Here is a 142,571-nt window from a genome sequence, read left to right as displayed (position 1 = left end):
ACAGGGTGTACAGCTGGGTTTGAAATTAAGGGCTTAAAGAAGCAGCCCTGTCCCCATTGATGGGGGGTGTGCATGCTGGTGTTGAGCCCTGCAGAGGTTTTAATGATGTGAGTTATACAAACAGTCAACCTCCCTCACTTGCTTTTTCCCAGCTGAAGCAGGAATCAGAATGACACAGGAAGGAAATGATTGAGATCCTCAGTTCCTTTCCTAAGCTTTCAGTTCAGAGATTGATTAGCTCCAGGGACCATTAACTGGAGATGGGGATATGGGCAAGGCAGCTTCTCATTAAGGAACTGGATTTTCTCTAAGCACATAGTTAAACCCTAGCTTTTAGGCTACAGAAATGACCTTTGAAACAGGAACTGAAGTGGCATCTGCAGCAATGTATGCCTGAGTTTGTGTAAATAAGGACTGCTGGGGACAAACCTGCCTTGTTTACACTTCAAGACCTTAAGCTTGATCCAGTTCTGGTGTTACCAGTGCAGTTGTCAGACTCACTTGTCTATGTTTTAAGCAAGAAATTTGCCAAAGATGTCATTGATGTACAAGAAGCAGCATCTAGATTTTCCCAAGAGACTTAATTCATGAATCATAGTTTATGCTTCTATCCATTTTAACTAATTATCCCCTCCAACAAAGACTCCACCTGAGGCACTTGGTCAGTGTCTGATTCTCTGATTAGTTCGTGGGGGCCAGGACAATTTATTACCAGAAGCATAGAGGGTGGCATGTCACAGTCCTGACATATTGATTAAAAGGGTAGGCATGGAAGGGAATGCAGTAGGCTAGAGATCAGGCTTTTTTCCAGATGTCTTCATGCCTTCTTATCTATGAATCTTTGGATCAATCAGCCCTCTAAGAAGCCTGACTCTGTCTTCTGGATGGTGGCTCATTAGGTATGGAAACACAGAAATGCTCTGTGGCTGCTTTTGGTCTTGGAGGGAGAGGCTTTGCCCAGCAGGTTGAGGCCACTCCTGTTTGAGTATCCTGATGCTCTGCTTTACAGGTAGAGATGAATAAACTGCTTCTCCTTAGTGACACTCAGCTGGCCCAGCCACCTACCAGACACTCAGCTCAGTGCCAGAATGATCCCAGATCTTCTGGCTCACATCCCCAGAAACTGGGAGCACACCAAAGATGGGAACAAATTTCCTACAGTTCACCAGGCAGATGTTCCCATGCAGCATATTTATCTGTGATACCACCAATCCCCACCAATTTCAGTAGAAAAATAGAGAGGATTACACAAATTTATTAGGGTAAAGCTTCAAGCCTATTTACCATAAGTATTTACTGCTAAATGAGTAGTGAGAGCAGGGATAGAAATGGAGACAGAATTCATTTGGTGTGTAACTACTGATGTGTTTTTGCTGTACTCCAGTGATGTTCCACAAAACTCTGCAGATCTCTGCAGTGGACAAAGAGTTTAAAAATTACTATACTAATGCCAAAAAAGGCTACTGGAGGTCTTGGAGGGTGTAGATCTTGGAGTCCCTCCTCTTACTTCCTCTCAGAGTCAAGGGGAGAGTATTGTGTTCTGCCCCATTGATTCCTCTGAGAGCCTCAACTGTGTTGTGACACTGAGTCCTGACATAACCCCAGATAACAGGACAAGAAACCCAGCCAGTGCAGATATTAATCTGAAATTAATACCAGTTGCTTCCCATCATCTTTAGTGTATTTGACATAATTACCTTAAAAACAGTCTAAAAGTGTTATATTCTTAAAGCTTCCAGATGGTAGAAACTTGCTGCTTATAGCAAGCATGTCAAACAAAGACATTGAAGAGATTTCTGAAAAGTTTTAATTAATCTTTCTCTCTTTTTTCTGTAATTGACATTACTTTGGGCTCATTTCTTCTGTGGAACCCAAGCACTTGGCTCCTGGTTACAGGACTTTAATGGATAAAGGTTTCCTTAAAGAGAAAGAAAAAAAGACAAAGCTCTCAGCTGATACCAAAGCTACTGCAGGGTTAACTTAAAGAAAAGATGGTTTCCTACCCTATGTGAAGCAGAACTTTGAATTTCAATGTTGACCCAAGATGGTACTAAATGGATAATTTTTTTTCAAGTGTTTATCTTCTCTGGGTGAGACCCATTATTTGATTGCACTGGTTGGAAACCACCACACTGTGTGACACAACCGTGGTTTTAATTAGTCTGAAAAGTTTTAATTGGGAAACAAAATGAGATATTTTATGGATTGGTATTATTGTAACCTTTAATTGCCTAACTCCAGACCATTAATTATCTTGATGGGGAGATGACACACCTTTCTGAACGAAGACACTCATATTTACAGCTCCTTTTGCAGAATACAGTACCTGTTGACTTTCTTCCAGCCTTTCATTAAGGAACTGCTGTGATAGGAATTAACTATAGTAATTCCATTACAAAACCTGCTGTCCAGTGGAATTTTTCTGGAAGATTAGATTTCTGAAAAGGAAAAAGGCCATTTAAGCTCAGCATTTCCTCAAGGCCCAAAGTAAATAACCGATGAAGAAGGTCAGAATGAATTTAGAACTCTTAAAGGTCTGCTGTACACTTGCATGCAGTGTGCAAAAAATCAACAGTGCAGCTCTCCAGTACAGTGATTTTTATTGTTTTAAATGTTTCACACTTCACTTTAGGGAGAGATGAGAAAGCGAGGACAGAATCTGATCGAAATTATTTTGCTTAGAAGAAGAGCAGCATTTTAAGCAGACATTTCAAGGTTGGAGTGATAGAGGCAGCTTGAGATGAACACCAGGAGAAAGCACTTGTGAAACCCATTGGGGCAGAAAAGGAGAGAGAAATCCAGTGACCAGAATCCAGTTCATGCCCCAGTGCATTCCCCATGCACAGGGAAGGTACAGAGCTCAGGGTGTGGGTATTTATTTTGTCTTTTTGTTATTGCCTTAGCAGTGTGCTGGTACCATCTGCAGAGGGTGGCATTCATTGCCTGCTTTCATTGGTTGTTTTAGAACTGAGGACTTGGTCATTTTTAGTAGGTCTATAATTGAGTCTGTATTGAGTAAACGTGTTGGAAGAGTTTTAACCTGCCTTTATATTGTCTTACTGGAAATTCAGAAGGTTATTTTAAACTGTGTTAATATAGTTGCTGTTGGGTTTTTTTCCTGGAGGTCAGTAGTATCTACTCTACTCCTGTGAAAGGAAATTCAAATAGTCCCTGGGCTACCACAGGCTAACTAGATACTGTGTTGATTTTCAAAACACAGCCAGGCAACCTCTTTTTCTGACCAGGAGCAGGTAGACAAGCAGTGGTTGAGCTCTGATCTCAAGCAAACCTTCCCTACCAAGCCTCAGCTAATGCAGCTCAGTGGGAGACAGTGTTACACTCCTGCTGCCAGGGCTGGAGGAATGAGGAAGAAAGGGGTTATGTTTGAGTTTATGTTTGAGTTGTGGTACCTCACAGGTGATTCACAGGGAGCTGCTCAGAGATAGAGCTAACACCACCATTTAAGTTATTATGTCTTTTCTGTACAGAATTATAGAGTTTATTGCTAGAAAGGTGAACATATGCTGTGTGCCTACTAAGATTATCCATGTACATGTCCCTGGTTTCCCTTTGCATGTGCTCTGTTCATAGAATCATAGAATTGGCTGGGTTGGAAGGGACCTCAGAGATCATCGAGTCCAACCCTTGAACCACTGTTGCAGTTCCCAGCCCATGGCACTGAGTGCCACATCCAGTCTCTTTTTAAATATCTCCAGACACGGAGAATCCACTACTTCCCTGGGCAGCCCATTCCAATGGCTGATCACCCTCTCCAGAAAGAAATTCTTTCTAATCTCCAACCTAAACCTCCCCTGGCACAACTTGAGACCCTGCCCTCTTGTCTTGCTGAGAGTTGCCTGGGAAAAGAGCCCAACCCCCCCCTGGCTCCAACCTCCTTTCAGGGAGTTGTAGAGAGTGATGAGGTCTCCCCTGAGCCTCCTCTTCTTTAGGCTGAACAACCCCAGCTCCCTCAGCCTCTCCTCATAGGGTCTGTGCTCGAGTCCCTTCACCAGCCCAGTTGCCTCCTTTGGACCTGCTCCAGCACCTCAATCTCCTTCCTGAGCTGAGGGGCCCAGAACTGGACACAGGACTCAAGCTGTGGCCTCACCAGCACTGAGGATAGGGGCAAGTTTACTGAGCAACAAATGGGAAAACAAAGTTTTGGCATGCACTGTCATTTGGGCAAGTCTTTCCCCAACTACAGAAGTCATTAGGCTGCATCTGCAGTAGCTACAGCCATTGGAAGCAAAGTGGCTCTCAGCAGTGCTGGAATGTCATCTACAGCAGAGCTTTTGCAAATGAAGAGCCTGATGCTGCATACTGATTGAGTGCTGCAAACCACTTCCCCCTTCACTGTCCTTTATTGCTTCTTCTCTCAAGTTGCTGTCAGTAGTAATCTCTCTCCTAATATACTGAGATGGGGAAAATCTCTCTTCAGGGTTTTTCTGGTTGTTTGTTTGCTTTTCAATTAATCTCAGCTTGGGCTTTGTTCAGCTGATGACATTGGGTTGCTATTCACATATGCAAAACTGCAGACTGGACATGAACCATGTGCAAAATATGCTGAGGGTAAGACTCAGACCAAAGGAAAAGATTTTCTACAGGAGTGGCCATTTAAGCCTGACATCAGGTCCAAAATGCTGCATGTAGCTTTGGTATTGGATACTGATTTTAAAAGGCTGTTCACCTGATGGTGAAAAAATACTGAGGGCAAGTTTAGAAGTTCAAAAAAAGTAATTACTGGCTGATTCCATCTAACAGTGATGCCCCAACTCAGGGACCCATGGCACAGACTGAACACAATGCCTCTTAGTGCACTACTAGCATGGACAGGGCTACATATATATTATTTATCAAGAAGAATTAGTGTGCAAATTTAACTTAGTAAGCTGGATATACAGCATAAGGGTGTTTGGGTTTTTTCAGTTTGATCTGTTCAGCTGTGGTAATGTTTTCCACCTGGGAGATGAGCTGAGTGAGCAAAGCCAGTCTAAATGCCTTAAACTTCTGGGAAATTTTCTTTCTTTGAAAATAGTTGGAGCTTCATATCCTGGTGTCATTGAGAATGTGATGAGGAGCCTGCTGATTTAATTTGTGTTACTGGGAATAAAATTCTTGTTTCAGGATTTAGTTAAATACCAGACTCCTGGAAAAAAAATTGGACCAAAAATAAATGGAAGAAATTGTAACATGGCTCATGATAATCCTAATAGTAAATTTTAACATGTTCTTCAGAAATTCTATTTAATTTGTCTCATCTGTTAGCTTTAGTAAGTGTCTCTTAAATGTTTAATTTGGGGAGGTGCAAATAGGGGTACAATTAAGACATCAGCATGTATGGAGTCACTGATTTTGTCTGCATGCCAGGGCTGTAGGAGGAAAATCCAGCACTTTGGACTACAGTAACACTGTGTAATTACTTATTACTTATTATTTAATCACATGCTCAACCACTGCTCATGTTAACAAGCATTAACCACATGAATTGATGCAAACTCAGCTCCAAAGCTTGAGGCCTCCAAGATGAAAGCCAAAAAGCATGAAAAGATTCAGGCATTGCTTAATGTCTTAAAACTTCAAAAGTGGAAATGTTCTGCCTATTGCCCTCTCTTTCTATTCTGGGGTTTGTTGTGGATGTCTTGTAATTGCTTGGACATTTTAAAAAATATATGAAGAAGTTTTGCACATGTGGACATTTCCCCTGTGCTATGGTATATCAGGAACTAAAAATACCACCTAAAACTTCTCACCATGTGAGGGTTTTTCCCTTTGTAAGCAGTTTTGGTTGTTGCCACAGATATGTTACAGAAATAGAACTGACCATTTTTAATCACTGGTGAGAAAGAGGAAAGATCATGAAGCACACTCTCTCTTAGCTTTAGCAGGATGTAGTTGAAGTTCAGAACTGCATTGCTTAAAAATATCCTCATCTCTCATTCCTACTTGCACTTGCCAGTAGTTAGCTGGTTCTTACCTAAAGACCAATAAAATGAATGGTGGTATTTGGCCCCAGGTAACTTTGTGGACCTGGACTTTTAGGGTATCAAATATAGAGGAAGAAAAACTTTCTGGCTTTTATTTTCTCCAGGTTTCAGAATTTAGATGCCTTTTTGAAGTGTCTGAGGTAAGAAGGCAGATGAGCAACTGTGCTCTGAGACAACATGAGGATCCTGCTGCCTTTGAATTATTCTTTGTTCACTTTGTTCACATTTGCTAGGTCCAGGGAAAATGAGAATGACTGAGAAAGGTGGCAGGCTCCTGGCTAAACAAAGCTTTAAAGTAAAATCTCAGTTTTATTTAAGAAGCTGGTGCCTACAGTTATGGCATAACCACTTGCAACTGAAAGACAAAACTGCATTTTGCCTCTCTGTACCTTATCCCTCTGCCCCTTATTTTTTTTTTACATTAGCAGCTACTGGTTATTTGATTATATTCTGTGTTTTTCAGGAAAGTCAAAACTCACCAATAGGAATTGAAGGGCCCCTGAAACTAAAATCCAGAAGAAAACATTGAATATAGTAGAATTTAATTATAAGTAGGATGATCTTAGGCACTGAGTCTTATAGAGCTTATGAAATTACTGTGCAGAGCTTCACAAAGAATCATGAAAGGTTAAAAAAGACTCAAAACAGCAAAACTAGTTCAACATAAAATGAAGCCTTCACCATTTTGAACCATTTAACTCTTAGCTGTGATGTACCAGCACTGCTTTCTCCTAATGGCTGACAGTGGGCTCCAGATTCCAAGCATCACCAGGAGAGGGTCATAGTCCTAAGCCAGCCAGAATGCTGGGGTTTGTTATGTTTGTACCTAAGCTAGATTTTTGCTTCAATTTTAAGTGAGCATTCTCAAAGAAAGGACTCTAATAATAGATTGATTGAAGGAAAAAGTCTAAGTTCTATCTCTACTTTTAGTTAGTAAATCTCAAAGGCAAGGCAAGATGATTTGGGACACTTGGGCAGCTTGATGCATTCTGATAAAGGTTATTGTACTTATTCATAAAATGAAATAATTTGGCTGAGATAATAAGTGACTTCTTTGTGCTCTGACTGGTGGTGAAACTCACTTGTTTCCTGAGTAAACATTGGAATATGCTTCCATTGGGTTTCATTCCAAAAACATGGATAATAGAGTTATCCTGACACACTGGGATGCTGACAAGCAACCTCAAATCTCATGATAGCATCTAATGACTCTCATTTTCAAACAAGAAAGAGAAATGGGTGTTACTGCAAAATGCTGTTAGGTTTTGTATTAAATCTTGCCCAGTAACAGTATAATTACAGTGTGTCATCTCTGGCTCAGTAATTTGACTGTTGAGTTCTTTGGGGTGGGGGGATGGCCTATAACAGACCATATTTTTATAATTAGTTTATTCTCTGCAAACTCAGTGTGTAATTACTCCCTCATTTATTACTTGTTTCTTTGAAATCTCTCTTTTCAAGAACTAATAAATCCTTCAACACAAGTGAAGCTTAAATCTCTTTGTACTATTCTCCATCCTCTCTAAGGACCTTCCATATTTCATACTGAACACCCAGGTTATTGCACACTCCAGATTAGTTTAAATACATCTTCAACATCACCCTCTGTAAAACACCTTTCTTTTTTATTCCTCTTCCATGCAAAGATTAATGAACTTATTCCTGCCTGAGAGTCGTGCAATTTTAGGATGAGGTTTTGTTGACAGGATGTTTATATAAATAAACAGAGTCTAAAATGCAAAGAGCTATAAGTAGAGATAACCATGTGTGTGCTGCATTCCTCTAGATGATGTCTGAGCAAAGTAGTTCCCAGAGCCAGCACAGGAGGCACCTCCAGAAATAAAAAAGCTCCTGTGATGTCGTGGGAGGTTTTTGTTAGCATCTGAATCCCTGCTGCAGTACTTAGTTTGTTTTAAATTGTCTTAGGTAATGATAGAATCTTTTGATGATACAGTTTCTTTCCAAACCCAGAGCCCCCTGTGTGGCTGCAGGTGCTTCAAATTATCTCAACCACTCATCTGAGCCCAGCTTAAAACCCCATCATGAGCTTTGCTCCCTGAGAATATCCTGGTTGGTGTGGTGCTTATCTGGGGCTTGATGCTGCTCCAGAGTGGGTCCCATACTGGAAGCACAGGCTGAGGTTTTCAGTTTGCCCTCTCAGTAAATTGACTCTTTAAAAAAAAAAATAACTTACAAACATAGTAAAGGGGAACTCTGTATTTTTTTAGCCTTCTTAGGTAAGTTTGTGTTCTATTTTCAGGGTAGCACTGTTATCTTAGATGTAAACCATATCACAGAGACTGAGATTTTCAAAGCAGCTTAAAGGATTTAGAGACATTTGCCATTCAAACTAAGGATCTTTCTTTCAAAATCCTTTTGAGCAGTGTGGCTTGGTGTTTCTTGCAGTCGTTCTTTAACCAGTGCTTCACTTCAGTTGCTTAGAAATTCTTTGTGCTCCCACTTAAGGTTTCCTAAAAGGGACAAGAGGAAAAGGAGTGGCTGAAGGGGAATGCTGCACATTGCATTTTTTGTTTGCACCATCCCACTGAGAAGAGCTTCTCAGAAATGCAGTTTGGGCCCGTGCAAAGATGACTTCAGGTGTTCTCCTGCATCTAAGCACGTGGGAGAGTGAAAAAGGTTCCCCAGATTTAAGTTGGCAGCTTCATCTCCTGCTGATTAATTGAGTTACTGTCATTATCAGCTCTTCTTCTGCCTCTTTCTTAATCCCTTTCCTGCCTGCAATAGGATACTAATTCATGGCACACTGTGCTGGGCTCCTTGCTGCACTGCACCTGGTGATGTTTGTGTGCCAAAGCACTTTACACCAACTGCACTGGGAAGGAAGGGAGGGAGGGAGGATGACTGCAAACAGGACAGCTCCATCACAGGTCCCCCCAAAACCTGGAGTCAGAGAACAGTGGGACAGGAGGCCCTTAAACATAAATATTGGAGCCAAGGAGGGGATGTGTATGAGTTGTTTGCTTTTGGACAGGAAAACACCACTACAAAATAAGAACATGGGTGTAATTGTTATCTGCATGCAATCAGTATATAAATACACAAAATAGCTGGAAAGAGTTTGTCCAGAACTGATCATGGCAAGTGGAAAGATGGCTATCAAGCAGATTAAATAGGTACTAGGTAAATATAAAACTTAAAAAAAAAAACACAAACCAAAAAAACAAAAAAAAACAAAAAAAAAAAATAGAACAAAAAAAAAAGGAGGTAGTGGTAGGCCACATAGCACCACATCAACAGGACAAATAACTATTGTTCCTTCCTTCCTTGCTGCAAATAGGAAATGCACCTGATGAAATGATCAAGCAGCATCATTGAGACAGGCAAAACTGTTTTAATTTGTCTAAATGAGATTAGAGTCTTAATTCTGAAGTTACAGCCACTCACCTCTTGCTACACCCAAGCCCCTGCCTCAACAGGAGCTCGGCCCTTCCTGTGACATCCCAGACACTCATCTCAGCTTTCCTGCAGCTTCTGTTCTGCATCTTCACTGCCAGCCCAAGCAGCCCCCTCTAGACAGGATTTTTCCCTATAGATACCCTTGGCCACCCCTGTTGCAATTTAAAACAATGTGTGGGTTTGTTTGGTTGCTTTGTGTATCCTGATTAATGAATACCTACATAATGGCTGTAATTTTTGCAATGAACCATTATAAACCCTGCATTAAATCACCATTTTATTTTTTATTTTTTTGCCTTGACATTTCAGTTTCAGACCATTTCCTCCCAGATTTTAAACATGCAGCTCCATGAGCAGTGCAACTAATGAAGCCTTCATTCCAGGCTGGTATCTTGGTTGGATTCCCCAGTGTCCAGGATGATGTAAACTCCTTCTCAAGTTTTTATTGAACTTAGGGCTGACCTCTCTCCTTCCTGCCCACTCTCTCTGCCTTCCACATATGTAGGAACTTTTTGTGTCTGGTAAATGATGTGTCATCCTATAGCTTCCCCTTGCACATCAGGGAAGGTCCCTGTAGTTGCAGATGAAGCAGACTGGATTTGGTAGCCATGTGCCTCTCAAATATGGATCAGGTTGGTCAATAGGTTCAGCAGGTATTGGGAACAGATGAACATGCACTCTTTGAGAAGTGAGAAATACAGCTTCTTTCCTTCTCTTTTTTTTTTTCTGAATTCCAAATTTGTTCTATCCATCCACTCCTCACTTCCCCACTCAAGTTTTGGTTATGTCTGATGTGCAGGAGCAGTTAAATTGCAGAGAACAAGGCAGCACTGCGGATGTAGGGGGAAATGTACCATCCTTAGCCCTCCTTAAAAACTGAATTCAATTATTTATTGATAAAATACTCTTGACAGTTAATTTGTTTCAGTGTTTGGCTTCTTCAGAGCAGTGTAACTCAGTGTTGGATATTGAAAGGAGAAAGAGATATAATGGAATACACTTCCTTTCTCTTCCTAAACATAGGAAGAGAGTCCTTTTAATTTATTTTTTCTTTCACTATGTGGAAGCTTTCTAAAAAGCTGCCAAGTTCATTGTCAGTACATGTTTTACAAGCTTCACGAAACACAGGCAGCTCCTTAAGTTCCTTTCAAATTAATTGTATTATTGGACAGTTAGTTTTTGAGTCTTTTCTAGTATTTTCAGGAAGCAAAAGCTGAAAATCAAACAGGAATTTGTGTGCTCACTTGGTCTCTGTGCTTTTAATGGTTGCTACCAGCTGTGATCAATAGCAGGACAATGGATTCAATGAAATTTATTTCAGCCACTATCTTGCAAAATGCCAGGTTATTAAATTGAATTTGTTTCTTTCTGTACAAAGTTCAGCAGATACAGATTTTTTTTCACATCATGACAATATTAGCTGAGGTACAGTGGCTTCTGCTAGCCAGAAGTTGTGGATAACTTCTCTATGAAGAAAGCTGCAGTGGAGTTGATACCCATTAGCACTGAATCCAAAACTTAGAGAATTCCATAGGAAGTCTTGCATTAATTTAGGTGCTTTGTGCCCACAGGCCACTCATAGGCTTGTTCTAAGCCATTTTATTTATTACTGCCCACAGAAATGTTGCATCCTTTTCTGAAGTCTGCAAAGCTAAATTCTGTATACCTGCTCCTTAGACATTGCTAAAAAACAGAAATACAGAGGTTTCTGTATCATGTTTGATCTCTGAGATTGAACTGACAGCCTCTTGGCAATAATCACACTCCTGAGATTCCTGACACTTCCAGCCTTTTACCTCTGGGGTGGAAAAACTGCAATTTGCTTTCTTGTCCATCTCTGTAAGAACTGAGCTGTATAACTTTTAGACCAAATCTTGGAGCAAATTCTTTGGAATTCAGCCTAAATGTGTGAAAAGGGGTTTTAACTTGTCTGTGTCACTTTGGTCAACTCATTCAGACATCCCTAACTCTTATAACATTAATATTGCTTTTTGATCTTCTCAATAAATCTCACCATTGTACTTAGCTCTTGTAGATTGAGACAAGCCAAAACATGAGGGAGTTGCTATACCTGAAAATGCTTCAAAATTTGGATTCTTTGCTCAGCAAAATACCCAAATACATAAAGGCTTTACTGGGGTGTCATCTGTGTGACCACTCCAAAAGGAAGGTGTGCTGCTCTCTTTGATTTCTGGGAAATGAACTTTATGAACTTTACATAATTAACTTTATCCATATTGATTAACAAATTCTCTAAGAATAATAATAATAATATTCTTACATTAAGAGCATATTGACAAGGAATTGGACTTTAGGGATTTCTTCCAGCACCTGAAATTCATGAGCAGGTATTAGATTTAAAGATGGTCTTTACAACACTTTCTGGAGTTAGAAACAGTGCAATACTGACTACTGTAACCCAAAGAAGTTTTACTGCCATTCCTTTGTCAACAAAACTATTGCACTGTCTTACAGGACCTGAAAGTTTCTCTACTGCCTTTTACTAACAAGACAATGGGGAAAACACACAGGGAAGTGAAGGTTCTCAATATCTAAGGAAATATGGATGAGAGGTTTGTATATCCTTGGTTTGAGCAAATCAAAAAGCATCCCAAAACTCCATTCCTTAAAATAGATTTTGGGAGAAGAATTTGAAGAGGAGAGTAGTCTAAAAAAAGGAGGAAGGCCAAGCCAGTTGGGGTAACCTGGCTGAGGGAAATAAAACTACCCTAATGATTATAGGTCCATTCTTTTCAGCAGCCTTCTTCAGACTGGTTTTGAAAAATGGGAATAATCTGCCTTAGCACCTGCAAGCCTCTTTGCTCCTTGGCAAAAAGTCACATCACCTCCATTCCAAATTTTTGATACAGGTTTTCTTGCTGTCTTCAAATACAAACTGGAGTTTCTTTCCCTGGCCCCACCACCAGAGCCAGACAAAAGCTGTGAGGAAGCAGAGCAGGCAGCTCACTGAGTACTGGAGCTGCTGGACCTCATTCATAATTCACTCTTCCTCCCTGCCTTTGCCTGCCAGCCCAAACAAGAACTACAACAACTACCCAGCATCTCCAGAAGCAAACACTGCTTGGTGATGTTGGCCAATTATTTGCACTGCCCCAAAGGAAAACCCCAGTGGGAAAATCAGCTTTGGAAGCCCACAGATTTTGCTTCCTGTCACCAGAAAGGTTCCTTTCTTGAGCCTCTGAAGGCTTTGGTGGATCCGTTTTTTTTGCATGGGAAAATAGATGAGAAACACACTGTCAGGTACCCTGTGTATAAGACAGACAGATGGAGACAGTAGTATCGGTCTGCCATGGGGAATTGTCAGGGGGCACAACTCATCACACTGGTTCTTAGAGGGCTTAATTTGCTGCTGGTAAATAATCTATTTTTTATTACCTCACATCCCCAGATTGTCAACATTCTCAGCTTTTTGCCACAGCTAATTAGACAAGCAAAAGCCTCATAGCCTAAAGAACAAGTCTGAGCTAAGCACCTGCCAAAATATCTAACTTTCTTTAAGAACTGGAATGTCAAAGAGTGAAGGGGCTGCAGATCACATTTAAATGCTTTGAGCATCAATAAGATGATTAGACCCATGAGGCAAACGTTCAGAATTTCTCTTAGACTCACCACTGAGAGGAAGCAAGATAAAACTCTGATAGATAACAACGACTGTGCAATGGTACCAAAGCTAATTATTCTGCTGAACTCTTGGAGAAATCTTGCAGGGATGTGTTGACATCATGCTCTGTGTGGCCACTTCTGTTCAGAAAAGCTGTTTTAATTGCCTGTTTGAATGAATTCTCTTTGTGTAAAATATGGCTGTTGGAAAGGATTGTCTGAACCAAAACAAAGAATCACCTCTCTTTTAGCCAGCCATGGCAGATTTGGCAAGGAGCAGGGGCTTTGCATTCTTCTCATAGTGTTTTTTTGTTATTTTTCCCCAAATATCATTTAAACTCCTGTTTTCTAAAAGTGAATATAGGAGTTTTTTTCAGAGTGCTGCATCAAGGACAAAAGGCACCTCTGAATCTGGCATGTCATGATTAAGGTATGTACACAAACAGCAGCAAAGGTATCCTTGAAAACTTTGTTCCTCCTCAAGGAGCACATTAACCCTTTTAATATCTCTGTGCCACGTTTTTTTGGTGGCTTCCACACAGCAACGTGACTGTAGCTGTATTCCTCTCTGAAGGAACCTTGTTCTTCAAGACCTGGAGAAGCCAGAGTGTATCTACATAGCTACAAAACTGATGAATTACACAGTGTTCAGATATTTAGAGGAAGAGGGGATGGTAGATATACTGGGGAGTAAAAATGTCCACCATGGAGACCTGAATGGTAACTCAGCTTAGTGGGACTGTCACTGTTCAAATAGTGGTGTAATCAAAATATTGACTGCCTTTGACTTCCCGTGGTTATGAGCCCTTGCACCTATTTGAAAGGAACTCAACCCAGAATTTGCTGATTTGTGATTCCTCATCAGGGACTCTGCTCTCTCAGTTAAAGTGAATAACCTGCTTTTTCCTTTCATTAACTCATTGGGTTTCCGTGTCTGATGTTGCATTTTTTTAGCTCTGGTTTTAAAAGTCTGGCTAACAACCTTTTCCATTCAAGGCAAAGTCTCTTTGGTTTTAGGACAATATCAAGCCAGGTATCATATGGCAGGTACAAGTGTCAGCATTTGGGAAACACAGAACCCACTGGGCAGCTGCAGCAAAGGGTGGGAAAGGAATTAGTAGAAACTGAGGCAAGGAGCTGAAGTGATCCTGGTGTCACTCTTTTTCACACATGCACACACCTGTATGTACACAAACACCCCCACATACATAAGAGTTCTTTTGTCACTGATGGTGCCTTTTCTGTAGATTTCTCTGTTAACCTTTTTATTTGTTTTTCTTAATTCAACATTTCAGGTATCCAGTGAGAGTTCCTAAGGCTGAGCAGGGCTTGTTGTGCAGCTGACACTTCTGCACAGCTTCCCCATGCTTTCTGCAGAGGTGTTGCAGTGCTGCCTGGCTGCTGGGATAAAGAGCTCAGCTGGGGCCATGGCCAGGTTAGACACAGCCAAAGTGACAACTGGTGCAGCAGTCTCTGATGCAGTCTCTGCTATCCTAGCAGGAAGGATAAACCACCTCTGAAATTCCAGCTTGGCAGGGAATAACTCCATGTTCTTGTTCCCCTAGCCTGAAATGCATTCCCTCTCTGCCAAGCCTGGAGAGAAATGCTTCCATAATCCACTGCTCCTGTTTATAGGAGCAAAGCTTGCTTTACTTTGCTTGAATTTAAACAAAGGTATTTGCACATCTCTGATGAATTTTTTCCACATATATTTTTATCCATAAGAGACTCTCTATACTAGCAGAGGCTGATCAATTGTTTTCACAGCAATGCATGGGTGATTCTCAGTTCTATTCTCTGACAGAGTCTGCTCTTATCAATATGTTCCTTTCTTTTCACTGGGAAAGTAGCCTTCAGAAGGCATGTAAAATAAATGAGGTCTGTTCTAATTCAAGTGACAGTTCAGCAATATGTCTGATAAACAAACTTCCAAAACCTCTCCCCCTTTGAAAATGGCCAGTGCAAGATTATAAGATTTGAGTTTATTTCTTTTTTAATTAACAGGAGTTAGTCTTTCAAAGTATCTGCAGCAAGTGAAAGACAAGAGGTTGGAATGGTCCCCAAAAATGCATTTGCTTCTGAAGGGGAATAGTGAGATTAGAATGAGGCCTGACTTGGGCTCTCAGGTCTCTAAAGCAAAACCCCCCTGCTGCAGCTGTGCACTGATGGAGCCAAGAAAGCAATGCTCACAGAAATGAGTGAGAACAGAGTGGGTTCTCTCCTTTGAGTTTAGTAGATGCAATGAGGATGAGAGATACCTGAATGACAGAGCAAGGGCTCAAGCCAAGGGAAATGTTACCATCAGAGATGCCAGAACTACTCCAGAGCAGTGGTGAGGGCACCTGCAGGGCTGGAAAAGCAGCTCAGACTCCAACATCCCTTCAGTCCAAGGAAGAGTCTGTTAAAAAGTTGTGTCCTGCTACAGACCAGAGATCCAAGCTCTCCCTGTCTCCTTTTCCCCTGCCACACTTACTTTACTTGCTTTATCTAGAGACAGAGAAAAAAAGACTCATCCTCACTCAGTGTGGATCCTTCCTATTGCAGAGGGGTTTCTGTCTCATTTAGTGACTTTAGGCAGTGCTGAAGTTCAATGAGGAGGTGTAGGGACTCTGCTGGAAATGCCAGTGTGGCTGCCAAGCTGTCACCTGAGGTGTTTTCAGATGAGGATGTCTGCAGAAATTACACTGAGGCTTGGCATCAGCAGACAAAGCTCCTCTCTTACATCTCTTGCTGACTAATACAGACAGCATAGTCTGTCGCCTCATTAAGGAGCAGCAGCTGTACTGAAAAGAGAGGGAAATTCTTTAGGAACAACTTCTTTAGGAACAACATTTCTCACATAAAAGAATCAGTCCATCGCTGCAAACTTAAATAATTTCCCTCATATTTCCTCATCTATCTGAAAACAGCTCTTTTCCTGCCAGTAGGTCCTGATGGCAGGGACTGATGCCATGGCCATGGAGGTACCTGACTTGTGCAGCACAGCACAGCTCCTCCAGTGGCTCTTGGTTGCCACACACATGGGATTGCTGGCATGCAGGCACCTGATCCTGGCTCCCACTGATCAACCCTTCCATGCCTCAAGCATCACTGGCAGGCAGGACCAGCTGCCCTCCAAACCCATCAGTCCAAGTCTGAAGGCCAATGGCTCCAGCTGAGCAGGTAGCTGGAGTTACTCCTCAGCATTGCTGAGCACAGCTTGTTGGACTGCTGAAACTCAGTTCACCTTAGAAAAGGGATTTTAAATAAATGCCATCATCCACCTCTGTGTTTAACGTCTCTCAGAAGCTTTTAGTGGGGAATTTTTGGCTGATTTATCTCTGACAGGAGGCTCTCCACTGCCCATCCACAGCTCCAGTGGGATCTGGGTGTAAAACTGTGCTCTTTCTGGCACACACTTAATTACCAATAATAATAAGAGTTTTCTGAGTGAGAGAAATTTAGAAGGTTTAGCATTTTTTACCATGCAAATGTAAGAATCATAATCTTAGTTGTTCTTGCAGTCCTAAATCATCCTTTCTGTGTGGCAGCCTCCATCAGTGGCACTGAGACAGATGAGGAAAAGCATGGATAAGCCTCTCCTCCAGTCATCATTTCAAGGACATTGTTTCATCCAGTTCCAGTTTTATGTCTCTTAACAAATTTCTCACACCAAAAACCACCTCTTTACAGACCATCAGACAAAATTCTAGCTCCTTGCTATGCACATCTTTCCTGAGAGTCAATCTGTGATTTACTGGTTTGTGGAGTTTTTTTCTTTCTACTTTGTCCTTTTGTTCTTGGTTTCTGGTTTCCTCCATTTTCTCTGAAGAACCATCTGGGCCAAAAATACATCTGTTGTCTCTCTTAGCTCTTACAGATGAGAAACCTTCTGATAAGAGAACTGCTGTGCTTCTGCTCTGAAGGTTTTTTGGGGATCACTGCAGAACTGGGGGCTCCCATTTGCTGAGGCTATGATAGGCAATGCCTGGTGCTTTACCTGCTCTCTCTTATTCCTCATTTCAGTTAAAACTGTTTTTCCTGTTAGATTTTCAAAAAGTAGGGTAAGGTTGCTGGTCCAGCTGGGGGGGAGTTGCTTGTTTGTTTGGGAATGTTTGAAGTTTTTTGAACACAGTGATTGGTAAGAACAGGATTACTGTAGATCAAATAAAACCTTGAGGGGTTTAAAGATATTTTTTTCTTTATTCTTAAGAATATATTAGCCTTCAGTTTACAAATAAATCACAAATTCCAGAAAATCTGAATCTCTTGCTTGAGCCTCTAACAGGGTGTAAATAAATGCATGCTCTGTTGCAGATTGTCTGGGGAGCTGGAGAGATGTTTTAATTCTGCTAACCCTGGGGTTGATTCTGTATTTACCACAGCATATCCTGAAGCATGTTTCACTATTTTGGGGAATGTCAGTGCCTTTGAAAAATTAAATATCTTGCTCATATCACCTAGTTTAATGTCAGTAATATTTTGCCCAAGGGACCTTAAGCTATGTCACAGCTTTGTGCCCAGTAACAGTATTTCAGGTATTTGCTTGCTGCAAGGCAGTACACAAAATTTCTTGCAATATCTGACTGGCATGTAAAGTCCAGTATTGCTGATTTCCACGTAGGCAGAACAGGATAGAGACACCCCCTCTATTAAAGCAGATATTTATATTTAAATCTGAGTTTTCTTTGCTTGTGCATTGCCATCAGCACTGCTGGGAATGCATTAATTAAAGAGAACTCTCAGCTCTCTGGATATCATTGCCATTGTCAGTGACAAACAGTTCTGGTGACAGGACTGAAGAAGCTGAACTGGTAACAAAGTACTTGGAACCACATTTTTGGAAATTTTTAAGTACTTTTAGCTAGACTCTGAAAAATGTCTCACTGCTTCTGACAAATGCTGTGGTCTGGTTTTCTGTAGAACTGTTTACTTAATTTCTGCAGATGACTCTGTGTGGGGGGGGTTTTCTTTCAGTAGAGATTTCTGAGCCTATTGGCAGACTTTAATTCAGTCTACTATGGGTTAGCAGTCCTAAAAGGAAAACAGAATGATATTCCTGCATGTTTTCATGAAAATAGTCAGATGGATACAGGAGCCCAGTGTTTAAACATTTCCAGTAATAGTTCTAATAACTTCTGAATTCTGCTTTGGAATGGATTTAATGATCTCCTCACATCCTCCTCAGCCTGATGAATTTTAAGACAGCTAAAGACTTCGGTATAATTTAGTTGTGGGTTTATTTAAAAAAATCATCCAAGAGACACCAACAAATACCAAGCAGGACTTCTCCATTTCTTTTGCTGATTTTCATCTTTCTCCTGCAGTGCCCAGGGGATTCGGATCCCTGCTAAGCTGATAAAAAGGAGTCTTTGGCACAGCTCTCATTTGTTCATCATACTCTTTTAAACAGGCCTCTGATTCCACCTCTTAAGTAATTGTGGTTAAATATGTCTTTCAGAATTAATTTGAAACCCAAATAGGAAGTTTTCTAGTTGTTGAAATAGCTTTTCTTTTAAAAAAAACCCATTCATCACCAAAGCCTAGATGGAAAGAGAGAAGAGCTTGAATAAGTCATTCTGGGACTGAGCTATTCTCAACATTGGAGAGGAGGAAATAACTTACTTAAGGGATTTATCATGTGCTAGTGAAAGAAATTCACACTCAGGTATTTACAGGACTGTGGCTTTAAACTCTACATTGCTTTTGTCTTTTTTATTTTTAAATCCTCAGCAGTGATGCTTGTGGCTCTTGAAATGGCCCTGGAAAAAAAAAAAAAAAAGAGGTAGGAGAGCCTGGTTTGTAATTCCAGGTGCCCAGCTTTAGGTGGTAAGCTGGCAAATGTGAATCCCATCCCAAACCACTGACACTCCTAATCCATCCTGCGTGTGTGTTGACTTTTCTGCAAGACAGACAAGGGTCTATGTACAACATTTGTCACTGTTAGGGTAAAAATATGTTCATCTTTAAGTGCAGCATTTCTTCAGCTGAAGTTTTCTGTAATATTTAGTCAAATGTCACACCAGATAGCTGGAAATACTCCTGGTTTTGTCATTCCTGATGAAGCTTTCTGTCTCTCTTGTTGTTTCTGACTGCTTAAAATCAGCTATTGTCTTCGTACGGTCTGACACTCTTAATTTTAAGCAGATGAAAAATATTCTCCAAATCTTGAAACCAAACTTTTCTGTAGCATGAACCCTATTTGCACTACAACCAGCAAAGCTGACAAATCCTTTCTCAGCTGCTCAGCCCCAGTGAAGCTCTTACAGCCACCACTCCTTCTGGCTGTGCTGAGAAAGAATTGAGATTCTTTAGAATTCCGACTGGATATCAGCTGAGGACAAGAACCTGTGAATTTGCTTCACTTTATGCATGTTACCTGCAGTCAGGCAGTCTCTGAGGAGCTATAACTCATAGCTAAGTGTTTGCAATAATGTGCTACAAACAGGAGGAGCAGCTGGGGCTGTGCCGTGGCCTTTCCTGCACAGCATGGCCAGGAGCAGCAGGTGTGGATGCTGAGCTGCTCCCACAGAGCTGGGAGGGTTTGGGGCTCTTGTGGCAGGGATCAGCCTTACATGGGACTTCCCAGCCAGGTCCCACACCCAAAGCAAGGCAAGAAATCCACTAGAAAGTGAGAGAGAGGTCCAGACATCCTACAGAGAGCCGGGCACAGAGGAGGAGAGGCAGATGTGGCTGTGGTGTGCCTTGATTTCTTGGCCATGCAAAACTTTAAAAGAAGTTTTGAGCTGCAGGGGATTTAGTGATTTCCTAAACCTACCAAGCCCTTTTCCCTATGAACAAGACTTAGAAAATCTGGCAGTTTTGTGGGCCAGAAAACAGCAAAAGTGAATGGTGCTGGAAGAATCCTCCCTGACAAACAAAGCTCAGTAGTTTGGTTTGGGGGGATTTTAATATTTGTCTGTTGTTTGGCTTTCTTTTTTTTTGCCTTGCAAGGAACAATCCAGACATAATGAAATTGCTCCCAAATCAGTTGGATAGCTCTGCTCCTCAGTTCTTTTTTTTTTTTCCCCTCTTCTGAGCATATTTAGGACAATGAACATGGAAAAATTGGAAGGAATGGGTAATTTGTTATAGGTAACAGAAATATCTGAGGAACATTAGATGTACTTAGTAGACAAAGGTCAGAATTAACATTTAGGTATCTGAACACACACATTTAGAGGAAATTGTGTGTTAAACCTGAACCTCTATTAGCAGTGATAACAGGATTCAAATAAAACATTTTCATATTAGGAAACAGGATTTTTGCACCAATTTATTGCATGCTGGAAGTTCTGGTATTGCCATTTATTTAAGATATTCTTCAGAGAGAACCCTGTTCCTGAAAAAGCCAATCCCAGCTAAGTATCCGAGTGCTTTATTGAGCTGATTTCAGACACCAGGTCTGAAGCTTTTTATTCTCACTCTATGTGCAGACTTCACTCCCTCAAACATTTGTAATTCACTTAGAATTAATCAATTTTGTCTACTTCTACACTGTTATTTTTGCTATAGCTTTGATTCTCCTCCTTCCCACTGCCTACCATGAACATAAACTCTACTATATAACAGCACTGCAGTCTCTCTGGCCAGCACAAAGTCCTCAGAGCTTCATTAAGGTGGGAGGCTATCACTGACCACAGCAGCCTTTTCAGTGTGCTGACCCTAATCTTACAATCCTCTCAAAACTACATTGAAACCATCAAAGATTGGGATTCTCAGCTCTGGTTTCTTGGTTTTATTTATTTTGTTCCACTTCAGCTTTTCAGCACATCACAAACACATTTACAAATACCTTGAATTATGCATTTCCCAGGGGACACAGAATCTTTAGTATAAACCCATTGTGTTTTCTTATATCTTATTCTGATACTATTTCTCCTGAAATAGAAGGCAGCTGTAAAAGCTAATTTAATGCAGCACTATAATACAGTCAGTGGTTTCTGGGAAAAGGAAGGTAGGGGTTGCAGTGCTGGGGAGTTTGGTGGTTGAGGGGGTGCAATACAGTGAGACTTCTATTTTCCTCTGCAATAAACTATAAAGCCCAAAATGTATAACCTGCCAGGAATGAATTCCCTGATAATTATGGAGAAGTGATCTGTGATTTGTAGGCGCCACCATCTGGGCATGATGTTTGTGTGCAGCTGGAATCAATAAGAGGTTAAAAACTTTTTCAAACCTGAAAATTGTTCCTCCTAATAAAATATCGTTTTTCTCTACATAAATAGATGCCCATGTACCCCTCCCCAATAAACAGGCTTACCCTAAGAGTGTTTAGAGATGATAAATACTATGTAGTAGAGATAGATTAATCTTTATTAAAGATTTATTTCTGTCCTAGACCATTGGGACTAAATCCACTAAATCAAGATGGAATTTCTAATTTATCAGCATGTCTATTGCAGGCATGTGGGCTGACCCAGAGCCAGCTAATCAGGGAGGTAGAAACCCCAGGCTTCAGCCAGTCTGGAAGCAAATGCCTGTGCTTGGCCATGAGACCTTCCTAGATTGTTGATTCATCTTTTGGGTGTTGTTTTCACCAGTTTTTTCTCACTATTTTTTTCACCAGTATCTGTGGGAGAAATAAATAGGGTTAAGTGAAAGCCCAGCCCAATATTGCATGGTCAGGAGTTCCAATCATTTAACTGATGGTGTGAGAAGAGCATCTTTTGCAATCAAAACATGACCCTTTCTACACCCAGGGTGAAACCAAGTCCTTGCTCCCAGTGCCACTGCTCCTTCTTGGCTCAGGAGCAGAGGTTGAACTTCTGTGACTTTAGGCACATCAGCCAGCCTAAGATTCAGTAATTTCCTTCCAAGAAGAAAAAGGAAAAGGAGCCTTGTGAACTAAAAGTCTGTTCCACAATGAACTGAAAAGGTTGGGTTTGGTTTGTCTTTCTTTAAAGTAGTTGGATGCTTTTGTGGGGATTCCCTTTGGCAGAAGAGCTCCAGGGCTTTGGTATTTTGCAGTGATTTCCATAGCTGTGAAAAGAACAAGACAATGGACAGTTTGACCCCAAAGGTAAAATCCTGGCAGCTTCAAAGTTGCCAGGATCTCCTAATTCCTCTGCTGTAGAAACGTTGTCCCTGCAGAGTAATCCAAATGAATAAAGTATCTCATAAGATAGAAGGAAAACACTGGATTTCTACATGAGAATCCCTGTGAAAGCAGCAGAATCACAATGCTGGGCAGAAGCAGATCATACCCATGTGTTGTTGCTGTTCCTTCCCTCCTGCTATCTTATCTAAAATTCCTATGGGTCCCATGAGGAGCAGGAGAATAAACCTGTTGTCAGTTTTATTGCAGAGCTGGCTGACTAAACTGATGTCTCACTGCAACATGGTTATAAAAAGGAAAGAAAAAAAAAAAAAAAAGAAAGAAAGAAAAACTGCCAGAAAGCCTTGCTGATGTAAATGATATTCCTGTTGGAAGACTCTCCAGGAAAGGGCTTCTGAAGCAGGGGAAGCCTGATACATACAGCAGTATTTTCAAAACACAAGCTTAAAAATTTAAAGCCCTGTGGCATTTTTTTTCACTGCTGTAAGGAAGGCTGCCAGGGCTCTGCTCTGAAAAGGATGAAGAGAACAGACCAATCCACCACAAAACATTGTGGTCTGGTGGTGATATTCATTTAAAATCAAATTGTGAGACAAATAATTTTCCATATTTTGGAATACAGTCTGAACTAAAATTATCACTATAGATTCACTAAAGCTTCAGGAAATCACCAGCACTAATGCCCCTGATTTTTTATATTTTTTTACATTCAACATATGATGTTCCTGGTTGTTTTTTTTTCACTTAAGGGAGATGTTTTGATTATACAACTCCTTGTGTCAGTGAGGCAGATGGTTGTTACAAGTTGTTCCAAGGTCTGGCAGGATTGCTGGGTTGTAGCCTGTGTGTGCACTCTCTTCTAAGTCTCCTTCCCACAGTCAGCTTTGTCATGTCAGATTAAAAAATGTCAATATACTTGGAAATACCATTAAAAAATCAACGTTGTTTTGGCTTTGCATAACTGAGATGGAAAAATCTCATGAGAATACTTTTCTCTGTGATACTGCTTGTATTTCTTATAACCAGGCAGAGAGCAGTACCAATGAAAAGCTCACTGAAGTCATGTACATTAAAAATGAAAAATAACCAGGGAAAGGGAATGATTTCTATATTTCCAGAGTGAGTTTGGTTTATTTTGGGCCCAACATACCAAACTGTTCATTTGTTACATTCATCTCAATGGGTCTTTCACTGAGGAGGTACCAGACTTCCCAGAACCCAGTTCTAGGGGTAGAGAGAGACAGACCTACTGCTTCTGTACTGTACCAGTTCTTACCTACCCTTGCCAGTGTTTCCTTCATAGGGGAATTAATTAGTGACTCTCACTGGTCTCTGTTTGAAATTTCAGGGGGAAAAAATAAAATATAAGGATCATTTCACCTCTCTTCTGACAAGTAGTGATGTGAAATGAATATTTGTTGGGCTATTGATCTGGGTTTATTCTTAAATAAACCACAGCCTTAATATCTGCCTTTGGTCTATCCCTCAGGTGGTGATTTCCCTCATTTACACAATCCTTGCCATGCTGCAGCTCCTGCCCTGCTTTTTAAGAAGGGCTCTTAGTGTGCCCTTTGATAGGAGCACAGCTCCTAGCATCACAGCTTATGCTGCACATGCAAAGCCACAGCTGGACTGTTCTGATCCCCAGAGAAAGGGATCCCCTGGCTTTCTGGGATGCTTTGTGTCCTGTTCTGGGTGTTGCTTTGCTCAGCTGGTGTGAAATAGTAGAGTGAGGGGGAGTTTTGGGGATGCCTGCACACCCAACAGCTCCTGTGCCACTGGACAGCAAGGTTTGTGCCTTGTGCTGCCTCTCACTGCTGAGCCAACCCCATTTCCAAAGTTATTCAGTGTTCAAGTGCTCTCACTTTTATAGGTGGTTTTTTTATAGGTGTTTTATGGCTCTTATGTTTGGAACATACACTTTTAGTGGGCAGAAACCAAATTAACTCCAAACCCCACTTGACCAGTGCTTCTTGTGAAGACAATGGAAATTGTTTGCTAACCTCCTGGCCTCTTATTCTCTCTGAGTGCAGTGGGAGCCTAGAAATTAGTTCCATTTAATTCTGGTTTGCTACAACCTGATAATTCACAACAGTTTGGGTTTTCATAAGTGAAGAATTTAACCAAAAGGCTCTAACACTCTCTCTACAACAGCAGCACCCATGCACACTGATGGATTTGCAAGCTGCTAATTGGGAAGACTTAGAATATATTAGAAATTTTGCTGGCTTGTAGAACTTCTCAGTAAGACAGAAATTGAATTTTGAATTTTAAGAAAACTTGATCCTTTTGGAGTAGTCAGTGGGAGCTGAGAAGAATTGTTCCAATATAAAACTCATGCTTTAGATACCTAATCTATTTCTGCATGTCCAATCTCTTCCAGTCCTGCTGAATATATCTACATTGCCTGTATTTCTGGATATGCTTTTACCTCTTCCAAAACTTTTTTGTTGCACCAGTTGTAATACAAGCAAGAAAATGCATTTAGATGTTATATTGATTTCCTCACAAGGTACTGCAGTTGTGAGATAACTGGATGTTGGTAAACACTACTTGGCATCTCTAAAGTGGAAAATAATTTCAGATTAGGAAAGACTATTAAAACATCCTGAGGACTATTCCTGTACCTATTGGACAGGCTTGCAGTGCACAGTTATTTCAAGAAAAAGATGTGTGGGAAAGGAGAAGAGTCATGCTTTAGGTTGCCAAATGTTGCACCACTTTTATTGCCATCATTTTGTGCAACCCTCTTAGTTTTTCTTTCCTGACTATGTTTGAATAGCCCCTATTTTCCCTTATGCATTTAGTATACCATTCTTTTGGTTTGGTTATAAGACAAACTAGCACACTACCATCCTCCCCTGATCAAGCAAGTCACAGCATTTCCAATCCTGCTTTTCAGATCAGTTTAAATGATCAAAGCCAAGAACTCAGACCTTGGTGTGTTATATCCCACTGAGTCAGCTGTAAAGGCAAGTCTGGATTTTAAGGTCTTTCTAGAACTGAGGACTCCTCTTAGCTAATCCATCAGTCTTTGTTTCCTCTTGACCCTTCTTAAGAGTAGTTCTCACTTGAAAGTTTAAGCTCCTTTCATAAGAATCAAGCTTTGGGTCTCCAGTGTAGTGTACAAATAGGTCCTAGGCAATGGGTGATCCCTGCTGGCCCCAGTAAGGGACACTAAGAAGAGGAAGGTTTCAGGGGGGGAGATTAAATACTTGATCTGGAACTCACCCAGAGACTATGAAACTGGAATTTTATGGCACTGTTTTACTGTTTTACAGAACTACTTTTTTTTTGCTAACCCTGTGCTTTAGTTAACATGGACAGGAGTCTCTGCTGACACTGCAGAGCTGAAGTTTGAGTCTTTTCAAAACTTCTTTACTGACCAGGAGCCTTAAAGGTTTTTGAGAACTACAAAGGAACATCTGGGTAACAGGATTCATTGAACAGAAGTCTGCTAGGGCCTCTCCAGGGCTCCCTGCACCCTGCTTGGCTTCCTGTTATAGATTATTTTAAGGAATGGGGGGGGGGTTGGCATCCACCCAGTACTGTCAGATCTTCCAGCAAAGAGCATCTCTTCTGATCTCACTCTTTCTGTCCATTCTAGCTGGTTTTCTGTATGTTTCCATCACTCACAGATTACAGTTCTGACTAGACTGGAGTGCAGATCTGCCACTTGTCTTTGTAGCATTTTCAGGCTGTTCATCAACAAGGCTGGAAACGTCTCAGCTCACATTGGTGTGATATTTTCTGATCTATTTTTTAATCTTTTGATTCAGATTTCCAAAATTTGGTCTTAGTCAAATATTCTCTCAAATTGGAGCCTCTCCTCATTGCATGTCCTTGTGTGTGAAGTTTGGTATCATGCTAGGTGTAAGGAGGAAGAACACCCTGCCACCTCGAGTCTTAAAGGAAATTTAGTCACTGAGTTATTTGAGAGGGAAGGAACAAAGCAAGACCCCAATCTGCCCAAAAGAAAAGATATACGTAAGGAATTAGGTCAAAGTATGAAGCCTGTAAAGATTTTTTCTTTTTCTTTTACTTTTTCATAAAACTGAAATTAGCTGAGTGTTTCAAGGTAATACATAAACCAAGATGGCACAGCTGTCAGGACCAAATTCTCTGCTGATTTATAGGATTCTGCTTCATGGTTACATGAGCTCTGAGAGGGATGTGGGAAGAATGAAGAGAGGAGACCCCACCATTTCTCTGAAATACTTTCCCACGTGGTTTCTTGCTGACAGCTTGTACCATGATCTATATTTATGTGAAAGAGCAGTGAGTAGCTGGCTCCTCTGGAGCTTTTCACAGATTCAAGGCTGGGGCTATGACAAATGTAAGCAGAAATGAAAATGTAAAGGCCACAGCTTTGGCTATCTGCAGTGTAATGCTAGTGTCCAGATAATTTGTGTATGCTAATTTGAATGTAGAAAATAGAAATGTTGATAGATAGCAGGAAAAAAAATGCTAAAATAGGTTTTGTATGGATAAAATGTGGGGAAAAGGCAATGATGGCTTTCATTGTGTCAGAGATACCATGGACTATTAGCAGATTTCCTCCACCTCATGTCTAACACTCTGGATTAAATTACCTCTTCATACAGTAAAGTAAAAGAGGGCAAGCTGCTCGATGCTCCTGGAGGAGGAGAGAAAAATTCACCATGGGGCAATTCAAGGTGGGCTCCATGTTTAGTTGCTCAAGTTCAGGATGGGGGAGCATTGTTAGGACAAACGTAGCACTGGAGAGAGAAATACTGAACCTGCTCAAGAATGTAGCTGTTCCCATGTATTCATAAGAGGAACCTTTTCTTAGTGCACACAGAATAGGGCATGAAGATGCTGACTCCTTGTTGACCCTGCTTTGAGAGGAAGGTTGGACTTGATGACCTCCTGTGGTCCATTCCAACCTGAATTATTCTCTGTCTACTATTTTTCAATGGTTGTCAGCATTCCTGACAAGTGATAGGAATGTAATAAACCCTAGAAATTTTCAAGAATGGTTTACTGAATGCCCAGGCAGGCAGTTATTCAAACTTGAAGAAAATTCTGCTGGACTTCAAAACATCCCAGCTAGAATTTTCAGGGGGGGGGGGGGGGGGTTGTGTTTTGGTGGGTTTTTTTCAACAATGCCTTGGTAGGACTCAAGAACTTTCCTGCAGGATCACACTCTTCCAGTGCACCAGGCTGCCCTTTCAGAAGGCCCTGGAATGTTGGCTTTCCTCTGGTCCCTGAATCAGAAGGTTTATCAGAGGTTTTCTGGTGGTGCTTGATGAGTGTCAACTCCATGAGGACAGGGAGCAACCCCTTGTGTGGCTCTTGCTGTGGTTTTCCATGGGTAACTGGGTTGTGGCTGGCTCCTGAGTTGTGGAATTCTTTACACGTGCACAAAGGATGGGGTGGGAATGGTTCTGTTCATCTACAAATCTAAATTTCTCATTAAAATTGGTCATTAGTGAAATTAGTAAAAGCATCTATTAATATATGTATTACCACTTGCAAGTCTGCTGCAGGCCTACCAGTTCCAGAATCAATTCAGATGGGCATTTCTATGGCTTCTGCACATGGCTGAGTTAATTCACATTAAGCATTAAACCTATTTCTAACAAGTGAGCAATGCATAGATTTATTTTATTTTTAAATTTCAAGTTTATAGCCTAATTTTGGCTTATTCCTGCCTTATATTTAAAACTATTTTCTTTTTTATTATGTTTTCAAGGATAATCTGTTATTGAGAACACTAACAAGCCTGGATATTAAGTTCTAACTTTTATTTCCCTGCTGTATCAAAATGGAGGAGGTACAGGGCAATGTTGGCAGCTCTTATGCTTTTTCCCTTCAAATGGACTTATACCTAATGCATTTTCCTTTAGATTGCTTTGTTTTCAGTAGTGTTCTTCTGCAAATTGCATCCCTGTCTCATCCCATGAATCATAAATTATATCTTCTGTGTAGGTTTGGGGATTTGTTTCCATTTTTTGCAGCTCCCACATAGCAGCAGATTTTGATGCATATTGTGCTAATGTTATGATTGCTGATGGCTATGCTGTCTCTCTATCAGGTAACTTTATTGATATTTATTTCACTTCAACTGCCAGCAGTTCTGCTGCAACCTGACCTAATTTCAACTACTGAAGACACTCTAAAATATTGATATAAGCAGAGAGGTTGTTATTCTTTAACTATAACAATAAAAACAAGTCTAGCAGCATCCTGGGAAGATGTGGATTCTGATTGTTTCATGTAACTGTCCAAGCAGTGCAGAGGAACTGAAAAATTATATTGACCCCAGTGGAGGTTCCTGGTCTTGGGATACTCACTATTTTCAGAGAGAAAAAGCACTTAGGAGACTAAGCACAGCATACACATGTGCATGTGTGTGCACCCACTTTCATGGATGTCTCAAGGATAATCCCAGATAGAGGCAGACAAATATAGATTTCTGACAGGCAGGAAATAAGTTAATTTAAATAAGAAGTTTATAATTGAGGGTGCAGTTTAGTAATGAAGTAAAACCCTCTCTTCAGCAGCACCTCTAACTACTGTTTTTAAATGTCAAAATGTTTGCTGACATTTTTTTAAGACTATTCTCTTTTTAAAAACTACCTTGCACACCTACCTGCCCTTCCTTCTTGTCCCCCAACCCAAAAATAAAAAGGAAATGACTGCATGTCTTGGCTGTGAGCATTGCCTGAAGTATGAGGGCTGTATATTGATTACCCCAGCTCTGTTTGCATTATTTAGCTCTTGAAGAGCATCTGCTGAGCATCCATCAGTATGGGGTGTGTGCCACCACCATACGGACTGCCAACTGCTGGTCCCATATATCCCCATACAAGAATGCCATGGACATCTGGTGTGCCAGGGCACACACTCACTTTGGGGGTACAGTAAGAGCAGATTATTAATTCCTAACTACAAGGAGGTTCCTTGATGGAAGTGATGGTGCTTACTCCAAATGAAGTTAGGGAAGCAGTGTGGAGCACTGCATGGGAAGGTCATGTGCTGGAATTTTGTTCCTCTTATGAGTCCTAAAGAGGTCTTTGGATTATTGGAATGGTCCTGACAACACTGCCTTCTGCCTCTGGCCAAGGCACAGGAAGGTGATGACTGCAGGAAAGGTTTTCTCACAGTCGGGTGGAGGTAGGATTAATACAACAGTAGCCTGATACATCAAGGCAGGCTGGTCTGCAACTTATTGGGGTCACTCAGTACACTGTCCACAAAAAAACCAAAAAAAAAACCCCCAAAAAGCCCCATAAAGGATATTTTCATTTCCTTCTAAAATCAGTAATACTTAGTCTTGTATTTTAGTTTACTACTATGAGACTCAAACATCTAATTAGGTATTGAGCTATCAGAAATGTTTGTTTTCTGTTTGATGACCATGTTTTCTGCTCCCAAACTATGTGCAGAAGGCAGAAAGGATTATGTGGTTTCTCTTTTTTTTTATGCTGTGTGCCCCATTCCACAGCTCTGAAGCTGCTTTCAGTTAATCCTCATTCTTAGGTGTTTTGCAGGGTGAGGTTGCAGAAGTTTCTTGGATTTTCTTGGAATGTATTTTATTTCTGGCTCACCAAAATCTGCTGAAAATTTGTTTCTCTATCCCCAAGTAGCCTCACAGAGACCAGAGCACCTTGTTTGTCCTCTGAAATTCCTGAGGGCTCTTGCTGTGAACTTTTATTTTATCCTTTATAACTAAGCAGCTGCCAAGGCACATGAAGTAGCTCCCTTGCATGTAGATTTGCCAAGGAATCTCATGGTAACATCCCAAACGTTCACTTTTTTACACTCTCTAGTATATGATTTATGGGGGAACCCCTGCCAAGAGAAGGCACCACTGCAGGCTGTCAGGAAATGCTGTTCAGATGAAACAAAGTATTTTCTCATGGGATTAAGGCAGGTAGTTCACCTAGGTAATTTAACTAATTTAGTTAAAATTCTATTTCAACTGAATTTTTTGCATGAACTCAATTAGCAGAAAAAAAATTACAGTTTATTTCGTATAAGCTACCAAACAGATGTCAAAAGGGGAAAACTGGGTTTGAAAATGTTTGTCATACACTCAGCTCCATTTTCTCAGGATCTGGCTGCTTTATACAGACAGCTCCAGGAGACTACAGGCCCAGCTTTTCAAATGTTTTCAGGGCCAGATTGCTTTTACTGTTACTGCATCTAGATGCTAAAATGCTGGCTGAGGAGCTGGATCTCAGCTCTTCTGAAACTGGAGTTTCTGAAACAGGAGTGATTCTATTGCAGCGTTGCACAGGTCAACCTGTAGCCAACAGTCACATCATCAGAGGTCAGTTTAGGGCTGATTTTGCATGGAAGGGAAAAGAATCTGTGATGCAGGGAACTCTGCTTTAGGATAGGCAGACTGACAGAAATACAGCAGAAAAAAAAATGACCCATTCCTGCCTGACTCCTTGTGCACTGAAGCCTAACAGCAAATGTCAGAGAGGGATATTTAACTACTAGAGCTGGGTTGCATGCCCAGAACACTGTTTCTCATCAGCAGAGCATCCTCCTTGTCTAGTAGGAGTGAAACGCAGACAAAGGTGTGATTTCCAGCTACAGCAGAGGAGACATTCAAACTTGACAAATCCTCATCCTATTCCAGTACTCTGAGGGCTGTTTGCTGCCCAAGATGCATTGAAATGCACCAGAATCCATCATCTGCCTGCCCTGACACCGGGGGCAACTCAGACTAGGGAGCTCCTCTAAGCATAGCTAAAGGATGTGTGAATCTGAACCTGATTTGCTTTAATACCTGGCATAATTGGGTTTTCTTATAGCCTGTTTCATTATAGATACTTCTAGTTTGTGTTTGCAGAGAAATACTTCCCACCAGCTGCTGTAGATGTGGAGGAGCCTATATTTTCCCTTTGCTTTGTTTCTTGGTGTGACCTTAAAGTAATTTAGGGAGAGGAGATGTAGAGAAGATGCAAAGCATTCTGTTTTCTCTCTGAAGCCATGAACTGTTGTTGAAAGGCCAGAGTGGGAAACCCATAAGTGAACACTCTGTGGTAACTATGATTTGTATATTGGTTTTGACTCATAGGTGTGATTAGAAAGGAAAAATTAGACTACTGAACCTCCTTACCCAAAGACATAAGGTTGGGAAAAAAAAACAAAACAAAAGGATATGACAAATCTTCCAGTGAGTTTTTCCCTAACATAAAGGCAATCATTGTTCTGGTATCTGGCATGCAGCACCCCTATCTCTGTAAATGCCAGTTACAAATGGGAGATACCAGAGGAAGCCTTTGGTATCTTCTAACCTGCAAAGAAGTTAACTTCTGAAAAGTTATTGACTACCTTGCATCCCAGGAATAATAAAATGATATACATGTGTTTTGTCAGAGCCAAGCTGTAATTCAGAAGAGGTCTTTCTGAAAGACATCTCCTTCTCAGGCTGCCTCAGGTGTGGGACATCTTTCTGATGATTCCACTCCTCTCATCTCATCTGAATGTACTCCTGGTATCTCCACTCCCTCCAGCATGGCCCAGGGACTCCTGCTGAATTGCTTATCAGCTGGCATTTCGACCAGGAAGTTTGCATTTCCTCCTGAGCCTCCAATTCCTGCAGTCATTGCCAAAATCCTGTCAGAGAGGCTGGACAAGGTCATGACTGCAATTCCTCTGGGGCTGGAGAAACCAGGCTTCTCGCCTCATTGGTAGACTCCTTAGTTGTCTTTAGGAAGGTTATCAGCTCAGGGAATCACTGCTAGCAAAAAGATTACTCTTAAAAGCTGTGGAGTTACTTATTCAGTCTGTCAAGCCTCGTTACATTAGAAGACTCCATGACAGAATATCTAAGAAATTTATCTTTTTTTGTTCATGGAAGGAAATGATAGTCCCACTAAGGAAACTGTAAATTTAATTATACAGTAGATTTCCTCACAGACAAAATTTCCAAGGACCTCAGTATGTCAGCTCTTGCTTTCAAATCTTAATCTTCAACACTGACTTTGGTTTTCACTTGCTAAAACAACTCCAAGTGATGCTGTTCACCCAAAGCAGTTCTATAGGTCCCAGCTCAGCACCCCTAATTCACTCTGAGCTGTATTTACCTGCCAAGGAGACCTGGGGATTCCTCATTCAATGTTAAGTTGCACTCTTAGTTGTTGCTTTAAATTCTTTAATAAGCATTACCTGCTCCTGATGAGCCAAGAGCCCCATTTGCTGCTCCTGGAGCTGCCTGCAGATAAGTCCCTCAGCTGCTGAGTGTCTCACCTCCCTGCTCCTGCCACAGCTCTGGGTTCCCTTGGCAAACATTTGCATCTCTGGTGTGTGCAGGAGTCAAGGGAAAGACTTCCCAAGGTCACTGTCATTACTCCTGTTCTGCAAAGGAGAAACTGGGGCAGGCAAGGGCACGGAGTTGCCCCAGCACCAGCAATTCAGCTGCATTTATCATCCCACACCACCTCAGCACTCTCTAGCCTGGCTGCCTCCCTGAATTATTCCCTTTATGCTAATCATTGGCCTCAGATTAGGATTCACTGCTTAATTTCATGTCTTCTTTGCTCTGTCCTTTCTTTGTGTATGACTCTGACTTTTGCAGTATCTGAGCAGACACTTTTTGAATAGCTGAATTGTTAGAAATTCCTGACAGGTTTGAAAAAGAGCCCCTCTAGACAGAAATTGCCAAGCTTAAGCTAATGACCTCCCTGCTGTATTTGCCTGTTCCTTTGTCTCTAGAGAGGTCTGAATTTTTCTCTTGCCTCACAATAATTATTAACATATCTTTTTCAATTTAGCAGAGAAAGATTTAGTCTCTTTATTTGTAATTCTGGCCTTTCAGAGAAAGCCAGTGTATACAGCACTGTGTCCTGGCCCAAATCCATTCTGCATTATTAGGGTGGCATTGATCTGAGATCTCACTCCATTAAAATTTGAAGTCTAAAGCAGTTTCTGCTACAAATGGGGTCTCTCAAGGTTTATACATTAGTTTAGCCCTCAGTGTTGCCAGATGGTCAAAAACTAGAATGTGTCACAAATGTTACTGGTGCCCTTTGCAAAATGACACTTTCAGATTAGTCTCCATTTCCATAAATCTACTGTAAGGTGCTACTTTATGTAAATAAACAGGGATTCATTACTCCCCCAACAGAGAAAAAGAAGTTTTGTTGAACTGTGTAACTAGATACCTCAGGTTTCTTTTTCTAGGAGAATAAATAACCATTTTCCTGGCTGCAAGTTGGAATTTTTTCAAGTCACTTGCATGCTTATTATGCTGTCCCTTCCCAGTGTATGAGAAGAGGAAGACAGGAAACCTCTGAGTCCTTCCTGAGTTGGTACAGAGCAGGGGAGCAGGAGAGCACCTGCCTGCACCCTCCTCTACCCCAGCTGCCTTCATCTGGGTTTTCAAGAGGCTCAGTGCTGTCAAACAAGTGCATGAGTAGAGTTCCTATACTTTTTTCCATGATAAAGTTCAGGTTTGGAGTCAATTTAAGATTATTTGGAGTTTTTTGTTTGGCCCTAACCCAGAGGTTCAGCTCTTCTCCACAGATGATTGGAATATTCTTTTGCTTCTGTTCAAGTTTGTTCCCAGTGGTTCCATTGCTCCCATTATCCTCCCCAGGACTCTTCTCCAGCACAACATTGTGTTCTGTGCTGCCCAAAGCAGCTTTAATGCTGGTATCACACTTATTCCTATCAGATTCCTTTATTTCTACCCAAGGCACAGATCCTATATGTTGAGGAAAACTGTAAGATTAGGGCTGTTTGCCACCTCCTCCCCACCTATAGATCCTAAGTGGAAACTTCTGTGTTGATGAGAACTGGCCTTAATGTAGGGAAGTGTTGTCATGTTTCCCCAAAACTTCACTCCTCCAAAATGCAGAGAAGCTGGAATTCTGTGTAGGTTTGTGTATACATGTGTTATTTTGTTTCTTTTAATACATCATTATATGCTGTATGGTACGTGATGAAGCAAGAAATTCCTGAGCTTTCACTGTGTCTAGCTCATTGATTTTTAAGAGCCTGGGAGTTTGGAGCCTCTTGGAAGCAGCTTGACACATAATGTGAAACCTGCAAATCCTGCCAATTGCCACAGAAAGGTGAGAGAGGTGAAAAAAATCATTTTACACTGTAGACTTTGGCTCAATTTTTGACACTGAGAAAACAACTTTTGCCAGCAGAAGCAAAACCTGCAGAGCAAGGGGTGGGGAGCAGAAAGCCAAATAGATAAAGCTGTACTAGCTGCAGTCCCAGCAACAACCAGGTTTGCCCTGTGTACCCTGACCACCACTCTGAGGACAGCCAAATTTTCTCCTGCAGACCCTAATTGCTTCTCAAACCTCAGCAAAATTGTATTTGCAGAGTCTTTGAGTCAAGAAGGTGAAAAGGGGTGTCAAAGCCTGACACTCTGCAAGGACAAGCGCACTACGTCTCGGTGACTATAGCTCTGTATGGTTTCCTTAATTTCAGCATTAATTTCATCCTAATCTTTTCTTTAAAAGTCACATGATGGATTTCTTCCCTTTTTGAAATTTCTGTGGCTGTATAATCTTTCTGCTGATGACCATGCCATTATCTCTATTTCAATCTTTGACTCTTACTGCTAACAAACTCCTGGCTTGCTGCAGTGATCTTAAGGACGTAGGTAGGACAGGGTTTGTGAGGAGTGATGATATCTTTCATTAGAGCAAGCTGCAAAAAATCAGACAAGCTTTTCAGTGCACAGATAAACAATTGACTGTGTTGCACTAATAAATCAGTCTCCCCAGGAACTCAAAGTACTCTACAAAGATGAGTGAAGTGACTCAGCCCTTTCTGTGTGATTTGCTCACCCCAGCAGGCTTCATGGAAAATTTTGTCTCTTACTTCACCAGGACCAGATTTTAGTTGCTGAAAAGTATTGTTCTATTTCCTATTTCACTGCAGTGCCAGAGAGGGGGGAGCAGGAGGGTGACTCCTCTGACAATCCATGAGGAGGGGAAATGAACACTCATTCCAAGGAAGTTTATCTTATTGCATCTAAGATGGAAAATAAAGACAAGAAAGGGAGAGGGAGCTAAAAACCAAGACCCAAACCAAAAAGCTGAGAACAAAATATATTTCTTCCTGTGTAGAGCCAGAATAGTCTTGTAATTCATTCTGAGAAGTAGCTAGGCATGACTGAATGGTTCCTGTGTTTGTACAGCAACCAGTGCCATGCAGGCTTCCTGCATCCTCTGTATCCCTTTCCATTCCCTGTCTTGTTTGCCATGTTCTTCCACATATCTGCTTTTAACAGCTTAAGATATTTGGGTCGAGTTGTTTGATGGGTCACAGTTGGGGTCAGGAGCATCTTGTCCTGCCAGTGACCCCACCAAAGCCATTTAGGCTGCTACTGGTGCTGCTCAAGTAAAGAAATCATCACAGCTCCCAGTCAAATGGGATTTTAAAACTCCTGAAGAGTATTGTAAGCAATAACATTATTTCTAAGTGCAAACTAATGCTGAAGGATCCTTTAATGCTATCATCCTCAGCTAAGTAGGGTCTGTGCATGCCACACAAGCTCCAATGTTCTTCAAGAGCTTTGTGAAAATCCCACTTGAAAATACTGGAATTGCACATATGCCAGGCCTAACCATTCGTATCCTCACTCAAAATGAATTTAACAGATCATCCTGAGACATGTTTTGTTGTTTCTTTTTCAATAAGGGCAATAAATCAAGATAAGTTAAAAATTTGATAGCAACAGCTGGTTTTGACTTATGCAAATGCAACATTTCAATCACAACATATGGGAAAAGCATATTTTTCCTCTTCCTTCACATAACTCAAAAACTGCTATCCTGATTTTTTCTGAAGTTCCTTAGAAATTATCATCTTTGGGTGGAAGCTACAGACAGGAAATAAAACCCACTAAGAACTTGTTAGATTGAAATACTGCTGAGCAAATAAAGAAGAAGAAATCAGAGGGTTTTAACTACTGTTTGTTTGCTTGCAAGAATGGCAACTGGTAAATATTTCTAAGATACCTCAAGTTCAGAATTATGATAATTTATTAGCTGTGCTTCTCTCTAGGAAAATATGCCTGAAAAAGTGGCAGTAGATCAGTGAGAGTGCCAGTTTTTTCCAGCTCCTCTGTAGCCCAATGTGCTTAAAGCAGCTTTGTGATGGGATTTCTTTGTTGCAGACACAATTTCAAAGCACGTGAACTGAATTGCTTCCTGATGGAAGTGAGTTGTCATTATCTCATCTTTTGCTTTTGAAATGTCAGCACATCAGAGTGGCAGGGGGAACACCTCACAACTGAGCGTTTGGAGAGTCCTCACCTAAGATGCTACTGCAGGCTGGGCAGCTGCTGAACCAGTTTATGAAGTTCTAGACCTGCAAAAAACTATAGGGCCAGCACTCATCCAAAAGTCAATTATCTCCACAGCTTTTTTTTGTCTTCTCTCTCTCGTTATTTAATTATTCCAGAGTTGTTCTGAAGGAACACACCCTGCAGCACTGAAACACATTCAATTACAGACAGGCTAATCCTGAATAAACATGTGCTCAAACCTTATTCCTGACAACTCCTCTACAAAGTGCCCCATCCAGCCCTGGTTACCTCTTCCTCCCTTCTCACAGGGGAGGACAGGAGGAGGGCAGCAGGTGATAGAGGGAGCAGAGGCTCTGCTGACATCAGGGCTGAGCCCACCAAAGCACCAAGTGAGCAGCAGGGCTGATGGTGGGGAAACCCCCCCAGCTGCAGTGCTCCCCCAGCAGCTTGATGTAGAGAGGGAAAATCTACAGAAAATGTTTATGTAATGATGCTACACTTTGAAATCCACCATGAATCCCCCCTTCTGTGCTATACCACAGAAAGGAGCCTTTTCTGTGAAAGGCTCCTGGCAACAACTGGAGGGCTGGTGTTGCCACTGGGAGCAGCAGAGGAGGCAGCTTGGGGGGGGGTTTGCAATGAGAAGAGGGCAGGAGGGCATTAACACATCAGACATGATAAACATTAAGCACCATGCAGGAAAACAAATCTCTGCTCTGCTCCTTCAACCACTCATCTCAGGATTTCAGCAAACAGCCTGGGCACCAGGCACATCTTGCTGGCAGTTCTGGGTCTCCAACCTCCTGAGTGGAAGGGAGGAAGTGCTTTGGTGTGCACTCTAGACAAGGGATTTCACTTTTTTACAGAAATTAAAGACTCCAGTGAGTCAGAGAGACAGGCAGACTGTACTCTAACTAATGGGCACACAGGATTGAGGTTTGGGAAGTGGCTGTGTGCCCTGCCAGTGTGGGAGAGACAAATGGCAGCACCCCTGTACAGCTCATCCGTGCCCAAGGGCTGCAGAGCCTAAATTATCATGATTGGGAACAAATATCTGTGACTTCATGGGGACTGTCTAAATAGTGGTTGGTCTTTGTTAAGGTGTCTCTTTTTCTCCACATATTATTTCTTTCTATTACACATAACATGAGAGACTCCACACGACTCTCATGTCACAACTTTGTTTCTCTGGTTCCCACAGACTCGAGGAATTAGCAGCTTGCACAAGAGAGGATCTGAAGGAGCAGCTGATGCTCAGATGGAACAACTGGACTGTGTTTTCAGGGACTGGCAGCTTGCACCACCAACCACACACACCACTGGCACTAAACATAATGGTTCCAGAGCCCCAGGAATATATCTGGTTGTTCAATCACTACTGCAAGGTATTAAAAAAAAAATTCCCCACTTTTTTGCCTTTCTGTTTTTCCCTTTTTCTTTGCTTCCCTTTAAGAGAGGGAGGAATTTTCCCCACAATAGTAATATCTAGCTCTTCATGTAAGGGAACAGCTGTATTTACTTGGCTTACAACTATCTTTACTGACAGATTTATCCTTTGCATCATAAAATGCCTATTTGGGCTTTAAAAAAGTGCTCTTCTTTGAAGCTTGCAGCAATAGGCCATTCCCATTTGAAAGACATATTATTACCCCAAAGCTAAACATATTATTTTACACATCCCAGCTACCCTGATTCTTTGTGCTCCAGGGTCTCTGAGCAAAAGGTGTCATTTGAACCACACAGCAGAGAAAACTCAGTTAGGTAGATATTAGGTTTCTTCACTCCTCTACCAGAACAGCTGTGTTCACATCTCTCCCTGGGAACCTGCTGGGTTTTTCCTATCTTATGGTTAAGTTGTAGCTGTATATATGGTGATGTTAATTTAATATTTTTTTTTTGGCCATCACATATTTCACATTCTTACCATAAGGACCAAGAGCAGGCAGCCAAACACAGTAACTACACCCTTATGTTTTCTTCTGTTGTGCCATAAGCCAAGTCCTCAGGGAAACTGTGTGTTAGGGGGATGCATCCATCACAAGGCATCCAGGCAGTGCTCAGAGCTGAGGTGGCTGTGGGCCAAGGGACACAGGAAGAAAAGGGGAGGGTGGTATGGGGGTGAGGAAAGGCAAACTTGGCTGAAGCTTTATGCTGCCTGATGGACCCAAGGTAGTGCTGGGGAGGTGAAGAGTCAATGTTGTACTTGCCTTAATCCTGCCCTGGTGCCAGAACCACTGTAGCACATGGGCAGCCCTGACAGCAAAGCCTGCAGCCCCCATTGGGGGGGGGGGACACACCACAGAGACATCCCCAGGATCCAGCAGTTCCCAAATGACCCACAAGCCATGGATCCCTCCAGGGTTAGGAGAGGGGGAGTGGGGTCTGATACATTCTGACTCCAGGCCAGAGCTAGAGAGATGTTGGCAGTGAACTGGTTCTGACTAACGAGCTGCTCCTTTTCTCTGCAGCAGCAAAGAGCAATTAAACACTAGATAGCAGATTAATGATTGCTGAAAAATCATGCTAGCTGATGGTGACAAATCTGTATAAATATTCACGGTGGTAGGCGAGGTGTTCAGGCAGTGCTATGCCCTGTCTGTGGCAAATCATTCAAAGAGAGTGCAAAGAGAGAGAGCCTGGTGCTTGTCAGATTCATTAATTATCACTGCAGATGAAAGTGGAAGAAGGAGCAGCTTACAGAGATTACACTGCATTTGCCAAAAGTTCATTTGAGCCCAGGTGCCACCCAGAAACCAAGGCAGGGATGTCACTTGTTCTGTGGTGTGAGGGTTTGCAGCTTATCTTAGAGCTGGCTTTGGTCTTTGTCTTTTTATTGGAAATTATGAGGAGAGTTATGGGATGACACATTAGACCTGTGACCTTTGGCTCTCACTTTCCCTTCCATCCACCTCGTGTTTGCTATCCTGGGAGGCAGCGAGGTGCACTGAGTGGATGCAGGGCCTGATTCTGTCTAAGAATGCTCATTAATAAAAAACTGAATGGAAGAGATGAAATTTCCATCACTTATATTAAAGTGGAAAATTTCTCTTCTTCTGAAGTGCTCTGATTTGCAGCCCTAGTGGTGTTTGAGATACCCTAAGTGTGAGACATCACCTGTGTGTAATCCGTATGAACAAGGCTTGAGCATGGCCTGTGTTGTACTGTGCACAAAATACCTGCAGTTGGAAAGGCAGAGGAAGTAAGATGATAACTGGACTGAAGAGTATCTAGATTTCTGTTCTGAAATCTCTATTTAATCAAGAGCTTTTACAAAGCAGCTGTATTCTGGGGCTTTGGGGGGGGGGGGAGTGTTGCCTTAAAAATGTTTTTCTAGTGTCTACAAGAACCTCAGGTGAAGGACGAGTAAGACATTTAAAAGATTGCTCTAATTTTGTTTAAATCTCTAGAAATATTTCAAGTATTTTAGCTGAGTTAATAACAGAAAAGTCAATTTGAGTTACAACAATGTCCTCTTATGCAAGAGATGAATGTTCACCATACCAGATACTGCCAGATAGGGTAATCAAACCCATTAAATGCTCTTTGAAAGTTTTGCTTCATTTTAAGCAGAAACTTAGCTATTAATTCATTAACAATAACAGAAGACAGGGAAGTTTTAACCAATACCACATCCACCTTCCTGAACACTTCATATAGCTGGGTTTACATGCACATATCTATAAAACAGGGAATTTAATTAGATTTATTACCTAACATGTCATCTCTTTCCCACATCAAAAGCATTAAAGTCTTTGCAGTACCTTAAATATTTTTTCTAGCTGTCCTGTACTGGCTGAAACCCAACAGTTCTTGAGCAGCTAATAAGTATGTGGAAAATACCAACCTAACCCTAAACCCCAGTGGCTCTCTCCTAAATGTGCTCAGCCAGTGTATAAAGAACTGAACTCTTTTTCACTTCCCAGCTCTGAAACTTGCCCTTGGGTTCCTGCTTTGCCATCCATAGTCTGGTTTAAAGGCTCTGCTGGGCAAGTTGTTACCAGGAGCTTTATCTGGGATTGGGGTGCACATAAAGCACTGCAGCCCCTTGAGGGCTGCCCAGAGCTCCCCCCTGCAGCGGGGAGCTTTGGCACCTATCTCTTTGACAATAAAAATCCCAAAATTCCTGATGCTTTCCTGCTGTGTGTGCTTCCAAGCTACCGTGTCTCACACATCATGTAAATGGGGACCTCTTTCCCAGCCCTGTGCTGTGGGGGGGGGGCAGCACTCAGCCCATGTGCTGTGAGCAACCATAAGGGCAGGAGAGGAAGATGTCTCAAGTTAACCCCATTTAGTCCTCATTTCTATCAGAGACCCCAAAACTCTGTCCCTGAGAGAACTGCAGGCAGAAGTAACAGCAGACACATTGTGCAAGCCTGGACAGCAGAGAGCTGAGCACCTCCTGACAGCTTTCCATGGAGTCAAGAGCATTCAGAGAGCCAGAAATAGTGGAATTGCCACATGTAAGGGGCCTGTTCTTGTATTTGTATTCCTGCTGGCATTTGGTTCAAGCTCTCTGCAGAGCTAACCCCAGTGAAGTCAATGGAGCAGAGGATTTGGTTATTTTATTTCATTTAAATCCTTGTCAGAGCTTTTTGCTTACCTCCCCCATTTCCCCTCTCCCTTTGCTGGGACAGCTGCTTAGCTGGGCTGTCGGGGTGCAGGGCTAAGAGTTCAAGCCCAATTAACTGTGCTGTCATCAGTTCTGTCTTAAAATCCCACATGCTTCCAAATTAATTTAGAATAGATTCAATCAAGGTCTCTTGCTGAGCACCGGAAGGAACAATTTGCTGCTCATTCTTTGCAATGGCAAACTGTGTAAGTTCACCAGACTGCTTTCAGGGGACTGAAAATCTGGAATTCAGACCTGATGTGGTTAAATGCTACATATATGTATTTATTTACACTGAAACATAGCTCGTCATACCCTGCTGAGATCAAGGTCATGGAAGAACTGCTGCATTTCCACTTATTTATGGCTAAGAGGAAGATGTCTTGTTCCCCAAAAGCCATCCTCATCCCTCCATCTCCCTAAGCAAAGACATCCACAGGTAGGGGTGTCCTCTCTCCTTTTCCTCTTCTTACACCACTTTATTCACTAATTCAAGGCTGAATGTGCTCTGTCTTGCTTTGCCTTTTAAAAGAGAAGTCTCCTCCTCAGACTCAGCAGCCCAGCAGTGTTTTACATCCTGCTCTAAGCATCACTTCTGCTCTGCTATGTCCAACCAAGTCAACCAGCTTGGACCTTTCTTGTGATATGGAACAATTCCTAAATAGAAACCTGTGGAATTGTAAGATAACCCTTACTCTGTCTGGTTCCCCTGCTGCCCTTTGTTACCTCAGGGTTGCTCAGCATCTGATGTCAAGAGTAAGCAATCTCTTTTGGTGTTTTTTGCTTTTTTTTTTTCTATTTTTAAACCTAATTGATGATCAATTCCAGTTCAGGATATGGAATTTCTCTTTATATCAACCAGCAATAAACAGGTGCATCAGAATTGCCTTTTCAGTGTATTAACCATGATGTATTTTTCAACTGCCACGTAGCTATTGAAGTAAAGAACAATCATTCACCTTTTAGTAAGCAGAAAGATTGTCAGCAATTTCAGGTAGGAGGCTCCACAGACCACTGCCACAAGGAAATGTTTCTTTCCTCCAGGTCCTAATTCCTTATCTCACACTTGGAGTATTTAATGAGCTGCAGTTGGTCACCTGGAGGCTGCTGTGGTGCTCACAAAGGGGATGTTGTACCCAGGGACAGGAGAACCAGGCTCAAGTTTTTTTGCATCCACTGGGCTAAAAAAATTACTAAGGGTGACTGAAAGAATGTGAGTGAGGCAACTTCTCATCCTGTATTTCTTTATCTGAGGAGCAGTATATAAATTCAAGGTAAGTATATCTTTCCACAGTTCTGCTCTCTCAGGGTGAATAAATTTTTTTGATGGGTAAGTTAAAACATCATTATTTTTTTCATTATCTTTGTCATCAGTAGAAATGGCAGAGATGGAGGGGGTTTTGCCCAAGCTTTTAAATTTTCATGACAATTTTACTAAGCTACTTTATAGGTTATTAAGCACACCTGTGATTTGTTTCAACCTAAACCTTAATGTGATGTTTTAAGTGAACATTCCCAGAAGAGGGAGCAGGGAATGTGTAGAGCCTTGGGCTCCTCTGCTCCTGGGTGCCAGTGTTGGGGATCACAGACAGGGATGGAAAAGGTGCCTGCAAGTGCATTTTTCTTTCACAAAGACATTTTTGACACTATTTTGAAAGTGTTGATCATGCTCAAGGATCACGACACCTATTTTGCTAAGACTCAAAAGCACTGGTTTTGGGAAAACAGGATAAAGCTTTTGCTAGAGGAAAAAAAGAATACATAGATTGAGGCCCTTGTTTACCAAACTCAGAGGTAATTCCTTCTTGTGGACATTTCTAGAAACCAAGGTCAATGATTGTACTTATTTTTTGAACAAGACTTTTCACTGTGGTTTTACAGAGAGCTGCTTGTTTTATAAACCATTGAGAGAGAGCAGGGGCACCAGGATTTCAGCACAACTCACACAGTCTGACTCCAGGAGAAGCTGAAGAGGACCCTGCTCCTGTCTGGAAATGTTTTCATGGTATGACATTGTTCCCAGTAGTGAATTTGCCATATTTCTTGGCAAGATACCAATTTGTGTAATATGCAGTGAAACTTGCTTGACCAAAGCCTGAACTGTTGTTTGGTGTCAGTTTATAACATATTTTATCCCATATTTTTTTACTTAATTTTTGTTTTAACCATTATGATGCAAAAGAATATCATCTGGCACATGCAGATAATTTTACTGCTCCCTTCCCTTCTCCCAAACCCTCAGATTTCACATAAAGGACTAAATGCTGAGCACTTTTCTCAACTCTTGCTGAAGATAACAGGAGATTTTTTTCCTACCAAAAGAACTTTTAAAAAAATTCACTTCAGAATGAGATTTGAGTAGTTTTCTGAGGGCAGGATAAGGCATTCTGCTGGAGGCAGGTGCTGGCCTCCTAGTCTATGGACATGTTTCCACTCTAAAAATAGGAGCATCCCCTTACTCACCCCAAGGATTGTTTAATTTCCACCACATTTCTCTTCCCTGTGTATTTTTGTACTAAGCACTCAGTGTGTGGTGTTGTTCCTTTCCAAAAGTGCCAGTTATCTATCAGCTTTTCCCCTCCCCTTCACCTCAATAATTTATTGTTTTTCTGATACAAGATTTCAGACAGAAAGGATTTTCTCCTTTTATGCTGTGGTGTTTCCACCAGGCCCTTCAGATCTTAAAGCACAGCATTAGAAAAGCCCAACACTCCATATCCCAAATGGGTCACTTCCCAAGTCGAGTGCTGAAATCCTTTTAGCTAATACTGTTCAGGTGACTTAGTACTAAATTATATTTTAGAAAGATATGGTCTGCCCTTTACTTTTTCATGGGGGTACCATTCAGTCAATTTTAAAGCTGTAATTCTTTTTCAGGGTTGCCATGGAAACACGTTAGTGTTCCACTACTGCCTCGTGAAAACAAGAAGAGTGTTCATACATCATTTTACTGCTCTGGGGTCGTTATGCAGCATCACTGTTCTTGCTTTCTCTTCTTCTCTGCACATGTTAGCAGGGACAGCCCCTCATGCTGGTTTAGCTCCTTTAGCATCAATTATTCCAACTGCAGTCATATTTAAAGTGTCAATGCCCCATTGGTTCCTTAATCCTGGTAGCACCAATCAACTAATGCCCAGGTTTGGGATTCTTTTGAAGAGCAACTTTCCTGAAACCTGTTCTTTATAGCCCACGGTGAAATGATTGTGTCTGCCATCACAGTTACATCACACATGGGATAGTGAGGCTGAGACCTGATTTCTAGAACAACATGCCTTGCAGATAGTCACAAGCACATCCGTGGTGGGAAGTAACCTGCTGACCCAGCTGGCCACAGCACCAGCAGCTTAGAGAGTGATCAGCATCAATCATCTGGCCTTGGCTTCTGAAATCACTCTGGATGTGCTTTGAATGAGAAGTGTTGTGAAATGAGGCAACCAGGTGCCACTAATTCCCAGGGAGTGGCATGAGCTTGTGTTAAACCCACTTGTGCCTGATTAGGGTGGGCCCCCACTGCGCATGAGCAGGATTAGGGGGCCAACCCTAATCAGGCACAGGTGGGCTTAACACAAGCTCATGCCCACTACCTGGGAATTAGTGGCACCTGGTTGCCTCATTTCACTCCAGAGAAGATTTACCAAAACCAGAAGATAACAAAGAAAAACCCTCAGGTATCTCCACCAACTTATCTTTTTGTGTACCCTGCCTAACAACATACCATTTAAATACTAAAGCATTAGTTCAGTCACTGGCAGACTGGGCTGAAGTACATTGTCACAGGTTCTTTATCTGACCAGTAATGTCTAATTAATCAAAATATCTTATTAATCAAAGGTTAAGACTACTTGGAAGGTGCCTTGACTTCACCAAACACAAGAACTGCTATTCTTCAGTAGTATCAGTTCCCACATACCCCCAAAATGCTTCTGTCCATAGCAGTGTGCAATGATTCTGACCCAAACACTCCTCAGTGTTTGAAACTATATGTTTCATGAGCAATGTAGGAGCTTGTGTGAAGTGAACAGGATGATGGCTGCTTCATATGGATACTGGAGGGTTAGATCTTTGTTAAATATTTTAGAGTTGCCTGAGAAGGCAGAACTGGGCTGCACACAAGACAGCACAGTGACAGGAAAACCTGGACCTGGCAGTCCACCCAAGCTGCAAAATGAAGTTTGCCAGCTTCTAGGAGCAAACTTGACCCTTATAGAAAGTGACTACCTTCATTTTATGATAGTAATGTACTAATAGCAACTCTTGGTATAACCTGCAGGGCTGAAAATAATGAGGGAACTGAATACAATACTCCCAGGGCATGGGCTTAAAGTGATAACTATTCAAGCGTAGCCTTGGACTAATGTAGTTGCTCTTGCACATCAAATAATGTCAGAAATGCCACACTTCATAAGAAGGGGCTATAAAACTTCATTGTGATCCTTCAGCCCAGAAATCCATGCTCAAAAGACTAAAAAGTGTTTTAATCTGCTGTATTATGTGTAGGGAAATGGACACAAGAATGAAAGCTACTCCAGGTCACCTGCATTACATTTAAACTCTCTTCTCCCTACTCAGTGATTTTTACAATATCACATCCACACACGTTGCTGTTTATCTCTACAACTTTTTTTTTTTTTTCCCTGCATTATATTAGCCAGATAAGGCTACTGGAGGACAGCCAATAGAGTGATACTTACAGAAAAGCATATATATATATGTATATACATATATATACAGAAGGCACACATAGATATAAACTTAGCAAAGTTTTCTGACTGAAATAAAATCAATTTCATAGGAGCTGAAAGCAGACAGCTCATTTCCAACTTTTTCTTTAGGGTAGTGGATTAAACCAGCTGGATTTTGTGTATTGTTATACATTGTGTATTGATATATTTTTCCATCTGAAGAGCTGCAGAACTACAAATAAGTGTTAAAGCCCTTGAAACATCTATCTTTCAAACACTGGTTTTTCATTATTGATGTTTTATTGTTGCTGTTGTCTTGGCAAGCATGAGGCACCATCTCAGAGCAGGGTCCCACTGGGGACAGATGCTCTGCAAGCAGAGATGATGCTATAGAAGCACTGTGACTCAGGGGCTTCATTTCCAAGCTAGCATAAAACTTCCACCAAGAATGTGGAGTCAGCAAGGTACAGCAAAGAGAAAAAAAGACAAAACTAAGCCTTTAATCTCAAAGGACAATGTTATGTAATATTGACTCCAAAACTCCATAAGGAAAAAAAATAGTAGGAACAGGATTGACTCGAAGGCTGCAGCTTGAGAAGCTTGCAAAGCATCCAGCCTGGGCCAGTGACTAGCAAGGTAACATCCATATGCCCTATGAGGACAGAAGCTATGGAGGAAAATAAATATCTCTATTTGCTATAGGTTTCTTTTTTTTCTACCAACTCCTCTTCTGTATGTCATCAAATATGGATGGTTTTGTAAAAAGATTAGTGTGTGCCTACACAGGCTATTAAATTGTCTCATTTTAAGCAAAAAAAAAAATCATTCCACTCTGTTACGAGACTGAGTGAAATCATTAAACAATATCCACTGATAGCTTATTGTTCAGTTATGTGATAATTTTACTTCCAATTATATCTGGGTAATGAATACAGACAGTTAAGACTTTAACCTATTTTCAGAAACTAGAATTCTATCAACATGCAGTTATTTATGCTAATGAAAATAATGATCTTTTTATAGTGCTTGTCACTGAAACAGAATGATGTCCTGCCAACTGTGCGTGTTTGCCAGTGGCTACAAATTAATCAGCTAAACTGGAGAGGTAATTGGAGTAAAGACAAGGCAAGGGGCAGCAAGGGCAGCTCTGCCAGAAGATTCTGAAGACGAACACATGAAACAGAAGAATTTGTTTATCTAATGTTGTTGTTTAATTAAATCTAAGCAACTGGTTCATCAAGAGGTCTTTGAAGCTAAATGTGGATGGTGATGGGCAGGGGAATCAAACGTGATGATGATTGTGCTATACAGGATTACACTGTACATTTACCTCACACCTGCCTAATGAAATGATTTCCTCACTCTCCTGAGTATAAACTACAGACACCTGAGTGTAGCCCCTGCCACTGCCACTGAAGACATCTGGAGATGTTGGCTTCAGAGTTCAGTGTTCAACTGAGCACATAAAAAGAGGCACCTTGGTGGTGCTTGTGACAGATCTTCCTGTGTACAGACACCTAGTAGACAATTGAAATCCTCAGTATCCTCCCTTGGGACAGAATGTGGGAAATGCTTCTGCCTTGCTATGTTCAAACAGATATTTCTAAATTTTTTATAAACTTTTTTTTCTTCCCACCCTTAATTTACTGCCCCTTTCTGTGCTGAAGGTGTTTACCTCACATTGTAGGCATGCTTAGTAATTGCTGCAACAAAGATGTGTAACTAAGCAGTGATTGGGATTTCTGTCCCATCAGGGGTGGGTGACAACTGCAGCACCATGGCTGGGGAGAAGCTGGCAGGGAATCCTGGTGGTCCTACAACACACAGCAGAAAAGAGATAGGTGCAGTCTCCTAAAGTTCATGCTCCAAAGGCTGTTTTCCTTCATGCTGATCCTGTCCAGGAGGTCCATTCCTTCCTCTCATCCCATCCTGATCTCATGCCAAGAGCTACAGAAATTATATGAAAGGGAGGCTGTTCCTTAGCTGAGAGAAGATATCTGAAGCTGTGGTTGGGTGGGTAGGACTGAGCATGGCTAGAAGCCTGGAAATGTCAGGATGGTAGGAAAATTATAATTGGTCATGCACATGATATTTCAAAACAGACTTTTAACCTCCAGCATTGCAAAGGAAAACAACTGGAAAACATGATACTAGTCTACAGAAACCACAAAGCAGAGAAAAAAATATGCCAGCCTTTCACCTTCCCCAAGCTTCTACATTAAATTTGTGTCAACATGAAATTCAGCATTTTGCTCACAAAGGAGTTTGGGATCTGGATGCTGAAGGCTTCCCTTGGTTTTTGGTCCAGCTGGCTGCAGCTCAGTTCTCATCAGAACTTGCAGATGCTGCTTGGTGAGACAACACACTGTGGAGCTTCACTGTCACAGTGGTCCTTGTGAAGCCTGATACCTGTGTCTTGAACACATTTAGGAAGGATTTTTTTATAGGCTGATTAGTAAAAAGGGAAATTTTGTTGAAGGGACAGGGTTTGAAATTACATCCTGAAGCATTTTTTGAATAAAAATAACACCAATTAAAAATTGGCACTGGTTGGGAGAACTTTAGTTCTAGAAGTGTTGTGAAACCCTTTCCAGATGATGGATAGATTTATAGGTTTCATCCACAAGAACCTGCTGGAGCCCAGATGGAAAAGCAGTACTGCTTCCCCAGCCACCTCATCCCAGGCCCCAGCTCCCTGCCCAGTAGAGGCTGTGCAGAAAAGCCACAAATCAAGTTAAAAAGCCAGCCAGCAGTGCCAGAGGAGGAGCTGGCAAAAATTACATAAAGAAGATGAAATTCAGCAATGGGAAGGAATGAGGGTTAGGAGTTGAACCAAGAGGTCTCTGCCCATTTGGCTGCTTCAAGGTTAGCAACTCTTTTTTTTGCTTCCTTTGGTGTACCTTTAATATCCTCCTACCTCTCTGATACAAATAATTGATTCCTGATACTCAGCTCCTGTAAGATTTTAGAGCAGTGCTGAGGGCTACAAGGTTACAGAACAACAAGCAGAAGCTGCTTTATTGCTGAGCATTTAATACCCTTTTCTAAGAGCAGAGGCTTAGAGGAAAAGGATAGCAGGATCCTCCTCTCAGCACATCCACTGTGCCTCCAGCATGAAGATGGAGGGCAGAGCCATCAAATAAGAAGACATCCTTATATTATTTCCTTTTTCAAATAAATCTGCACCTGAAAAGCCATTGACTGGCACACAAGGGTAAAAATGTTTTCAGTTTTGTCCATCAAGCCAAGTTTTAACACTTGATTATTTCCTGTATATATGCAGCATTGGATAGTAAGTGCAATGGGACAAAGAGCTAGCAGAGATGACAATAAAATTGTCATCTAGAAGTTTTGGCCACTGTATAACAAAGTATTCATAAATCTGTTGTGTGAAACAAGGTAGCTTTTCCTCTCTTTCTTTCCCTCCCAACAGTTGATGCTGGTTTTCTGCTGTTGATTATATATTTTTTTAAGCTCTTTGCTCAAAGATCTATTTTTTTTTCTTCTAGAAATTACTCCTTATGATCTGCAAAACTTTCTGTCTAGCTTTCAAAGACCTTTTGTTTGTGACCCTCAAAAGAGAAGTTCTGTTGTCCTATTATTTTGACCCTCTTACTTTTAGGATACATTCAGGTTGCTCATGTGGAAAGCTATGTACACTGCCTGTTCACCACAGCACACCAGTGCCTTCACACTGCACACCAGCATTACCACAAAACCTACAAAAGCTGTTGTGATCTCAGTAAGGGTCTGAGTGACACACTGCCTTTGCATGGATCTGGAGGAATAAACATTTAAACATGACCATGGAGTAGATTTTCTCATACCTTGAATTTGCAGCAGCTTGTGGCCCTCACAGCTCATTTCATGGTGTGGTGTCTCTCAGGATACTCCTGCTCTGCCACTTGCTGGTGCCAAGGCAGCACAGATGGACCTGCCACCCTTTGCATGCCAAAGTCCCCTGTGGAAATCTCCTTCCTCCCAGTGCCTCCCCACAGTGCTGGGAACAGATTCACCATTCCCAAACCACCCCCAACCCCAGCCAGGGGCTCCCTCTTCCAGAGCAGCCATATGTCCAGGCTGGCACTGTCCCCATCACCACCTGCATGTGGCTGGGTGACACCTCACTTCTCACAAGTCTGTAGCCTTGTGCATCCCCCAAGTTATTTCCCCACGTGTAGGAACTGGCTCTGGCTCTGGTTCAACAAGGTATTTAACCATCTGCTGATCTCAGCAGTTCCTGCTGTTGGATTTTGTGAGTGTGATGCAAAGAAAACAGCCTGGAAATTCACTGCACCCCACAAAAAATAAGGTCAAACCTTTTCGAAGAGGAGGACTTGCCAACTTCAGGGTGGTTTTTGTCACCTCTGGTGCCACCACCTGCTCAGCAGGGAAGGTCCATGCAGGTGCAGCTCTCAGCAGTGCTGCCACAGCTCCTCAGTTGAAGCTGCAGATTGGGCTTTGAGTCTGGAAAGCTGCAGAGTTCATAGCTGTAGCTGAGATGGTTGTCACTGCACCACCAGTCACTGCAGACTCCACCACATCCAACTTTTGATCAGTTTTATTTTTTTCTACAGCTGAAAAAAAAAAACCAACAAAAAACCCCTTATTTTGAATAGCATCTCAATTGATGCTCAAAACTAAGCCACACATGTAGTTTCTTGTAGCTACAGGCTAAATATTTTTATGATTAAAAATATTTTCAAGTTCCCATTTTCCATTCTCAGCATTTGAATGAATTCAGCACTTTTTTTTTAGTTTGCTCTATTTTTTTATGCCTCAGGTTTTCAGGCCCATCTTTAAAGAAAGCAGGGGTTTTTTCCAGAGAATGAGCAGTAAAGTTTTCTTGTCAGTGAATAAATAAATAATGCTTTCTAAATGGTTGATGGGTTCCCAGCAAAGTCCTCATTTATTGCTGAAGATAGGAGTACTTTGGGCTTGGCTTTCCTCCCAGTTCTCCCAGCAAAAGCACATCCAATACACCAGTATATATGTATGTTATATATGTATTATTGTACATTTATGAATAATATATGTATATATATGTATTATGTATATTTACATGGGAAGTAAAATCACCTTCTGCAAAAAGCAGAATAACACCCCCAAAATCTTTTTGGTCATAAATATTACTAGGCAAAGAGCACAAGAAACTCCATGCTGTGCATGATGTCCCAATATATAGTTTCATTGCAGATAACACCTTATAAACATAAATAAATAACACATTAACTGCAGAAATACTCAGGTTTTGCCATACTTAAATGGAAGTATGTCCAATGTGCCATGGCAGATGGAAGATTCTTAGGGAGCTCTAACTGTTGGGCAATATAAAGTCAAGTTTCTTTTAGATCTGGGCATCCTAATTTAATTCCAGCTAATGCCTGAGGTATGAATAATTCATGGGTATTTCTCAGTTTGGAACTTCTCAGAGAATTTAGTAAGTGTGAATGTTGCTGCAGTAAACATATGCCAATTATTTTTTTTTAAGAAGTTAGAAAATGAGGTTAGTCCAAAAAAAGTGGGTAAAATAATTAAAATGTAAATTGAAATAAATTATTCACACTCCTAAATTTAAATAAATGACTCGAACACCTAAACTCAATTAAGGCATGGTGTTATTAGAATACTCAGTATTGTACAGCAGATGTACAAAGCCAAGAACTGGCACCAAAGAAGTGTTCAAGGTGCATGAATGTTTTATAGGTAACAGAGTGTACACCCTCAGGGCCTGGAATATTACATTAAATTATACATTTCTAATAAAGAAAATATAAATTAATATGGAACGAATGTCACCTTTTAGCTTAAAACACCAAATATTTCTTTGGAGAGGTTTTACCATTGCATAACAGTTGCAATATTATCTTGCTTAATGGTTTAAACACTGTTGTCAGCTCACTAGCTGGGTGTGGGGATGGCTGAGAAGGCACAAGTGCCACTGGCAGCTGCTGGGTAGTGTTAGGGAAACTCTTCTAAAACAAGACCTCGTTTACTGTCACTTCAAACTTTTTAAATTCTAATAGAAAGAACATATTCAGAAGATGTTAATTTGCTGTAGCTCTTTTCTCTCTTTTTTTGTTTTGGTTTTTTTTTTATGGCTGACTTGCAAGCACAAAAGCAAGCTGCTGTCAAGCCTTAGATACAGGGACAATGTTAGCTCTATAAAAGGTGCCTTGTGTCAGGAGCATTCAATATATTTTCCTTGCCATAGTTTTATAAAATACAATTAAAAGTTCAGATATATATCGTATTTAAGCCTACAGCCTAAGCTCCAAAATAGAAATTATATCTTTTTTTTTTTTAATATGGAAAAGGGGAAGACTAGCTACAAAGAAGTTATAGTAGTTTAGTTATAGTAGTTTAGTGAATAGGAATGCTGCAAAAAAAATACACAAAATGCAGCCTATTATGAAGCCAAGCTCTGATCCCTTACCTTGAAGCCAACCCACTCACTGGGAAAAGCTTTGCCTTTCCCCCAGGCCACTTTGGGGCAGAGCCCATGGGGTCTGGATCCTTGCACCCCAAGTCTCACAGATAGCACCAGACAGCTGATAAGAAGATGGTTGATGCTCTTCACCTTGGCAGAGGACACCTCACAGCTGCTTGCCCTCATTTCAGAGACTGCCAGAGAACCCCCTGCCAGGAGGGAAGGAGGAGGGAGGGGGAATTTGTGTCTCAGCCCAGCTGGAGTGAGTTCCCATATCCCACAGGGAGCTATAAAACTCCTCTGGGGAAGCTGGAATTTCTCCTGCTTTAACTCAGCAGCCAGGTCTGTGCTGTAGGAAAGCTGAGGAAGCTTTACCAGAAAGGAAAATTTCAGTAGCAGGAATGACTGAATCAGGTTTTTGTGACTTTTTTTTTGCTTATCTTTGATGTGCTCTTGAATAAAGGGAAAATACCTACTCTGAGGACCAGTCTTTGCCTTGTTATTTAAGGAGGAGTGGTAATAATTCTATATGCAAGAAAATAGAAGTTTGACCCAGTACACTATACAGTGGTGCCTTAAGAAAGCAGGATTAGAAAGCCAAAAGCATTATCACCAAAATCAACAAGAAGCAGCAAATAAGGCAGAAAAGACAAGAATTTTGTTAGAATGACTTCAGATTGTTTTATTGTAAGAGGAGAAATAAGCCATGTAACAACTCAACAGAATAAGCTCACCACAGCAAATAAAAAATCCTCTGGAGGAAGGAAGTGAATGGAGCCATAAGAAGTCTTACAGATAGGAAGGAAAAAGATGATTTTGAAAGCAAAATAGGATAATTAACAAGAAAACTAAAACGTGCAGTTGAGAACCTTAATAAGTGAACAGTTTTGGAAATTATAAGGGGGAAAAAAAAAACTGAAACAGACTAATAGGTCTGTTCCCAAACAGAAACACTGGATAATATTGGTTTATTATGCAAGAGGTTCCAATAAGGATGTCTGCTCTGTACTGGGAAGGAAGGATGAGGTGTTTAGGATATGATGATGGTAATATACTTGCTATTCCTACTGTAACTAAAGAGGACATTAATCAACAGCTCCTGTAGTTAGACACACTTAAATCAGAAGTTCTGGGTAATTTGCAATGAAGCAGCTGTCTGAGGAGCTTTTTTTGGCAGCTAGTGTACTTTTTCCCAATAATCCAGAGAATTCCAGAAAACAAAGAGTTTTAGTTACTTTTTTGTACACTAAAAGCAAGGGCAAGGTGCTGAGATAGAGATTTTTTTTTTTAGGCTGACATCAGTATGGGAAAACAAAGGGAAAGTTCATATTTAGTTGAAAAGATATTGAAAGTTGCATGAAACTATATCCTCTCAAAGTCATTTTACTCTTCTTAGATTATTAGCCTATTGATACAGGAAGAGCATTTAATAAAAAGCCTTCAGTAAAGATTGCTATACACATAAAATATACCTATGAACTTAGTTTAAAAGAAAAGCAATCAATAGCTGAACTAAAAGGGCAAATGGAAAAGAGAGACACAAAATACCTTGGCTAGAGAGTAAGCATCTGGAAATGTGAAAGTCACAAGAAAGAGGAAGGAAATCTATGGTAAAACCCCAAATGCTTCAGCTTTAAACAACCCAAGCTGTGTATATCCTTGACATACATATATATATTGATATCAAGTTGTTAACAGTGAAGCTTCCTAAGCAGAACAACAACTTAATGAGGGTTGTGATAGTTTTCAGCACTTGGAATCTTTCTATTTCACTAAGAATCTTGATACTGGAGGTAGATATTTTTTCCCACCTGAGCCCATAGTTCCACTATCACTACTGGAAGTTAATAAAGCAGACAAAATGTTTCAAGCTCAGCAGGAAATGCAGTTTGCCCCTGTGGCTCTGGATGCTCTGCTGGCTTACAACAGGTATATTATACTTGGAGATCCTCACCTCTCCCAGCTTTCTTTTCTTCTAATTGCTTTTTTTCCAGCATGTGGTATTGACTCTTGCAGCAGAATCCTAAAAAGTTTATTTATAATGTACTAAACACTACAATCTTTGTAGCTGAACCAAATTTACAGTAGCAACATTTTGGGTGATGAAACTGCAGTGCTCCAAGCTTTGTGAGTGATGCTTTGATTGGTTTGGGATTATTTTTTTTTTAATTTGAATTTAAATAGAAAAATCTGAGTTATTTTCCATGAAAGAAAATGGAAGCAAAAGGGACTAATTTGACTGCTTGTGCAGCAGCTTCTCACACCAACCCCTACAAATGAATATTCATCAATATTAGGAGATCCACATATTAGCCAGCCACACAAAAATCAAACCTCTCTCCCAGGAGAATTTCACTTTCTCAGCCTGTGACTGTTAAGCAGTCAACAGCTGCTGAGTACATGAGCTTTAGGGACAAATCTCCTGCCCTTTAATGAGTCTTTTAAGTCCTTCCCTCATTTTCTATCAATAGCATATTTATTGATCACAGAGCTGGCTGGTATCAAATTCCTCTGGAGAAATTCAGCATCAGAAAGGCTAAGGAAAAAAATCTTTAAAGTGCACAGCTTAATTCTCTGTTCTGTCATCAATACTGAACCTCTGAAACTGCACTTTACCAACTAGGAAGAAACCTCTTCCCTTAGTGCCAGAGTTTTGGTATTGCCACCTTGGCTTCCCAAGGAAAATCTTGCCTTGTTTTAAAGCTACCACCAGGCAGGTGACTCAGTGTGACTCCTCAGATTTGCATCACCAGCAGCTAGGATGCTATTCTGCAGGAAATTCTTCTTCTTCAGCTATTTCTTCAGGAAATTTCAATAGAAATTAAGCTATTAATTGTGTTATCTGAGATGACATCAGAGAAAACGTCACCATTTTGATACCTTACATCTGCTTAAGCTCCCCAAATGAAAGAAATAAGAATAAAATAATGAGAAATATCTTCATTTTTTCCCTCCAATTCCTTGATCCATCTGCATATATATCAGGTGTAATATTATACCAGTATTGCAGAGGACTTGGTTGGTACTCACAGAATAGTTTGAGCTCCCCTGCTGTAATCTTAGGAAAAAGCTGAAAAACAGCTGCAAATTAAACTGAGAAGCTGCTGCCCCTGAGCTCTCATGCCAAGGCACAACCTCTCCTTTGGGTGTATAAATACAGCAAGAGGCAATCACCCAGCACCCTGACATTGCAGTGCAGGGTGGTGGAATCTGAAGAGCTGATTCCCAAGCAGCTCCATCACTTGATGGTCTTACCAGGCTTTCCCAACCTTTTCTGGCTGAGAGAGGAGGATTTTGGGCTGTGATTAATCAAGATGCAGATAGGCACCAACAGGCATCCTTGGAGAGGAGGCACTTTTGTGACTGGTAAGATGTAACCCCAAACTACAGGTAAGCCAGAACAGCCCAGCACCTTTGCTGGAATTAATTTTTGTCTAAATCTAGCTGTAATATGCCTCACATATCAGAAAATCCCATCAGAGATGTGTGGAGTCATAGATGATAAAGCAGAGGGATAGAGACTCTCTGGAGAAATGCTGAAATGCTTTGTGTGGCTCATTTTGCTCTGCCCTCACCTCAGGACTGGCCAGTGGTACTAGAAGAACAGGAGCAGACTGGAAGTGTCATGCCACCCTGTCTGAAAACAATTTCTTGTTCCTGGAGAAAGACTGCCAAGCCTTTTAAAAAGTTTTCCCCTTTTTTCCTCCCAATAAATGCTTAATGCTCCTGTAGCAACATGTAGATCCAGAGGTTAACCCCATCATGTTGAAAGTATTAAGACAAAATTGTACAAAACTGCAAGCTGTGTTCCAAATGACTTTTTCTTGTTTATCTGCACACCCACTGTTGATAAAAATGGATTAAATGCATCAACAACCCTGCTCTAGATTACTGGTTTGGAAGCTGAAGTCCTCTTGCCTGTTGTCAACTTGATTGTCCCCTGCTGAACACAGTGACCTTTGCAGGACCAGCTACTATCATAAAAAAACAAAAAAAAAAACCAAAAAACACATCCATTTAACCATGCTGCCTGAAATGCTGAAGAGAATTCAGTTAAAAATGGAGGAAGGGATAGAGAACTAATGGAAATTTAATGTTCCTTTCTTCTTTTTGTCTATGTTGGCTAAATGAAAGAGTTTAAGCTCAGCCCTAGATGTTGATACCATTCTCTGACCACCAAGAGCAGGACTCTTCCAATGGAGTCTGGCTTCTGACACCACAAGAAAACAGCTGTAGGGCAGCACAAAATGTGCTGTCCCTTCAGAAGGATGCTTAAAGCCCTTTTCCTTCTTTTCCTCAAGACCCCAGTACAAGACTCGGAGAGGATGGGCTCAGAAATGAAGGTTCTGAATATGAAAACAAAATCTTCCTCTGAAGTTCAACCATATCTAGGTGGGAGCCTTCATCACTCAAGTCACTAAGGCTTTCCTGGGACCAATCCTTCATGGAATGGGCTGTTTGAAACACCAGGCATCTGAGCTTCAAGTGCAATTCTGAAGGTATCAAAGACTGCTGCATATATTTTGTCATCTAGATAATTTCCATGTTTTGTCCTGAATAACACTGGAGCAAAAGAATCATTAGCAATGACTGCCTTAAGCCAGTGCAGATGGTTCTGTTGGATGAAAAGGACCATTTTTAGGCTGGAACAAAGGTAAGGTTTTTCATCAGTACTTCAATTTCTGTTTTAAATTAACTGAAACCTTAGGAAAGAGGCTTACACAGCAGGTTTGGAAACCTCAGTTCTGCATTTGTGCAAAGAATTTCTCCATAGACTTCATCCAACTTGCTCTTTGGTGCTTCTTTAAAGCAGGTCTGAACAAATCCCTCCCATTCAGCCTGTAGTTCTTATTCAGGGGGCATATTTCTCTGTTAGATTGGCACATGCTAATTCATCTCACAGGTCTATCACACTGAAATGCCAGTGCTAACATCCAGTGGTATTAAAATCCTCCTGATATTGACAGCTCCTTTTGCAGAGTCAGCGTTTTAGTTACCTCCAAGGCAAACTTTCACTGCAATGTGAATCAAGGAACCAAGTGTCAGGATTAAATCATCTGTACTCTGTTTGCATCACTTGATCCTTTTTCACCTATCTATAGGAAAAATCCCTTCCAAAATGATCTGCAATGATCTGGTTTGTTAGGTACAAAGCCAGCTGACAAACTACTGCTCAGCTTGTCCTGTGACTTCAAGCAAGATGCCTGGAGATTCTAAATATAATCATGGCACAGAGAAAAGAGTAGAAGAAGAAGGGTTTCAGCATTTCTGAAAATGGAGGCATCAGTTTCCCCTCTGATTCTTCTTAACTCTCTGTAAGCATGGCCAGGAACAATGCAACAACCCTACCTAGTATTGCATAATACAAATGCATTTCTGTGCAATCATGCTTTAAAAACTTCCATATTTTAATCATCATTAATCTTGTATCAGAGTTCAGCAAAATTTTCAGTGTATCCATAACTCAAAGCACCAGTATTTTTTATCCTTTACTCCTCAGCCTAAAGATTAAGGACATTATTTGAGGCTGAGCCTAGGATCTGATCTCACAACAGTCCTATTTTTCCTTATTTTTGCTCTGTTTATCTGGAGTTTGGATATATTCAGGAAAGAATCTAACAATGAAGAACAATATTAATTTCTTCCCTTTTTTTGTTTGCAGCTGAAATTCCTTGTTTTAAAGCTAGTTGCAAAACAGCTCTGCTGAACCTTCTGCAAAGCAGTCTTCCATCACAAGAAATTATCTTTCAGTAATTAAATCTTCCATAAGTTCAACATTTTAGAAATATTACCATTTAAATGACCAATATCATGCTTTAGAGGAAGAAGAGAGCTTTAACATATTATCAATACTGCCACTTTGAAAATAGGTTCCTAAGTAATCTATAACAGAGAACAATGCTGAAACCAAAACCAAACCTTTATTTCTGGTAATTTCTGTAATCATAGAATCATAGAATTGGCTGGGTTGGAAGGGACCTCAGAGATCATCAAGTCCAACCCTTGAACCACTGTTGTGGTTGCTAGACCATGGCACTGAGTGCCACATCCAGGCTCTTTTGAAATATCTCCAGACACGGAGAATCCACCACTTCCCTGGGCAGCCCATTCCAATGCCTGATCACCCTCTCCAGAAAGAAATTCTTTCTCATCTCCAACCTAAACCTCCCCTGGCACAACTTGAGACCCTGCCCTCTTGTCTTGCTGAGAGTTGCCTGGGAAAAGAGCCCAACTCCCCCCTGGCTCCAACCTCCTTTCAGGGAGTTGGAGAGAGTGATGAGGTCTCCCCTGAGCCTCCTCTTCTTTAGGCTGAACAACCCCAGCTCCCTCAGCCTCTCCTCATAGGGTCTGTGCTCGAGTCCCTTCACCAGCCTGGTTCCCTCCTTTGGACCTGTAATGGAGGCCTCTTAAAAAACTAATTTTGATCTCTTAAAAATGTTCTGTGAAATCACAGCATGTACCAGTCTCCTAGTCCTCTCAGCTTCCTTAAAAATTCTTTTGTTTTATGAATCTGTTTTAAGCATGTTAAATACTCACTAGCAGTGGCTGATATAACATTTCATGGCAGTGGTGGATTGATGGCTGTTTCCCTCCTGAAGTGGCTCAGACATATTCATTTTAACTTGTACTTTGTGTTGCTACATAAAGCATTATTTTTCCTTTCTTCAGGGCAAATGGATGGGATCTGTAAAGCAAGTGGTTTTGAAATGCATCTTAACTTCCAGATCAGCCTCTGAGAAATTAATATCCACTTAGTTTTTGGAGTTGATCCAACTCATCCTCACGAGTGAAATATGGGCATCAGAAAGTGGAACAGAAAATACAAAGCTAATGATCTGGTTCATGTTAGTGAGCTCTCTCCTAATCCTTTGAAAGATTGCATTTCCTATTTCTGGAATTTCCTCTCACTGACAGTTTTTAAAAGAAACAAGACAATATTTGCCATGCATTATATATCAAGATTAACTTGAGAAGCAAAGATGATCTATTCACCATCCCTATAAGCCTCACATAATTAAGTCTACAAGCTTTCAAGGACAGGACTCTCTTAGCTTTAGGAATAAGAATTCTGAGTAAAATTTAAACTGTTTCCCAGAGTAAAGTTAGGAAGGACAAAGGCACCTAATCTTCAGCCCTTATCTGTCACTTTTAATGTCCTCAGAGTCAGGAGCACACAGAGTTGCAGACCTACAGTCACTTTGCTCCTGAAAAGCAGACACTGCCCCTTGCCAGCCAGCCTTCTACCCCAGCTTGGTTCAGTTCTGGATGCCCTACAGCAGACACAACCTTTACATTTCTCCACACTTCAAGCTTCTCAAGTGTTGTAGACTTTTCATTTCACTTTTTTGCAAAACTGCCTTGCCTTGCTATCTGCAGGACTGGTGCAAGAATATCCCTCAGAAGAAGGAGATGGGAGAGTGCTCATCTTTGCAATAGATGAGCAGATGTGGTTGGTGGGTCTTGAATTACAGCACTGTGCAAGAAGAGCTGGCAGCTGATCTGCTTAGCTTTGTTCTGGAGGCCACTGTGTTGCTCTTATCGATGGGGTTAAGAGCAGGGGATTAAGAGCTTGGTGGCCCATAAGTGAGATCAAGCCTGCAAAAGGCTTCCCTGCAGCCTCCAGAACATGGAAAACAGGCAGTCATGTGGAGAAACTTGTTCTGAGAGTTGAGCATCTTCTTGCTCACAGGCAGCTGCCGTGACACAAAGAGGGGACAGCAGCCACGAGTCCTTCGGAGCACATGGAATCAACCCAAGTTTTCACTCCTAACTTTCACTCCCCTGCCTGCTCTCCCCACCCTCCTGTCAGGCTGTGCACAGGACAGCACCAGGTACTCATCCTTCTCCAGAAGCAGCCTTGCTCCCTGGAGGAGATGCTCAGCCTGCTGCTTCCTCCAGAACACTGCTTGTGGCCAAGTACAAACCCCAGCTGTGATTCCCATCACTACAGAGCACGAACCACCCCAGCAGGCAGGCTAGAGTTGGTTTGGGTGGTTATCCTGGAAAGGTGTTAATTAGAAGGGTAATTCTAACAAGAACAAGATATGAGAATTTTTAAAGCATCAAGTATTGCTCCTCCTACCCCCAGATTTCCTCCTGTGTCCCCCCAGCTCTATCAGCAGAGACACAACAGCAATGCACTGATGGAGGTGAAGAGCCATATTGCTGATAAGCAAAGATAACAATTTGTTTGATACTGTGAAATCTGATGAAACAAAGAGCAGATTTACAGAGCTAGCAAGATTTCCACACATGGGGAGAGGGAAGGCTGAAACCTTGAAGGTTGAAGGCATGAAACCATCCCAAATATATTTTTCCTCTCATATTTACAGTGCTGGAGAAGGTTTTCTGAGATCCATCCTCTTAAAGCATCATCCTGTCATAGACATATGAAATCAGAAATTCCAAGAGACAGTCTATGCAATTTTCTTTCAATAGAATTGCAAGCACTTTGTATTTCTCTACCATTCAAACACAAAATTCTGTCTAACTTTCAGTTCTTGTACTCAGAACCTGTGAATAAAGAGTAAATTTGTTCATTTTTAAATGGTAAGGAAAATTCTTTAAGTGAATAAAAACTAAAAATTCCTTAAGTGTTCCTTGCAAACAGCTGATTTCAATTTTCATTACTAGACATCAAGGTTCAGCATGGAGGGACTTTCATCATTTCTCTGAAAAAAAGTAGCTTCTCTTCAGACTTTGTTTTTTCTTCTTCCCTCTCCCCACCTTATTATATTATACAGATGCTGAGGCTCTTAGACTATAAAATAAGACATTAAATCTGAAAGCCTGTGTTTGTCCTACTTTCTTCACTTTGCCACATTCAATTCCACTTTAATAGCAGGGAAGACAAAAGAAGTAGCCATTTTCACTACTCAGACCCTAATAATATCCCTCTGGGATTACCTGCAGCTCAGTACATCGTTCAAAAGGAAAGATTAAAAGTAATAGCCACATTAATATTATTTCACAATCCACAAACATAAAACCTCATTTGTTATTCATGAGCTTATCACACACACCTCTTAAGGAGAAAAATATTGCAGCATGGGCAGAAAATGGTGACAAAGTAAACAGTGGGAGAGGCAAAAAAACTTTTAGCTCATTTAAGGTGTAATTGCTAACAGGGTAGAAGTGTTCCTGCCTGGCTTTGACAATGCATCATGCATTCATTGTCTTCCTGACCATTACTTAAGCAGATCCAAGGCCTATTCTAAATTGTCTTGCTTTTTTCTGAAGAGCAGTCACTGAAATTACTTTTCTGTAATGGGTGGTGGTGGTGGGAACCAGTACATTGAACCTCTGCTTCAGGTGGGGTGAAAGCCCCAAGTTTTGACATGCAGTGATTGAGATGGACCCTCAGGCCTCAAGAAAAATCTTCTACCCATGATCTATCAGGATATTTCTGCTTTCTTCATAGAAATAAAGTGCTGACCTTGAGCTCTGCCTCTTTCCTGGGCCTGTGACTCGTTGCCTTCTGCACACAAGACTAAGAAAAAGACAAGATAAGCTTCACAGAAAGCCTGGAGGGGGGATACATCCAAACCCCCTGCTTCTGGTCACTGTCAGATGCAAATTGAGGACTGATTTTTGTTTCACATCTGAGTTTCTTCAGGTCTTAACTCATCAGCTTCATGCTCACTGTCTGACCACTTGGAAAAGTTTAAGGCAAAGCACACACCTGGCACTCAGAATGGTTTTGCTCTAACCACACAGTTTTGAACCCCTGTGTGTGAACTCCAGCTAGAGAAAACATGTACAGAGTTCTCTGATGGGGGTTACTGGAGAAACAGAGGGGAAACTTTCACCAGTGTTTCTCTTTTTGCCCAATAAATAGCAGCATCTCCCCTAGAAGCTGTATTGATCTCCAGTTGTTCAAATAACTACTATTACAGGAGTGGATGAACTCTCCCCAATAGACCTGTCAGAATCCCTGCTGATGAGAAGCTTTCCATGAAATCCATATCCAGAATTGCTTTGGAAGCAGACAACCAACATTCCCTCCCTTTTCTCCCTCTAGCTAGATCCCTGGAGCTTTTTTGGTTTGTTTCCTCTGTCTGTTCTTTTTTTTTAAGCTGATCTTTGTTTTGAAAAACTGCTCGAGTTGTGACAGAAGCTTCTAAACCATCCAGTAATTGAACCTTGTGAGGAACAGGGAGGGTAAGAATGACAGGGCAAGGGAGGAAAACCTGGAAAATGTCTTGGGAAGCTCCTACCATAAAAAGTGTTGTGTTCTGAGAGCTTGCTATGCAGATGCAGAGCTTCTCACCTCAATGCCTTGTCAGATATTTATAGATACAGGCTTTGATTTTATATATTAATCCTATGAAGTCAGTCATATTTCTGTAATTATTGGAAACCATTTTCTCCAGATCAACAGCAAAAGGATCACACATCTTTTCATAGGAGCTGTGACAAGGTTGCTGATGAAGACTCCAACACTGAAGGTTAACTCTTATAATCTCATTATTACCTGGCCCTACTGAGAAACCTGATATTCATCAAGAGCTCAAACATTTTATTGTACAAAGATTAAGCAAGAATTAGCACAGGCCACATCCTCAGCTGTTACAAGTTGCATTGATTTCACTGGAGCAACATCACTTCATGGAGCACAGACTCTGGTCCTCAGTGGGGTTGTTCTGAACAAAGATATTTGGCATTCCCACTAAAATTAGTTCATGGGAAGCTGGTTGGTAACTCCCTGACCAGTGGGTAACAGTACACGGGTTGATATTCTGATGCTCATGGACTCACCTGACTGAGCAAGAAAAGTTCTTAATATTTCAGCACCTTGGCAGCCAGGGAAAGATTCAGGCAGCTAGATTTTAACTGTGGGGGTTTTTTTCTTACCTTTTTAGTGAGTCAGAAGCACAGTTATAGAGAGCTGAGCAAGGGGGAGGTTATAGTCATACTACAGTGACAAAGCCTTAAAATTCTTTAGTGTTGGGCATTTGCTGACAATCTCCCTGTTCACAAACCATCAATCAGCAAAGTTTTTGTCATTGGGGTTTTCTTAAGTCTATTTCCTTGTTTTTCTTAGATAATTTCATTATCTGCCTGAGTAAGACTCAGAGAAAGAACTACATAAAGGTTTCTCAATATATATATATATATCCCAGTCTGAAGCTGGCTACTCCTGCCCTTTCCAGGATTAAACCAAGTGTTCCCAAACCACCCTTCTCCTCCAATGGAATCGACCTCCCTTTTCCTTGCTTCTACTTTTAAATGCAAAAAATATTGCAGCTCAGATATTGGAGCCTCTCTTTCTCAAGAAAGAGCAATCTTAGTGCAGAAATTCCTGCTTTCAGAAACCAGTAATATTCAACAGATTCAAGTTTTGGGTTGGTTTGCTTTTTGTTTGTGGGTTTGGTTTTTCTTTAAGGCAACATCTGCTTTGAAATTTTCATGTGTCTGGAAAAATCACAATAGGTCTCCTGAGAACAAGTTAATAAGCCACAGAGATGGAGGGCAAAGCTAAATGCTAAATAAAATACCTCACCTAGCACTGCAGCTCCTCATCTGAGTCCTCATCCCTGCAATAAACCTCTCCCATCTGTGCCTCCTGATACAAAGTTTGCCAACATCTACAAGGAGGGAACTCAATAAGGTTGAGCCTGGCACAAATGCTGTGATATTATAAAGGACCAAATCAACTGAGCAGAAAAATTCCTAATTCCATGTCTCAAGGATCAGGTTTCTTAGGAACAAAATACTCCAGGAAGTAAGACCCCAAAAGTCTGTGGTTGGTAACATACTCTTTTTTTCCTAAAAGGCTGCAGAATTGCCTAAGTAGTCTGTAATCTGAAAAATCTATTAGGAGTCTATTATTGTTGAGGGAAAATAAAGATGTTTCAAAGCTATGGTGTGGTCTGCTTGTGTTTATAAGGTTTTGAAAGAAGGAAATAAATATGAGTGGTGCTTTGGAGTTTGACTCAGCAGTGCATGGCTGTTCAGGAGGTGTTAGGAGACCTGTGCTGAACCTCAAAGAATTTAAATAATAGTGGCTGCTTTTCCAGGTTTGGAAGGAGGGCTTGAACTCACCCTAGTACTTAGTACCACCTCAGCTGGGAATTCAGCCACCAGATTCCCTGATTCAACACAGAGGTGAGCTGTGGCATGGGAACCAACAACAGGAAGAGAGCAGATCCCACTGTTTGCTTCTGTTGGTGGGTAAGACATCAGTTCTGGAGCCAGAATCCACCAAGAGCTCACCTCAAACCCACAGACACCCCTGTTCCAGGGCTGAAGGGACCCCCAGCATTCCTACAATGAAGGTTCCTGCTCAGATTCAAGAGAAGCCTCACAGGTCTTACAAGACAGACAAAAAGGGTAAAAGGAGCCAGGACTTTGAGGAGAAGGGAGATCATAAACACCAGGAAAACCAAACTGAAGATGTGGAGCAAGCTCTGAAAAGGGAGAAAAGTTTTAAGGGAAACTCCCTATGAAGACACCTCAAGTACTAGAACAGGGGGTCAGGCCATAGTTGCAGTAAAAACGAACTCTTTTTTCCCACTACATTTAATAACAATTAAAATAATTCCTCAGTTAAAACCGAGTTCATTCTGTGGTGATTACAACAGAGCAGTCTGGCAAACCTGCCCGATTCTGATTTTGCAGGATTTGTAACACTTTGCCATCCCCCTGCAGATGTCAGGGACTGGTTTTACTGGTTGAGGGTCTGGGTTGAGAGTTCTGCAGACATTGACACCAGAGTAGTTCTCTCCACAGAAAGCACCAGACAGCTGAGCTTTGCCTTACCCCATCCAAGCCCATAAACAAATGAGGTTATTTTTCCTGAAGGATGCTAAGTGCACCCATCCCCAGACCAATAAAATTCCTGCATAATGGTTTAACATTAACTCCAGTGAGCCTGTTCACATCCTTAAATTTAAAGTCTGTATATAAGCACTTTTCTAGTCTGAGCACTGTAGTGCACATGCCATGCAAAATCAGATTTTTACAACATAGTTTGCTGCTCCATTTTGTGCATATTAAAAAAAAAAATCTCTCCAACTCTCTTGTCTTTTTACATTTTATATATAACATTCTCTGAGATCACCATATAAAATTCTTCATACAAGTGATTTCAGCCTGACAGGCAAATTCCTCACTCAGTCCTTGTGTGCATCAGTTATCTGCCTTATGAACCATCCTTTGGACTGCTCTTCTCTTGTGCACAGCCAGAGAACCATGTCTCACAGAAGTGATGGTATGGCACTCACTGGGAAGTCAGCAGTGAGCTCCATGCCCCTCTAATAATGCTCTGGGAATTGGGGTGTGAGCAGAATTCAGCAGAATTATACTGTTAAGCTAAGAGGTGGTGACCTCTTACCATTTTTCATCATGTTTGCTTAGTTCCCAGACAGGCAGCCACTCCAGCTCATGCACAGCAGCAATGTGGCAAAATTTGATTCAATTCCCAATTAATACTCCAAGCTTCCAACATGTTGCAGCCTATCTGGCTACATCAGACCCCAACCAACCTTTTATTATGTTTGATTTGCCACCAAATGCTGTGGGATCTGAAAATACAGGAGGAAAAAAAAACAAAACTGGAGCAATAGGACACTAAAATACAAGGAAAAGACAAGTTCTGGTATGAAATTCTGGTCAGAGACCACCTGCAAACACAAATGCAAAGTGTGTAAGCAAACCTATGTTAGACTGAAACCAAGATCCTCACTGAAGTTTTCCAAGCCACAGGGGACACTCAGCATCCTGGTCCCCAGGAGAGATGATGCTAAGAAAGATTAGTTCAAATACTCGTTTTAAAGTTATCTAGTGACTTGGTAATGAGAGATTTATTTTTTTTCCCTTTTGCTCTAAGTAAGTGCAGGGTGAGGTTCCATGGTGAGTTGGAATCAATGCAGGTTCTTAATGATGCATGAAATGAAATACTGCAGTATAGAGCAGGACAGTGAACACTGTGTTCTGCTCTGGGATAGATACATCCTGTGCTGAGCTGCCAGGGGGAAATGCCCTGCACAACACCTGCAAACTCTGCCCTTCACACCACCCCATGCTCTGTCAAATGGGTTGCTGTCTTCTGCTGCTACACACTCCTCTCTAGGCTGATAACTCTGGCAGCCACCTAACTTAGAATCATAGAATTGGCTGGGTTGGAAGGGACCTCAGAGATCAGCAAGTCCAACCCTTGATCCACTCCCGCTGCAGTTCCCAGCCCATGGCACTGAGTGCCACATCCAGGCTCTTTTGAAATATCTCCAGACACGGAGAATCCACTACTTCCCTGGGCAGCCCATTCCAATGCCTGATCACCCTCTTCGTAAAGAAATTCTTTCTAATATCCAACCTAAACTTCCTTAGCCAAGAGGCAAACAGAAAGCATTTTTCCTGCCGTGGTTCCTGCCTTGGGAAAACAACAACAAATCATAGACATTCTGTATGTTCTAAACCATGACATATCTGTATCTGGGACTTCTCCAATCCAGACCTGGATTATCTGTACAAGGTAGTGTCCTTTTAAAACCTTTGGAAATACTGCCTGTTGAAGCTGGACCTCAGAGGATTAAAGCATTGCTGAGTCAGAGCCAGTGCATCTGTAGCTGAAATCTGAGTTTCTCAAAGGTTGTTACAGGGAGAAGCAGTATGGAAAGGGTTGAGCTGCTAATTACAGGAGGTGTGAAGAACATATAAACCCCTAAGAGACCATTTCCTTGCTTTGCTCATTAAGTAGAATATAAACCATCTATAGGTTTATGTTGGTTTAAACACTTGAACCAGGACAGAGAGAAGAACTGGAGAATTAAAAAAAAAAAGAAAAAAGAAAAAGAAAGCAGAACAATACAAGTGACATGGAGTGACCAGACTTTAAACTCTAATAGCAAAACTAATCCTTTGTCTCGTGCAAGTTGTTGCAGCATTTTGGATTTGTAAGGTAAGCATGGCCAGATGGCTCTAAAGCACTGCTGACAAATCCCCAAGTGAATGCAGAGCACTCAGAGGGAACCTGCACCATTTCAAAGAGAGGTTCCTGCCCTTTTGCCTGGGGGCAATTGCTACAGAGATCTCTCACTTCCAAAGGGCAAATCTTTGCAGCTATTTCATGGGCACCAAGCAGGCAGGACTGAGTCAGATCTGGGAGGAGCAGGCATGGGACAAGTAGTGGCACAGGGTGGTGGCAGATGCTGCCTTTTGCTCTATCTGGCTGAAATGATCAGGACTGCTTCATCTGATAGACTCTTGGATAGGAGAGCATCTAATGCAATGGGAGAAGCTCTTCCTGGTGCCTTTCATATTTAATGGCACACAGATATCCATATTTCTCCTGTTTCTGTTCATAATATGGATGCTCCATCTCACTGATTTTATCTAGATACAAAGGACAGTGCAGGCTTCATGCTGTGTCTCATCTTTCCTCCTGATTTGTTCTATTCAAAATGAAAATCCAGTCAAGGAAAGGACACAGATTGCTCCTTGTTCAGTATTCCCTCTGTGATCAGACAATTACACCAGGGAAGAGGAAAGGAGGGACAGCAGAACTAAATAGTAGGGAGCCCAGATCCAATATCAGGAGATAAGAAACCTTTTTATCCTTCTGCTAGTGCAGGAAGTCAGAAGAGGAGCTGTGAGTGAATTGCAATTTGTTCTCTCCTGTTCCTTGTTCAGGGAAATTGTAGTTTTATTATCTTAGTCCCAAGTGTTTCAGCCAGTCTATGCTAATTCTCCAAGCCTCCCTTCCCTCCCCACCCCCATCAGCTCTGGCTCCTGCACACCCAACTTCAGCTTTATCTTCATGTTTTAAAACAGCTTGATTCACCATTTCAGACCCTCCAGATTTATGGTTAAAATTAAAGTTTTGGCAAGCTCTGTCACTACATTGCCCATTACTGTGGTACAGTAGAAGGTAATTAATGTTTTTATGTTTAAGGAAGAGGAGGCACATATGTTCCTCAGCTGCTGATGAACAGATTTATAGGTAACACATCTGAGTCAGTGCCCATGTTTAGACATTAGCCTGACAGATCACTAATCATTTTCTAAAAGCTGTGCACCACTACCCTGCTTTCCTAGATTTGCAAGCAGGACCGTGCTGGGGTACCACAGCAAGATGATAGATTTCAGGTGACACAGGGGGAGGAAGCAAAACATCAGTAAATGTTTCAGCAGATCTCTCTCTCCATAAGCAGATGTTCTTGCTTAACACGTACCATTAAGCTGGAGTACACTGGGTGCTTTCTTAAAGAGGAAGCTTACAAAGGCACCTAAGGCAGCCTTGGGTTTTGGCATCACAAACTTAAGCTTTTACCCGAGCAAAATCCTCCCCATGGTGGAGGCAAAGATGTTCTAGCCACAGCTGTCCAGAAGGAGTCAACTCCCACCTTAGGTGGATTCTTTCCACTTTTGGGTGCCAATTTATTTTTGAGGTAGGGAAGTAGCTGTGGGTGACAAGTTTCACAGTACTGAACCAAAGAGCACACACCAACCCTCCTGAGGCCTCAGGAAGGGGTTCTGGATGTCTGTCAGAGCACTGCCCGATGCCTTTTACAAGACAGAAGTATGCACATGCTTAAATACTAGGAGTTTTCACAGCATTTCTTCAAATTGATCTAGCCAGGACACAGCCTGCTCCCAGACTCCCTGTCATCCACATGAGATGCAAAATCAGAGAGAAAAACTCAAAGGTGAAGACAAAGTAAGGAGATCCCTGACCAGCTACCACCACAGGACAAACAGACTTCACTGAGGGAAAACTGAATTTATCAATTAAAAATTTAGAAGAACTATAAGAAACAATGGCAAAACCTAAAACCCACACACATCCAAAAAACCTTACTGACCTCAATCTTCCTCCCTTGTCCAGGACTCCTCTCCCTGCTGTCCCCCTGCCCGGAGCAGCACAGAGCAATGGCAGCTCCATCCTCCTCACGGGTTGCAAAACCTCTGCTCCAACACCTCCCACTCTTCTCTTCATTGCCTGGACAGGGTTTTGCCCTCTCTTAATTTTCCCAGACACTCACTGAGGAGTCTCAGCTGTGCCCCAGGGTGTCCAGCAAGGCCAGGTCCATTCTGTCCTCACTGAGGTCCCACAGCACCTGGGCACAGATCACCCCCCAGTGCTACACCTGCAGCATGAAACAAACTGGAATTGGATCCAGCTGGGCAGCTGCTGGGCAGAGGTTTGGTGCAGTCAGACCCAGGGCTCTGCTGTCCCTCTGCTGAGGGGATCCTGGGGAACCCACCCGTGGCCCCTTTTGTCTCCTTTGTGACAGCCAAGTTTTCATTTGGTTTAATTTTGGTGCTTTTTATGGACTCCAGTGCAGGGAGTTGGTAACCTCAGAGCTTTATCTTCTTTTCAGTTCATCCTCAGGGGAGAGCACGTTGGTAAAAGGGGGAGATTCCAGGGCTCAGCCCACTGTCCTGCACACCTCAGGAGGGAATTCCTTTTCTTTCAAAAGGTGCAAAACTAAGATCTCAGTGCAGGATTTAATCAGCCTAAAACGTGTGAGTTTTCTCCTTTTCTGAGGGCTGCTTGGGCGTTTTGGTGAATCATCCTCTCCTTCCAAACAGACTCTATTCCAAAGCCCAGTGTATTCAACCTACTGATTTAGTGGCATTAAGAAAAAAGAATGCAGTTGGAGAAAAATCTTTGTACAGAGCAGATTTGTTAACCTTTACTAAAGCCCATTCTGGACGCTCTCATTCAGAATTAAAGTGACTTTAATTCAAGTCGGTGTTTGAGTTAAATCTAAATTAAATTTGAATTTAAATCATTAAATCTGTGCAGGGATTTAGTGCCGTTTACATAATCAATTTTAAGTTCATACCCTTCATTAATTTGGATGACTACCATCCAGCCTTTGCTTACTTAAAAATAGTTCTTATGCATTTATTAATATTATAATGCTCAAACTAGGTTATTGGTGAAAAAAACAGAGTTTGATCTTCCTTTGAAGTTTCACAAAATGGGACTATGTTGCTGAAGAAATTAATTTCCTTCTTACACATATTAAGGGCAGGAAAAGCTTTTAATTCCACTTAGCTTCTGTGTTCTCAGCCAGGAAAGCAGCCACAAGGAGCATGGCTCTTCCCTCATCAGTACCAGCCAGGGAGCCCAGGCACTCACTGCACCCCCAAACAGGGGCTGGCATCTCTTCTGCTCCACTCTTAGCTCCTACCCTTGCCCATCTCTTGCCAGCCCTCTGCCTCCTTTAATCCTGGGAGTCTCCTCAAACTGGGATTCTGCTGCAAAGGCCTCATTGAGCAGGTGGTGGTGGGTCTGCCAAGCAAGCCTTGCTAAATCTGCTCCCCCAGCACTGCATCCACAGACATTCCCACCCCTCCAGCACAGCCCCTGGGGTTACTCCACTCCAATTAATCCTTTTCTGGAGGTAAGGATGCTGTGCACCAAGGCTGGGCAAAGAAACACAACCACTACCCCCTGGAGCTAGTGCTGGACTAGAAGGAGGGCTGTCCATGGGCACTCTGAATCCATCTCTGCCACAGGGATTGAAATACCTTTGAAAAATGCATCCCAGAGTCCCTGCTTTCCCTTCCTCAGAAATGCAACCATCCTGATTAAAATCCCACCTGTCACCAGATTGCAGAGGAATGCAGAGTGGATTCATTTCACAATATCAGAACCAGCTGCTCACAAAAATAGCTTTCATTTTCCCAAGGTCTGCTAATCATTTCAGGAGACAAGAGGAGAAGAGAATATCTCAGCTGACACCGGGGAGCACAAATGTTGACACAAATATGAATCTGAAATTTCTGACAGTGGTTGATTGTGTTGCTTTAGCAGGTTTAACAGACATGCCACTCACCAGACAAGACCCTGTTTAATGCTTCACTTTAAGTATTTGTAAGATCTTTGGGGTTGTCACTTCTGGGAATTACTGCTCTCTGAGAGCAGTTCCAGCAATCTCCCAGGGTGTCACTCCTTGAAAAGTACAAAGCCTGCTTCTTTTTCAGGCTGGCCTGCTGATAATCCAGAATCAGGGGACATTGCAAGAGTACTTGCTATTTTTTTTCATGCTTATCACAGGTGGTTTTCATTGCTACCAAGTGCTCATTATGTAAACCAGGTGTGTGCACAAGCAGCAGTTGTGTCAGGTGAGGATTTGTCCTGCCCACAATCTCTGGAACTTCATCCCAGACTGCTTATGCTTTAGGGCCTCTGACTGAAAGATCCGTGTTAATCTGTTTTGTGGTGCTTCTGATTCTCAGTTGATCAAGGAAACCTAATTCCAAATAAAATTGGGAAGTTTCAGTGTAGTCTTTTGCTCCATCAAAAATATTTGATGTGAATTACTAGATAGTCCAAGGTCCTCAAATTCCAGTTTTGGGCAAGCAGAATATTTGAATGAAATAATTCCTGTAGAAACAAATTATGGAGCTATACTTGTAAGGCTGAATTTGTATATTACTTGCTTCTGGAGATATGAAATTTCCTGGGAATGAGCTGAAAATTATTAAAAATTAAGCTTTGTATCAGCTTTGTATGATCAACATTGTCTTACATTGTTTTCCAATACTGATAATCAAGCATTGCCTTACTCTAGGGCAGAATTTAGCACCCTTAGGAGGGCTTTTATGCACAAGATAAATACTAATATATATAAAATTAATTTTTTTGAGCTAAATCCTTGTTTAATTTCCATACTACTCACTTCCACCTTCTTCCTCCAGACCCACAAGATTCTTTTATAATTTCCTTTATTTTTTTTTGTAATTTCTTCTACATCAGAGTTGCCATTTATCTCAGACTTTTCATCCTGCAACAGTGTGATCCTCTCCACATGGGTGGACTTAACCAAGCAGTTAATGCTGTTACACTGCTGGATCTTCCCTTCCTGGACTGTGCTGGCACACATCAGCATCAAGAAGGATGGGAGCCTGACAAGCACATGGGAACAGAGACCCAGAGACCCTTCTCTGTAACTGATGTGTTCCCAGTGTCCTGTTAGAACAAGGGACAGCAGAGTCACCTCACAGGAAATGTAGAAGCAGACATTTGAAGTGCCTAAACCAGTGAGAATTACAAGAACTGCATTCACCTCATTCTGGGCCACCTCTGCATCAACCAAAATTAACATATTGAGCCACAAATAGTCCCCAATGTCCCTGCTGCTGTTTAGTGGGGACAAGGAAATAGGAGTTTGGCTATATTTAGTCATGATAGTGATGATAAGAAGAAGAAAGTGTGCCAATTGTGGTATCTGCAAATTTTTGGCATTTCTGGACACCAAAAGGTTTTCTTAGACTTATGGTTTACAGTTTAAAATTCATGGATCCTAGATGGTAATTTGAATTCTTCACTTGTATTTACAGTGGCATAAAATGCTCCAAAGTGAATGGCTCTTCAGCTCTTCCAGAGAAATGGCCACAGGGAAGCTCACCAGATCAGCTCATGTTTAGTGGAGCTGGGAGAAAAGCAGTGAGAACACTGCTGTCATATGTGGTTATTTAAAAAGTTTTTAGTTATGGTCCCTAGATGTTTTAAAGTGGGTCGTGTTCCTACTTTATGGTTTGTAAGACAAAAAACTCCGTGCAGCAGTCATGTACAATAAAAAGGCACCCTGGAATTCCAGGGAATCATAGAATCATAGAATTGGCTGGGTTGGAAGGGACCTCAGAGATCATCGAGTCCAACCCTTGAACCACCGTTGCGGTTGCTAGACCATGGCACTCAGTGCCACATCCAGTCTCTTTTTTAATATCTCCAGACACGGAGAATCCACTACTTCCCTGGGCAGCCCATTCCAATGCCTGATCACCCTCTCCAGAAAGAAATTCTTTCTAATATCTAACCTAAACCTCCCCTGGCACAACTTGAGACCCTGCCCTCTTGTCTGATCTGAAGGTCTTGACTGCAGGGATACAGAGGTAGCAATTCTGACTTTCAACAGTGAGAAAAAGAACATAGTTATGGTAAAAATGGAGATGCAGGTAATAACTGCCTGACTATGACTTGGAGAAGTGAATATTCAGTATTTCACCACCACACCTCCCCCCCCTCAAAAACAAAAACCTCATGGATTGCTAAATATTTTTTGCTTAGTATTATTACCATAGCTGTTATTATAAGAATGGGCATGAAGGGCTGGAGCTGAGTGACCATCTGCTCTTTGTATTGATGCTCAGTTCAGTCAAGCACCATTTGGTTTGTGCCAGCTTGCTGCTTACTTAGCCATAAAAGTTACTGTGTCACCCAACAGCAGCTTTTCAACTAAAAATAAGTGTTCTGCTTAGAGCTGGTAGAAAACTGGTAGTTAACAATTCCAGTACAATGTATTCAGATCCTTTCAGCTGCCTCCTGCTGAAAGAGCAACTTTTTCCACTGCAACAAAAGGGACAAACCTCCTTAGAGGAAAATTTAGTAACAGCAGCAAAGTCTGAGACAAGACAATTGGACAAATTTACTGCTGCCATAGCACTGCAAAACTTCTGCTTGTCTGACATTGGGCAAGACTTCAGATGTGATTTTAGAAAGGCTGAGTATTTAAAATTCTTCCTGAAGTTACAAGCAGGCCCAGGGTCTAAGCATCTATGAAAATTGCCTTTAATTCTCACCAGTTTTCACTCTGATACCATGCAAGGGTAGACCAGATCTTTCCTACTGACCTCAGAGAGTCACACCAGTCCCTTACTTGCAGGGTCCAGTCTGAATTCAAGGGTTTTTATTTCTCTTATGATGACAGATGCCCTGTCCAGAAAGAGGTCACTTAGTGCAGTTCCCTGAGAAAGGAAGTGTGATTTTGTGTTTAGAAGGAGAAACTGAGAGTCAGAGCTCTTGGGAGCTGCTGTTATATCACATTGTGGCCTTGGGCAAGAGGCTTCACCTCTGTCTTTTCAGTTCACGTACATGAAATGATAAGTATCACAAGTATGGTGATACACAATTGTTATTTTAAAAGTGCATGGGGTTTGCTGAAACTATAATCATCTAAAAATAAAAATCATTATCATTTGCAGCAGAAGTACAGAAGAGGGAACCTGTTCAGATCCCTGTTGCCTCTGCTTTGGCATAGCTTGTGTTAAACTGCAGCATGAAGAGACTTTTCTTATTCATTAACAACCTCACTGTGTGATGAAAGGAAAGGCAAACTCTGCAACCATTTTGCTGATGTGAAGGATTTCATACACATAATAAATTATACGTGAAAGTCATTGCCATGCATCCATCCCAGAATTCAGCCCCTTGGGGAGCCAATCATGCTGTTCTCCTGTAGCTTGGAATATCAATGCCCTGGAACAATGAGCTCAATCCACGTGTAGCTCATCAGTGGATGTTATGAAGATAACATGAAAGGGGAGTGAGGGAATGTGGACCTCTCCCTACCTGATGGGGGGAGGAGGTTACTGACCTCATCATCTCATGTAATAAACACCATGCAGGTAGGGAGCTATCACAGAGCCCAGAGCAATATGAAGCCCCTTGGAATGAGATACAGCAACTTTCATAAAGATTTCTCTGTTGGTAGTTTTGGGGTTTGATAAGAAGAAAGGAGGAGGCTCTCTGCCAGAGTCCTGAAACAGGAGCCAGCAGCACCAAGTCTTTTCTCACAGCACCCTCGTGTGCTCTCAGCAGAAAATGTTCTGTGTCACAGAGGGGATGCTGTGTCTTTCAGCAACTTGTTGAAAGAATTAATTTAAATTAAATAGGGCAGCCAGGACATATTAATTAAGTATCAATTGATTCTTAAAAGAGTACTTATTGAGGGTTCTCAAGTTGGGAAGGAATAAATCTGGCTGTCATGTAATTAATTCAGAATGACAGTGGCAACAAATGCTTGTTACATATTTTTCCTCTGAATATTAATTCATAAAGAATGTTTACATATCCAATTAACATTTAACAAGATAACCTTATACTATGTTAATTAGCTATCTGCTAATTAAAAATGTAACAAAATTAATATAGACATTAGGCAACTCAACTGCATAACTGCTTATGCATAAGGGGAAATAAACATGAAATATTTTTAAAAGCTCTTTGAGGCAAAATAGGGGAAGATCTGGATCTAAGATGTCCAAGCCACTGACTCTGGAAACCAGCACCTGGCCAAAGAAAGAAAAAGCAGTGGGGTTTACTCACAAAACCAGACTGTATGCTTCTCCTTGGCTTTGATCCTAAAAATACCATATCACAAATAAAAATTGGGATTTTGAAAGCCACATGAAAGACAGGTAAATAAAAGTAAATAAGAAAATGTGTTGCTATTAAACTAATCACCTTGCGTGACCTCTTTAATACATCAGTATTTAATCATCTGACCAGCCTGTCTTTATGTACTAACATCTCCTCACTACAGCCTATAATAAACCAACTGTTCAGTGAGCAATGAAAGGGAAATGAGTGGCTGTCCTTGTGTTTTAAAGGACAGAGGCAGTTCTTGCCCATTAAATAAGACACTAAATAATAGTTTTGTTTCTGTCTATTTCACTGATTTTAGTATTTGAGAACTTGCTCTGGCACCAGTGAGGAATTCTTTATCCCTGATGGAGGGTCTTTATCTAAGGCAACTTCCCTTACCTTTACCAGTGATTGCAGCTAACTGGAAAAATCAAGCCTGTTCCAATTCTAAAAAAGGATTGTGATATTCTGAAACATTGTAAATTGGGTTATTTTTACATGAAACAACTCTGGATACTGAAGCATACTGAAGGATTTTCTGTTGTCTCTTTACTTAGGAGTGGGAAATTTCAGTAAGAATGCCTGTGGAAATAAGGGCAGGAAATGGCATGGAGAGAAAGAAAGAAGAGGAATATTTTTTAGTACTAACACAGAATTATTTCTTACCTATCAGGTCCTGGAATAAGTGAGAGGACTGAGTTTCTTGGGATTTTTCAAGTGCTATTATTGCTTTGGTGCAAAGCTGTGTAAAGAGAAGCACTCTGAGATTTCAGGTCAAGTTATGGGTTTCAGGGGTTTCCCCTGTGTGGTCCTTACACCTCACCACAGAGCAGGATGACTTGGAATCCTGATAGCTTCAGTCCCAGAGGAAACTGAAGTTATTTGCTATTTATTGTTACAGATGGCTCCATTACCAGAGGGATTTAAGGACATTTAGCACAAGCATGCACTCTCTAACTGAGTGGATGTGCACATTTGGGAACACATCTTCCCCTCCCAGTGCTGCCTGCAGCACTGCAACTTCCAGGCATTGCCTCATCTGCAAGTGCTGACACCTCTTCTAGGAGAACAGATAACTCCAGCAGCCTGTCATTTTCTTCTCCAGCTGCCATCTCACCTTCCAGTCTCCTTAAGGGCCCTGTCACCCTTAATCACAGTTTTCCAGAGGATGGAAACCACAGGTGAACACCAGACAAGTTCCTGACTTGCCCAGAGCAGAATTGTTTTCACTTTCTTCCCTGGGAAAAGGATGAGGAGACAAGGGTGAAAATGCAGATGTTCTACAATAGACCAAAAGCAAATGAGCATGAATAACACTGATGTTGGGTTTTCTTCCTCATAAATTCCTTTCTCCAGGTGGAGTTCAGGTAGACCAACACTCTAGGAGAGGATCATGGTGTCATGAGGTTTGGGCTGAATTAATTGTGTTTGCAAGACTGAGAAATGGATTTTCACTCAAAGCTCTCCAAACCCACATATGCCAGTTCCACTCAGGTCAACAACAACAAAACTCTGGTTTTAGGCTTAGCTTTAGCTTTAGCTTTAGATTTAGATTTGCCTTTGTGGAGCCTGATTTTAAGCACCAGATTTTAAGGTGCTCACCATACATAAGACATTTTCTTCCATTTAGGTATCCACATGAAAACAAAAATAAAAACCAGAAGCCAGTGTTAGACCAGTGCTGATCAGAGTCTTCCATATGTATGCAACACATTCAATCCTTGGAAAATACGAGTATGCAGCTGATAAACCTGTTGTGAAATCTAGCTCTCACTAATAATTCATTGCTTCTCAATTAGGACTAAGTGTAATGTATAGATATTGGGACAGTTGAATGCTTCTGAGAATATGAGAGAAGATTTTGTAGAGACTAGGGCCAATGTGATTAAAAATTTCTTCAGATTTCATAGAGTAGGGGTTGAAGTGGGTAGAAGTGACATTAATCATTTTCAGGTTCACTGTTTTGGCAAAACAGCTCAAATATTTTACTCAGGAAAAGCAAAGCTCAATAAATTGCTGATCAAAATAACATTCAGTCCAGGTCTGCTCAGGATTCAGACCTCAGCCAGCATGTTCCAGACTATGAGTTTTGGTGGGAGCTGAATACTATTTTCATTGCCTAATCTATGCAGTAAAAAGTTTTGCACCTAGGGTCTAGAGGGATACTCTTCGCTAGTCAGCATGCCATATTTCTCTGGTGTAGCATAAAAATAAAAAAAAAACCAAACAAACAAAACTACACTGTTGTTATTAACAACTTGGTAAAGGCTCCTTTTACCTTCAGCAGTCTTTGGATCTACTACTGAATGAGGCAGCATAAATAGATCAGGATTTGGAGGAAAGCTTAACTATGCACCATCAATTTTATAGCACCTTAAAACCTATATTTACAATACCTATCATCAAGTGATTCACTGTTTAAAATGCCCAAAACCACACTATTGACAAACCTGCAATTTGCCTTCCATCTCCAAATTCTGGATGAGCATTTTTGGCCCTGTCTTTTTTTATATATGTAGACACAACTTTTTGAGCACAGAATGTATATTGACAGAGTCATCAAGAGAGCAAACAAATTAAACCTAAAACAACAAGCAAAAGCTCTAAATTATACAAAGCTGGACCTACAAGCAAGTATGTTGAAAAAACTTTAGATAACCAGGTTTACAAATAGATGCTCAAGCTTCCATTTGGCCTCAAACAAAACAAAAGAATATCTTGCAATTATACAGACCTTAACAATTTCTGGTGTCAAGTAAGAGCCAGACTTTGCTTCTCTGGTTCCAACCAGCCAAAGGTATGTTAGTCACACAAAGAACTTAAATCTGTTCAGAGCTGCCTTCATAAAAACTGCTCCAGCAAAGCTTCTGCTTATTATTTTGTCCAGTAAAAATCAGATATTACTGGTTTAAATTCTAATTCTTAGCTCAGCCACTGGGCAAGGCAAAGAACAGCTCCTCCTTAGCCCTGCCTGGGGAATGAACATGCCATCAATTAGGCTGAAGAGCCAGAGGGTAGCAGAGTATCAGGCAGCAGCCGTGACTCCCTAAGGCCTCACTTCCTCTGCCAAGGCTTCTGCTTGAGAGGAGAATCCAGCCCATCATTTTTATCAGCTTTTTTTCATCTGTTATTTGTAGGAGAGAAAACTGCTTCAGGTCAAGTGTACTTAAGGCAGTACAGCAGCAGGGATCATCCTGACCAATGTGTGCTGCCCTGAGATAAAGTCTGAGACATCTGAAATTACACATCCCTGAACATCACAGGAGTAAGACACAAAATGGAGAACAAAAGTTTCAAGCAAAGGTAATACTGTTTTCTTACAAAGTCTGAAAAAGAATGGACACTTCTGCTTTTGATTCTAGACTTTGATTCACTTCTGTGTCCCTTCTCTACTTCATTCAGCTCAGTAATCTTGAGGCAAGTGTTTTGATTGCCATGCCGTGTATGTTTTCTGCTTTATAAATCATCCCTGTCTCAATAGGATGCAGTGTTACAGCCCAGCTCTTTGCTTCAGGAAAGGGTTTCCTTCCCTCTGGCAGTATGAGCTCTACTCCTCTCAGGTTTGGGGATCTGGGCTTATGAAATAAACATTGGGTTTGTAACCTCAGAAACAAAACTCCTTGTTCTTGGGGATTCTGGCCTGATATTAGGACACTCAAAGGATTAAGATCATGGCTGTGCACTGCAGGATAATTCTTTTTTGGGGCATTTTCTTCCTTTCTGTGACACAGGATCTATGGCAGCACTGAGGCTGAGCATGCAGAGGCTTAGCTTCTCCATACAGCCAGAGGGATGCAGGTATTTCTGAGTCTGTGAGGAATGATTTGGACTTGATGATCTCTGAGGTCCCTTCCAACCCAGCCAATTCTATGATTCTCTGAAATGCCAGGGCTTAACCTTACAAAGTGGGCATCCAATTAGTGCTGCCTTTGATGAAAGACAAATACTTTTCTAAGGTTGTCTCTCTTCTGCAGACTGGAAATGGGGGAAAGCATCTGTGAAATAATGGTAATCATCACAAATCAGGGTAGGAAAACCAGGGAAAACACAGAGTCATAGGAGTCATCCTGTGGCACACAAGGCTGACAGGAGCACAGACACATTGTCTTTCAACTGGAGCTAGATGAGGAAACCTGGCTTGAGATCTACACAACACCTCAGTGTCAGCTGCAGCATTGCTTCTGCCTTACGATCCCAGACCCCTGGACTGTCAGCTGTGCCATGAATTATTATGCCAATGGCAGCCAGGTTGGGCTGGAACACTGGGATCTGCCAAGTACAGTGAGCACTGATGTCTTACAATCTCTGCATCAAAGCCTATGGATGAACTATGGCTTTTAAGTGCATTGAATACTACAGTAGATCCCCCAGGATCTCTTCTTGCTAAGTCACTTTCTGTTAAGTTTATATATGTATTTTATTGCTAATTCCCCTCAACATCTTCCCATACTTTTGTTTTATTTTTTATTTTATGCTTCAGACTTTGCCTTCCTATCCTCACCAGAATTTTCTTCACTGCAGTTTCATTCCTCTTCAGTGGTTTTGTATGAAAATGTGTTGAGAAAGGAATAATCTCCCCACTCAATGTGGCAGTTCCTGAAAACCTGGAAAAAGAAGCCATGTGAGGAACTGGGAATATTTCCATATATTTAGTGGCAAACACTGGATGGAGGAGCTTAGTGCTGCCCAGCTTATGTGACTTGGCAACATGTAGTTGTTTACAAAGCTTTCTTTGGAGTGTTGTGCTTCTAGAATAACAGCATTCAGATTCCTCTTTATTTCTAAAATTGCAGCACCACATTCCAAAATTTCCCTTTTGTTTGAAAGGAAGAAATGCTCCAAATTTAAGCATACACGATGTTGCTCTAGCAGTTACATTTGAGCAACACATATCTTTATTTTCAGTCCTCACAGCAGTGCCTTTTTTTTTCTTTTTTTTTTTTCTTTTTTTTTTTTTTTGTGAAAAATCTCCCTTAACTTTAGTAAGTTCAGTCCCGTAGTTTGTAGCACATTTTCTTCCCTTGATTGGAAAAAACAAGTCCTGCTACTTGTTCACGAGTCTGACTCTTCTGTGTGGAACAACAGCGACATTCAGTGGCTGCTCAGGCAGCAACATAAAACTGGGAATATTGTTAGCACAGGAACACTCAAATTACACTCATCAAAAGAGATACAATAAGTTGGGTGCCCGTGTCATGGCATTGGTTCCTAAATTAATTTGGTGATATGCCAAGTTATGATTCTATGTATTGCAAAACTCATTCCAAGCATTAACTGATACCACAGCATTATTTCTCATGTAACAGTGCTATTTAGAGGGTAATCACATTTTAACCAAATTAGAAAATATTTGTATTGACTTGCAGTGCTTGTATAGGTTTCAAGCTGAAATTTCTAAGCAAGAATATAATGAAAGAAAATCTAATTAAAGTTATTTAATTGCTAACTGAGCTACTGGGGAGGTTTAGTAAAGTAATTTATTCAACTTGAGGCAATTGAGTAGGACTGTGAAAGATTGTGAAGTACAGAGAGAGTTCTATGCCACCAATTTTGTTAGTGGCTAAGTAAGGTTTTGGGGATGCATTTGTCATCTTGGGAGGATATGGTGATTCCTAAGAACCTGTAGTGTTTTCCCATTTGTCATGTTGTCTGACTTCCAAAGGAGTTAGGAATTACAAGGGGATTTGCTATGTGAGCTGTTTGCTCACTGGGGGATTATCTTCTGAACTCTGTGGGGAAACTGTTCCTAGAGGCAAAGCCTAGACAATAGGCTTAATCATGGGGTTAGCTGGGATTGGGAAAGAGGAAGGCTTACCTACTGCAGAGCAACCAGGCTGGTGAAGGGACTCGAGCACAGACCCTATGAGGAGAGGCTGAGGGAGCTGGGGGTGTTCAGCCTGGAGAAGAGGAGGCTCAGGGGAGACCTCATCACTCTTGACAACTCCCTGAAAGGAGCCAGGGGCGGTTGGGCTCTTTTCCCAGGCAACTCTCAGCAAGACAAGAGGGCAGGGTCTCAAGTTGTGCCAGGGGAGGTTTAGGTTGGAGATTAGAAAGAATTTCTTTAGGGAGAGGGTGATCAGCCATTGGAATGGGCTGCCCAGGGAAGTAGTGGATTCTCCGTGTCTGGAGATACTTAAAAAGAGACTGGATGTGGCACTGAGTGCCATGGGCTGGGAACTGCAGCGGGAGTGGATCAAGAGTTGGACTTGATGATCTCTGAGGTCCCTTCCAACCCAGCCAATTCTATGAAATACAATCCTCTTCCCAAATAGGTGAGCATCCTATTCATCAGGTCTTTTAAAATAAAATGTCAGAGAAGCAGCATTAGAAGGAGTGGGTGTGGGAGTTACTGCTCCAGTAAGGGCTACAGAATTGCTCAGGGAAGGAGTGATGGGCTCTGAATGGTGTGTAGGAAGGGGCCCTGGAAATTAGAGAGGGCAGTTTGAATGATAAAACAGATCCTCCAAGTTTTATGGTGACAGAGGCTCTTGACACACAATTATTACTGCCAAGGAAGAGTAAAAGGACTTTCTGGTGAACAGGAGAGAGAAGAGTGCTGGGGGTCTCTGGCTAGCTGTGTGGGTAGACAGGTGGCTGTTACATCAGCAACATAAATGAGAGAAAAAGTCTACCTGTTCCCAAGAACCTCCTGGTCACAGAAGCCCATCAGAGGCTGTTTTGTGCTCACTTTGGGTATGACACTGCAGACCTCTTTCTTCCCCTCTAATAGCCAGTTCCACAGATTAACTGCTGAACATCTGTGGGCTGTGGTTCAGGGGTGAAGGAATGATTCTCAAATAGATTTCATTCAACAAAGGGGTCTAGCAAATCAATCCTGCACCACAGCTAGCAACAGTTCTTACAGGAGATACTCTACATTAGTAATTTGAAGAATTTAGAAGAATTAAAGCTTTGTCTCAGTAGTGCAGAGGTATATTTGTAAATCTAGAGTGGCAAGTGCTGCCACAGTCCTCAGGAAAGGAAGACTGAATCTAACAAGTATAAGAGGTTAGAGTTGGTCTCCATAGTTTCAAAATTCAGCAATGTCTTGCTGAATCTCACTAAAATAACTTGGGTTATACTAAAGGCAGAGATTCTGGACTTTGTGGGAAAAAGTGTTTTTATTAAGAGAGAGCAAAGAAATTAAGGGTCACAGAAAAACATAGCGTGCTGTTTCCTGCCTGCAGAAATCCTCTTACGTTTTCTGGACCAATCCTGAAGTCTGCCCTGTTCAGTTGTTCAATTTTACACAGTGTGTTATATTCCAGAAATAAGACATGATATAAGTGCATTTATTTTGCATTATTATTTGCATCCTCAAGTATTAAATATGAGTAGTATAAGTTAATAGCTTTTACTATTAACTATGCCCCAAATGTAAACAAAAACTAATATTGATTCATTAAATCAAAACCTAACCATTAATATCTAATTAATATCTAAGCATAGATACCATAGTATCTATCAGTAAGGAGCAGAATCTTTTGGAATGTTTTGTGAATAATTTGGTTTTAAAAACCAGGAAGGTTAGCAATATATTTCTCATCAACTGGCATTTTAACTTAGGATGGCTCAGAGATGTAACTGACTGGAATTCAGCAGTTTCTAGATGAAATTATCTGTGCTATAAAACACAGAAGCTAGGATCTAGTAAGCATGACAGCCTCCTCTCCAAACCATGCAAAAATATTACGTATGGAAACTTTCTTTCCAAATAAAGTCAACTGCTTAAAGTAGCCATGAGATGTCAGTAGAGACCACCATTTCTGTGCAAACTAATGTAAAATGGAAAAAAGGTCTCAAAACTATGATCATTAGCAATACAAATGCCAAAGTGGAAAGTTACCCAGCAGAACATATCCCCAGTGCTACTCTTCACCTATAGATTGAACGTGACAGTGATTTGGCTGCTGAAAAGAAGAGCAAAAAGGGAGAGAAAAGTTTTAGCACCTAGTTGGGGTTAAACATGATGTGTAAAACATGGAAGAAAGCTATTACAGTAAAACAGCACTGTAAAGTTTGGGTAAAAGTAGAAACAGATCATTTTTTGTAACCTAATTTGATCATCCAGTAGTTAAAAACCTGTAATTTCAAATGGGGATGGTTAAAGCTCCAGGGCTTGAACCTTCAAGATTTGTCAAGCTTCCAAGAACATCTGACCAAGTTCCTGTGAGCTTGCAATTGAAGGGATAACAACTGTGCCCACTTAGGGAAAAAATGAGGAGAACTGAGGCACAGTGGAATCTCTCTTGAGCACGTTTACACCAGTTCTTGGAACAATTTGATGTACAAAGCTACAGCGTTCATTCTCACCTTTCTGGTCCAGAGCTGGGGCAATGTATTCTGTTAATACAAAAATTACAGTCAGGAGGCCAAGGGACAAGTATTTTTAACTTAAATATCTTGAACTATTACTGCTTTACTGCAAGAAGTTTACAAAATGAACCAGAGAAAAGGCTATCAGTATTTATGAAATAGACTCAGATTTCTTCAGATTTTGTTTTTCCATTTTAAATAGTTAAGGCTACTTGGTTTAATTTGCACAAGAATGCAAAACAGGTGATAAAATTGGAAGACAAGATCCCAAGGTTTCAATCAAGCTTGAGAAAAATCTCAGTCTTTTGAATCTGTGTCATGGGCCACTGAATTTTCCTTCACAGCTTCACACCAGGCTTTGCTGTGTTCACCTCAGTGGGGAGCCTCTGAGCAAGCTCTGGGGAGTGTAGTACTGTGCCTTGATGACACTTGGGCTTGGAGATAGGGAAAGGAAACACAAAGTGTTAGGAGAGCTGTGTTAATGGACACAGGAAACATACTGTGTTCAAAGTGTAACTCACTCATGTATCTTTGTGTATTTGCCTTCCCTGACTGGTAGTGGCAAGGACTGAGCAGACATCAAGAGAATGACCAGCATTATTCTGAACCCAAAGCCTTGCAAATGGCGCCGTGTGACAGGATCGATATCGCAACCACCAACCTGAGTCTCTCGTGACTGCCTCATCCCCTCCTCGTCACCAGCAGAAGGGCAGCTCTGGGCACGTATGGCAGCACGGGCACGAACAGCAACCGCTGCGGACGCCGGCATTTCCTCAGAGCAGAGCGGCCATGTGGGCAGAGCGACGGCGGCACTGCCTGAGGGACCGCGCGTCCCAACAAGAAGGAGCGAGGGTCAGGACGAGGGTCCCGGACAGCCACAGCCCAGAAAGGGAGGGTCCTGAGGAGGGACTGCCCGAGGGGGGTCGGTCTGGCGGGGGTCGCCGAGCCGGTCCCGTAGATCCGCCCGGTGCGTCCCTCTGTATTTCACTTGCTCTTGCCGGGCACTCAGGCTTTGGTGCTGCTTCTCAGCTTGTTCTCCAGGCTGTCACAACCGGCTCTCTCCGCGTGGCTCTGGAGAATCGGCTGGCGCAGTCGGTCACGATCCAGCAGCACTTCCATTGCCCGAGAAAATGTCCGCCTGTCACCCACACAGCCTTATGAACCTGCTGGGGCAGGGCAGGCTGGTGGGGATTGGCTGGGGAGGATGGGTGGCAGCAGGGGATTGGCTGGGGAGGACAGGTGGCAGCAGGGGATTGGCTGGGCAGCTGGGAGGGACCTGCGGATTGGCTGGCTGGAGGGGGTGCAGGGGGCTAGAGCAATCTGACTGCGATCAAGGGTATCTGAAGCACTTGTTCTCCCATCTATTCTCTGAAGGGAAGTTGTCCTGGTTTGGGCCAGGATAAAGGTGATTTTCTGTCTTGTACTTTTGCTCTTAGCTGAGTCTCTTTAAGTAGTTGCACTTGCTGAAATTAACGGCAAGTTTCTCAGACAGTGTGTGCTTCTAGGATTGATAACACTCGATGTTTATAGTTACTGCTAGAGACTGGTGTGCAGAGCCAAGGACACTGCTCAGCTCTGAGGAAAACATTTTACCGTCCAGGAGGATAAAGAGGTCCCACCTGAGCCCTCCTTTGGGGAGGAACAGACAAGATAGATGCCAGAACTGACCAAACAGAGTATTCCATCCCATATATGTCACATTCAGTATAAATTGGAGGGATCACGAGGGTCAAGCCAGATTTCCTGATTTCCTGCTTTCCTGCTTCCCTTCCTTCACCTGGCATCCTGGAAGGATTCCATCCATTCCTCTACCTGTGGTCCTGATCCATCCCAGCCCATATCTGTGTGTTCCTGTCTTCAGTTCCCAACTGCTGCCGACTCCAGGAGTCCAGCCTGGACTTTCCCAGTGCTGCCCTGCAGCCTCGGTGGTGACGTGAGAGTTATTGGGGGAAAGGGGGGAGGAATGTGGTATCCATTTTCCTGTATATTTGTATATATTTAGTAATTTTTCCTATTTATCATTACTGTTTCATTAAAGTTGTGTGGTTTAGTTTCCAACCCGTAAGTCTCTCTCCCTTATTCTCTCTCCTTTCTTTATCAAGGAGGAGAGAGACATTAATAGAGAGTGTCTGTTATTCGGTTTAATTGCCGGGACAGTGTTAAACCCTGACAGAAGTTCTCCCATTAACAGAGTTCCCAGGATTATTCATCCCTCCTGCATGAGGCTCACCCTTTGCAAGTTCCTTGCCCACTGGAATTCTGTTGAGGAGCGGGCACGGCCCCCGGGAGCAGCAGGAGGCAGCCAGGGGGGTGCAGGACAAGGGAAGGGCAAAGGCAGGGACAGGGTGAGGGACTTCCCTTCCTGACACCCACCCCCATGTGCTGCTTTCCGAGCCACAAGCCACCCTCCATCCTGCACTGCATGCTCCTCTTCAGGCTCCATGACCTACTGGAGAGTCTTTGGCAATTAATTAACCATAGAATATTTTATTAGATAGTAATCCCCTATCAGCAGTGAATACTTTGCTGCATAAGAAGGTTTAATGGTAAACTTGTCTGTGCCTTAGAGCTTACTGCCGGCTTTTTTGAATACCTGTTTTTGAATACCTGGGTGAGAAGGGTGGTCAGCAATCCTGCAGGCAGGAGAGCTGCCATCCAGGCCATTTAAAAACCCCTGACAGGCCTTCAAAGCAAATGTCAGCCTGTGCTGAGGACTTTTCTACATAGGTAGCTCCAGGAGGGCAGTGGCAGAGAGCAGGGTGGCTGGAGTGCAGTAGTGGCCATAAGTGTTGTAATAAAGCTGGAGAATTAAACATTCTGTGTAGGACTCTTATCCCAAGTAGCTACCAGTAAGACAAGAGGGCATGGGCTTCAGCTCTGTCAGGGGAGGTTTAGATCAGATATTAGGAAAAAATTCTTTACAGAGTGGGTGATCAGGCATTGGAATGGGCTGCCCAGGGAGGGGGTGGATTCTCCGTCCCTGGACATTTTTAAGAGATTGATGTGGCACTCAGTGCCATGGTCTGGGAACCACGGTGGTAGCTGATTAAGGGTTGGACTTGATGACCTCAGAGGTCTGGATGATTCTGTGGTTCAGTGGAGCCAGAGCAACATCAGAGCATCAGGGGCTGGTGCCTGACAGCAGAAGCAGGCAGGCTCCATCGCTCTGGTAGGACTGGGTGCCAGCACCACTCCAGTCATGGAAGTTTCTGCCCTCCACAGGGAAAGATTTACCTGCTTTCCATTAAGGCCTTTTACACAATGTGAGCCCCTCAACTTTGTACTTTTCCTTCCCACATCAAGAATTTTTAAATGAAGGCAGAATCATCAAGTATCTCAAGTTGGAAGGGAATCCCAATGACGGTCAAGCCTGCAGAGCAGTGATCTCAGCTGACCCTCCTCAGTCTTGCTCTTCAGAACTTTCACGCTCTTGGTCACCCTCCCCTGGCCTCTTTGGCTACCGGGGCTACCTATTCCACTTGCCATCAACCCAAAACTCCGGGCTCTCTCCACGGGGCTCTTCTCCGGTCTCTCCTTTCCCCGTTTCTCCGTGGAACCACTGGGGGGCCCCCGAGTGACAGTCTCAGCCATAGCTTCCCATCTCGCAGCCATCGTTACATACAGTTCAGTTATATTTAATTAAATAGATTCAACGAGCACTCGGTTAAAGGCTCCTGGACGCAGATGGAGTAGGATGAACCGGAGGCAGCACTGTTCCCCTCCGGGATCTTCACCAGGCTGCAACAACCGCAGCTCTGCGAGTGCCGGGGACGAGGGCAGCCGCCCCGAGACCCCGGGAACAGCCGCCTCTGCCTCCCCTCAGTCCCCCCGACTCTGCCCCTCGCTCCCCCCGGCTCTGCCCCTCATTCCCCCGGCTCTGCCCCTCATTCCCCCGGCTCTGCCCCTCGCTCCCCCCGACTCTGTCCCTCATTCCCCCGGCTCTGCCCCTCGCTCCCCCCAGCTCTGCCCCTCCGTCCTCCCGGCTCTGCCCCTCGCTCCCCTCAGTGCCGGGAGCAGCTGAGTCTCACCCCGCTCCCCTCTCACTCCCTCTCAGCCTCCCCCATTGCCGCGGCCGCGCACCGGCTGCCGGGAGGGGGCGTTACGGAGAGCGCTGATTGCTCCGTCCTTGTCACGTGAGCCGGGAGGGCCGTTAGGGAGCCGTTCCTGCCCGGCGTGACCGCGGCGGCGTTTCCGATTGGCTGCGGGGCGCGTGGCAGCGCCCCCCGCACGTGACGCGGAGCGGGGCTCGGCGGCGGCAGCGAGGGAGGTGTCGGTGTCGGTGTCCCGGTCCCGGTGAGTGGGGGCGGCCGCTCCCTCCCCACACTCAGCTTCTCCCCCCCGCGCCTCGCCCCTTCCCGCCGCCACCTCCGCCCGGCCCGCGGCCTCCCGCGCACCGCCCCCTCGGCACTGGGACCCGCGTTCCTGAGCCCCGCGGGCCTCTGCTGCCTCGGTGCGGCCGGCCCCGCTCCCCCCCCGCTCAGCCCCGCCCGGTCCCCGCTCCCCTCGGCGTGGCTCAGCCGGCCCCTTGGCTGCCCTCAGCCCTGTCCCGCCGGGGCCGGGGTCGCTTTCCCCGGGACGGGGCTGTGCGGGCCTCCGTGCTGCGGGAGCTGCGGGGCTGAGCGCAGCCCTGGCCCCGGGCGGTGCAGCCCCAGGCGGTGCAGCCCCGAGCGGCGGTTCGGCCCAAGGCTGTGGGGCCGTTTCGCAGCGCACTGGCGGGGCGCTGGGTTTCCCTCCCGTTATGTTCCTTTCGTCCTCTGGTAGCGGAGCCCCGGGGGCTGAGGAGAGAGACCCGGGGGATGGGCAGGGAGGACGGCGTAGGGGGAACTTCTGCCTCCGGGACTGACTTTTCTCTCTTTCTTTTCCTTGGATGGCTGCAGCAAGCGGTACCAGCACGGGCGTTTGGCATTTCCAAAGAAAATTTCCAAACCAGAGGAGTTGTTCTTCTTCCCACGTCCTGAGTTATCTTCAGCCTGTCAGGGAGAGCTGTGTGTGTGTGGCTGGGGCAGACCTTTTGCTGATGCAATGGGAACCATGCCATGACGACTGCTACAACGTGGCTGTAGCCATGACGGAGCCCCACAGGGTTTCGTTCACCACTCTCCAGGGTCCACTGAGCAGCAGCCTCTTGAAAAGATCTCGGAAGGATGATGCAGAGCACCCCCAGGACCCTGAACCAGCTGCAACAGCTGTTAGGATCACACTCACTCTCTTTGAGCCAGACCACAAACGTTGTCCAGAATTTTTCTACCCAGATCTTCTGAAGAGTTCTCGAGGGAAAGTAAAAGGGGGTTCTTCAGGAGACAAGGTAAGTGTCCCCTTGGCCTGTGGGCAGCAATGCTCATTTAATTTAGAATTGCTTGGCCTAAAGGCTCACCTGATACCTGGCATGCCAGTAGCTCTGAGCATCTCTTTTCCAAAGAGCATCAGAAGCCAAGATGCTTCTGTGACACGTGACTGGATCTTTCTGGGCACCTGGCTCCACTGGATGGACATATTTTTCTCTTGGTGCCTGGCTTCACTTCTTGTGGGGTGGCCATGGGGATTCCAAGTGTTCCCAAGGGTTCTTTTTGCCTGTTGGAAGCTGTTTCTCAGGGTATGACACATGCAAATTCCTGCAGCTTCAGAGCTTTGTCTTGGGGGTGTTTTTCTGTGACAGGAAAGTTGATTGGATTCTGCTGATTGTTCCTGTTGCTCTTCAGAACTGTTGAGCAGGCAGGGTATGGTTCCTGCTGACCTTTGTCTTTTGGTAGAATCAGAGGCAGGTGCAAAACTGCAGTGTAAAAGATTTCCTTCTTATCTCTAATGTAAATCAGCCCTCTTTTAGTTTAAAACCACCACTCCTTGTCCTGTTGCTACTAGGCCCTACTAAAATGTTCCCATCTTTCTCATGAGCTCCTTCAGGCACAGAAGGTCTCCCCAGCAGCCTTGTCCAGGCTGAACACCCCCAACTCTCTCAGCCTGGCTCCAGAGCAAAGCTGCTTCAGCCCTTGGAGCATCTCTGTGGCATCCTCTGGACTCTCTCCCAACAGTTCTGTGTCCTTTTTTTGTGCTGGGGACCCTAAAACTGGGCCCAGCAGGTCTCAACAGTGGAGCAGAGTGGGACAGTCCCCTTTTTCACCCTGCTGGTGGTTTCTGGGGTGCCAGGACACATTGCCAGCTCCTATTGGCAATGCCACCCAACTTGGTGTCACTTGCACACTTGCTGGGGCTGCACTTGATCCCCATCATCAATGTGGACATTGTTGATGAAGATGCTGAATGGGGATGTAGCAAATGCTGTACTAAAGGGTGATTTGTTTGAGCTTCTGTCTGGATGCTCCAGTCATGAGGGGTTTGCTGCAAGGGGTTCTGGTGGCTGTGTGACAGGATTGGTTCTCATGGGTTTTGTCTCTTCTTTCTGCAGAAGAAAGATCCCAGTGATCCCTTTAACGATGACGAGAAGGAAAGGCATAAAGTGGAGGCTCTTGCTAGGAAGTTTGAAGAAAAATATGTATGTTTTTCCTCATTTTTATTACATTATCCTTTAGAATGTGTGATGCCCAACAGTACTGGATGGTCGTTGTCTCTGATGTTCCCTGCAGTCCTTCAGTAGTGCTGGAAAATGCTGGTTTCTGTGTTCCTTTCCTGTCTCAGGCCTGTGGTTCCCAAAAATAGTTCAGATATGTTCTTAGATCAGATGTCTGATTAAAGTGAATTATATTCTCATTTGCACTGGTGAATAACTTACTGTAATTTATTAAATTTAATTTCCTTAAGCAAAAAGTAATTTCTAGCCCTGGCAGCTAGGGTACAGTGTGATCTGCTAAGTCTCTAACTATGGTGCTGGGCAGCTTGGTCTGTCTGACCCCTTTCCTCACTGTTCTTCCATAGATGGCACTAAGACTATATTCTGTTTTATGCCTGGCTAGTGAGTTGCTGTATTGTTTTGTGATAGGAACTTGACCTATGGATCATCCTAATATGTTGTGTGTCTGCTTGCTGCATGTAGAACTGGGTTTGTACTGACTGTACAGCAGCTGTGGAAGAGCAGGTCCTCTCTGCACTGGCAGAAATATTTAAGAGGTGCAAACACAACTCAGTGTAAAGTCTGTGGGCAGAAAGTCAGCCTGTCTGGCAGGGCAGCCTTGTGTTTTGTTTGGCTGCTCTGGGTTTCTTCCCATATGACAAAGCCTAAGACTGGATTTAGTGGATTCAGAGATTACAGTTGGGTGTGAGAGCACTGGTTTGTTGCTGCTGAGACCAAAAAAGATTTTATTCTGTTTTCTATACTGGAGCCAGTGTCAGTGTCCTGCAATGGGGCTCTTGGAAAAGAAGGTACGAGTTCTGTCCATTTGTTATTGTTTAGGGTGGCAAGAGACGTAGGAAAGACAGAATTCAGGACCTGATGGACATGGGGTATGGGTACGATGAGTCTGACTCCTTCATTGACAACTCAGAAGCAGTGAGTATGGGGCAGGTGTGAGGGGGGTTCAGGGCAAATGTGAGGGGGGTTCAGGGTGAATGTGAGGGGGGTTCAGGGCTGCTGAAGAACTCAGTTCAGGACTGAGCCTGCCCCTGAGGGAATGCGAGCTTGGGGCAGGGCAGGAATGTGCCAGGGTGGGGAATGGGAGCTCCTGGGGTGAGCAGGTGTGTCCTCAGTCCCTCTCTGTGCAGGGGCAGCACAAGTCCTGCTCCATCCTGTTCTGCTCAGCTGCAGAATAAAGTCACAAAGCTCCCAGGGACCAGAGGTGGTTCTGTTCTTTGCAGTATGATGAGCTCGTTCCGGCTTCTCTCACTACGAAGTACGGAGGGTTTTACATCAACTCAGGAACTCTGCAGTTTCGGCAGGCATCTGAATCTGAAGATGACTATGTTAAAGAGAAGAAAAAGAAGTGTCCCAAGGTCAGCAGGCTGCTTTTTTTTATCTATTTCCTCTGTTAGACCTGGCAGATTTGCTGTATGAAAAGAATGACTTTGCTCGGAAGCTAGTGCTCCCCTTGAGTGCCATCCTGGTTGATATCTGTTGGTGACATCCCTGGTGTCACAGTGCCCAGAGGAGGCAGCTGAAAGGGGCAATGGCCAGAGAGCACTTGGCATCTTGTCCCTTCTAGTGATGGGAGCATCTTGAGCGTGCTGGGGAATGTTGCAGATCAAATGTGTCAGCAGGGTGGTGAGAGATGGCTGGGGTTTGGGTGAATGTGTCCAGTGGGGAAGGAGCTGTCCTGAGATCCTTGGAAGAAGGCCCAAAGGGGCTCTGGAGGGGCAGGTAGCATTGTAGGAAAGGCTTTGATTGCTGCTTTGTTTTAACTGCCTCCAGAAGCGGAAGTTGAAAGATGGAAGTGAAAAACTGAAGAAGAAGAAAAAGGATGATTCTTACGACAAGGAAAAGAAATCCAAAAAGTCCAAGTTTCCAAAAACTGGGTAAGGAGGGGAGGGAATGCTTGCTGCTCAACACCTTATGTCATTGGTTAGGATGCAGTAGGACCTGTTAACAGGAGTGTTTGAGGAAAGATGGGCAAAGAGAGCAGAAACATTAGTGTTCCTTGGAGCTCTGTTTAGACTCTTAACAGTGGGTGTTCCCATTGGTATTGGAGAACTTGAAGAGAAGGAAAAGGAATTTACTTGCTTATTTTTAATAGGCAAAAAGTGTTATGCTGCTGTCATGCTTACTGGCTCTTCCTACAGTTTCTCTGCACCAATTGTTTGGGCATTTCCCAAGCTCCCTTGGTGGAATCATGTGTGTAGCTAAAAAAGAGCAGAGCCCAGTGGAGACACTCTGAGCTCAGAGTGTCCATCATGTCTGCAGTGAGGAGGGACAGCCTGTGCTCCAGGCTGAACAAGCAGTGGGTCCTGAAGACCTTATGAGGCAGTAGTATGTTTTAGCTGGTATAATTGGCTAAGGGGATTGGTGTCTATGGCCAATCTGTACTGGGATGAACTCTCCCTCTTCATCTCGTGCTCATTTCATTTCCATTTTCTCTTCTGTTCTTTGTTTACAGCTTTACAGCATTAAATGCAAGTAAGGAGAAGAAGAAGAAGAAATACTCTGGCACTCTCAGTGTTAAGGAGATGCTGAAGAAGTTTCAGAAGGAGAAGGATGCTCAGAAGAAAAAAGATGAAGAGCAGAAAGTGGCAACTCCTTCTCCAGCAGAACCTGCAGCCCCAAGGGAGACAGAGGCCATGCCTGACCCTTTGCTGTCACTCTTTGGCCACACCAGTGATACTGACCTGCTGCAGGCAGCCACAGCCATGGACTCCTTAACTGACCTAGACCTGGAGAGGCTGCTCAGTGAATCCCCAGATGGGAGCCCCTTTCCTGAGGTGGAGGATGGGAGTGATCCTGTTGGGGTGGGCACTGAGCAGGATTTCAAGCACCCACCATCCCTCCCAGAAGGGCTGCCAGCCCCTTTGGAGAAACGCATCAAAGAACTGGCTCAGGTAGGAAAGGTCCTTGGGGGTTGGTTGTGTGGTGGGTGGAGGGGAAAAACAGCTCTGCTGGGTTTGTGTGGCTTCCCCCAGAGACAAAGCACACTCTGGTGGAGGAGTCTGGCAGTGCCACTTGGGATCTTTGTGTCACCTGGTTTCTCTGGTGCCCAAGTCACTTTCTTGAATACCTGGATGTCAGGTAGCGTCAAAACCCTGGGTCTTGTTATCTGCTGAATGTAACCCTCAGCATCCACCTGTCAGTGTGGTTTGTTTACCTTGTGGCAAAGAATGGACTCGTGGAAGGGGTAATTTCCAAAGTCAGTTTATCATGAATTAATCTAAAATGAGACTGAAGGACAAATTCCACCCTAAGAGTTTTAATGTGCTGGGATGGGCAGGGGCTGTGAGGTCTGCTCCATGCAAACTAAGTGCATGCAGCTGGAAAGCCTGAGCTGTTGTGCAGTGTGAGAGGCATGAGAAGCCCTCTAGATGGGGCTTGAGGATTTGTTTGAACTGTTTCCCATGTCATGCCCAGGCAGATGCCTTCACTGAAGCCTGGGTACAGTTTGTTGTCTCTCGTGTTGGAGCCACATCACTGGGCATTTGCTTTCTTTTACCATCTTCAAAGTCTTGAGTGTCAGGGAGTGGAATATATTGATTTTCAGAAGGGTGGTCCCATGTCTTTTACAGCACTAGCTGGACTCTTGTGGCACTCATCCATCTTCTTCAAAATGTGGTTCTGGAAAATGGAATAGCTTTGGGTCCTGGACAGGGATCCCTCTCCTGGCCTGTCAGAGTGCTGCTGGATTGCTGAGGGGCTTCTCTGCTGAGGGCTGGCACCATAAGCCTATAAACAAGTGCTGGGATATTTTGCTGCTGCTGGTCTTGTTTTTAAACCTTGATTTTAAGTTGTCAGCAGTGCTCTTGGGCCTCTGCTGTGGTGTATCTTCTGCCCTCTGGGCTGCATTTGTTTAGAGCACTTCTTAATAACTCCTGATACTAGAGATAAACCTGTGCTCACAATAACTGTGTTCTGCTGAGAAATGTCAAGTGTGCATAGTGCTGGGGAGCAGACTGAGGAGAGGAATAAGTTGAACAAAATAGTCACAGCTGATAAAAATGAGTGGGCTCTTCGTGGATGTTTCCATTTGCTGTTCCTCTGGTAGCAGAAAAACACTGAAGCAGCTGCTCCTGAGCTTCACCTTCCCAATCTTAGGGAAGCTTCTGTGATAACAAGTTAATTGTTGTGCTGCAGCAAGATAGTGAAATAGCAAACTGCCCACAGATTTTCCTGCTGCTTTGTCTTGTTGCTGGACTGTATATTTTAAGAAAATAAACCAAGGAGAAATGCAAGATTTAGTGAATTGAAGCTACAAGGTCAGTTAGGATTTGGGGATGTGAAATGTGGCAATTGAAGAGGTGGCATAGTTCTGTTCCAGAGCCAGGTCTCTTCCATCCCAGCAGGTGGGAGGCTCCCCTGGGTCAAAAGGAGCCTTCAGGCATTTCCTCTTCTGCTTGAACTGATTTGACTTTAACCTTTTCCTTCCTGAAAGAATTATCTTGTTGAGGATTCTCTTTAGCATTGAGCCTTTCCTTTGATATCAGCAGTTGTCTATGACCTGCTGCTGACAGAGAGGAATGTACACCTTCTGGGCATAAATTAATCACTTCCCAGCCTCACCCTTGGAGTTTCAGCATCATTCCCTACTCTCCTGTCTCCTTTCCCATGCAAGGAATCCCTAACTTGATGTGGTGCCTTGTGGTGAATCCCAGTTTTGTTTACATCCCTGCTCAGAAGAGACTGAAAGCTCTTGGCAATTTTCTGTTATCTCATTTATCTCTTGGAATTATGTTCCTTCTGGACATATTTTCCATGGGTGTGATTTTTGGGCAGTGTTGTGTGTGCTGCAGTCAAAGCTGTACTATTTTTTTTTTTCGTTTCCATGGTGTGGATTAGAAATAACATACTCCTTTTGGCTGCTGCTCTTTCTGTTGGTTTCTTGGCTAGATTAGACTAGAAAACCTGGTGATAAGAATCCCTGACCCTCAATAAACATAACTAGGATGATCTTTCCTATTCCAGGGACAAACTCTGTGCTTATATTACTCAATCTACTAACTCTAATATAAAGTTAAAAGCCATCTCCTTTGTCCCATTAAATGAAGAAATCTTCAGTGTAGTTGCTCCATTGCATTTGGCTCCAGTACATCTGGTTGGATGGGGCTTGGAGCAACCTGGTCTAATGGGAGGTGTCCCTGCCCATGGCAGGGGCTTGGGGCTAGATGATCTTTAAGGTCCTTTCCAACCCAAATCAATCTGGTATTCTAGGAGTCTTGGGATAGGAGAATCCAGAACAGGAAGGTCTGTGGGCAGGACATGGTCAGACAGTTCACAGGGTTGGTCTTGAACTGAAGAAGAGGACACAATCTCTCTTTTTTTTTTTTTTTTTTTTTTTTTTTGTCAATCATGACAAAAAACCCATCTACTTTTAACCCATCTACAGCAGTTAGCTGGTGTGGAGTTTAGTGGAATAAAACCATGCCTTGTTTTACAGTCTTTCTGAAGTAGTTTATAAAACAGTTGATGGCTTGTGCCTCTTGGGACCTGTGTACTGCTGATAACTTATTTGCTGTAACAAATCACTTGTGTTGTTTCAGGCTGCCAGAGCTGCAGAGGGAGAAGGCAAACAGAGATTCTTCACTCAGGATATCAACAACATCATATTGGAGTAAGTGCCACCAGGAGAGTGGGAAAGGAGAAGATTAGGCAGAGCATTTTCGGTAATTTCAGGAGCAGGTTTAGCAGGAGCTGTGGGGCTGTCCTTTATAGATCTTCCATGCCTAGGAGAATAGGAAAGTCTCCTAGAAATGGCTTCCAGTTGAAATACAGTGTATAACTGAGGTAGGAGAACTTTGGAGGGGATGTATCCAGGCCTCCTGTTCTCAAGACAGTGCTTGATACCTGTGTACTTAAACAGGGTCACTTGTCCTGTGCTTGTAGCTTGATACAAGAGCAGCAAATCCCTCCCTGTCAGAGGTGTCAGGCATGTTCCTTCCTGCATAGTGATACACTTGATGGGATATTTTATAACTGGCATAAGGCTGCTGTGTTCAACTGGCAAACTGGAAAGGTTCCATTACTTCTCTGTGTTCTCCAGTTGCACGATTATTGAATGCCAGTGTTGCTTTGTGCAGCTGTTGATAATGGCTTCATTCTTCTTCAAGTGCCTGGAGAAGGCTGAGGAATGCACGCAGCTCTGTGATCATCCCAGTGTAATAATACTCACACACAGGCTTTAATTTCATCGAGGTTTATCAAGGCACTTGAGGGGAATTGCCAATGGGATGTTTGGGAGTCTCTCCCTCTTGTTTCAAGGGGTGATTACAACCTTTCAGCATTCCAGTGCTGACTGCACAAACAGTCTTCATCTGTTGTCCAGCTAATAACTTTAATCACTTTCAGGAGGTGGATTTAGATAGGTTTGTGTGACTTTGCTGCTGGACCAGTTAGGGAGTTGTACACTCACTACTCACACTGAGAGGTGGCTTGGAAAGTAAGTCTCTTAAGTTGTATATAACTGTAGGTGGGTTTGGTACATGCTTCCCTCTCTGGCCTATTCACTGGGGAGTAAGTTCAAGCCCAAGGGATCAAGTTGATTCTGTATAATCCTGAAGCATACCTCTCATTTCATTATCTGATGCTCCTGCCCATCAGCTGCCAGGAAGAACTGCAGCAGCCACGAGACTGCTGTCAACTTTTTGTTCCTTTTCAAGATACTCTGAAACTAGATTAAAAGTCTTAGTTAGGACACAGGCCTTGAGTGTGTCAATTCTCCAATGTAAAAAGCTGTCCTGTGATCTGGCTTGTACTTTGACCTTATCTCCCTGCCTCTGGTGGCCCCAGAGTCCCATTCATGTTGCTTAGAGCAGCCCTGCCAGGTCCCTGCTTCCACTGTGTTTGTTTTGTTCTTCAGCATCGAGCTGCAGAGCCGGGAGCTGAACAGCCAGGTCCGCTCAGGGGTTTATGCCCACCTGGCTGCTTTCTTCCCCTGCAGTAAGGACACTCTGGTCAAACGAGCCCGGAAACTTTATCTCTATGAGCAGGTGAGTAAATCTGGCAGCACAGCCCTGTCACACCTACCCAGCAACCCTGCTTTCCAGAGGGTGGTCAGTAGTTGTCTCCCTCCTGTGATGGTGTCCTTCAGCAAGAAGGGTGTAGGCATCCCATCTGGTGGGGTGGGTTCAGAAGGGGTGGAGTCTTGACCTGTCAGATTGGGTTGTGTGGGACCTGAGACTGTTGTGTTGTTTCTCTAGGGTGGCCGATTGAGGGAACCTCTGCAGAAGCTAAAGGAAGCCATTGGAAGGGCCATGCCAGAGCAGATGGCCAAGTACCAGGAGGAATGTCAAGCTCACACTCAGGCCAAGTTTTCCAAGTAAGCTCCTTGTGTGCTTATTAGACATCTGCAGCTCTTCTCAGCAGCTCCCTGGAACCTGTTGGATGCTCTTGCAAAGTTTACCACCTGCTTTTTTTCTGTAGTTAAGCTTTGCTGACAGGCATTCATTGGCCCAAGTGTGCTTTCTGTGTGCTTTCTGTGTCCTGTCACTGACAATCATAGAGTATGTCAAGTTGGAAGGTACCCATCAAGACCATCAAGTCCAACTCCTATCCCTGTGTAGGGCACCCCCAGGATCAGACTATATGCCAGAGAGCCTCATCCAAATGCTTCCTGAATTCATACAGGTTTGGTGCTGTAGCTGGGGAGCTTCTTCCAGTGGTGATGTAGTTGGCAATGCCAGTTAAAGCAGCGTTGATGGGACCAGGATGTGGCTGAAGTGTTTTAGTGCTGTGTAGTGTGTTTGGGAACATGGCAGTCTAAGAGCAGCAGGCTGGAGAAGTCCCATGGCTTCTGTTAGACAGCAGTGAGAGATTTCTTAACCTCAAGCAGGTAGCTCAGCCTGCACCCTTAGCAAATGGTTTAGGCCCTTCTCCCATCGACTGCTGAGATCAGTGTTATTCAGAGATACTTATTCCTGTCTTTGAATCTCAGGACAGTGACTTCCACATCACCTCTGTCTCTGTTTTAGGATGCTAGAAGAGGAAAAGGACAAAGACCAACGAGATCGAGTTTGTTCTGATGAGGAGGAGGATGAAGAAAAGGGAGGGAAGCGTGGCACAGGACCACGAAAGAAATTTCAGTGGAATGATGAAATCAGGTTTGCATGATTTAGATATTAAGTGAAGCTGTGACTTGTCTTATTCTCTGCAGTGGAAGTGAAGCTTTTTGGTATTTGTATCTTGTTTTCAGAGCAGCACTGAGCATCTGTAGTAAGAGGCACCTTGGAGGTTTGTGGCAGACTATGCTGTTCATGGAAGTCACTATTTACTAAATCCCCCCCTTGTATGCAATGCAAAATGAAGCTGATTTCAGGCACAGGCCAGCTGTGAGAGAAGCACTGAGAAGCCTCTGTGCAGAGGCCAGGAAAGAGGAACAGATCTTTGGGAAAGAAGAAATTCAGCAGAATTGCTGAAATCCTCCAGCTGAGACTCTGAACCAGATGTGATTCAGGTTGAAGCTCATGGACTTTGCTGCCCCAGGCACCCAGGGTCTGACAAAGAACAGTGAAGGGAGAAAGGGAACAGTGACAGAGGATAAACCAAGAGTCAGTCCTGGTCTGATTCTGTAACCAATCAGGCTGCTGCTTGGTTTAGAAAGAAGCACAGCTGCACTTCTGCTTGCAGCACACAAGTCTGCAGAGAAGCTCAGTTCTGCAGGTGTTGATGCCACCTGTATTTCTGGCACTGGTTTAACCCCCTCTCCATTCCAGGAGGTTACAGTGGGAAGGGGGAACAAGGCTTTTCTCCCCTGGTGCATGGATGTAGTGCCTTTCCCTTCCTCTTTCTTGTGGAGGCAGAGCAGGGTTGGTTTTATAAGCAAGGTGTGCTGCAGAGCTTGGTGTGCTTATCCCACCCTGGATGAAGAAAATTTCCTCCTTCTGGGAGCAGTGAATCTACGTAACTGTATTTGAAATCTTCCTGTTCTTCAGGGAGCTGCTCTGCCACTTGGTGAAGATTAAGTTGGATGGTTATGACCTTGACAAGAATAAGGCTCAGTCTCTAGAGGACTATGTGAAGACCTTCCTAGATGGAGAGGTGAAGCCCCTTTGGCCAAAAGGCTGGATGCAGGCGAGGTGAGCAAGCATCAAGTTGTACTCCAGGGCTTCCTTGTCCTCAGGGACCTTGGAAGATTATTAGTCCTATCACTGCTCAAAGACTGGCTTGATTCCAAGCTAGATCAGAGTGCTCAGAGCCTTGTTCTGTGAAGTTTTGGGAATCTCCAAGAATGGAGGTGACCACAGCATCTTTGGGCCATTATTCTGGTAGTTAATCACTCTTCATTGAATCTTTTCTCCTTATTTCTAATCAGATTTCCCCTCGTTTCACTGAACTGAATATTCCCTCTTTTTACCTTTTTGCTGTGCACCTTTGAGAAATGTCTGGCTCCATCTTCGTGGCTTCCTATCCCACCCACTCTTCAGGCAGTGGAAGACTGCCATTAGCTCCCTCCTCAGCCTTCTCATTTTCCAGACTAATCAAACCCCAGTTCCCTCCACCTCTCCTGGATGTCATGTGTCCCTGTTCCACAGCCATCCCAGTGGCTTTGGGCTGTCTCCAGTTTGTCACCATCTCTCTTGCATTGTGGGGTCGCTGAAGCTGGATGCTGTGTCCAGATGTTACCTCACAAGTACTAAATGGAGGGGAATCAGCCTTGAACTGCTGGCTGTGTTCATGCTAGCACCTGCCAGTACCTAGGGAGCTCTCAGCAGTGGCTCATGTTCAACTTGTCCACCAGGACCCCAGATCCTTGTCTGTGCAGTCCATTGGCACCCAGAGCACCCTGCTGCCAAGGTTATTCCATCCCAGCTGCATTTGTCTGTTGGAATTCAGAAGGTTTGTGTTGGCTCCTTTCTCCAGCCTCTCCAGGTCCCTGTGAGTGGCAGCCATTGTATTTTCCTCCTTCCCTCCCTCCATTTTCACATCACCTTGGACTTCCTGAGAGCGTGTCTGTGCTGCCCTCCAGGTTGTAAATGCCCATGTGAGTAGTCTTGGACCCACACTTGGCTCTGATGGATGCCACTGGCAGTGACAAGCAGCAGGATTAGAACTGGGACTGAGGTGAGGCTGCATGGCCTAGGGTTTCTTGATTCTGTGTTACAAAGGGTCACTTTGTAATCTGTTTTATGAGGAATACATTTCCCTGACACTTTAGGACATCTTCTCTAGACCCTGGAGTATTCCCACAGTAAGGCAAAGCAGGAAGTTCTAGGGGCTTCAGACTTGTACTAGAGAGACCAGAGAGCAGAATAAGGAGGAATTTGGTGTGGTTTTCTTTACCCTATCTGGTGTCTTCGTTGCTGTTTCCTGCTCTTTCACAACCTCTGTCATCCATGCCATCGAGCTGGCAGTTGCAGAGTACAAACTGCAAGGGTCATTCTGCTGGGACTGTCATCAGCTTCTGACCTGCTGTGTTTTGCTCAATAATTTTAAAGAAATTACAATTATAGAGTCTTATTGCTGGAATCCCTCTCTCTCTGCATTTAAAGAGCTGGGCAGTGCTGTCATCTTCTCTCTGTTGCATTTGCTTTTTGGGTTTTGTGGCAGATAAAGGAAGAAGGGTAGGTACCACATCTTAGGAAGAGTATCAAACGAGTATCAAATTACAGATCCCTCTGTGGCCACTTACTGCAGTTGCATGAAGTACAGGAATGTGGATGGTTGTAGTCTGGCAGTGTAGTGTATAGGAGCTGGATGGCAGCATTAAGAAGTGGGTGCAGATTACTACTTAGTTAATGAAGATATTGAGGGTCTTAGCTTGCCAAGTTTTAAAAACTCCTTTCTTTGAATAAAGGGAAATGAAAACCTTTTCTCCTAGTTTGTAGGTGAAGCTGTTGTTATGACATATATGTGTTCACCTCAGACTCAGTGTAGGAAGATGTTCAAGTGGAGTTAAATACAGAATGAGTGACTGAAAGTTGTTTTCTTAGTTGCTTTCCAGTGGCTTCAGGGCAATGCTCGCTCCTGCTGGGACTTGGTGGAGTTGGACTTGATGATCCTTATGGGTCTCTTCCAACTTGAGATATTTTATGGCTTTCTGGTTTACAGACAGAAGGCAGGCTGGCAGCCAAGCAGAAGGGGAGGGACTGACAATGCTGGGAGAACTGTAAACCATTTTGTGGACAAGTCAGCTTGATTCACTGTAATTGTGGTCACAGAAGTTCATCTTTCAGAGGAATTTGAAGATGGACAGAGTAGCAACTTTGTGTGTGAGTTAAGAGAGGCAACTACCTTGCAAAATAGTCTTTGTCTAGCTGTTAATAGGAGGCAAGAAGCATCTTCCATGTGCCAGGACTGCAGGTGTATTTAGAAGCTCCTCACCCTGACATCTAAGAAGGCAGCTGAAGCTGTATTTGTTGCTTGAGCTTTGTCAGTTGTTACTGAAATGGCTGAAGCTTGCTGGGGTTGCAAAGGCAACAGAGACATGCAGCATGGGAAGGCTCCTTATCCACATCACTATGTTGAGTTAAGGGAGGTAATCTTTTCTTTCTGGAAATTGGCGGAGAGTTCTTGGATGATCTGTCAGCTCTTGGATGCTCTGTGACACCAGTGCCCAGCTTGAATGATGGTACTGCCTCTTTAGTTGTCTGTCAGCTGTTTAAGCTGTCAGAGCTTTCTCCTTAGTTATTGTCCAACAACTGCCTTAATGACCTTTCCAGCTCCTATAAGCATAGCTCCTCAGAGAGGGAATTGTGGGGGAGTTCAGCAGGATTCTTCTGGAAAAGGGATGACTATTTGTTTGGTCTCTGTGGTTTTAATTTCACTGAGTCCCCTGCTGTTCTGTGCAGCTCTGTCTACAGTGATCCCAGCTGCTCTACTGGGTCTTGCTGGATAGCACTTCTCATTGCTCTCTTCCCTTCTTAGGACACTGTTTAAGGAGAGCAGGCGTGTACATGGACACCTCACCTCAGTCCTGTGAGTATTGTGCAGCATTCCTTTGGAGCCAGAACTGGTGAATTCTGGGGCCTGGGTGGATCTTGCAGGAGCACCTTGAGCTTGCTTGGCTCCTGTTGGATAGTTTGGCATTGCTTCATTTGGGGAGCTCTAAGGAGAGTAGTTGTCTGTGCATGACATCTCCCAGCCACAACCTTCCTGAGGTGCTTTAGCCTTGCAGTAAGCTCAAAGATAACATTCCGAGCTTGCCTCCTGGCCTTGTTCAGCAGATTGGAGTCAGACTTCTGTGCAAGTCCCTGAGAGACAGATCAAGGTAAAATGGAGTGTGATGCCAGCACTGTGCTGGTTGCTACCCGTGCAGTTGGTCCTTACTGGGTTCTGGATTCCCTCTCTCTTGTTGCCTGGTTAAAGGAGGGGTGCAGTGAGCTCAAGCTGCTGAAGATGGGTGCGAAGAAGTTTGTGGATGGCAAACCAAGAGAGCCATCAGAATTCAGCTGGGCAGGGGCTTTAATGCCAAAGGGTCTCATGGATCTTGCTGACAGTCTGTGCTAGATGGTGATACAGACTTAGGCTGCTGTCTGTTTGACAGTCCTGTTCTTGGTACCAGATGAACAAGGTGAAGTGTGAGGAGGAGTATGAAATGGAGTGTAGAGGCATCCTTCCCTCAGCCATACTGTTCTGGCAGCTCAGTCTTGTACCAGAGACTGCATCTGACCAAACAAGATGATCTATTTTCTGTGAATCTGGCAGATGCTTTTGAATCCTTGACTTCTTCTGGGAACCTAAAAAAAAAAAAAAAAAAAGAAAAGAAAAATATATAACTGTCTCTGTATCAGTTTCTCTCTGGGTACTGCTATGGTGGATCAGCAGTGGGTTCCTGCAGCCACTGCAGGATGTGTCTGTTGGGAGCTTCCACTGCTCTGCTGCCATCAAGACTCTGCTCTGCTTCCTAATTCATTCCCCTGTGTGGGAACTGGGGTTTTCTAGAGCAGCAACCAAATGCCACACAGTTTCCAATCCCAGCAACCTGAGATGCTGCCTCTGTTCCCTCAGTTCTTTGCATAAGACTCAGTTGGATCATCATTAACAGGGCCCAAGAGTGCTCCCTAGTTGGATGCTTCCCTGTGGGCTTTCCAGTGAGCCATGTTTCTTTTGTCTCCCTCAAAACAGGGCGAAGAAGAAAGTGATTGCTCCTACTAAGGTGAAAATGAAGGTGAGTTCTTTGTTTTCTGGTTCTCATGGTTGTCATATACCATATATCATACCCTACATTTGAGCCTCCTATTTTTACATTAACTATAAGGAAGTGGTACTGTAAAACAGCTGTACTCAGTATTGGGCTTTAAAAGCAACTGGAACAGCAGCTAAAATGGATGGCAGCAGTGGTTGGGAGGCAGGTCAGGGGACTGGAAGGCACACAACACTCCTATTCTGCATTTTATCCCCAGATTCAGAACCTTCCCTCTGTTTTGCCTCTGTTCTGCCTCTGCCTTTTCTTGTGATTTTTTTGTGTTTTGTTTTGTTTCAGGAATCTTCCTGTAAGCCAGAGAAAAAGACATCCATTTCCGTTCCTTCAATGCACTCAAGCAGCACCTTAGCTCTGTCATCAGAGCCCCAGGGAGGGGCTCTGGGCATCAGTGCCCAAACTAGAGAACTCTTGTCACATGGGACAGCCCAAGCAGCCAGCAGCACTGGCACTCCTGCTACCTTCATGGATGACTCCTTGGATGAGGACTTAATTCATAATCCCACCTCCTCCCTGGAAGCAGTCTCTAAGGAACTGGCTGTGCTGAACAGCAGAGCAGGAGGGAGCCCTGACTTTACTCTTCCTGGAGCTCCAAAGCCTCCACAAGAGAAAATCTCAACTCTCGCATCCTCAGAGGAGAAAAGGACATTATTAAAGTCCAACCCTTCCCCTGCATCATCCTCTGCTTCCCTCCAGTCTCCTCTGAACTTCCTGGCTGAGCAAGCCCTGGCACTGGGCCAATCTTCTCAAGAGAAAAAGACAGAGAACTCTAATTACAAAGAGATCTGCCAAGCTTCCCCCAGCAAAATCCTTCCTGATTCACACCAGGCTAAACAGAAACACCACGGCCTGGTCCGGCCAAGCCATGGTCCTCAGGCCTCCACCTCAGTGCCAGGTTCCCAGGTGAAGGTCTTTCACTCAGGCAGCCAGCTCCAGAAAACTTTTACCTCCCCAGCTCCGTTTGTCAAACTGCAGAATCCCAAATCCTCCTCCCCACTGCCCCAACGTTCCCTTCTCCAGCAGGTCAAGTCATCAACCAAAGCTCAGAGCTTCCATTCCTCTGTATCTTCAGGCAGCACCCAAAACTCCAGCAGCTCCCACAAGAACCCAGGCTCATCCTCATCATCTCTCAGCTACACAGGCAAACACTCAAGTGGCTCTAGCTCTTCAGGACAATCTTACAAAACATCTTTTGTTTCTGGTTCCCTCTCCAAGCATGGGGCTTCTGCCATCAGCTCCTCATCTGGAACTTCTGCAAACCAGGGCAGCTCCTCTGGGAACTTGTTGCCCAATGTGCACACCCCTTCCTCAGGACAGGCATCTGGCCGCCCGTCCTCGAGCTCCTCGGTGAAGAAGACTCCTGTTTCCCAGAAGCTGACTCTGGTGGCACCTCCTGGAGGTTCAAATGGAGATTCTAGTGGGGGCACACAAGGAGTGGCCAAATTGCTGACCTCCTCCCTAAAACCAGCTGTTGTTAGCAGCACTGCATCTTCTACCTCTGTGCCGGTAAGCAGGGCTGTGCTGGCCCAGCCCAGAGCCAGGAGAATGCCTGGCCTGGTGGCAAGATCATCTCCTAACTTGTTCAGACCTGCTGTAAAATGATGACTTCAAAGGAGTATCCTGAAATTCTGGAATGTCTGTCTGGATCTTGGAAGTCCTGGCCTTTGCCATGGGCTTGCACTCCAGAATTCAAGCTTTCATTTTCAGCTTAAAGTAACAACTAAGCAAGGTGCTGTTCGTTGGGATATAATATCTCCTGAAGGACTCTGGGGTTACCTAAACAGACTTGTGTTATTCATCAATTGTATTTAATAGTATAAGAGCCTTAATTTGCATCTGTAGCAACAAAGTAATTGTTCTGAATGCTCTTGTATTAATTTGGTGTTGACTGCTCATACCTGCCTTCTTTTGTGGCATGTGGAAAGGGCTGGGCAATTAAATGAGTTTATTTACATGGGCCTGAAAGACACTCACTGCTCAGCCCCTGGATCTTGTTTGTTACTGATAGACAGAGCTGAAGAGCACTCCCCATGGTGTATCCCTCCACGGGAGAGATCCCAAATAACATTGTAATGTGCAAGGTTACACCAAGTCTTGGTGCCTTGAGTTGTCAGTGGTTATGTTGCCAAAAGTGAGTAGGAAGCATCATCCCTGGGACTCCCAGGCAATCCATAAACTTTTCCTCTGCCTAATGGAGGCAGAATGAGGGAACAGCAGATGGGAATCCAGTACAGTCACATTTATAAAAGGACAGTATCCAGCAGCAGGACTGACAGTCCTGGGCACCTCCAGGTGGCCTCAGGAGTTGGCAGCTCTGGGGCCCTGGCTGGAAGGGTGCTCCTGGCAAGGAGGAATTAATGAGTGCTCTGTGTTTTACAGCTCTCCTTTAAGGATGAACAATGCTGTGCCTTGGGTTTCCTTCTCCTGACTGGCCTTTTGTGTTGCTTTTCAGAAAGGAACTAGTGGAGCAGTGCTGCTAACGAGTTCTTCCTCCCTAAGTGTTCTGGCTCCATCCTACAAGTCCAACAATCCAAAGCTGCCAGCTGCCCTCAGCTCCACCCCGTTAAGTATTATCTCTCCAATTCATTCCTTCCCTCTTCATGTCATCTCCTTCAGTCCAGACTCCTCCCCAAAAGCAGGAGTATCAAAGGATGCAATAGTTACAGGACCTGCTCCAGGAACTTTCCACCACGGCCTTAGCCACAGTGAGTATCCTCCTGGTTACCAGCCCCTCTGTTACTTGTGTCTGTGCTGTCAAGTAACAAAAGTGCCAGTGCTCTTCTGTGTTAACCCATTGCAGACCAACCCATCTCTTGCTGTTGCTTCATCCTGTAGTTCCTGCATCTGTGTCTGCAGCAGTTGCATTTGGAGAACCTTGAGCACATCCCTCTAACAACTCCCAATAGCTGGAAGCCAAACTACAGGCTAACTACTGCAGCTCCTCTGCACATTTCTGCCTCCAATGTGTATTTGTTCTTTTTTTTTCCCTCTCCTTTCTTTGTTTTTTTCTCTCTAGGTCTTCTAGCTGGCTTGCACTCCAGCCCCCACCATGCTGCGCCACTCCCACATTCTGCCCTGTCCACTCATTTACCGCAGAGTTTGCCAGGTAACTTGTCAGATGGTTGTCTTCACCTTCTCTGCCTTGTGAGTCATCCTCTCTCTGGGCAGATCCTTCCTCTAGGGATGAAAGTGGTTGTCCACGTTGTCTGACCAGTGTGGTTGTTGCTCAAGCCCCAGGTACAATGCGAGGCATAGCCCTCTGTGTCCTTTTTTCCTCTTGAGTTAGGGCAAACCCTTCTGGAATGCTGAGCCTTCAGTGCTTCTAGCAAGTGTTGGTTCCTGGAGGTACCCAGCTTTGCTCCTTATGTCCTGGTGAAGAATTTATCCTGCTAGGATTAAAGCTGCACGTGTTGAACAGTCTGCCAGGAAGAAATATTCTGGCTCTGTGGAGTTTGGTCACAGGTGACCTATATAAGGTGTGTCAGACCAGAACATCTCGTGTCTGGTCACTGAGCTAATTGCCTGTAGCTCCTTCATGACAAGTTTGTAGTGTAAATGGAGACTGCTTTACTTGGAGTTGACAACTTGAAGGTTTTGCAGTCAGGCCTGTTCCTGCCCCAGTTTGGTGCCCGCAGAAGCAATGCATAAAATAAAGGATTTCCCAAGAACATCTTCTTGGCTTGTACGTGGAGCCCTGCCTGGTGGGCTGTGAGTGTATAGAAATAGGGTAGCACTGTGAAGGGAGGAGGGATCCCTGCAGCATTTAGAAAATGGCAATGCAGGGCCAGCAGCTCAGGCTAGGACCTGCTTATCCCCATGCTAATTGTTCTTTCTGCTTTTTTAATCAAGTGTTCCTAGCACTTCAGTGCCTTAGTACCTGCTCCTGTTGCAATGGTCTTACTGGGCCATATGATTTAGGTGTGCAGCTGCTGGCCTCATAATGTGGCATGGAGGCCATCAGATGTGTGAGCAACTTCTGGAGTTGTGGTGGGCTCCCCAAGCAGTCATGGTGTGAAATGCTTTTTCCCACCCAGGAAAGATGAGAGTGCTGTGCACTGCTGCAAAGTCAAAGAATTTGTTGTCTTTTGCTTCTTAAGTCTGTCTGAGATGGGTTGTTATGCTGCTCTGACGTAGTGGAGCAGAAGTTGCAGCAGTCCCTGGTGTGTCAGACCCTGCCTTCCTGTCTGTAAATTCACAGTTACTTGGAGTGTGAGGTGACTGATCTTGGTCTGAGCATGGGATGTGAGCTGTGTTCTGTGTCACAGAGTTCTCTGTTGTTTGAGAGAATTCAGAGTGTTTACTTCATTGTGGCTTTTTGGGCTCATAACAAAAGAATTTTTGGATGGACTGCTGCTCTTCAGCAGGAGATAAAGCTAGAGGCTGTGAGGAGACCAAAGGTGACCAGGAATAACTCAAGGAGAGCTGACCCTTGAGACAGCTTCAGCAGGGACCTGCTTTCTCACTTGGTGTTTTCACCTAAAACTTGGAGGTAGAGCATAGTGCTGTCATCTCTGGGAACATTACCAGTTGTGTTTTGTAGAAGAACACAGTAGATATTTAACTGGCCACCATAATCTTAAAATATAGTGATTTGTTGTGTGGAATAAGCTGTGTTTGGCTGTAGAAGCAGATGACCACAGCCACGTTGATCTGTCTGAAAGCTACGAGGGCTCTGGTGCATTGAGAGGTTGCTACAAATGCAAGGACATGGTGAGGTCAAGATCATCAAAAAGAAGTTGAGCAAAGATTTTCCAGTACTTGCTTGTGTGCTCTCGGTGCTGTTTGGTGGTGGAGGTGCCCATGTGCTGGTGCTGTGGCCATGGTTCTGACTGCTGGCTTCAGAAATGCTGCGTGCTGGGGCTGAGCTCTTGCATGGAATGAACTGTCCTTGTCCTGGAGAAGAAGCTGTTGCTGTGCTGCTCAGTGCCACCGCTGCTTAACTGCACATCTCAGTACACCCATTTGTTCATCGTGGGCTGATGGTAGTTCTAATAGCTCCTGGAAAACTTCTGCTTCCTTAAACTTCCTTCCTTTTCCTCTCTTCAATGCATTTTCTTTTTTCTCTCCACATCTGTTCTTTGCTGCCACTTCAGGGGTTGGATTCCTCTGGTTCCTGTTGCTACCAGTGGGCACCCAGAGCCCTCAGTACAAGGGCAAAGGTGTCCTCATGGTGTTATTTCAAACTACCTTTACAGGGCAGACAGTATTGTGTATTTCTAGTTTCCTAGGTGGGGAGACCTGGTAGGGAGGCTTTTACAGAAGGGCAGAAGTTATTCTACAAGTGAGCTGAACCCATGCTGTGGTGCTTCTGCTTGGAGGCCCCAGGAGACCCCAAGTGCTCCCTGTGGCCCTTACTCAATTGCAGAAGCAGGTATCCTCCCAGTTGGGAGATGTCTCCAAACATGCCCCCGATTCCTTAGGGATGGAAGGGAAAAGTAGCTCTCTGTGAGCAAAGAGCTCAGGCTGCCCCAGCTGCTGGCAGCTCAGTGGGGCTGATTTCAAGCCCCCTTCCCACTTGGTTTTCTTTTTTTTTTTTTTTCAGATGCTTCTCAGCTTCATGGCAAAGGGTCCAATGCACAGCAGCGCAAGTTGTGACATCTGCAAGGAGGGGAGCTAGAGCACACAGAGGAGAAACCCAAGAGGAACAGGTCATGAACTTTGGATACCAGCTGTGTCTTTTCTTTGCCTTTTTGGTTTTTTTATTTTTTTTTATTATTTTCCTCACAACAACTGGAGACACTGAACTGCAACAAGGAGCTCATTGGGGTGTTTGCTCAGAGGCTTTCGGAGCTAGGCCCTGCACAGAGGGTCACCTTGAGCCATGCCCTAATGAGAGAAGCATTTTGTAGCACTGTTTTATCACTGCTGCCACTCTTCATGCATTCCCTGGCACTGGCAGGAGCTAGAACCTGCAGGGAGACTCGGGTGGTTTGGCTTTTCTGGCTTTTCCCACCCACCTCTGTCTATCTACCGAGTACCTCCAAGTCCAGTTACTTCTTTGGTCTCCCAGTGGAAGGTATGAAAGGTGCTTCTTTCTTCTGCTTTGGATTTACTTGGGTTATTCTAGCACTGCCAGTGCTTTCTGAAGACTTAACTTTGCAAGTGTACTCTAAACCTGTGCTACAGTTAATATGAGGATTTAACATTTCCTGTGTGGTCAATTTGACAAACCACCTGATGTTCCCCTCTGGAGGAGAAGGAAGACTCTTTAGAGACACATTTTTAGATGCAGTCATTGACTTTGAGAATTCTGCATCTTTTTGGGTTTTGGATTTTATTTTTTCCTCCTGCTCAGTTTTATCTTCATTACCATCGAATGCATTGGATTGAATGGGACACTTCTCAGCATGTCACATGTATAGGAAGACATAATTCCAGTGCCTTTTATGGTGGAGCAAGAATTGGACTAGTGACACACATTTCAGCCCTATTTTGTGTGCTCCTCAACCCTTTTTTAATCATTCTGTATTTAAAATGTATTCTGGTTTATTTAATAGAGCTTTTTATGGTTGCACATCAAAAAAAAAAAACAAAACAAAACAAAACAAAAAGCTGCACTGTCTGGACTTCAGTGGTGTCTTGATGACTGCAAATACAGTACCAAATCCAGCAAGAGCACCAGTTCTTATCTTAGTTTGTGCAGGTGGGTTCCAAGCCCTCCCCTAAAGCCATTCTTTCCTAGGTTCCTCAGTTGTCATCTCCTTGGTGGGCAGAGGGAATGAACAAAATTTAACCAAGGTCACTACTAATCAAATGAATTCCAGAGAATAATATTGCTCTCCTGAGTTATTTCTGCACTAGGATCATGTGCTTGTCACCACTGCAGGAATGGGGACCATCAAGAACTTGGGGGTGTCTTTTGCTTTTTCTTTGTTTTTTTTTTTACTCTTTAGCCCTAAACACTTCTTCTGAGCATGCCCTTTCAGTCTCTGCATTGCTGAGGGCAGGCTGAGGTTCCAGCTAAGCTTTGTGAAGGGTTGATTATTCTTCTCCTCCCCCAGTTTGCCTTTCCTCAGGCCCCCACAACCACATCTGAATCATGCAGTAGTAGCGCTGATCCACATGGACTTTCCTGATATTTCAAGAAAAACCTTGCAGCTTTCCTTCCTGAGCTTCAGAGAGGGATGCTGACATGGAGTATACCAGCAAATACCTGCTTTAGTTTTTCCCCATTTTTGGTAAGATCTGAGATAAGCTTGTTTCAGTTGGAGCTGATTTATAATTTCCCCAAGATCAATGTGTTGTTTCTATTTTTATTTTAGTTTGGCTTTATTTTTGGTTTGTGGGGGTTTTTTTGTTGTTTTTTTTTTTTTTAAACGCAGCTCAGATTTGAAATTTGTTTACAGCAAATACCTAGGTTGTATCAAAAAGAGCCAAAGACAGAACTTATGTCATTAGAACTAAGCACAGCAGTGGTCGATGGACTCTGAGCAGTGGATGTCGCGTGGTTCCCATTGAAGGTCTCATCCTGAGAGGTACTTTGCACCTTCAGTTTCCCCCCCAGGAGCTGTAAGAGCATTTCCAACACCTGGCAGGACAGGGACTCTCGGTGAGTGACTTGAGGTACCAATTCTATGCCCTTGCTTTGCTTTCACCAGAGTGCTTCTGCTGAGAAGCCCCCCATGCCTGGCTGGAGCTGAAAGCCCTCCTAGGAATTTAGCGAAGCTTCTTGCCTCAGGGAAATGTTTAATTGGTGGAAATTCTGTGGGATTTTTTGTTGTTGTTGTTCCTTTACACACTATAATGAATGAGTGAATGGAGGAGAGTCACAGCAAGGCAGGGCCAGGCAGGGAGCAGGCAGCTGATGGGGAAGCAGGAATCTGGTCTCTGTTGTGACTTGTGGTGCTGTTGTGACAGCATGGGGAGGCAAGGCTCCTGTGGCACTTAGGTAGTGTGACAGTTCCTTTTGGGTGTAAGCTGAGGTTTACTATTCTGTTTTTTGTGTGTGTGTTGGGACTTTCTTGCTGAAGATAATGGGGGATGGTATGAAAACTATTAATCTTGTACAGAACGACTGAATAAATTTGTTTGAAAGTTTCCAAAATATTCTTTTTTTTTTTCCCCTCCATCTCCTTACCTCTAGTTTCATGACTTTGTTTCCAAGAATTTGTCTTACAGCTTAGGTGATTACCTCTTGATCATTTAGTTTCTTAGGTGAGTAATGAGTTATTTACTGTTTTAACTAAGTCTCTTGCAGGGTAAGTAAATTACAGCTCTCTTTATAGCCACTGCAGTGGCAGAATTGCATCTCCTTGTTGATTGTGCACCTGCTGATGCTTCAGGTTGACATCTGCTGGGAAGAACATGGGGTTCAGACCCTGGAGCAACGATCCTGTGGGATCATTCCATTCCCAAAGGTAAAACAAAGGTGTTAATCCCCAAATCTACGATGGATGGGCTGTGGATGTTCACAGCTGCTTTTGGTGAGGGCAGAGGCTTTGGGTCTTAGCCAAAATTTAGGGAAAAGGAAATGAACGTGCTGTAGATGTGGAAGCCCCTGGCAGCATCCCAGTGTAATTCCCTGATTTCCTGCAGCTGCAGTCCCCATGGTTAGTGAAGTCCACTCCCATTTCATGCTGCTAATCAGTCCCAGTTCTAATGCTGCTCCAGCAATTTCCCTCTTGAGGGAATTAATTAAAGAAATTAAATAACCAGTCTTAATTTTTTTTTTTTTACCTTGGACTCTGAAATTTCACCTTTCTGTAAAGCCAAAAGACACGAGACTGTTGTGATGAATAAAGAGCAAAACCCAATTTTTGATTGGAATCACTGCTTTATTTTTGGTACTATAAATAGAATTCCCCTCTATTTCCCATTCCCTTACACAAGTAAACGAAACCTGTAGCTGGATGTAACTCCATCCAGTAAATACCAGCACAGATGGCTTGTAGGCATGGGGTAAGCTAACTGTGTTTGGAAGGCACTCTGGGTTTGGTTACAGTTGCATGCTTTACACCACCTGCTTGTGTTTGGCCTTGCTCCCATCTCCCCAGGTACTTCCTGGTGATCTCTGTGGTGTCTGAATGCTCCTCCTGGATCTAGGGCTGACACCATCAAATTAACATCTGCTTCTCTCTTCCACAGCAGCATAGGCACATAGATGAACAAAATGATTGTGTTTGGGTACTGAGGAGGTGGTACTGACCTGAGAGGTGTAGCACACCTTTGTTTTTACAGAGCTGGTTTTTTCAGAGGATGATCCCATCATCGGGTAGTCAGTTGTCCATGAGGAAACTGTCTGGCTTACCAACATGCAGCTGATGTAACCAGCTCCTCCTGGTCACCTCGGAGTCGTCTTGACCTTCAGTCTCTCTCATCACTGCCATATGCAGCTTCTTATGTGGCTACGTGAGTATAAGTTGAGGAAACTGCAGGTTCTGCTGAGTCTTCGGGCTTTAGGAACTTCACTGTCCTAAGGCTTTTTGTCTTAGTTTTTTTTTTAAGGCTGAGTGATTAGTTACAGGGATGAAGAGGGGGGAGAAGGTTTCACTGTAGTCCCGACAGATGTGTTTTCCACTACTGGGTGGTGCTTTTCTGCAGTGTCTGACAGCAAGCAGGGTGGCTTCATAGCACGGCCGGGGCAGAGGCTGTAGCATTTTGGAGGAGGCGAAGGAGGGTGAGGCTTTGCAGTGATCCAGTAGTCTACTGAGTGGTGCAGCTCTGGCTTGGTGCTCTTAGAGAAAAAAGTTTCTAAAGGTGAGGGAGGTCTGTGTAATTACTGCCAGACACCAAGACTGCCAACTCCTGGATCGACATCTCCTTGTTGAGGTAACTGTTGTACTGAGCCATGGTTAGCCTGCCGCTCTTCAGGGCCTCCTCAATAGAGAATTCCTTACCAGACTTCCTGTCGAGGATCACAGATGATTCCCCATTGGGACCTTTGATTGAGATTTCCTCCCAGTCACATTCCTGACTCTTCAGTTTGACAAACAGGCTCCATTCGATGAGGCCAAACACGTGAGCTTCCTCTGGAGACATTTCTTTTCCTGTGTCAGGGTCAATGACCACGATGGAGCGCCTCAGGTGGTTCTCTCTTTGTTCCCTCTTGATAGCCACAGTCTTGAGGCGATTCTGGAGCTGCTCAATCTCTGCATCTTTTTCTCTGGATAACTGCTTCAGGTCATCTAACTCTCTTTCCAAAGTTTGGAATCTGGAATCCAGATTTATCCCACTGTCCATGTGGGTCATGTTTCTCAAATCCCGGGCTTCTGTTGCTGTGAGTTCAATCTCTGACTGCAGTCTCCTTGTTTCCATCAGCAGGCTCTGTTTCTCAAGGTGTAGCTTGTGGTTTTCCTCCCTCAGTAAATCTAACTCCTTTGAGGACTTGGAGTTGTTGAATTCCACCTCAGACAGCCTGGTTTCGAGGTGGTTGATATCTGCATCTAGCTCCCTCTTCCGTCTACTTTCTTCCTCCAGATTGCTCTTCAGTTTTTGAATCTCGTACTCAGTGTCTCCTTTGTCCACTTGGACACTCTCTGAAAAGACCACTTTCTCTTTGACCTCCATCTTCTCCAAAGAAAGGAGCTTCTTTCTCAGGGCTTCTAGTTCAGTCTGCAAGACTTGTCGACGGTGCTTCTCTTCTTCCAGCTCCAGCTTGAGGAGGGAGTGCTCCTTCTCTTGCTGGGGGTCTTGCTGGAGGATCACTTTCTGTTTCACAGTCACACGCTCTGTTGTCTCCCTCTCCTGTTCTTCCAGCTCGTTCAACCTGATCTTCAGTCTCTGCACCTCCAGCTCAGCCTCTCTGCGGGCCTGTCTCTCTTTCTCCAGTTCTTCCAGCTGACGTTCCAGCTCAGACCTCCTCCTCTGAAGCTTGCGGAGCTCTTCGCGGAGGCAGTCGATTTGCTTCAGCTCACTTTCAATGCTCTGAGAGAAAGAGTTTACTTCAGCTTTCAAGGCAGGATCTTGCTCGTACTTCACTACTTCTTGTTGGACCACTTTCTCCTTCACCTGGGAAAGTTCTTCCTCCTTCTGTCTTACTTTCTCCTCTTGGAGTAGCCGCTCCCTCTCCAGATCAATGTGTTTCATCTGTTCATCTGCCAGCTGCGCTCTCAGCGCCTCCACCTCTTCTTTAGTCTTGGGGTCTTCCCGAAATTGCAGAATTTCTTGAACAACTTCCTTTGTATGCACTTGAGGTTTGGTATCTTTCAAAGCTTGTATCTCTTGTTTCAGCTGGTAGATCTCCAGGTCAGCCCTTTCAATTGCTCCTGTTCTCTCTATGATTTCCTCCCGGAGTCGCTGTAGCTCCTTTTCAGTTTCCGGATCATTTTTGTACTTAATGACCTCCTTAATGACTTCCTTGACTTCCACCAGCGGTCCTCTGTTCTTTAGAGCAGCCAGCTCATTCTGACAGCTCTTCAGCTGTTCATCACCACCTCGGTATCTCCTCTCCTGCTCCACCAGCTCCAAACGAAGGTTGGCAACTTCAGTTTCAGCCTTGGGATCAGGGCGCACAATCTCACGCACCTTCTCCTGGACAACAACCTTGGCGTTTTCTTCCTCCAGCAGCTGGATCTTCCTGAGCAGCTCAGCCTTTTCCCGCTCGTTTGAACGACCTTTGGACTTCTCATCTTCATACTGGCGCCGGAGCTCGTTCACCTCTCTCTCAATGGCTATGTCTTTCTCTACCTTCAGCACCTCCTTGACGGTGATTTTGCCCTCGGCGATCGCCCGTTCCTTCTCAAGACGTTTGAGCTTGTCCTGGAGGAATCTGAGCTCTTTCTCGTGCTTCTGCCGAAGGGCACTCTCCCTCTGCTTGGTCTCTTGGAGCATCAGGAATTCCATCTCCAGCTGTGGATCATTCTGCAGCTTCAGCACCTCCTTCTCCGTTATTTTCTCCTGCTCTTTGTTCTTCTCGCTGGACAGCACAGCAATTTGTTGCCGTAACAGGACAACTTCATTTTCTCTGGTTCCTTCCTGCCTCCTGAGCTCTTCCAATTCCTCTTTGAGCTTCAGGATTTCATCAGCTTGGGCCTTGTCCTGTTCAATACGCAGCACCTCTTTCACTATGTACTCCTGCCCTCCTTCCCTCTTCTCATGCTCCAAAACACGCAGCCTGATTTTAAGAGCCTCCAGCTCATCCTGGAGCACCTGGTTCTTGCGCTGCTCCTCTGCCAGCTTCTGCTGCAGTTTGTGGAAGCTCTCCTCCAGCTGAGGATCAGGCATTTTCTTCAGCAGTTCTTTCTTAATGACAGTTTCTTGAGGCTTCTGGTTTTGCAGGTGGACAATGTTGTTCTGAATGGCATTGATCTCTGCTTCGAGCTGCTGCCGACGTTGAGTCTCATCCTCCAGCTCTTTCTTCAGCTTCCAGACTTCTTCTGCAGGCCTCAAAGATTTTTTGGTTTGGACAAAGTCCTGTGTCACTTGAACCTCTGGCTGCTGTAATTGAAAAAATAGTCTGGTAAAAAAAAACTCAAATAATAACAATACTTTGGGTTCTTATTCTCAATACCTTCTGCAGGGAGATGTTGAGCTTGGTTGATGAAGGTTGCCTATGACAAGTCCTGAGTAGGGGATTTTTGCCAACAGGCTCCTTTGTGGAGCCTGACAAACACTTTCTGCAGTGCCTTTTGCTGTCAGAAGAAAGCTTTTAACCGTGAGGGACACTAATTCTTGGCAAAAGGAGTTAATGATGTGGAGCTTCCTAGAGTGAGGGGGACATGGCACTTGGAAACACTGAGGGGTTGTCTATCTGATTGAAGTGTCTGCTGATGAATGATTTTGGAGGCATGACCCACCAGCTAGGTCTGCTTCCAGTTCAACTTGTACTAGCAAAGTGTCAGTTCTATGCTGGTCCCTTCTGGACCCCCTTGCTCCTGGTGATCACTTACCTGCCGCAGGAGGCTCTGAGCAAACTCCAGGTTCTGCAGCCTCTGTTTGTTCACAGCATTCACTTCGGTGAACTTGGCTGCCAGAACAGCTTCCTAGGGAACAAAAATGCATTTAGAAGAGATGTTAGGACCAGGGGGGCTTGGTGAGGACTTGCTGAACAGAAACAACAGGACCTGAAGGTAACAGAGGGGTGCTCTTGTAAAAAACTTGTACAACAGTGACCTGCCAAGCTTTGGGGAAGGAAGAGCAGTTCTGCTGGACACACACACACATTTATGGTCATACTGCATGGGTCCTACTGAAGATATGCCAAAAGACATGCAGTTGAGGAGAGACTTTTTTACTTATAGGGTGGCAGAGCGCTGGCACAGGCTGCCCAGAGAGGTGGTGCAGTCTCCATCTCTGGAGACATTCAGTACCCATCTGGACATCATCCTGTGCAACCTGCTCTGAGTAACGCTGCTCTGGCAGGGAGGTTGGACTGGGTGATCTCCAGAGATCCCTTCCAGCCCCTGATATTCAGTGATTCTGTGAACCAAGGGGATACTTCAGGCTGTCTCAAGAGGCAGGATGAGTTTAGGGTAGTGCATCAATGAGTAGCTTGTGGCCTGCTCTCACTGTAAATATTTCTAGCTGGCATGTGGTCTTCAGGAGTGAAATCTCTTTCCATTTGAACATCTGAAGCGGGGAAAAGCTTTCAGGTTTTTGACTTTTCTCCTTCCAACAAAATGGATGGCTTAAGAATGATGAAAAATCCTTTCCTCACCCGGTTCTCTGCCCTCTTCTGCAGTCCCCTCTGGGATGAAAGTTGCCAACAATAAGTGTAACTGTTCACAAAATGCTCTTTGGTCCCATAAGTTATCTGCTTTAGCTTGCTATAGGCCACCCCTTAGTTTTACCTCCTCTTTCACTTTGGCAGCTGGAGACTGGAGCCTGGGCTTCTTGCTCGTGTACCCGTTACGGCCGTTCTCCAGGTCAAGGATGGACCGTAGCTTCTCAGCTTCCAACTCGTAGTCCTGTGGGAAGAGTTTCCCAGAGGGAATTGAAATTACTGAGTCCCCTTAATGTACAGGTGCCTACCAAACATTGGCTTTAATGAGTTTTTCTCTTGACCTGTGTTTTAGACAAGTTTTCAAGGTTGGTGAGACCAGGGGCACTGTTGGCAGGACCTCCCAGCAGGTTCTGAGTCAGGTGCTGCTCTTTGACCATAATGGGAGGTACTGGCCATGCTAAAGGCCACATAAAGTCACCACCAGAGCAGATAGAATCTGCTTTTAGCTCATCAGTTGACTGAGCAAGGGCATTAGGCTTTCTTTGGGTGATTTCTTGTAGGATGTAGGTGATTGTATTCCTTTACTCTTCTCCCCACCTACAGTACTTCATCCATCTCTGGAGTTAATACAGGAAAGCTCTGGACCTGTTGCAGCAGGTCCAGAGGAGGCCATCAAAATTATCTGAGATCTGGAGGACCTCTCCTGTGAGGACAGGCTGAGAGAGAGTTGAGGTTGTCAAGCCTGGAAAAAAGAAGGCTCCAAGGTGACCTTATTGTGGCCTGTCATTACTTGAAGGGGGCCTATAAGGAGGAGGGGGACAGGCTTTTTAGCAGCCCCTCTAGCAACAGGACAAGAGGTGATGGCTTTAAACTACAAGATGGAAGATTTAGACTAGATGTAAAGAAAAAATTCTTTATGCTGAGTGTGGTGAGACCCTGGCCCAGGTTACCCAGAGAGATGGAAGATGCCCCATCCCTGGAAACATTCCTCTGCTCTGAGCAACCTGATCGAGTTGAAGATGTCCCTGCCCATGGCGTGGGGGTTGGACTTAGGTGCCCCTTAAAGATCCCTTCCCACCCAAACCACTCTGATTCTGTGTTGAAGATCTTCCCCCAGCAGAGCTGCAGTCCTTACCTTCACTGCCTGCTGGTACTGCTGAGCTGTGGCAGAGACCTTCTGCACCTCCTGTTCCTTGCTTGCAATGTCACTGAGGAGTGCCTGGCATGCACAAAGGGACACGGGGACATGTCAAAGGGGACACAAAAGCCAAACACATCTTTCAGCCTTTGTGAGGACTGCCATTAAAATCACAACCATCTCGAGCTGCCCTGCTAGGCAGTTCGACCTCATAGCATCAAAATAACTGAAGCTCCTAATTGTTTAGGTTTTTTCTCTTTTTAAATTCAGGAGCTAAGTTCTATTCCTTATCTCTCAGTGTTGTTTCTTCTCCTCTCCCCGTGGAGCCCAGAGAGAATTACCGCTTGGTTCTTCAGCTTCATTTCCACTTGCTGGATGTTGTCAGTCTCCTGGGGCTCATAGTTGGGGATGTTGCAGAGGAACTGGGTGACTTTGTCGTAGCTGCTGCGGTAGTTGGAGTAGGCACTTCTTGCTTTCTGCAGGGTCTGAGTTCTGGGGAGGAAATCAGCTCAGACTGTGACATCCCCCACATCTTCTCCAATAACCCATCCCCTCTTCCCCTGCTCCCTGAAGGCACAGATTTGAGCCAGAGTTGTTCTCTTGCCCGTATCCCCATCTCTTGTCACAAGAGCACTTCATCCTAAAGACTGCCCAGATCTACCCAGCCACTGCATGCCAGGAACTCCTCCTCCTTGGACCCCTCTAGAAACCCCTTTACAGCTTCTCATTCCCATGATGCTGTTAAGCCTCTTCCAAGTTCAGTGTGGTTCTAGCTCAGCTGTAAACATGCTCCACCTCTCCAGGCTGGTCCTGTCCTAGCTACATCCTCTCCTCTCTCTTACCTGTGGTCAATTTGCTTGCTGAGGTTGTTGAAACGTTGGTTGAGTTTGTAGAGCTCAGCTTCCTGACGTTCAATATCTGGACAGTGCTCCTGGAACTTGCTGGCCAGGGCATTGGAGCAGGTCTTGGTCCTTTGCAAGTTCTGCTCTGCTTCATTGAGCAGGAACCTCTTGGACTGGAGCTCGGTGCCCATGGCCTGGGGAAAAAGCAGGAAAGAGGGATTCTCCAGGGTTACGCATGTGCCAGCCTTTGGTCACTATTCCCTAACAACTCCAGCTGCTGCACTGGAGCTGCAGAGGATGCCCAGGAAGTCCATGAGTTGTGGAGAAAAGCAAGGTAGAGGCTTGCATAGTAAGCAGAGTCTTCTGGCAAATGTGATGGGGAGAAAAGACAGCTTTTCCTCCCTTCTCCACCAGTTCATCTTTAAAAGCAAGCATGTTTGGTGCTCCTCATGCAAGCCTTACACCCCATTCCTGCCAAGGCAACAACTCCACAAGGAGCTGTGAGAGCTTTTGCTTGCTACTCTGAACCTGGGGACTTGATGGACAAAATGGGGAAGGATGGAAAATACTGGCGTAGCCAGTTCCTGGCCTGGGGAGTGGAAGGATTGCCAGCTTTGGTGGGTAGCTTTTCCTAGTGATAACTGTTTTCAAAGCCTTGCTAGGTCCATCTCTTTCAAGTGTTGGGCCTCTGCCTTGCTTTCCCCAGACCATTTTATCTTTCACTTCTCCATTTTCATAAAATCTCAGGTATTCAACTGGCATTTGATTTCTGCTTGGGGAAGAGGAACAGGTTGCTCTTAAAGTTGGTGGGGATCACTGCAGTGAGTGTGAGGTCTCCTCTGCAGCTGGAGAAGACCATCCCTCTGCTACTGCTTCAGGCTCAGGAGTTGAGCAGTGATTACCCCAACTTTTGGAAATACTCACCAAAAGTTCCTCTTTCTTACGGTCTACCACTCGCAGATCCTCTGGTACTGTGTCATCTGTGACCAGTTTGTTCTCATAGGTAGACAGCAGGTCTCTGCCTTGCTGGAGGCTCCTCTCAAGGTTTGTGGCCACCTCAACTCTGTATGAACAAAGAGGGAGAGGTTTTTAAGCACACCTGAACCTGTCTCCTGCAGGATCCTACATCATGCCAGGCTCAACCCATGACTTACTTCTCTTGGGCAGCACTGAGCAGCTGGACCACACGGTCGTACTTCTTGTTGGTATTCTCCACCTTGTTCTTCACCAGGGTGGCACTGCCAGTGTTCTGCATGGACTCGATGAAGGCCTCACACTCCTGGATCTTCCTGATTTTCTCAGGTTCAATGCGACGGACCTCATTGGTGATGTTCTGCCATAGTAACAGAGCCTTTGTAGCAGCTTGTATCATGTTATCACTTATCAGCCACTTAACCTTTACAGCAATTTGTGTTAAGTGGCCAGCAGGACCAGGGCAGGGATGATCACCCTGTGCAGGGCACTGGTGAGGTCTCAGTTCTGGGCTCCTCATGACCAGAAATAAGGACATTGAGGGGTTGGAATGTGTCCAGAGAAGGGCAATGGAGCTGGGGAAGGGTCTGGAGCACAAGTCTGAGCAGGAGGGGCTGAGGGAGCTGGGGGTGTTGATCCTGGAGCAGAGGAGGCTGAGGGGAGACCTTCTGGCTCTCTGCAACTGCCTGGGAGGAGGTTGGAGCCAGGGGGGGTCGGGCTCTGCTCCCAAGGAACAAGGGATGGGACAAGGGGAACTTTTGGCCTCAAGTTGTGCCAGGGGAGGTTTAGGTTGGAGCTTGGGAACAATTTCTCCCTGGAAAGGGTTGTCAGGGCCTGGCCCAGGCTGCCCAGGGCAGTGGTGGAGTCCCTATCTCTGGAGTAATTTAAAGGCCATGTAGATATGATGCTGAGGGACATGGATTAGTGGGGATTTGGCAGTGGTTTTGTGGCTGGACCTGATGATTTTAAAGGTCTTTTCTGACCAAAACGATTTTGTAATTAACTAGGACTAGGGCTAGGAAGAAGCTGCCCCTTGGCTGTCTAGGGATGAGGACTTGTCTTCTGACACCAGGTGCTTTTCAGCCCAGTAGGGGACAAAAGGATATTTTCTGTTGACTTGCATCTCATTTGGGGCAGACTAGCTAGCCTTTAGCAAGGAAACTCTGCCTGGGGAGTGGTTCCTAACCAGCTCTAACCCTGTCAGAAATATGCTGAAGTCATATGGACTATTGGGCTCTGCAGCCTGATGGATAAATTCTTGCCCAGGTGTGAAGGTGCTGCAGGCAGTTGGAGCAATTTGCTTTCACTTGTGGTAGCACTTGGATTTTATTGACACAGCCCTCGGCAGATGATGTAACAGGACCTGAGCTTCCTCCTAACCCAAAGGAGGTTTGTAGCACGGAGCCTGGCTTAATTAGGAATCTGAAGGAGAGGAAAGGAGCAGGATGCCACCAGAGCCTAGTAGAGCAGGTCCACAAGGAGATAGTCTGCCCTGGACCATGTGTGTTTTCCTGCTCATTTCTGAGATGCTGATGGTGGTGGCAAAGTTAACAGCTCTGCTGTGGTCAAAAAAATGGGCAGGATCAAAACTTAAGGGAGGGCTCCTCTCTCACAGCCTGCCCTCTGCAGCCATCACCTTTTGCCCATTCAACCTCCCTGTGACCAAGCTGGGCCAGAGGCAAGGCAGAGGTTTTTGACCTCTTCGAGTCTGCTCAAAGGGCTGCTCCCCATTTCCACTGGAAGAAGCTGTAGATATCACTTCATGCCCACACACTCCTGGGCCCAGGGAGCACTTCCAGCACCTCAGCACGGTGCAGACCACCTTGGAGAAGACCCCCTGGGAAGCACTGTTCCTGTGTGGCACCCTCAGTCTGTTCCCACAGCCCTGTACCTTCAGGTCCTTGGAGCGCTCGGTGCTGTCTTGCACTGCCCGGCTCTGCTCCAGCGGTGGCCGCAGGTTTGCTGTTATTGCTTTCTCCTGCTTGTCCAGGTCACTGCTCACTTTCTCCAGCCCTGCCAGGAGCTGACGCCCTCGGACTGATGCAGCATCTGGATAACAAGGAGTGAGCAGGTTGAAGCTGGATCCGGGCTCGATCCCACCAGTGAGTGCACAACCCTCATCCCCCTCTGCCCTGCTTGCAGCCCAACATTTCTCCCAAGGACCTTTAGGAGATGGGAACCTCTTGGTAACACCCCCCCACACCTAAGCTGGGCCACCACACCTTCAGTTGAAGGTGCAGTAGCTTTTTTGTGCTTGGGAAGGAGCCAGCCCCAAGCTACCCTTCCAGAACCTCACCTCCAATGCTGTCTTCCTTCAAGCCCTCATAGCGCTGCTGGAGGATGTTCTTGCAGTTGGCTGTCTTCTCCTTCACCTTCACATAGTGATGGGCAATTCTGCAGAATAGGACAGTGGGTCAGAGTCATGCCCTCAGCCCCTCCATCACCCCCATCAGCCATCCCAGTGCAGCTCTGGAGGGGCTTGTGGGACCTCGACTCATGTGAAGTAAGTGGGGGAGAGGCACCTTCACCCCACATTGGCATAAGGGGCAGAGCAGTGAGGGATGAGAGGATGAGGAGAGGCAGCAAAGACAGGCACCTGCCTGCTGAGGGGGACCTCCCCCTGCTGTGATGGTCCCAAAAAAGATGGGGGGCACCTGGGTGGCTCTGAGCTGGCCCTGTTTTTCCAGGTGGGACCTTGTGTGCAAGAGGGAGAGTGCAGGAATCCCTCCTAGATGAAGCTTGAGGCTTCAAGCAGGCACAGTTCTGCTGTGGGGACTAGGGAAGTAACCCCCTGTCAACCCTGCTGGTGGGGCTGGGGGAAGCAAGAGCCTGGGGCAGCAGGAGGGTCTGGCAGGGCAGGCAGGGGAGCACATACTGGTCTGCAAGAGCTATGGCTTCTGGCTCAGGTGGGGGGATCATGAAGCAGACCCCTGGAGCTCTTATCTTGTCTCCTGAGCTGTCTGCCACTTCCCAAACATCTCCGCTGTTGTTCTGCAGGGTGTAGTGGGCTCCTCGGTTTATCTGGCCCTGGGGGACAGGAATGGGTCACAGCAGCAGGTCAGCAACCACCCATTGAGCCCCAGGTGAGCCACAGACCCAGCATCAATCCCAGTCCCTTCCCTCGGAAGCCTCTTGCCTCTCCAAGTGTCTGTCACTTGCCAAAAACTCCTCTGCCTGCTCCTCCCTGCCCTGAGCTGCCGGGTGGGACACCATGTGTCTCCTCTTGTCCCACCAGAGCAAAGAGGAAAAGGTGTTTCCAAGGTTTTTCCAAGTACTTTTCATAGAGGCAGGCAGCTGAGTCAGCCAGAACCCCTCCTTCTTTTCCAGGTTCCTGTGCTCCCGGGGTGTCTGGTGGCTTTGCTGTCCCCTCCCTTTTGGTGAACTCCTCAGGCCTGCAAAGACCCCACTCCATAAATGGACACCACCATCAGGTGGGGCCAGGAGGATGCAGATGTGCCCACCAGGGCTGTGCTGGTGACAGTGGGGTGAGTTTCTTTGATCAGTCATGCCTGAATATTTTTTTTGCCTGGATATTTTTTTTACCTGGACATTTTCACCATCCCAGCACAGGGAGTGTGGGAACGTGACAGAGCTGGGCTGTCAGAACCTCAAGGTTTCCCCTAGATTCCTCCTGAGCTGCCAAACCTGCTTTTCCCATGGGAGAGCATGACCGTGTCCTTGGCCCTGCTGCAGGAGATGCTGCTGCTTGGGCACTGGCAAAACCTGCTCCATCCCCTGGTGCTGCTTTCATGCCCAGAGCCCCCCCCCGAGGAGCACCTCCAGATTGCTGCTGATGGGGATGTTACCTGCTCGTTTTCATACTCGCAGAGAGCCTCAACAGGGACAGGCTGGAGTGGCATCTCCCGGCGGTACCGAAGGGGTAGGACCTGCTGGCTCCTCTCCTGCAGGGACTTCACCACCACCTCATACTTGTCCAAGGCCTTCTCCTGGTCCTAGCACAAGGTAAGAAGCAAAACCCATAGGGAAATGTTTTGAAGAATGAGCTCCCCCAGGCTCTGCCAGCTGGGGAGGACCTTTCACCAACAGAGGCTGTAGGTCCTTTGTTGCTTACAGGAATGAAAGCAGCTCCTGTGACCCTGTATTCTCCTGCCTACTTTTTGCAGCCAGGCTGAGAATTGGGGTGGTGCCCATGAGTTTTGAGGCTCTGATACTGTCTGATATTTATATTTATATTCATATTTATATATATATATATATATATATATATATATATATATATATATAAAGCGCCTATCACCATATTGATAAACATTCTTTGGAACCACTCTGACAGCAGAGGTAAGACCAGGAGTCAGCCTGTTAGTACCTCGGCACTTCTGTTTCCAACCAATTTAAAAAAAAAAAAAAAAAGCCACAAGACTTTGCTGCCAGCCTGCCTGGCTGGTGTTTAATACTGCTGCTCCATCAGGGTTGGAGGGACACCTATTGTGAATGGCAAGAGTTTGCACTGTGACCTCTCCAGAGCCATTCCCTGGTGTAGAGTCCCCATCTCCATGCTGCTGGAAGCCCCATTCCCAGCTGTGAGCTATAACCAGAGCCCCATCAGCCAGCTCTCCGTTACCTGCTCAATTTCCAGCCATGCAAGTGGGTATCCCCACTTGGGTGTGGGATGGAGCAGGCAGGAAGAGCTGAGGAAGAGCTGTCAGCTGTCCCAGGACACACGCACAGCCTGGGCCTGCTGCAGCATGCTTGGGCTCGGGCTGGGCCAGGGTTTGGGCTCAGCACAGCCCTTCCCAAGTGGGTGATTTCCCATCCTGACTCTCAGCAGCACAGCAAGTTCCACCACCTCCTTTGGCAGCAGGTCTAATTATGCTCCCGCCCTTAACGAGTGCCAGCTCAATGAAAGAACAAATAAAAACCAGCCCAGTGAGCAATTGCGTTGCTATGGGGGAGGCAATCTCTAGCCAGAGGGAAGGAAGAGGCAGAGGGAAGGCACAGCAAAGGGAAGCAGCAGTGTGGTCCTGGAAGCTGGGTTAGATGCCTGCTCCAGCAGGGGTGTCCCTGCATTGCTGTGGGGACACTGGCACCTGCTGCTGCCTGTACCCATACTCACATCGAGCTCCCGGAGGAGAGACTCAAGCTGGTATCTGTCCTTGAATTCTGGGCTGAATTTTTGGTCCAGGTCTGTATCCACCTTCTTCAAGAGTTCTTGGGCATCCTTACAGTCTTTCTGAAACTGCAGAAAGGCAAAAATCTCTTGTAAAAAGAGGTTCCTGCCGGAGCATGAAGCAGACCCACCCCAGCACCTTGGTCTTCATGGCTGTAGGGAAGAGACAACCACTGGGCTATGATGGGCTGCTGAGCACTCAGAAGTACATGGGAAAAGGAAATCATCATCCCCACACTCAAGACAGCAGAGCTAGGGGGAAGACAACCAAGAGCAGCTTATTCTATGGTCATTTCCTGCAGAGCTGTTAAACCCCACCTCTCCCCACCCTCAGTTGTGTTTCATTTGGACAACACCATGTGCATGGTGTCTCAAGTGCCAGGGAGCAGGCAGAGCCAAGCCCTTCCACACACACAAACCACCCCCTGGGGCAGTGATTCTGGCAGATACCCACAAAAGGCACTGCCTGGGCTGGGCACCAGCCTTCAGCTTTGGCAACAGACTCAGCCCATCAACACGCCCAGGCTGTGGGAAAGGAATCTGGTCAGACCTGCTCCTGGCAGAGCCTCCCTGGCTGTTGGATGCCATTTATCCAGCAGACATCTGTCTGCCTGGCTCAGCTGGGGCACTGAGCCCTTGTGTAGGGCTCCCTGGGGGGACAGCTTTGCTTTCTGCAGGTGGAATTTCCCAGTTGGACCTTTTCCGAATCTGAGAGGAGAGTCTGAGGCCTCCCCCAGCCTTGTTTTAGGAGCGTGGTAGCTCCTTGGTTGCCCTGCACACAAATACGCCCACACGGTAGACTTGTGGGGCTTGAACCTCAGCATTGGAGCAGCTGCTTTCTGCAAGTCATGCTTTGACCACTTGAGAATCATGACTTGTGTTAGTAGCTCAAAGTGCTCCTCCAAGTCTTAAACTCCCTGTAGGCGCAGAGGACTTCATCCTTCTGCCCTGCTTCCAAAACTGCAGGAGCTTCTATGTCTGCTGGGGTCTCTTGCATCCCCACCAAACTCTATGGGCTGGGTATAGAGCATGCTACTGGGGATCTGGTACCTTGTGGAAGTCCTCCATGAACTTCAGGTGGCTCTCCTCACAGATGAGCAGGTTGAGGTACTCCTTCCAGTCAGCATGCACTGCCTCAATGTGAGCCTGTGGGGTTAGGAGGTGCACCTTGGCAGGATGCTCTGTGCTAGGGGTGCCCACCACAAAGCACCCATTTCCCTCTTAAGCATCCAACTCCTTGGCTGCCTCTGAAGCCACCCAATTGCTGAGGTTAAAGCTAGAATGGGGATACTGGAGAGTTAGTCTCGAGCTGGGAGCATGGAGATGGGTATTAGGAAGTGTCAAATCCTGTGGCCTTATGTCCATCTTGCCACCAAAGGTGGCATTTGCCACCATAGTTATCCTTTGTAGGTAGGCACAGGGTAAATGCTGCAGGAATGAGGAAGGTGGGAAGAGCTCCTTGAAGTTTATCTCTTCTGCTCCCATGGTATTTACACACTTGCAGGTCAAGGAGACATTTTCTTACTTGGCATCCCAGGAATTCAAAGTCACAAGTTGTGCTGGCACCAGGTCCCATGCTGGAGAAGGGCTGGGTGACTACCCTGGGTACCAGGGCAGGTGAGGGAGCTGGAGCCCACCTCTCATGCTCACCTCAATGGCATTCTTCCCAGGGTGATTCTGGGCAAGCAGCTGATCTCCATCCTCATGTAGCTTATTGATGGCCTCTTCCTTCTCCTCCAGCTTCCGATGGATGAAATTCTAGGTGGAGAGAGGCAAGATATTGATCCCCACACAAAGAGAGAGGAACCTGGCTGCATCTTGGAACTGAGCTACTCTGAAAGGGTTTGAGCAGCTCCACAAGACCAGAAGTGATCACAGAAACCACAACTGAGAGGGACCTCTAGAGATCCAATCCAACTCCCCCACTAACGGAGATCACCCAGAGCACACAGGGCTGCAGGTGGGTTTTGAGTATCTCCAGAGAAGGGGACTCCACACCCTCCCTGGGCAGCCTGTGCCACTGCCTTGGCACCCTCATAGTAAAAAAAAGTATTTTCTTATGTTTAAATGGAGCTTCCTATGCTCCAGCTTGTGCCCACTGCCCCTCATCCTGTCACTGGGAACTACTGAGAAGAGTCTGGCTCCATCTTCCTTTAGACATTTGTAGACATTAACAAGGTCTCCCCTCAGCCTTCTCTTCACCAGGCTAAAGAGTCCGAGCTCTCTCAGCCTTTCCTCATGAGAGAGGTGCTCCAATCCCCCAGTTATCCTTGTTGCCCTCCACTGGACACTCTCCAGTAGTTCCCTGTCTCTCTTGAGTGACAAAAAAAGTGATGCAGCTTTTGCTTTTTCTTCCCTTGCAGATGTTATCAAAGATGTGACATCTGCCAAGAGAGAGAAGAAAGAGGAATCCCTCGAGCTTCCTCATTCCATTACCTTTGGCAAGAGGTAAGGATTAACCTTATTGTCCATCTGCTGTCATTGCACGCCTCGAAGCGCTTCATGACGGAGTGGGGGAAACTGAGGCACGGGGGGGAAAAGGGACATTTTCCCGCCCCACACCAACCCCTAGCCTGCTCCCCTAGCTCCATGCCCACCTCCCTCACTGCAGAACACCTGCCTGGCCCGGGGCCAGGTTCTGGACCAGCACACGGACCTCATACTGGCGGCGCCGGCTGGGGTAGTCGAGGTTGAGGTCACTCCAGTCATAGTGGGTCCTGTCCTTGGCCTGCTGGTCCAGCCAGTAGAGCTTGTTGGTGCAACGCTGCATGTAGTCCTGCAGGGAGGTCAGATCCTGCTGCCGTTGCTGGGAAGTGGCCTGGGAGGGGTCAGAAAGGGAGAACTCAGCCCAGTGCTCCTCTCCGTGGCTCCCCTGGGGATGGGGAGTGTTGGGGCCACCCTGGGAAGGGACCTCTCCAAAGGCTCTGCTGCCAGGATTTTAGAGGTCTCTTACCAGCAGCTTCTGGTATTTAGCTTGGAATTCGCTTGTGAAGTCCTGGTGAGAAAGGAAAAGCAATGTGAGAGTTAGGAGGGTGGCTCTGGAGACTGGGGGGTCTGGCAGGGGCTGGATGAGGGAGGGGGACATGAGGTTTCTGGGATTTATGTCACTGTAAAGCTGGAGCTGGTATACGACTCTCAGCACCAGGGTTAGGTGTGGATCTGGCTGACCACCCTGCCTAATCCAAGCCCTAGGAGCTTGGATGGTGGGATTCCCTCACCTTCAGTGGTTTGGGATGGGGATGACCCTGCAGGGCAGCAGGGAGAGGGGCAGGGGAACTGACCTTGTTGCTTTCCTTGGCGATATGAGGGCCGATGGCCATGACTTCATTGTGGAAAATGTTGTGCTCTTCTACTTGACTGTTGACCAGGGGCAGGTCAGTCCCAAAGCCCTTCCTGTTTAGTGCATCCTGTGGTGCAGACAAGGGGAGGTCAGTGCTGGGGTGGGTAAGACCTAGGAAAACTCTTTTTGGACATGGAGTTTGGACAGATTCTGGTGTGGGCAGCATGTGGGTGCCCCAGGAGCCTGTTGGTGAAGGTGGCTGTGCCAGATGGTGACCATGGGAAGGAGAGTTTGGGGGTTTTAACCCTTTTCTGGCTGGAGGAACGTAGTGCTGGGATAAGATGAAGGGCCACAGGGCAGAGCCCAAGGCAGGTGGTGACTGAAGATACCAAGAAGAGGGGCTGAGGCTGGTTCAGCCTTGGCAGGAGAAGGCTTTGGGGAGGACCCAACAGCATCCTTCCCCTAAGTATGGGGAAATCATTGAATACACAGAGCTGCTGGTGTGTGGTGGGGAGATGACAGGCATAAAGAGAAATGAGGAGAGCCCAGACTGGGTACAAAGAGAAGCTTTTCTACTCTGAGGACAGTGGGACATTGGAGCACATTGCCTGGAGAGGGGATGTGATCTCCATCCTTGGATGGCAAAAGGCAGAGATTTGTACAAGCTCACCCAGGAGGTAAGTAGCCAGGCTAAGCCTTAGGAGACCATCCCCTGAAGGCCAGGCTTGTTCTTCTCCAGGACCTCCTGATCCTCCAGAGCTTTTCCTCTCTTAGTGCTGTTGAAGCAGCCATTCCTTGTCTCACCACCTCTGCACCTTTCCCTGCCACCCAGCACCCCACTTCCTTCCCCTCCTGTTTGCTGCTCCCAGGACTGACCAGCCAGGAAGGTTTTCAGGAGCTCGTTTCACCATGGGGAGACGCATGAGGTCCTGCCTGTCCCCCATGGGTGCTGCTGGCCAGGCAGTGGCACTGATGGTCCCCTTGGTACCTGTTTCTCCTCGATCTCTGTTGACCAGTTGACCTGGGGCTCGATGTGCTGCAGAGGGAAGTTGTAGATCTGGTCATGCTTCACACGCAAGTTTGCCACTCGTTCCTTCAGCTGCCGGATGCTGCAGGAAGAGAAGGATGAAGGTGTGGGGTGTGGCCATGGGCTGGCATCACCAGCTCTAGCTGATCCTCTCCCTGTCCCTTTAAGGAAGGGAAACTGTCCTTGGGAAACCTTGGTGAGGGCAGTGCTGCTAGGCTGGCTGGCAGGAGCCATGTTGTGCAATCCACTGGGGAAGGAGAGGGCAAAGGTTCCTGCGTGGAGTAAATCCCCCAGCCCAGGGCAGGCTGGTACTGAGGGAGAGGGTGGCCTGCCCTGCACATGGGCACAAATATCATAGCATCCCAGACTGGTTTGGGCTGGAAGGGACCTTAAAGCTCATCCAGTCATGGGACACCTCCCACCAGCCAAGGTTGCTCCAAGCCCCACCCAACCTGACCTTCAACACTGCCAGGGATGGGGCAGCCACAGCTTCTCTGGGCATCCTGGGCCAGGGGCTCAGCACCCTCACACCAAACAATTTCTTCCTAAAATCTCATCTCAATCCCTCCTCTTTCAGTTTGAAATCCTTCCCCCTCATCCCATCACTCCAGGCTCTTGTCCAAAGTCCCTCCTCAGCTTTCCTGGGCCCCTAGAGAAGCATCCCCCTGTCTGCCAGGCTCAGGGAGCAAGCCCATCATCCCCTCCAGTACTCACTCTTCTGCAATCATGTCACCCTGGGGGTGCTTCATGTGCCGGGCGATGGCTGCGTCCCCATCCAGCACGTAGAGCAGCTTGTCAGACTCGGTGAGTTTCTGAGCTGTCAGCTCCTTGTACTGTGCCAGCTGGCAGGCCTTGATCTTGTGCAGGTCCTGGGAAGAATGTCACCAGGGGGGGACAATAAATAGTACCCAAAAGGGTCATGGAGGAGGAAATAAACCATATCCAGGCTGATTGAGCTGCTCATGCCCCCAGGGCTCCAGAGATGGTCAAGATGCTGTCCCTCAGGGATGTGTTTTGGTCTCCTTGGGTGTGTTCACCCCTAGGGAGGGCTGTGGCTGGGGGGTTGCATCTCTTTGGGGTGTATCCTACCCTTTAGAGGAGAGGAGGGTGTTGCAGACCCCTTCTCCCTCCCAGCTGCCTCTCAGGATGCACCATGCCACCCTGCCTGGGGCAGAGAAGGATTTTGGGCCCCTGTTGTCTGTTCCACCCTCCCATCTTCTCCACACCACCCAGGAGAACCCACCCATCCCTCCATTCTGTATCCCCCATTCCACGTGAATATGTCTGAGGAGAGGACACAAGACAGCAGTGGGATGGGAATGCTGTGGCAGGAGAGATCTGGGGGGGACAAAAGGGGATTCCAGCTGTCTTGAGGCCACATTTTGCTCACATTCTGCATCCGGGAGTCAGTCTCCACGATGTTTTTCTCCACCTGGTCAGCATTTTTCTGCAGGCGCTCGATGAGCTCGGTCAGCTCTTTGCTGGAGATGCTGCAGGAGAAAAAAAGAGGTTGAGATTTGTCACACACACCCCCCCCAAAGAAGGACATAGCCCGGGGGGGGCCAACCCTGCAGCCTGACAGCCCTGCAGCTGTGTCTGACTCACTGCTGCCTTTCTAACACTTTCCAAAACACTTGTGCTGCCAGGAGGAGGAGGGCGGGCAGGGACCTCGTGTCTCCTGCTCCTAGGGCCAACCCGAGCTTCCCTTGGTCCCGAGCAAGAAGTATAAATGGGAGATAAGGAGAAATGGAGGAGCCTGAGAAGCAAAGAGGACCTGGCCTCCATGCAGGCAGGGGCTGGTGCCTCTACCCTGGGCTGTGTCCCTCCCACAGCCCTGTCTTGGAGTCCCTGCTCTGCCTCCATGCCAGGGGCAGGGCTGGCCTTGTTTTGCAAGGAGTTCTTCCCAAATTAAACCAAATAAAGGGACTTGAGAGCACAGATTGTGTCCATTTCGCTGTTTTTGTTTTGGTTTTTTTTTTTTTTTTGCCTGGTGCTGTTTTTTGTTCCCAGGGTGATGCTGGTCCAAGCCTCTCCCTTTCCTGGCAGGGTGCAGGCTTGGCCCAAAATATTCCCAGTGCCCAGCTGAAATCAAGCAGAGTCAGAACGAGCCCTGACACAGCTTTTGCATCACCAGGGTTATTTTAACCATTTCATATTCCTGCTGTCATTTGGGCTGCAGGGAGAGGTGGCAGGGCTGGCTCCAGAGGAACCTTGTGCCAGGTGATGAGCACAGGTCTCCTGCTGCAGCTCTGCAGGTCAGAGCAGAAAGTGGGGTGTGCACCCCAAAATCTTGCAGCAGGGGGTTCATGGTGGCAAAGCTGGTGGCAGGGTTGGGGAAGTTCATGGTTGAAGGCTGGGGCTCTTGTGCTGTGCCCAGTTGTGCCACTTTTCCATGGAGTCTTCAGCCAAGGTCTGGCTCACTTCAATCCCAAGTGTAGCATGGAGATAATGAGCCTTAATGACCTCAGTCTAGTGGTAGAATTAATCTTTATAGGGTGTTAATTGCTGTTCCTAGATCCCAGGAGATGAGGCTGAGTGGGGCTGGCAGTGGGAGAGCAGGGTTGTCTGGTGGAACACCAGCACGTGCTTGGTGGTGATGTGGAGGGTTCCTGTGTCCCTGGGTGGACACAGCCTCATCCAGCAGCTTCATCAGCCCAGCTCTGAGAGGTCCAGCAGCACAGATCCATCATGGGCCACAGGGATTGACCTTGTGAGCTTCTCCAGAACAGCACAGGACATGTCCTCCTGCCTTCCACAGCATGATGGGCCAAAGCTGAGAGTGAACGTGGGCTGTTGACCTTTTTGGTGGCTTCCCTGGACACAGGCACTCAGTGTTCAGCTCCCAGTTGGTAAGAAGAGTGTGTGGTGGCCTCAAGGACCACATGCAGTCTTCAGCTGGGACATCTCAGCTTGCTGCCTTTCCAGAGTGCCCTTGTCTGGCACTTGGGGACAAAGCTTGGCCAGACCCACCTTGGCCAAACTCCCTCCTGGCACCTTCAGGCCACATTCCTTGCCTGCCACTTGTGCTGTCACCCTCAATGCAACAGAACAAAACAAAACAAAACAAAACCCAGCTCTGGGCTTGTTCCTCCCTACCTCAAACCCTGCCCTGGGCTGCAGCAGCCTCATAGCATCTCAGAGCTCCAGGGAAGTTGCTGGGTTGTTCTGGCATGGGCAGGATTTATACTGATTTATTTACTTATTTTGCTTTTTATAGAAGCTGCCTCATCAGGTACTGAACAAGGCTGGTGGTTTGTGTCTGTCACTGCCTGGCACCTCCTGAAGAGCAGGGGTGAGGGGTTGCTGTAATTACAGTCCTCTTGCATCCCCAGAAAAAACCCAAATGGGCAGAGGAGCAGAGGAGCAACCCAAGGGTCCTTGTGAGTTGTGCAATAATTGCAAGGCTGAGTCTGGTTCTCTGATCAATAATAGCTGGAGGGTGCAGGGGTGCACTGGGAGATGAGGTAGGACTGGCTGGATCTGGCTGCAGTGGTAGAAGCAGCTCTTTAAAAATCCACTTTGGGGTTTCTGCTGAACCACATCATCCTTTGCAAACCAGGGAAAATGCCTGGTGAAATCAGTGGAGAGAAATTGAGTTGAAGCTGGGCAACCTGTGTGTTCTCAGATGATGGTTACCCAGAGCTGGCCCCATCTCCTGCATGCCAACCACCAAAGGAGCTTCCTCACCTCTCCCAGGTGAACTTGAGGCCCCCTGAGCTTTGATCCAGGTGGGAGCTTGGGATGCTTTGCTGTGATGGCCAGACCTGAGCAGGGCTCAGGAGGGCTGGCAGGGTTTCCCAACACATCTCCACGTTTCCTACCTCAGTCTTAGTCTTTTTTTGCAGTCCCAATGATCAATCTTCAGGGTTTTGGTGGATCTAAAGTCTGGATGGGAAACCCATTCCTAAAAGCAGAAGAGGTCTGGGGGTTTTCTAGTTCTGTTTTTGATTGAAGCTTCTTAATTATGTGGGTGAAATAAAATCAGTGAGATCAGTGGCCAGGCTGTGTTTCAGCCCTGGTTTCCTGAGCTGTTGCTGATCTGGTCTAACAGAGCTGAGCTGGAGCCTCTGCCCAGCCTTTCTGCTGGCTTTGCATCAGCAGAACTGATCTTGGGTGCTGGGAAACAGTGAATGCAACACCCTAACCCTGACCCTCTCCTTCAGGTACCAACATTGCCGGGAGCATCCTCGGTGGCCACGCTGCTGCTGGGACAGCCAGGCTGGTTGGGGATGGTAATCCCAAAAGTGGTGGTGGCTCTGCAGTACCTGGGTGACCAGAGGAAAGGAAAATGCAGAGCTGGCTCGGAGCAAGCAAGGACATGCTCAGGTATAACGTTGGGCATGGCTCTGCTGCTCAAACCTGACACAGGTTTGATCTCTCCACCTCTGCGGTTTCTGCGAGAGTCCCTGGCTGAGCTGGCTGAGGTGACTGTCACCTGCTGAGCTTTTGGTCCAGGGAAACCTCACAAAAACCTCCCACGGGAGGTGGATCCATGAGTGAGGAGAGCTGCTCCTCCACGCCCCAGCCTGTGCTGCAGGCACTGTGGGAACCTGGGCAGGAGATGGGAATGTTCCTACCCCCCCCCCAACCCCAGTGCTGCTTCAAAGGCAGGATTAATAAATGTGCAGACATAGAGAAGAAAGAGATATCTTATAAAAGAGACTAAAATATCTCTTATTTCTCTATTTCTGCACACTTCTGTGCCATTTAATCAACCAACTTGGATATTACAGACACAGGAAGCTCAGCCTAATCAATAATCTGGCTCCCTCATAGCTGGGGAGTGCTCATAAGAGAGAACAGGCATCAGGGTGTCAAACAGGAGGCTGGGAAAGCAGAATCTCCATGCCAAGGAGATGGAGGAGGTCAGCACTTCATTTCCAGGAGGAGGAAGCTGCAGGAGAAGGATGAGCTGATGGGCACCTGGCGTGCAGATGGGATTTACAGGAAAAATTGCAGCCTCTTTTGGGAAGCTGCTGGGAAGAGCCATGCTTCAGCTTGATCTGAGGGATGCAAACGGCTGCAGGGGCCAGAAAAAAAAAAAAAAAGCAAAACAAAAAGTAGGCAGGAGGAGATGGCCAGACTGGAGTTGGCACTGGGGAAGGAAGGAGGGCAGGATTTGGCCATCACTCAGCTGGGAAAGGCAAGAGCAAAGGTGCCCAGGGCATGGCCCTGTGAGGCTCTGGGCAGAGGGAAGGGAAATCCAAAACTTTTCTGCTAAATAGATAAGCCTTTGTTTGAAAGAAAAAAACAAAAAAGCCTGGAAAAACTGGCTTGGCCATTTCTGCTGAACTTTTAGCATTTTCTGATCTGGAAGGAAAAAATTCTATCACTCCTGAAAAGCTGCACTCAGCAGATGTGGTGTTTCTTTTCAGTGCTGCCACCAAGAGCCCGAGATCATTCCCCTGAGGACCAGGAGGGGGGCTTTTGTGGGGGTTTTTTTGTGGCTGGGGGAGCTGGGAAGAGGCAGCTGCTCTGGGGCAGGCTTCACTTCACCCTTGTACCACAGCTTTGACCTCAGGTGATGTTCTGTTGTTTTGAGTTTGAAGGTTTTTTCCTTGGTTTTGTTGTTTCTTTTTGGGTGGTGGGTTGGTTTTTTCCAGTTTTTAGTTTTCTGTTGTTTTTTTTTTTAAGAGAGGGTCCCAAAAGGCAGATGTGATGATAATTATTGTGATGCAGAAACTTTGCTGCTGAAAACTGGTTTGGTTTTTTTTTTCTTCTCTATTCCTACTTTTTTCTCCCTTCCCATTAGGTTTTCTTGACTGATAAGAGCACTTTTTGGAGCAAACTTCCCCAAAGCTGGCAGCTCCAGGATGTCAGCAGGTTTTCACCTGGCTTTGTGCTTTCTGGCAGGTGGTAGAAAATCTCTCTCTTTCAAGTGAGTTGGTCAAGGATGGGATCTGAGCATGGATCCCAGTCCTGCTGACCACATCCCTGTGGTGGGATGCAGGGGATGGCACATGGGGTACTGATCACCTCCTGCTGCTCTCAATTCCCTCTCCATTTGATTTCCATTTTTACAGATTTCATACAGAACATTCCTGCTGCCACAGACCAGTTTCAAGCAGGGGTTTAAAGGGCATGAATCATCCTGAAGACCACAGCACAACTATAAATGCCCTTAAAGCTCCCTGAAGAACCCACCACATCATTTTCTGCTTGTAACAATACTGGAGTGAAACTGTGAGAGAGCACAGGATACCCAGGCTGGGCTCTAACTCAGATAATTCAGCTTTGGGAGAGATGAAGATCTGGTTGAAAGCTCAGGAGCACTCGCTGTCACACTGCCCACGTTGCTGCTCTTGGTTCAGCTCCTTTCAATTAGATTTATCTTGCATGGTGAGATATTATTGTAATGTGCATGGAAATGAGAGAGGTTGGGTGCTGGTGAGGGTTGCTCTGCTCTAAGTACAGAGCAGCTCCTGACTCACCTGCTGGCTGCTGCTTCAGGCTTGCTCCAGCCTGACCAAACAGCCTCTAGAAATGGGTTCCAACCCTCCAGGCAGAGCCTGGATTGGGTCTCCTGACACCATTAAGGGTTCTCCAGGAGCCCTCCTGGATGGATGTTCTCGGTTTCAGCACTGGCTCCTCAAGGCTGAGCTGTTGTTTTTTTTTTAACCTGGACTTTCTAAGAGAGAAACCAACCTTCTGATTTCTAAATGTGGCAAATGTTTGGTGGAGGTGACAGGGAAGGAGGGTGATGGTGTTCCCCCATATTGTGTCCTTATTCAAGGCTTCTGCCTTCCTTTCTAGGGCCATGTATATGATGTCCTCACAACAGCCATGACCAGTCCCAGCTAAATCCCAGGGCTTTATGCTGTTGGGATGGGGTGTGCAAAAAGAGCACAAAGCAAGAAAGTCCACCAGACAACAGGAACATCATCATCATCATCATCCACGTTCCTCAGGCAAGGTAGGGAGATGCCCACACCCCTATTGATGTGCTTAGAGCTGGCTGCAGAGCTTGGAGACCACAAGCCCAGGTGAGAGCTGCAGCAGACATTCCTAAGGAGATGTTTGGCCTCTGGTCCTGCTCATTTGTTCTTCAGGAAAAAAAAAAACCCAAACATGGAGATCCAGCAAGGAGCACCTTGGGGAAGGGGAGCAGCCTTCATCCAGAGGGATAAAAAGTCCTGATTGTGGGCAGATGATGGAAGGTGATGGACATCTACCCTCTCCAGTGCTGCTGTTTGAGATGTCCCCATGCTGGGAAGGGCTTGTCCCAAAGCTGAAGAAGCCACCAGGACTCAGGGCGGTTCCTCCCAAGGCTCCAACCTGCAGCAGGACTGTGCTTCCTGGGCAACCCCCAAATAAATCAGCTGAGTTCGCAGCCCCGGCTCCTCGTTGCTTGCAGGAAATGTCCCAGCAGCTTCACACACACACACACACCACACAAACACATACATGCACATACACCACACCCATACACACACACACACAACACACACATACATACACACACAACACACACACACACAGCACACATATACACGCACACAAAACACACGCACACCACACACACACACACACCACACACACACCACACACACACCACACACACACACAACACACACACACAACATACACACAGTTGCCAAACCGGTGCAGGGTTCTGGCCCCGTCACTTGTGCTTTGCAGGCTCGGCCACCGGCGGCATTTTGGCACCGAGCCCTGGGCTGAGGTGCAGCCCCTGCACCCCGGCCCAAGTGCAGGATGAAGCCAGGCTGGAAACGGTGTCGAAATCTCCCTCTCAGTTGACAGTGGGGGCGGGTCGGTTGATTTTTAGCAGCGTTGTTCTTGTGTTTTTGGTTGGGTTGTTTTTTTCTTGGGTTTTTTTTTTCCTAGCAGCCAAACTGGGCGGGAGCCGGCTGGGAGCTGGCAGCGCCCGGAGCAGGGGCCGGAGCTCCAGGAGCTCTTTGCTTCTTCCCAATCTTTTCTCCAACAAGAAGTTGTTTAACCGGTCCGGGGAACTTCCCCATCCCGATGGTTGTGGGGCTGTTTTCCACACGGTGGGAGTGTTCCCTGGGTTCCCAGATGTTTGTAAACTCCAATGCAGGAATTAACAAATCTTGGGGCTCACCAGCAGAGTCTTGGCCAAGGTGCATGCAGAGAGCCCAGGAGTAGGGAGAGAGGGATGGAGAGTGGCTGGAAAGAACTCCATGTGAGCCTGGCCTTGCAGCCTCCAGAGGTGTTTTGGCAGGCAGAGCAGTGGTGGGGACACCAGATCCCACAGCCCCAGTTGCCCTTGGATGGTATGAGCCCAGGTTGCCTGAAGCTGGCAGAGCTCCAGCCACAGCTCCTGGATCCCAGGGAGGGTACCTGGAGCTGGGCAGGTCCATCTCCTGCCTCCCACCCTCTTGATGCTGCTCAGAGTTCTCAGCCCAGCTGTGGCATTTCTCTTTTTCAAGCCTTCCACTAACATCCCCCCAAGACCAGAAAGGCAGTGGGGTATTTACACCATCCTGCAGCCATGGGGCCATCAGGGAGATGCCCGCTGAGCCCCAGGGAGCTCCATGTCACCCCTGTCTTCTCCTGCCAGCTCTCCCCTGGGCAGGAGCTGGCAGCAGAATGTGCCCCTGGCTGCAGCAGCCTGGGTGGCCCTGCTGGGCAAGGTGGGGTGCTGGGGGACCTGTCCCCAGCTGAGGGAGATCAGCAAATCCCAAAACCTGAGCCTTCCCAGTGCCAGGGCAGCTCCCCCTGTGTGAGGGCAGCCCCCTCCCCTCTCAGGGAATTCTCCCCTAAAAGCCCCAGCACTGCACCCCTGGGCAGGCTGCAGCGAGGGGCTCCCCCAGCTCAGAAGAATTGGGCACTTTCTGGGCTGACTCGTCCCTTAATGGGTCCCTAAGGAGACCTCAGGCCCCGTGCCAGCTCCTCAGTCTCCTTCCCAAAAGAGGAATTTGGGGAGCAAGGTGGCTGCTCCCAGCCCACCCACCAGGGCAGGTGCCTCTGGAGAGGGAGTAACAAACCACGGGCTGGAATCTGCACCAGCTACTCCGTTCCCTGGGCTTCAGAGCTCCTGCTGCTCCTCTAGGAAAGACAGGACACACTTCTGAATCCATCCTAACATCCATCTCATTGGAAAAACATCCCCTGTGTCACCCACCCTGTGCAGGCAGGAGCTGGGGGCTGCCTGCTCTCCAGGCTCCCACCTGCAGCAAGGCTTCGTGTGGTCCCCAGAGGGGCCAAGACTTCCCCAGGAGGTAGAATTTTTACATCTTTTCCCCCTTCACGAGACATTCAACATGCTGCTTCGGGATTTTTTTTTTTTTTTTTTTTTTGTTGGTTGGTTTGGATTTTTTTAAGGACCAGGAAAACCCAACCACATCCCCACCCCCCCAGAAAAAGCTGAAGAGAAGACCATGGGCAGAAAACTCACTCCTGATGGAACAAGTGGATAAAGGATGACGACAAGCAGGATTTTTTCTTTTTCCCCAAAAAAGATCTTAAGCCACCACCCACCTGGGAACCAGGGGTACCTGCTCCTGCTCCTGCCCTGCCAGGGCGTCTGGAGACAAACACCTCAGAGCTTTCACCGGAGATGGAGCCCCAACTCAGACAGGAGGTGACACCTCGGGGGTGCTCACATTTTGGGGGTTCCCACCCCCGGGGATCCCCAGGCTTCGGGGCTTTCCCCGGCGCAAGGCAGGGGGATGCTGTGGGCCGGGAGCTCCGGGATGCTGGAGCTCGTTGGAGCTGGGAGGAGCAGGGGCTGCCCGGTGGTCGGTTCACTCACCTCTTTTTTTGCACGGTCGGGCTGTATTTCCCTTTGGTGCGTTTTCTAAAAAGCGAGTGCATCGCGGACCCGGCCCCGCGCCCTCCGCCTGCTCTTCCCCCGCAGCCTCTGCGCTGCCACCGGGCCGGGCCGGACCGGGCCGGGCCGAGAGGCGGGGATGGAGCTGCACCGCCTCCTGCCCGCCTCCTCCCGCCCCGCCCCGCAGCATCTTCCCCCGCCGCTCCGCCGCTTCCAGGAGGAGTTTGGTGGGGCTGGACCCCGCCTCAAAATGTGTAGGGACAACCGGGATATCCCCCCTCACCCTCCCTCCGGGGTAGGGGAAGCAGAAGAGTCGGGGGCAGCTGAGGTTACAGCTTTGGTTTTAGGATCTTCAGCTTAAATCTGGGGGCTTGGAGACACCTGGTCTAGTGGGAGGTGTCTCTCCATGGCAGGGGGTTGGAAAGAGGCCAGCTTGAAGGTTATTTCCAACCCAAACCAGTCTGGGATTCTAACTCGATCCAGTTTGTGAGAGTCCCCTGGAGAAGAGCCATTCACCAGAGTCCTTGGTACCAGTTGACCCCTGTGGGCTGGCTGTGCTGGGGGGCTGCCATGCTTCCCACCACCCACCCAGGACCAGACTAGGCTTTTCTTGGGGTTTTTTTAGGAGGATTTGCCTGATTCTGCAGCTGGTTCAGAAGCTCTGAGCATTCCTCTGCCCAGGCCAGCAGCACCTGCAGCCCCATCCTCCCTATCCTCAGGCCAGAGGTGATGGGCACAGGCCCTGAGGGGCAACCAGGGGGCTGTCTGCCTCCTCCCCACCCCTCTGCACCCCCCGCTTTGCCCCAGTCCCTCCCAGAGGGGTTCTGTCTTCAGGAGGGACCAGTGTGCTGAGCATCACCACTTCATCCCACTGCATCCATCCCTGGGGGCCACAGCCCTGCTGGGGAACTGGTGCCAGTGCTGCCCTTGTATGCACTGGGGGAAGAATCCCCCAGCTAAGGGGGATCCCCCTCCCTCCCTCTAGTGAGCTCAGTGGCAAGAAGGCAACAGGATGCCTCCTCCTAAGAGGTTTTGCTCCCCTATCCACAGGCAGGGAGCAGGCAGCAATTAGGACCAACTCGAGCCTTTTTATCCCAGGATTTGGTGCCCATGTGGGATTGAAAGGCTGATTGTAGCTTCCCCCCCAGCTCCAAATCCTCTGCTGATTTTCATTCTGGGGGCAAGTCAGTGCATGCTGTGACCTATTGATCCTGATCCCCTGTGTGCTTCCCATCACCTCTGCTCCAGGGTGAGTTGTCCCCAGTGCCCATAAAAAGGGCAGAGCCCTCCAGCCACAGGGACCTTCTTGAAGGGGCCCAGCAGTCCCTGCCTGGGCTGCTGGGGGGCTGCTGGGGGACTGCGGGTGACACTGGTGACAGTGGTGACAGCACAAGGCAAGTGTGTGAGTACATGTGCTTGTGCAATGGTTTCCTCAGGGTGTGTTGTCCCTCTGGCTAATTTTGGGGGTGAGAGGCAGCTTCCTGGTGAGGATGAGCACACTGGCACACAGTGGGGGCTGCTGGAGGCTCTATGGCCATGGGGTGGTCTCACCATGCTCTGCCAGCTGCTTCTCAGTGGCGAACTAGACACCAGAAACCAACTCAGTGGTGGGGCTGGGACCTGTGGTGGTGTCCCATGGAGCTTAGACCCCTTTGTAGCTGGGCTATCACCCTGTAATACTTTGGGCTGCCATGGCCTCGTCCAGCCAGGTACGTTTCTGGCTGAGCAGAGGTTTATTTCACACCCTGGCAGGGGCCCATGGCTGTGCCCAGTCTGGTGTTACAGTGTCCTGGCAGGGGCAGCTGGGTCCTGCTGGAACTGGACTCCCCACAGGTTAAAACTGTACAATGAGACTCATACCCATCCACTGCTGGGGGTGATAGGGTGAACATTTTTTTTTGGGGGGGGGTGTCAAGGATTTTCCTGGTGTCACCATTCATTCTGGGCCACGAGCATCCCCGTGTCTGGAAGCACCCACATCCCCACCCATTGGCTCCATCCCAAAACAAGGAGAGGCAAGGAGGGAGAGCCCCAAACTACCTGCTTTTATTTTACTATGTGAAGTTCTGCATGTCTGTATTTTCTCTGGAAACACTTTCTGGGTTTTGTGCCTTTGTATCTCCCCCAAACATCCATTGATGGCACATTCTTGGGTGCTCGGAGGACTGGGTGCTCCTCTTCCAGCTTCTCTCCATGAACCCTTACACATCCTTTGCTCCTTAAACCTTTCAGGATGGTGAGGAGGGGCTGCTTTAGGGATGAAATGCCTTTGCAGGCAAAAACCAGAGGGTTTGGGCATTACATCTCCTGCGCCAGCTCTGCAGCCTTAAGCCTCCTAATCTCCCTGCATCTCTGGTGTGGCTCATTTTTTGTGTGCAAATGCCCTTGAGAGCTGCAAAATTACAGCTGCTGGCTGAAAGGCTGGGCAGTGTGAAACTCCATCGTAGTGGAAAAAAAATGTCTTATGTAAACTGCCCAGGTATTCTGCCTTTACCTTGGCTGGGGATCAGAGGCACTGTACAGAGCCCTATTGCTCAGCGTGCTCCTGGGGACCTGAGGACTGCAGTTTGGGGGTGCTGGCAGCTCTCCTGTGAGCTCCAACACCTTCCCATTGCACTGCACAACCTGCCTTGAGGTTTTCCCCTCTTAGGTGGAGCCACAGCTTGGAGCTGAGACAGGAAGGAGTTAGGTTTGGGTTGTTTGGTGTTTTTTTTCCCCAGTGTTTATTTTGCAAACCAACCTCCTCGGTCCCCATGGGGCAGCTGGGATCTCCTGGGGGGATGCCCAACCCCAGGGGTGCCCCTCATGGGGCCTTTCCTTCCAGGGGGGTGAGCACCTGGCCCAAGGCAGCGGTGTGGCAGTGTTGACTTAACCTGTGTAAGAAGCTCTTGAGCTGCTGTCGTGGGAGGGGAGTGGGAGAGGAGCACGTTTCAGGCAACGAGATTGCGTTTTCCTGGCTGGTCCCTTTCCTGGAATGGATCCCACACCCTGTAGAGCTTGTCCTGCTCCAGCCTCCACCCATCCACTGCCCAGGGGTCCCAGATGGGGTCTTGCTACCTCCACAGGGCGCTTGGCCATCCCACCTGTCCCACACAAGCCCAACCCAAAGGAATGAGGGGGGGTCAAGGCAGCACGGTGGCAGCAGCATCCCCCTGCACCCCAAAATGCCCCGGTGTGTCCTGCAGTGCTGAGGGGCTCTGGGGACATGTGAAGGCAGAGGAGCTGGGCATGGGGGTGCTCAGCCCTGGGGGGGCTTTTCAACAGCATTTCACTCTGAAGAATTTCAGAATTTAGCTTTGGATGGGGGGGGGGGGTGTAGGAGCAGACAAAAAAAAAAAATTGGGAAAATTCTCTTCCAAAAGCTGAGCCCTTTGGCGGAACACAAACCAAAAGCCCCAAATCTCATTTATTTTCTGGGTGGGACTTTTTGACAGGGATGGGGAGGGCAGATGAACTGCTGGCTCCTGCGTTGGGGTGGGAAGGGAGCTCCTGGGACACCGAAACACCTCTGCTCTGCCATTTCCTCCTGCTGGCTCCCACGTGCGTAGGAATGCAGCTCTGCCCGTTCCTAACTTGTCCTGTGTTGGGCACCGAAACCTCCCTCAGCTCCGTTTGAGGCTGGTTTTTCTCAGAAAGCAGCAGCCAGCCCTGCTGCTCCAGCCCCATCCTGCAGCCTGTGAGCCCCTGTGGTTTTAAAGGGGTCTCGGGGACTTGAAGG

The 142,571-nt window shown here is 45.3% G+C and overlaps 2 protein-coding genes and 1 long non-coding RNA gene across 3 annotated transcripts; 2 read left to right on the top strand and 1 right to left on the bottom strand.

Moving 5' to 3' along the window:
• The first annotated feature begins 87,672 nt into the window (after positions 1-87,672).
• Positions 87,673-111,439, top strand: UBN1 (ubinuclein 1). The gene is made up of 19 exons (XM_030459504.1): positions 87,673-87,750; positions 88,335-88,762; positions 89,861-89,947; positions 90,803-90,898; positions 91,204-91,338; positions 91,754-91,857; positions 92,436-92,874; positions 95,521-95,591; positions 96,837-96,966; positions 97,177-97,295; positions 97,948-98,076; positions 98,908-99,051; positions 101,840-101,890; positions 103,040-103,082; positions 103,398-104,621; positions 105,568-105,820; positions 106,132-106,221; positions 108,658-111,269; positions 111,341-111,439. The coding sequence occupies exons 2-18, from the start codon at positions 88,475-88,477 to the stop codon at positions 108,708-108,710; spliced, it is 3,456 nt and encodes a 1,151-aa protein (XP_030315364.1). The 5' UTR covers positions 87,673-87,750; positions 88,335-88,474; the 3' UTR covers positions 108,711-111,269; positions 111,341-111,439.
• A 418-nt stretch (positions 111,440-111,857) lies between these two features.
• Positions 111,858-138,980, bottom strand: PPL (periplakin). The gene is made up of 22 exons (XM_008503023.2): positions 138,836-138,980; positions 130,493-130,592; positions 129,817-129,971; positions 129,064-129,184; positions 128,077-128,202; positions 127,749-127,790; positions 127,452-127,613; positions 126,446-126,553; positions 125,846-125,941; positions 124,742-124,864; positions 123,474-123,620; positions 122,543-122,694; positions 121,964-122,061; positions 121,559-121,716; positions 119,850-120,028; positions 119,620-119,758; positions 118,696-118,889; positions 118,195-118,345; positions 117,851-117,934; positions 116,843-116,959; positions 115,943-116,035; positions 111,858-115,490 (listed from the first exon to the last, which is right to left on the bottom strand). Exons 1-22 carry the CDS (start codon positions 138,895-138,897, stop codon positions 112,806-112,808), a joined length of 5,292 nt encoding a protein of 1,763 aa, XP_008501245.1. The 5' UTR covers positions 138,898-138,980; the 3' UTR covers positions 111,858-112,805.
• On the top strand, positions 121,643-136,016 carry LOC115599130. The gene is made up of 7 exons (XR_003988149.1): positions 121,643-121,769; positions 122,665-122,750; positions 122,995-123,152; positions 123,496-123,630; positions 126,536-126,755; positions 127,159-127,243; positions 135,856-136,016. It is a non-coding gene; the product is annotated as an uncharacterized LOC115599130 (long non-coding RNA).
• Positions 138,981-142,571: the final 3,591 nt, after the last annotated feature.

The sequence above is a fragment of the Calypte anna genome, chromosome 14, assembly GCF_003957555.1.
Source record: "Calypte anna isolate BGI_N300 chromosome 14, bCalAnn1_v1.p, whole genome shotgun sequence".
NCBI lineage: Eukaryota > Metazoa > Chordata > Aves > Apodiformes > Trochilidae > Calypte > Calypte anna.
Note: the sequence above shows the minus strand (reverse complement) of the source record. Positions and strands in the feature narration are given on the sequence as shown.

Bases quoted from the DNA above. Each gene is read 5' to 3' on its own strand.
- UBN1 (XM_030459504.1), top strand. From the start codon at position 88,475: ATGCAATGGGAACCATGCCATGACGACTGCTACAACGTGGCTGTAGCC. The intron at 98,077-98,907 runs GTTTGCATGATT...CCTGTTCTTCAG, and splicing joins CAGTGGAATGATGAAATCAG to GGAGCTGCTCTGCCACTTGG. The intron at 106,222-108,657 runs GTAACTTGTCAG...TTTTTTTTTCAG, and splicing joins TTTACCGCAGAGTTTGCCAG to ATGCTTCTCAGCTTCATGGC.
- PPL (XM_008503023.2), bottom strand. From the start codon at position 138,897: ATGCACTCGCTTTTTAGAAAACGCACCAAAGGGAAATACAGCCCGACC. The intron at 126,554-127,451 runs GTCCGTGTGCTG...CTCTCCACCTAG, and splicing joins GCCGGCGCCGCCAGTATGAG to AATTTCATCCATCGGAAGCT. The intron at 115,491-115,942 runs GTAAGTGATCAC...TTTCAATTACAG, and splicing joins CTCAGAGCCTCCTGCGGCAG to CAGCCAGAGGTTCAAGTGAC.